The 141,920-nt window shown below is 40.3% G+C and overlaps 7 protein-coding genes across 9 annotated transcripts; 4 read left to right on the top strand and 3 right to left on the bottom strand.

Annotated features, from left to right (window-relative positions):
* The first annotated feature begins 10,486 nt into the window (after positions 1-10,486).
* Positions 10,487-11,734, top strand: LOC109162346 (protein FAR1-RELATED SEQUENCE 5-like). The gene is made up of 2 exons (XM_019311067.1): positions 10,487-10,979; positions 11,070-11,734. Exons 1-2 carry the CDS (start codon positions 10,487-10,489, stop codon positions 11,732-11,734), a joined length of 1,158 nt encoding a protein of 385 aa, XP_019166612.1.
* A 21,499-nt stretch (positions 11,735-33,233) lies between these two features.
* LOC109162325 (pentatricopeptide repeat-containing protein At1g14470) lies at positions 33,234-36,891 on the top strand. 3 transcript variants are annotated; one of them, XR_002051070.1, is made up of 2 exons: positions 33,234-35,826; positions 36,367-36,891. XR_002051070.1 is itself a non-coding variant. In XM_019311050.1 (2 exons), the coding sequence occupies exons 1-2, from the start codon at positions 33,309-33,311 to the stop codon at positions 36,368-36,370; spliced, it is 2,277 nt and encodes a 758-aa protein (XP_019166595.1). In that variant the 5' UTR covers positions 33,234-33,308; the 3' UTR covers positions 36,371-36,891. The 3 variants fall into 3 exon arrangements, 1 of the variants encoding a protein (XP_019166595.1); XR_002051069.1 differs by having other exon boundaries at positions 33,234-35,899; XM_019311050.1 differs by having other exon boundaries at positions 33,234-35,581.
* Positions 36,892-39,427: 2,536 nt separating this feature from the next.
* Positions 39,428-40,420, top strand: LOC109162344. The gene is made up of 2 exons (XM_019311066.1): positions 39,428-39,703; positions 39,890-40,420. The coding sequence occupies exons 1-2, from the start codon at positions 39,428-39,430 to the stop codon at positions 40,418-40,420; spliced, it is 807 nt and encodes a 268-aa protein (XP_019166611.1).
* Positions 40,421-67,090: 26,670 nt separating this feature from the next.
* Positions 67,091-68,961, top strand: LOC109162323 (high affinity nitrate transporter 2.5). Its single transcript, XM_019311047.1, has 2 exons — positions 67,091-68,314; positions 68,401-68,961. Exons 1-2 carry the CDS (start codon positions 67,185-67,187, stop codon positions 68,777-68,779), a joined length of 1,509 nt encoding a protein of 502 aa, XP_019166592.1. The 5' UTR covers positions 67,091-67,184; the 3' UTR covers positions 68,780-68,961.
* A 22,498-nt stretch (positions 68,962-91,459) lies between these two features.
* LOC109162358 (lysM domain receptor-like kinase 3) lies at positions 91,460-98,659 on the bottom strand. Its single transcript, XM_019311077.1, has 9 exons — positions 97,847-98,659; positions 96,262-96,486; positions 96,034-96,173; positions 95,227-95,316; positions 95,016-95,121; positions 94,124-94,379; positions 92,918-93,056; positions 92,689-92,787; positions 91,460-91,908 (listed from the first exon to the last, which is right to left on the bottom strand). Exons 1-9 carry the CDS (start codon positions 98,496-98,498, stop codon positions 91,741-91,743), a joined length of 1,875 nt encoding a protein of 624 aa, XP_019166622.1. The 5' UTR covers positions 98,499-98,659; the 3' UTR covers positions 91,460-91,740.
* A 4,167-nt stretch (positions 98,660-102,826) lies between these two features.
* Positions 102,827-105,203, bottom strand: LOC109162343. The gene is made up of 2 exons (XM_019311065.1): positions 103,871-105,203; positions 102,827-102,945 (listed from the first exon to the last, which is right to left on the bottom strand). Exons 1-2 carry the CDS (start codon positions 105,201-105,203, stop codon positions 102,827-102,829), a joined length of 1,452 nt encoding a protein of 483 aa, XP_019166610.1.
* A 4,289-nt stretch (positions 105,204-109,492) lies between these two features.
* Positions 109,493-112,222, bottom strand: LOC109162354 (protein POOR HOMOLOGOUS SYNAPSIS 1). The gene is made up of 8 exons (XM_019311076.1): positions 111,832-112,222; positions 111,296-111,412; positions 111,059-111,124; positions 110,823-110,926; positions 110,495-110,691; positions 110,368-110,414; positions 110,232-110,259; positions 109,493-109,790 (listed from the first exon to the last, which is right to left on the bottom strand). The coding sequence occupies exons 1-8, from the start codon at positions 112,129-112,131 to the stop codon at positions 109,729-109,731; spliced, it is 921 nt and encodes a 306-aa protein (XP_019166621.1). The 5' UTR covers positions 112,132-112,222; the 3' UTR covers positions 109,493-109,728.
* Between the last annotated feature and the right edge of the window lie 29,698 nt (positions 112,223-141,920).

The following is a 141,920-nucleotide window of genomic DNA, read 5'->3' as shown; positions in this document are numbered from 1 at the left end:
TAGTCCTTAAAAAATCAGACAATTTGTGGACACTCTTATTCTGACGAGGACAATTTTGGTCCTCCGTCAATATTCATGTTAGATGGCCTGTTAGATAGGGGGTAATTTCGTCTTTTCAGACCTCCTTCCTTCTTCCCCTTTTCATTCCGGTTCTCAGCACATTGAAAGACCTAATTTTTGACCAAATTCGCAGTGAACATATCAATAAATTTATGTGCCTGAGGGTGCCGATGATGGATAATTTCGACAGAAACTCTGCTTTCCCTTCGCCACTGTGACTGCACTTCTTGACTGCCACGGCGTCACCGGTTCCCGTCAAGATTCCTTTGTAGACAGTCCCGACGGCGCCGTGCCCGATGATCCGGCTGGGATCGAATGCCTTGGTTGCTGATTTTAGCTCCCTAAAGCTGAATTCTTTCGGCATTTTGATGATGTCTGCCCCCAAAGTATCTGATTTTAGCAATGTTCCCGTAAAAAGATGAGGTGAAACTCCACCACTCATCATCGTGGACCTCCGTGCTCCCCTGAGTTGACCTGGAGAATCCGACGAACATGAACTTGTTCACGTGGTCGTTTAAGTTGAGTGGGATGGATAAAAGTGGAGCTTTGGTCTTGAGATTGGAGTAGGAGACGTAGACGCTGAGTTACTGAAACGGGCCGGCGTAATCAATCCATGAGTTGACCAGGTCGCCACTTTTCAAATCGAGGCCGGCAGAGTCCAGATTGACGGCTTGATCGGAGATCAGCGACCCCAAATCCAGCCCGACTTGGTTACCGTCAATGTCCCGAAGTCAAATTCAGTGGCCGAGATGCCCCCGGAGAAGCAGAACAACAACAACAATAACAGTAAGAAACTCGCGGCAATTCCGCCGGAAAATCCACCTGGGAGTGATGTCATTGCTGGATTCTGCTCCAACCCATTCGAGACCGAGGATCAATTTCTCCAAAAAAAATATAAGCTTTCCCTTGAAAAGACTAAACAAATTGTCAGTTCACTACGAATTTGGTCTAAAATTAGGTTTTTCAATGTGTTGAGAACGAGGATGAAAAGGGGAAGAAAGAAGGAGGTCTGAAAAGATGAAATTACCCACTATCTAACGGGCCATATAACGGAAATATTGACGGAGGACCAAAATTGTCCTCGTTACAATAAGAGTGTCCACAAATTGTCTGATTTTTTTAAAGATGACTAAAATTGTCTGTGCCACTATAAGTCTAGGACCAAAAATGTCTTTTACTCTAAACAATTAAACAATAAAGCACCTTTCAAAAAAAAAAAAAAAACAATAAACCACTTATAGTAGGATTAGCAACAATGTTTATAGTTGAGTTAAAATTTAGCATGAAATTTTAGAGGTTGAGGGTTAGGGTTTGATAATTATTTATTCTTGGGATTATATTGCAAATATAAAAATATATTAAATAGAATATATACTAACTTAATATTAAAATTATATATATATATATATATATATATATATATATATATATATATATATATATATATATATATATATATATATATATATATATATATATATATATATATATATATATATATATATATATATATATATATATATATAGGGAAGGGTTTAGGTGCGGTTGATGCTTCGCGTGTGGTTGTGCGGTTGGACGCACCTTAAGCATTAACATGGCGCACCTTAAGTACACAAATCACCACGTACCTTAAGTCCACAAACAAAGCACCTTAAGAACACAAATCACTCACCTTAAGTACAAAAACTACGCACATTAAGCACAGAGCAAAGCACATTGAGTACAAAACTCACACACTTAAGATTTTAAAATGTCACACATTAAGCACAAACTCACGGACATTAAGTACAAAACCCACACACATTAAGTACAAACCTCACGCACATTAAGCATTAAACTGACGCACTTTAAGTATTAACTCACAGACCTTAATCACTAACCCCACAGACCTCAAGCACAAACCCCACGCACATTAAGCACAAACTCCACGCATATTAAGAACAAATCTCACGCACCTTAAGCACAAAACCCACACTTTAAATTTTAACAACAGCTGACATTAATCACTAACCCGACGCACCTTAAGAACAAATTTCACACACATTAAGCACAAACTCCATATATATTAAGAACAAATCTCACGCACTTTAAGCACAAAAGTCCACAGTTTACGTTTTAACAACTACTCACATTAAGCACAAACTCACTCACCTTAAGCACAAAACTCACGCACCTTACGCACAAGACTCACGCACCTTATATACAAAACTCACGCACATTAATCACAAAACCACTCACCTTAATTTTGACCTAGATGCAAAAATTACAAAATTGTCACCGCTTTTTTTTTCTTTTTTTTTTCTTTTTTTTTTAAATTTTGGTAATCTTGGACATTGATTTGAACGAGATGAATGGCTCAGATTAAACCACACAACCGCACCTGAGGCGCTCACTCGCACCAGAATCGATTTATATATATATATATATATATATATATATATATATATATATATATATATATATCTATATATTAAAGCAAAATGATTGGCACAAAAAATTTCCCCCCAAAAACTTAGTGGCATTTTTGTAAAACCAAATTCATAATAATAATAATAATAATAATAGTAATAATAATAAGAGTTAATACCCAAAATAGTCCCTCGACTATGTCGTAATTACCAATTTGGTCATCGACTATCATTCTTACCCAATTAAGTCCTCAACTATACAATTTTTACCCAATTTAGTCCTTTGTCAATTTGACTGTTTGTTGACTGTCAAAAGTGGAAATAAAGTTATAATTTTACAAGTTTTCTCCTTCCTCCTCATTTAGCAGCGCCAAACCATGTAGCAATAAGCTCCGGTTGGGTTCTAAACCTGTCAGTATCGATGTAGTGGTTATGCATCGGATAGCCCATGAATTTGATTTCCAATGATTTTTTGACGATCGAAATCTGATTGGAGTGTATTGATGCATGGTTTGGCGCTGCTAAATGGAGAGGAAGGAGAAATATTGTAAAATTATAATTTTATCCCGACTTTTGACAGTCAACAAACAGTCAAATTAATACAGAGGACTAAATCGGGTAAGAATTGTATAGTTGGGGACTAAATTGGGTAAGAATTGTATAGTTGAGGACTTAATTGAGTAAAAGTTACATAGTTGAGGACTTAATTGGATAAGAATGGTAGTTGAGGACCAAATTGGTAATTATGGCATAGTCGAGGGACCATTTTGGGTATTATAATAATAATAATAATAATAATAATAATAATAATAATAATAATAATAATCTCTATAATTAGCATGTGTATATATATAATATAAATAAATGTGTGTAACGTGGGAAGAATAATATATATGTAATATATATTCCTTTATTATTTTGGAATCAAAATTTATTATGATTGGAAGTTACCAATCTCTTCCTATGCCCTATTAATGACTATTAAATTATTTCATAAAGATTAGTTTACTACCTATATAATTATGTAGATGAGAATTAAAAAAATTTGTCTTCTTCCTCTTTCCTCCATTGCCATGAACTTTTATACAATATAAAATTATATATTTTCTTCTTCTTCTTCAAGGTTGGAACTCTCCTTTCAACAAGTGCTTTGTAAGTGTTATTCCTTTATTTTATTTTATTTAGTATGGGTAGAATACAAGTAGGGACCTTAACATTTTACGGGTGCTTATGTGTATCTTGTGTTGTTTTATTGTTGTTGATGATGATGGTTGATAGAAGAGGAGGATTTGAACAACTGAGACTTAGAGAAATTTGGAAAAATAAGATTTCACGGTAAGTGGTTGTTTTCTTTTTACTTTACCCAAAGTATTTTCCAAAGTGATGGATATGTTGGTTGATAATTATTTGATTGAATGTTTTGGCATATGAAATGACTCAATTGATTACTTAAAAATATTTTTATACTAAAAAAAAGTATTTATATATGAATTATACGGTTAATATGTTTTGCTTAAAAAAAATTATTATTGATTTCATTTAGATTCAAGAAATAAGTGTACAACTATATATAAACTGTATATATTTGTTTAAAAATAATATATATATATATATATATATATATATATATATATATATATATATATAGAGAGAGAGAGAGAGAGAGAGAGAGAGAGAGAGAGTTGTTTATTTATGTACATTGTGTATATCTCTATAAAAATTATTATTATTATTATTATTATTATTATTATTATTATTATTATTATTATTATTATTATTATTATTATTATTATTATTATTATTATTATTATTATTATATCCCAAGCCCATTGAAGGGCAGAATACACCGCCCTTCTACCATCAACGCATCCTGTGCAATGTGAAGAGAGAGTTCTCCCTGTTGATGGCACATGTGTCTTCTGCCCCGAGGTTTATGAAGATGCTGATCATATTGTAATAAGGAAATGCTGGAAGACTAGAGAGGTCTGGGAGCTCCTGATTCCTTTCTATAAACGCGTGCAATGGGAATGTGGCGACTTCGTGGGGTGGATCCTAGGCAACATTGCAATGAAGTCGGACTGAAGTGCGTTCTTTGCTACAACAACATATCTCGAGAAATTTGTTTCAATTGGGAAAAGGGCATGCAATGATTCAATTATGTGTATTTTTTTACATTAAAGATTTACATTACTTTTTCATATTGTATTTTTATTTGTAAATATGAAATTAATTACTATATATAAAAATAGTCTATTAAAAGGCAGAATATTTATTTATATAATAATTATTTCCATATGAACGTATGTAACTGTCAATTCCAGAATTACATATAGGTATAATAGGATAATATTATATTTATATTATATTATATGTATATATATATATATATATATATATATATATATATATATATATATATATATATATATATCGTACATCATATATAGTTATATGGATCAGATTTATGAATGATATATATAATTGGGTAGAATAATTTAATTATATATAGTAATTTAAAAATAACTTATTAAAAGGTTTGAAATGATATAATAAATTATTTTAAAATTATTTGGCAGATTGAAATGTCGCAAAAGTCTCCCTACATTTAGTAATTTGTATTTGTAATTATGAAATTAATTATCATATATAATAATAGTCTATTAAAGGGCATGATATTTATTTATTTATATAATAATAATAATAATAATAATAATAATAATAATAATAATAATAATAATAATAATAATAATATAATACTACTATAACGAATTAGCCTTACAAAACGAATTATTCACATACAGAAACGCGGAATCATGCATCATATTAGCCTTAACGAATTATTATTACTATAATTACTATGCACGTGTAATTCATGGTATTTAGTATGCAGGAATTATTATTCATTTGTTACTATGCACGAAAATCATGCAATAGCTATTAGTCTTAGTATTTAGTATTACATAATTAAATTAAATCATCCTTAATTTGCACCCTTGATTACATAATTTGGAACGCAAATTATTCATTTATAATGCATTTGCACAAATTCATAGTTATAAATACCTCATTGGTCATATATGCTTCTCATTCATTTGCAATCCTCTTCCTATACTTTTCAATTTTCATACGCTAAACTTTTAAACTTTTCAACTTTTCAATATGGCTCCCACCTTCAATCTACTTAACCAAATCACTGCTACCTCCACGAATTTTGCGATACAAGTTCGCCTAATTCGAATGTACGAGTCAACATTCAACAATAACACCTACAATTCTCATACTTTAGAGTGTGTGTTTCATGTTTCTAAGGTATATTCGTCACTTTTAGTATAGATATATATAGATTATCTTTTAGTCTATATATATCTCTAATTTCATTGCAAAATTAAACAAAATATATAATAATTATTAGGTACAGTAGCTTACAATATTTTCAAATTTAGTTCATTAAACTTAATTCATTTATTGAACAAAAATTACAGTAGCTTGCATATTATATATATATATATATATATATATATATATATATATATATATATATATATATATATATATATATATATATATATATATTCAACATAATTTTAGTATATAGAATATTAATACTTTCCACATTTTATTTCCATTAATCATTTACCATTGATAATTACTAGGCTAAAAAACACGCCATATTCGTGAGGATTTATTTGGGTGAGGATTTATTTGGTTTCTATCTATTTTTAGTGCAACATTTATTTTTAAGCCAATCAAAATCAATTACTCCAGTATGCATATTTGTTTTCACATAAAATGTTTGTGTTTATGGGAATAATTATGGTTAGCCATTAATGACTCCTTTCTCAATGAGCCTTAACTTAAGAATGAAGTTACAAACAAAAGGGTGACAGAAGACACTAAGAACATTCCATCACAAAACATAAAGGGTAAGCATTGCGATTACAGACCTTGAGGAAGATTACATCTTCATGCACCATTCGGTCAAAGAGGAAACATTACCATCAAAAGAAAGGTATTTCATTCTCATTTCAAAAACATAAATATAGTAGAACATACTTTGTAGTTATCATGTAGTCAATGATCTATGTCTTTTTATTAAACTGTTAGCACTAAAAACCACTAATCTTTTGGTGAAAATGGTGATTCGCCTATGTTCTCTCTTTTGTATTAACCCAATAGTCGCCTGAAATGTTAGGAAACTGTAATAAGATTTAGAAAAATTACATCAACACCAACATGCACAACCATAAACAATATGTTCCGGGATAACCAGGCTGCTACGTCTACGTACATTCAACTAAAAAGTACTTAGAAAATTATAATAGATCTATACATCAACAACCAACATGGTATATACCACGAAATTTTCAATAATTTGTAATTTTGTCACTCTTATTTTTCTATATTGTATGTTAAAGTAATTTCTTTATTCTTTATTGTTTCTATTTTCCATTTTATATTTCCATTCCAACTTTTTATATATTACATCATCTCTTAAATTTTTCACACAATTACACAATAAGATGAACAATATTCATCCCATGCATCGCATGGGTATCATACTAGTATATATATATATATATATATATATATATATATATATATATATATATAGGGTGATTCTCTGGTGCGCACCACCCTTTAAATGTGAACTCGTGCACCACCATGCTTCACTGATCTGTGATGATCCGAAGGCTCTAAATTACGGTGCACTCTTTTGTTGTACCTGCGTTACATATTAGCGTATTGCAATTTCATAAATTACTATTTTTTAATTTTGAATTACCGGTTCCCTGCGCCTTCCCGTGCATGTTTCACGGGGGAAGTTTGTGACTAGCGGTAGGATACGGAAACGCAGGTGAAGGGTTCCGTCTACCGTATTGGCGAGCGCAAAGTTGTTCTTACGTCCGGGCGATTACACCTCCATTTTTCAGTCCCCACCCCCAGTGCACGTCCCTTCGTGCGGTTTGCAACTGCTGGCCGTAACATCAGGCACATTAGCGATGAGCGTCACGGTGACTCCGGAGTTGCCAGGTAAGCATTTCTGTGGCGCATCCCAGTAGCCATGTGTTTTAGTCTTACATCAGGTGTTCCGGCGGCCGGGATATACACGCATACTTAGCATACTTTATATATGTTAATTCCCACACATGCATCGGGGTGCTATTTCCTGTTAGTTTCCCATTTTTCTTTTCTCCACAGGTTCGTATATACATATATATGTTTTACATTTGATTACTAGATAAGACACCCGTTGGTGTTGATTACAGGGAAAAAGACGGGCTGCTGATATATAGTTTTTTGTTTTACCGGAGAGCAGCATGGGTAGAGTTTTTAAATCTGTGTATGTATTTGTATCGTGTTGCACGTATATGAATAACAAACGCATATATCATCCTTCACGAAACGAATATTACCGAGCACTACCAGGCCACCCACATAGTGTGGGCTCTACTGATACAAAAAACAAAAAACTTGCAGCATAGTTTTGGTTGAAACTAGAGACACATATGAACTGCTGCAATTCGTTGTAATATGCTTCGCTTATAAACTTGGTTGCATGGTCCTGTTATGTGTTATCTCACATTTATTAATTAGGTTCTATAGTTTTAGGTTCCATGACTACTATTCCCAGTCAGGGTATGTCATGTGTAAAATGAAAAGTTTTAGGTCGCATTTTTGCTTTGTAGTCTATACGATTCGCTAATATTTTGTAAAATTAGAATTTATAAGCAACGATGTCAATTTGTTCTTGGCCTATTTTATTACTTCTGGGTGCTGGGTAATTTACATTCTTAAATCTTGGGTTACGTTTCGTTGTAATAATTCTGGAATTAGTTTTTGCAATTTAGTTACTAATTGGATCAAGGCTTAATTGCAGTACCCTTTCTATGATTTTACATGGCAAAGGTACAATAGCTACTCTAGGTAAGATTTGGCATGAGACAAATAACATCTCTGACCTTTGTCACTATGCCGTTTGATTTTTTAGATCGCTACTCTCCTCTTCAATATATCATTTCCCAGACTACTTAGATGGAATAACTAATGTTTAGTGGTTGTTTGTTATATGTTGTAATACAATGCACTTACACCCCCATTGTTATAAGTTGGTTGTTGGCGGCGGACCCATTATAGTGGTAATATTTCTTTATTGTTATGTTTCCCTGCCCCGTAATATTGTTGTGTTTCCGTCCACAGAGGGCCATGCAAACGAGGTGGTTAGTGAGCACGTCCCACATGGTGCGCGTGAATTAGTAGCAGAGCGGACCTCAATTTGGTGTCCGGACGTTGGCAGTGAAATCACCCCTGTGGTTGGGCGGCGTTTTAGCACATTGGATTCAGGCATCGACTTCTACACAAACTATGCACGGGTCTGTGGGTTTGATGTGCGGTTACACACCGTGAAACGGGACCGTGATGGGAAGTCCGTAATGCGTTACTTGGTATGTAGCCGGGAAGGCATTAAGGGTCGTGGTATTAGCAAGCTGACCGGTGTAGACGGTGATAGTGGTGGTAAGAAGAAGCAACGAAGACGACGGACATCTAACAGGGTTAAGTGCAGAGCTAGGATCTGTTTAAGGAAGGTGAGCAGTGGGGAGTTTGAGATAACTGTGTTTGTTGAGGGGCATAGCCATCGTATGTGTTCCGACGCATCGAAATTATTTATGAGAGTTAACCGGAAGTTGGACGTGGCACAACAGGCGTTTGCAGCAAACTGTGTTAGGGCGAATGTTGGTTCGTCCAAAGGTTTCAAACTATACAGGGAGGTCACCGGGTCGTATGAAAATGTAGGCGCGACAGATACCGAGTTTCATAATTTCAAACGGGACCTCCAGGTTTACGTTGATGGCAAAGATGGTGAAATGATTATAGAGAAGTTTAAAACGAAGCGTGCTGTTTGCGAGAACTTTTTTTATGATTACTACTTGGATGAAGAAAACCGGGTTGCACGACTTTTCTGGGCTGACCCCATTGGTCGTCGGAATTTTTCCCTATTCGGCGACGTGGTCTCGTTCGATGCTACTTACGGTACAAACAGGTACAACTCCCTTCACTATTGAATTAACTTGAAACTCTGAAGTTAACAAATTAACTGTGCACCCAATTTTGGTATGATTGCTCATTTATATTCTGACTTTTTGTATAGTACTAGGTACTACGGTGACATTATGAGAGCTAAATGTGCAATTAATTTAGTTGTGATTGCTCATATTTATATTTAGACTGGTTTTACTAAGTACTATGGTGACACACCACTCGGTATAATCCAAATGCCACATATCATAAGGTTGTATATGGTACGGCAAATTAGTATGACTCCGTTCGACACTTTAAATATTAATTAATTATTTATTAAACTGTGGAATCAAATAAATTTTTGAGTACTACTGACTCAAATTTGTATTAATTATTTATTATATTGTGGACTCAAACTGTGGAATCCAGTGCATGCTTAGAACAATGTGGTTCGTGCCGACAACTTATGTGTGCTGGGTTTTATGTTTTTGTTGCAATTAAACTGATAGTTTTTTTTAGTTATATGTGGTATTGGCATAGCTTAACAGGTGCACACCACCTTTTTCTTAATTACACCAAAGCAATTTGTGGATTCATCTATACCCATTGTTTTTTGTTTTGTTTTTTTTTTTTGTTTTTTTTTTTTTTTTTGTCGTGGTGATCTTGCAAAGTGCCGTTTTTAATTTCCCAACCTAAGATTGAAAGGTTGGAATCAAAATTAGAGTTTGTTTTGGCACATGTACATAAAAATAAACGGGAAATATTAAATTGAATATATGTGTACTTGTGTACATATGTTTGCATCCCCCCCCCCCCCCCCCGATGTTTTACATAGCGGGTTGGTTGATCGGTATTTTGTATTTTGATCCAGGTACAGTTTGGTGTTTGTGCTGTTCACCGGGGTGGACCACCACAAGCGGTGCATTACTTTTGCTGCCGGGTTGCTCACTAAAGAGGATGTCGAATCATATTCATGGTTACTATAGAGGATTAAAACTGCAATGGGTACTGTCCCAACGTGTGTGATTACTGATCAAGACCCGGCTATGAAGATTGCTATTGCTGAGGTTTTGTCAGATTGCCGCCATCGTTTCTGTATGTGGCACTTTATGACAAAGGTGAACGAGAAAATTGGGCCCTACATGGTAAAAGACGTAGGGTTCCGCAACAAACTGAACGATATTGTTTGGAATGAAACCATCAGTGTAAGCGAGTTCGAAGAGCAGTGGCATTCGTTAATGGAAAAGTACAATCTAGCAACCCACCGTTGGTTTACCAAGCTGTATACTGAAAGGGAGTTCTGGGTCCTTGCATATTTTATAAATCTTCCCATGAGTGGGTTGTTGCGCACAACATCCCGATCTGAAGCAGAGAACAGTGTTTACGGGAAGTGTACCCGACCCCACTTCAGCTTGGTGGAGTTCTATGTGCAATTCGAGGGTGTACTGGAGACTCAGCGTTACAAGCAATCTAAGTTGAACGCCGAGAGCGAGGGTTACTTGCCCGATTTCAAGACCCCCTTAGCACTAGAACGGTATTTGGCGCAGATGTTCACGATAACTATTTTTTATGAGCTACAATAAGAAATTGAAGCTGGGTGTTTCTATTGTCGAGTGGTGGGTATCCGTGAGGAGGGGGAGGTCATTACTTACAACATAAGAGGAGAGTGCACCGCTACCTACACCGTGCAATATACCCCGGTAGGGAATCATGCATCCTGTAGCTGCAAGCTATTCGAGCTGTTGGGGTTAGTTTGTCGGCACATGTTCTTGGTGTTCAAGGATGCACAGGTTAAAAGCTTGCCGTTGGACTACGTCCTTCCACGTTGGTGTAAGCAGGTGGGAGCTGGTGTATGCTGTGGGCAGTGTTGTGATGTTCCTTCTCCGGATTCTGGACCTAACCGGCTGTGGAATGCAATGCACCAATGCGCTGCCTTGGTGGGCACCAACACGGATCGGCAGACGCGGATGCTGCAAGTATTAGAAGATTTGAAAGAGGAATTTATGAGTGATGGTTCGAACGTTACCCCTGCAAAAGGTAACAATGCTGCCATCGTGGCTTTATGTGGGGTTGCACCTCCGACATCCATCACCATCAAGCCCCCGCCTCAAGCTAAAAACAAAGGGATCGGTCGACGTATTAAAAGCCAGCGGGAGTTAGCTGTTTTGAGCAGTGGTAAAATAGGGCGTAAATGCGGTGTGTGCGGCGAGTACGCCCGTCATAACGCTCGTAGCTGTCCGTATAAGTGAGCGGGTGCTGCGGTACCATCAGAATAACACCCCCCCACCCCTTATCGTCCCTTGGTAGACATTGTGACCTGGGTATCGTTTGTGTTTATTTTGCTTATTGTAACCCCTTTGGAAGCACCATTTTTTTTACAATATTTGAAACGCATGACGTTTGTAATTCATGAAGTGCAATGTGGTGCACATAAAAACTAGCAATTGGTACACTGTCTTCTTCTGTAAGTGTAGAACATACTTTGTGTTGTGGCCGTCCACTAGACAAACCCATTGCTCAAGCTGAGAATTTTTAGTGGTAATCTGTTATTTAATATTAATTGGCCAATCTCCATTTAAACTACATGTATATTCTCACACACCAAATTGGAAGCAGAGAACACATAGCATTTGGGACGTGTGCAATTGGGCTTACTTTTGGCTTCCAGTTGTTCTGATAACTACGACGAGTGCAATGAGGTAGTAGTAATATGCATTGTTAAGAGTAATGAAGAAGAGGAAGATCATATAGTGCAAACACGATGGAGGCATTGTAATATCATTTGGATTGAGAACCAAAACAGGCCAAACCACAGGCCGGCTAGAGTATTTAAAATCAATTATTCCACCAATACCAAACCGAAAATCCCCACCGGAATAGGGTGGTAAAAAAGTTACTTAATGACCCTCCACAAAATCAAATGTGTTGCACCACCGTCGTGCTAATGTTATAGGCTTTATATACACAAAAAAAAAAACATTAACAAGTTTTAAATGGTCCCATTCTGCATTCCCTACCATGTTACTGACGTGTACATCCCTATCCATAAAGCACCCGTTCCGACCTGATGGAGTCGTACTCCCCCACTCGTGTGACAATGGTACGCATATGGATATTTGTCTCGCTGAGCAGAATGTTATGCAAGTAACGCTTGCGCAAGTTCAGAAACAATGTAGCGTCATTTGTTTGTAATCTAGTGTACCATTTTGGACAACGCTCCCCCACGAACGACTCCATATGGCGCATCGTATATATTGCCGATTCTGCGCCGCACGTGGTTTCACCCCATGTCAACGGCATCCTCGTGGGTGTCATGGACCTTAGTTGTAGTGCACGGACTGGCTGATGTTTCGTTTCGAGATATGCAGCGAATAGGTCAATCTGCACACAACACCGATTACAATATGGCATGCAATGGTACTAACCGGTAGGGCGAATGACTATGAGTGCAGGGGGGTTACCATTTCCGCCGGTGCTCGCCCATACGTTTGAATCCCTGTGTCTGTCGCTGGTGCACTATCAATGATGTCGAAGGCGGGATGCTTGAAATTGATGCTCATAACATAGTAACGAGTGTTGTGCATTATTGCAAAAGTATACTGCCACGACGTATAATTATGTCATCGAAATTGTGTATATTATACTACATTGGATGCACGGATCATAAACTTACCAAGTCTACCGTGGATAATCCCACGCGGCCTGCAGCGTCGACCTCCACATCAAGACGACGTGCGAACCACGAAAGCCTTTCATTTCTACTGGCAGCAACATTCACCACAGCCCCAATCTGCACACACCATTACAATGTAATAAAATGAGAGTACAAAACTGCACAAGGGTAATTTCATGCTACTCAGTAGGATATACTGCACAGCTGGTTCGGCCGTAATAATTTTATCACATTGACAATTGCACTACAAATATTTTTAAAAACAGTAAGAGAAATGATAGTTGCAACTAAACATGGTGTAAGATAACCAGTACCAGCCATGATAGAAAGTTTGAGAAATTAGAATACTACCAAACGGAACTGCCTAGGGCGTACGAGTTAGAATAATTATGAATATTTCTAGGCACATACCGTAACAGCTGTTGTTAAGAACAAGCGTGAAGGCACAGTTCGCTCCCTAGGTCTCTCTCTCGCATTCAGCACAAGACACCAAGCATCTACTACCACTTTGGAGACGTTAGTCCCCTCCTTTAGCGTGTCCAGGTTGGCCCATTTCACTCTCCGGTTAGCGTGCTCGAACAGAACTTCATTGCTAGCAAATTAAACATACACTTGTTGTTACACATAGTTTATGATGTTGCGTCCATTCTCCTACATGTGGTGTACTCTACTTACCGGTCACTGTGCGGTGACCTAAAAAGCCACATCCAGACAACATATATCGGTGGTAGTGGAATTGCAGGGTATCCCGACGCTGTGCTGAAAAAAAAAAAGCCGACTGGCTCAGACTCCCGCTCGATGGGCCTCTTGCCTTTGCAGTCTGCCCTTAACTGAGGTGGTGACTCCGATATGGTGGTCCTGTGGGGCGCACGTAGCAAAACCTGCATTTTTTGATTAGATGAACCCTACGTACAAACACAATTGCACCAGAACTAGAATGCATGCACATAACAAATACAATTGCACAAATGGTACTGCTTTTTCAATCCAGAAAATAATAAATCTTCACAAACCAGCTAATAGTACTGGTCGTGCTGGAGGTGTGTGACAGTGTCGTTGATGCTAGGACTCACATTTTAGGAAACCCTGAAGATAGAGAGCTTACACAGTCCAAATGGTACTGCTTTCCTGGATTACTGGCTAATAGTATTTAGCTTATTTACTCCACCATAATATTTACCTACCCACTCGAACAACGTTGGAGAACATTAACTACCTTATTTATTACTTACATCTCTTCCATTTTTTAAACATCATACTCTGTAATGGTTTGTAATATAAATTCCCCTTCATTTCCATGCTACTAGTAAAGCAAAGTAACGCACAGGAAAAAACAGAACAGAATAAAAGCCCCAACAAAGTTAAGGCGAAACAGTGGTGCAATCCTATTCAGCCTAGTCGTATGATTTACATCTTTTTTATTAATCCTGGATGCAGTAAATGCTGGATTATTAATCCTCAGTAATGTACCATGTATGGGATGCATGCACATAACAACTGAAATGGCACCAGACCTAGGATGCATGCACATAACAATGAAAATTGCACCAGTACTGGAATGCTTGCACATAACAAGTAACATTGCACAAATGGTACTGTTTTCCTGGATTTCTGACTAATACAATTCAGCTTATTTACTCCATAATAGTAACACCCGTTGGAGAATATTAACTACCCGTATAATAGTAGTTGGCTACTAGTGCACTCTTAGGACTAGAATGCACACTTCTAGAACAAAAATGCATAGCCAACAAAAAACCTAAACCAACAACGGAAACCACACTACTAAAGCACAACCCTCATAGTACGACCAAACATAATGAACAAGATAATGCACACGGTAATTAATGCTTCACCAGTACACATAAGAGTACATATCAAGATAATCGTATAAGTGTATACCACTTGGGGGGGGGGGGGGGGGGGCATTATCCACGTTTATACCTGCGCAGTGGGCGTCACTACATTTGACGGTCCAGCCGTGGTACCTCCCACCCGCTGCGATGCTACTTTTGCCGTGGCCCTTGGGCCAGGACTTGGAGTGGTCGAAGGTATCTGCACCAAGCAGTATGTGCAAGCATCAGTAACAGATCTGGACACCCATGTAATCTGTAACACGACCCACCTAAGAGGGTGCACTATACTACGTTTATACCTGCACAGTTGGCACCACTACGCTAGCCGGCCCAGGTCTGGCACCTCCCGCCCTTCGCAATGCTAATCCTTGCGGTATCCCAATGCTAACCCTGGGTGCCTCCCACACTGACGTACCCGGGTTGGTGCCCCCTGTAAACACAAAAAGTATCGAAATTGTATATATTCACAAAATTTTGTGTACAGCGTGTGTATAAATCAAGGTGCAGGTATAAGTCTCTGTGTAGTCCTCTGATTCTTCACTATTGTTATCTATTGAAGTGCCTCCGGGAATCAAATAGCGTAGCCTCCGGGATTCAAGTGGCGCGTGCCTCCAGGATTCAAATGGCGTAGCTCCCGGGATTCAATTGGCGTGATCTTCAATAGCAAATGTCAAGCTTCGAAGCAATCAACCCTGCAAAACATCAAATTAAAGCGCCTGCAATGGCTTCAAGTTGCCTTAAAGATCCTCAAATGCCTTCAAAAGACTTCAAGATCTTCGAGCCAATCAATTCTGCAAAGCTCCAAAGTACCTGCAATGGATTCAAATTGCCTGCAAAATCAACAAAAATGCCAAGCGTTCTTCAATGCCTTCAAGCTCTTCAAATGCTCTAGTTGTTCTTCAAATGCTCTCAACTCCTCAAGTCTTCAAGTTGTCAAGCGTCGTTCTTCAATGCCTTCAAGCTCTCAAGTCTTCAAGTTGTTTTCAATGTATTTGAGGTGTGATTTAAAGAATGAAATTGAGGCTCTATTTATAGTGAAGTTTGTAACCAAAATCCCTCAATAAACTCCACTAATATTTATTAAATTAAATTAATTAATTATCTACTAAAATGAACCTTGCCAAAATCAAGTCTAGGTTCATTGTTCTATCATCTAATTCAAATTCAAATTAAATTATAATTATCTAATTCAAATATAATAAAATCATATTACATTTAAATTATAATTATAATTATAATTCACTTATGAAATGAGCTTGGACCAATTAATTAATTAATTCAATAGCCCAAATCAAATTTACTTGGACTAATTAAATTAATATAATTGTCATAGCCCAATTAATTAAATTGGACTAATGATCAACCCTGAAATTGGGCTCGATAATGATTTAATCGGTCCACTTGTCGGCTTCAAATTTTCTGTGTCTACAAATTGCCCCCTCGAGACTTTCTTGGACATGTCACTTGAGAGCATACACTGCTTGAAAGTATGTAGTGCATGGAAGTCTCGAAACTATATGGTCATTTCAACTCGTGCCAAGGAGCCCTGTGGGATATGAGGCAGTTTCTACTCGTGCCGGGGAGCCTTGAAGTAATATGAGGCAGTTTCGACTCGTGCTGGGGAATCTTGAAGGAATATGAAGCAGTTTCGACTCGTGCCGGGGAGTCTTGAAGGAATATGAGGCAGTTTCGACTCGTGCCGGGGAGTCTTGAAGGAATATGATGCGTTTTCAATTTTCACATTGAGGAAGCTTGAAGAATATTTCCTCCATCACATATTGTGGTATAATGTGTTGAGGCACATTCTTCTCTAGCACATGGGTTGATTAGAGGAATTTTCATCTTCATTCCTTGGTTAGTTGGAGTACTATGGAACCACTTCGGCACGTAATCAACCAATGTGACTGGAACTCGTGCTTTCATATGGTGGCCGCAAGTCCTCCCATCAATAGAGTCCTTTAACATTCTTTTCTTGACCCACCTTTTCATAACTTGTTTAGATGGTCGTGTCGCATCATCAACGTGGTGTTGTTTAGCATGCTTAATACCATGCCAAGTATCATACTCGGGTTTGGTATCATAAGACTTGATGTTAAGAGGGAATAAACACTTGTGTCGTTTTCTATTTCCCTTCACATTGTTCCTCTCAATGAGTAGCGAAGTAGATTTACCGCATGAGATGGAAACTTGATTAGCGCTTGCTGTGGCATCTGCAAGTTCAATTCTCCCATCTCGAGCTAACTCCATTACTTTATCCTTAAAGACAAAGCAATTTTAATTGGATGTCCGACAAGTCTATGATACTTGCAATAACTCGGATCATCCACCATTGATGCCTCGTGTGGTCGCCTCATTTCTGGAAAATCAACGAGATTGTGCCTTAATAGCTCATCAAACATATGTGGGACATCAGAATCCAAGAATGGGTATTTCTTGTTTTGTCTTTCCCTGAAAGAAAGCCTTCTACTACCATGTAATGATCTAGAAGCATCCTTAGACTCACCAGTAGCTTCAGTGAATATCCTAGTTGGTTGAATATTCACATGCATAACATCCATGCTTTCATATTTCTTAAAGGCCTTGCCACCATTTTCAATGTCATCATGACTCTTGCCCCCATTGTAGAAGCTTTGAATGTGTATGTTTTGTCCACCATTAGCTGTTATGCTTAACTCCATATCGTGGGCGCGGCTAGATAATTCCTCAAAACTCTTAGGTTTGAGCCCTTGGAGGATGTAGGAGAGTTCGAAGTGCATGCCTTGGATGCACATTTCAATCGCGGAGCTCTGTGATATCTTTTCCTTGCAATTCAAGCATAACTCCCTCAATCTTTCAATGTAAGTAGACGAGCTTTCACCATTCCTTTGACGAGTGGTGGTGAGTTCTAAGAAGCTAACGGTTCTTCTTGTGATGTAGAAGCGGGTCAAGAACTCGCGCTCCATGTCATGCCAGCTATCAATGCAGCTAGGCTCCAAGTCAGTGTACCAATTGAAGGCAGTACCCTTCAAAGAGCGGACGAACTGCTTGACAATAAGATCTCCATATGTCCCAGCATTGTTGCATGTTTCCACGAAGTGGGCGATGTGTTGTCTTGGATTGCCTTTCCCATCGAATTGTTCAAATGCTGGAGGTTGATATCCAATGGGCATCTTCAAATCCTCTATCCTTTGGGTGTAAGGCTTGGTGTAAGTGTATGAAGGTTTTTCCCCCTCAAGCTTTCCTTTGATAGCTCCCATGATGAACTCGTTAAGCTGATCTACAGGTATCATGCCCCCTGTGACTGGAATGCTCCTGTCCGAACTTGGTATGTGCGAAGTTGATTCCTCGTGCACTATAGTTCGCCCAATGCAAGTTGGTGAGTGCGAGGCATCTTCTCCTTGAACCTCGGGTTGTTTTCCAGGAGCCCGGCTAGTTTCGCCATTCCTTGTGCTCTCGACCTTTTCAGCTAAGTCGTTGATTCTCTTTTCTTGGTTTTGAAGGAGGGTGGTGATCCCTTCAAGCGCCTTAGTGATGCTTGCAAGCTGGTCCTCTATAGTTGTCGCGCATGTTGTCATAGTCGGCATGCCTGTATAGATGCGTGACCATTCTGGCGCGACTTTCCACATGTTGGACGACGGCGATGTTGGTGATGAGCCTCCGGTGTTAGCGTTTCCTTTTGGGGATATTGGACTCCTACTATCATCAGCTCCTTTCAAAGATGTTGGATTCCCGCTATATGCCGCTTCTTTCGGAGATGTTGGATTCTTGCTATTCGCCGCTCCTTTTGGAGTAGCTAACTTCTCGCTATCGACTACTTCTTTCGGAGATGTCGACATCCTGCTGCCAGCTGCTCCTTTCGAAGAAGTCGGCGTCCCGCTGCCAGCTGCTCCTTTCGAAGAAGCGAGCCTCCCGCTATCGGTTGCTCCTTTCGAAGATGGTGGACCTGCAACATAGATAGACTTCCTCAGGACGGTAGGGGCTGTTTCGAGTCTTTGAATCATACGTTGAACAATTGACCCAGGCTCTGGCGGTCGCATTCCTAAGTTCCTTGCACGGCTCCTGGTTAATGGTGCTTCGGTCTCTCGGCTAGCTTCAGAACCAGTTGTTGATGAAGACTTGGAACTAGCGGCTTGGGCATAAGACTTCTTGAACAACGAGCTTCTTGACGTCATTTCGATTGCTAGTAGAGTTGCTTGCTGATGTAGATCGATAGTGAAGAGATGAGAGGCAGAGTGGTCCCACTGGGCGTGCCAAAATCTGTAAACACAAAAAGTATCGAAATTGTATATATTCACAAAATTTTGTGTACAGCGTGTGTATAAATCAAGGTGCAGGTATAAGTCTCTGTGTAGTCCTCTGATTCTTCACTATTGTTATCTATTGAAGTGCCTCCGGGATCCAAATAGCGTAGCCTCCGGGATTCAAGTGGCGCGTGCCTCCAGGATTCAAATGGCGTAGCTCCCGGGATTCAATTGGCGTGATCTTCAATAGCAAATGTCAAGCTTCGAAGCAATCAACCCTGCAAAATATCAAATTAAAGCGCCTACAATGGCTTCAAGTTGCCTTAAAGATCCTCAAATGCCTTCAAAAGACTTCAAGATCTTCGAGCCAATCAATTCTGCAAAGCTCCAAAGTACCTGCAATGGATTCAAATTGCCTGCAAAATCAACAAAAATGCCAAGCGTTCTTCAATGCCTTCAAGCTCTTCAAATGCTCTCAACTCCTCAAGTCTTCAAGTTGTCAAGCGTCGTTCTTCAATGCCTTCAAGCTCTCAAGTCTTCAAGTTGTTTTCAATGTATTTGAGGTGTGATTTAAAGAATGAAATTGAGGCTCTATTTATAGTGAAGTTTGTAACCAAAATCCCTCAACAAACTCCACTAATATTTATTAAATTAAATTAATTAATTATCTATTAAAATGAACCTTGCCAAAATCAAGTCTAGGTTCATTGTTCTATCATCTAATTCAAATTCAAATTAAATTATAATTATCTAATTCAAATATAATAAAATCATATTATATTTAAATTATAATTATAATTATAATTCACTTATGAAATGAGCTTGGACCAATTAATTAATTAATTCAATAGCCCAAATCAAATTTACTTGGACTAATTAAATTAATTTAATTGTCATAGCCCAATTAATTAAATTGGACTAATGATCAACCCTGAAATTAGGCTCGATAATGATTTAATCGGTCCACTTGTCGGCTTCAAATTTTCTGTGTCTACACCCCCCACGCGTGGAGCCTGCAGCAAATATCACGTGTTTACAACAATAATACAGCGTGCACACATAATTGGATTTAATGCACTAATACCCACTCATAAAACGACTCATTAAATACGCTATTTGTGTAAACCCGTCTATTTGTTGTGATGTTTTGGCGAACGGGTGTTAAGCAATCAGAATACAAACAACCATTCTTGAGGTACCATGACAAACCTGGTGAGTTGGCGTTATTACACCAGTCGTGGCAGCTGTGTTATCCACCACCGTTTGCAGTGCTAGTTCTTGCGTCATTCCCAGGCTAAAGCTCGGTGCCTCCCACTCCGTCCTTGTCGGGCGTGCTTCCCACACTGACGTACTCGGCCTGGTGTCCCCCTGGCGCGGTGCCTGCAACAAATATCACGTGTAACCATCAATACTACAGCCTGCACATAGAATTGGATTTAATGCACTAATACCCACTCATAAAACGACTCATTAAATAAGCTATTTGTGTAAACCAGTGTATTTGTTGTGGTGTTTTGGCTAAAGGGTGTTGGGCAAACAGAATACAACCCACCATTCTTGAGGTACCATGACAAACCTGGTGAGTTGGCGTAATTACACCAGCCGTGGCAGCTGTGGTATCCACCACCGTTCGCGGTGCTAGTTCACGCGTCATTCCCAGGCTAAAGCTCGGTGCTTCCCACTCCATCATTGTCGGGCTGGAGTCTCCCTTGTGCGGTATCTGCACCAAATATTAGGTCCACACATTAGCAACACCCCCCCCCCCCTTTAAAAACAGTGTAGCAATCCCGAACATGCGGAGTTGGCAATGCTCTACCCCGCGTGGCTTCCTCTTCTACCCGGTCCAACTGCCTCAGAAACTGCGTGCTCTGCCACACCGCATCCTCAATGTGTTGTGGAGGTAGAAGTGGTGCACGCGTCACTTCCGGCGTATGGTGATGTGCGTCCTTTGAGTGCTCCGTGATTAGGGGTGCGAGTATATCCGCTGCATCGATGATCTGTTGGAAGTCGCGATGTTGGTGAGCCCCGCTCGGATTCCTGCGTACCTCCTCTGCAACCCTCACAGCTAAAGAACGAAGGACTTTTGCCATGTTGGCGAACCCCTGGTCAAACCCCTGCAGGTGTCCACAAGTTAAAACATCCCCCCCACATGCCACCCCCATTAGTCCCGTGGTAGTTGATTATGCATACCATTGTCACACCCGGAGTATGTGAGGTCGATGCACCCGGAGTACATGAGGTCGATGCACCTGGATCACGCCGTCCGTGTGAGGCATCCCCTCCAGACATTGGACGTGTGGTAAGCGTGGGTGGTGCACGATTCCGTGGTCCATCCTGCGCATGCATTACAATGTTATTAGTGTCCCATGTATATCAATAGGTAATGATGGACCCCATTGGTCTGAAATAACCATTATAACCCCATGTTATTAGTGGACTTGTGAACACACCTGGAGTGGGGCACCGTGTGGTTGACTGGCGAGTGGAGTCCTCCTAGTAGTTTGACGCGGTGCCCGCGTGCTGATTGATGCAACGGTGCATCCACCTGGCCGTTGCCAAACCCCCCCGCTGCAACCTCCCGTTCCTCCCGTGCTCCCAACCCCTTGGAAGTCCACCCATGCGACACCGGGGTGGTGCGTGGGACATCCCTAGCGCCAACAACGACTCTGTCAACATATAAGAGCTGCACCAAAACGTTTGCACACATTAAAACACATCTAACAAATAACACATTCATCTATGAGTCATACGGGATGCTTAACTTACAATTAAGAATAGTAGTGGGCCTGGGAATTTCCCCCGAGTGTTCTGAGACCACCTATCATGTGTATTTACCAGTGAACGAAGCAGATACCCACACCAATCCAGCTCCTTAACCATCTTCACGTCATTAAACATGTGAACGGTTCTTTGATTCGCATAGCCATTCAAAGTGCTTGCAACAAGGGTGCTTGCTATTACCACGCAGAAATGACGTTTAAACCACATCCCGCCGTTTGTGTGACTTAACACCCTTGTGGTTAGAGCTTTCACCGTGATATTTTCTCTCCGCTTCTTAACATTACTCCGCCATGCCTTCAAGTCGTGGCCAACTACATGGGTATCACGCTCAGACATTGTAATAGTCCCATTTGGGAGCCCAAGCACACTCGCCACGTCTCCCTTCGTGACGTTTATCGTTCTTCCGTCACTCAACTCCAAGACCATTTCTTCGGGGTCAAAGTTGTCCGCCACCCAATACCCGAGTTGTGAGGGTAATACCTTCGCCCGGAGGCCCAGCAGCCCCCCCATGCCCATCGCAATAACATCATGTTTTTGCCGTGGCGTGAGTGATGTGACCGGTCGCACGAGCTTCCTCGGACCCCCCCCCCCCCCCCGTGTCTTGATCTGGGGTAACGGGTCTGCGATTAGTCCTGCATCCCCCCCCCCCTCCTGTGCCGGTTCACGCGGGGCGGTGTGGTATTCCACATCTGCATCGCTGTCGTCGTCGCTTAACATGATTGGTTGTTGGGCGTCAACACCTGTGGCAACACACAAAGAAACCGGTGAGCACATGAACTAACACCAATCCTACCTATGATAACATTGTAACCTCGTACTTGATCAAATTCCAATACACTTTACAACTGTATGGAGTTATACACTTAATTTAGAATGATTATGGCTTTCCAAAAAAAAAAAAAAAAACCAACAATTAAAATGATTATAAATCCAAAAACTTTTGAATTCTCATAAAACTCCTACTGTGCTACAGTGAAGACTACGAACAAGGCACAATATAACACAAAGCTCCTCAGGGTGTAGTTGTGCATTGTTAGGTGCTTAATGCGTGTATTACTGAGTGTGGGCGGTGCACTACAAATACTATACTCTTGTAAATTCTATCGAGTTTATTCCATTTGCTAGATTTCAATAAAAGATGAAAGCGTATTTGGATGCAATATAGAAGCTAGAGCACGACAAGGTTGAGTCTAATTATTCATACAACACTGAGAAATTCAGCTAAGAGGTAGGCTCTAGTTGATGCATATGATTGAATATATCACTCAAATATCCAGAAGTAACTATAATAAGATAGTCATATATGCTGTGATCCACACAAGTAACTAACTTCCAAAATCCAATTCAAGAATTAATAGTAAAAATGAGAAAGGTGCGGTGAAATTCTGTAGTTAATTACAGTAGTGCATTTCTTGGACACTTTTGGGCCTTGGCAAGACGTTGTTTTGTTTTTTAATAAGAGTTCCTCTTTTCTTTAAAAAAAAAAAAAATTACAGTAGTGCATTTCAAACCACCCCATAATGCATTCACAAATATTTAATCGTGTACACACATGAGTGCGCTATTATAGCTTCTAAATGCATGACAGTTATTTGTGTATGCACTATTACACATTTTTAAATGCACCACTGTAAATCATTATTTTCTACAGTTATTTTTGTATGCACTATTACACATTTTTAAATGCACCACTGTAAATCATTTTTTTCTTTAATTTTCTAACATTGACCAAGATATCTTCTAATCCATGCAGCTCTTCCTTCAGTTTACTATCAAGGAAAGAAGAAAATGGCAGCAGCATCATTGATTTGGGACTTACCCTTAAGGTTATAAACCCTCAGACTTATCATCTATCTCCACATTATATTTCTGTGTTTATTTCTATTGTAAAACAGACGCGAAAAGGCCTTTTACAACAGACACAACTACCTATTTTTGTATTAGTGACCGAACTTTTCAAATTTGAGAAATACACGAGCAAACTTATCCTATGTTTCCATTTTTTGAATTTTTCATAATTCTTTAGAGAAAACATGGAGCATTTCTCCTGCGATTAAACATACCATAAAGATTCTTCCTATACTTAATAGTTTGGCTTAATTGAGCACAATTAATTGTTTGACTTGGTTAAATAATCAATACACGTGTTTGATTAATTTACTTTTTGTAACAAGTAATTGTGCGAGCAAAATGCTATAATCTAAAAAGTAGCTAACTAAAATGGCAATATACGATATACTTCGTAATGTATTAATCATACAAACCGGCATATTTCATATGGATTATTTGGTTGACACTATAAATTTTACATATTACCTAGAAGAAAAATGTCAACAAACATACGAACATTGCAGTGAGATAATGCATTCATAATTCATTAGATACCCAACATAAAGTCTACACACCAGCAGATTACTAGTGCACCATGCAGACAACATATTAAGTGTATACCACTTTCTATTTCAGATTACCAGTGCATAGGCTGCGGAATTGCAAGATCTCATACTCTGTTCACAGTGATGTTTGTCCATAAAATGACTAGACCAAGATCATACAAGAAGAGAATTTTATTTATCTATATATTTCTGTGGAGAGAGGGGGGAGTTTGGTAGTATACTATACGATACACCCCAAAATTGTATCAAAAGAGCTACGAACAGTTGAACTCATCCCCCCCCCCCCCCCCCCCCCCAAGCTATATCCTATTCTACTTGCACCAAGCTAAAATGGCAATATACGATATACCCCGTACTATATTCTAAACAATGCAGGGAGATAAATGCAGTCATACCGGACTCAAATGCACCAAGATATCTTCAAAACCATGCAGCTCTTCCTTCAGTTTACTAACAAGGAAAGAAGAAAATGGCAGCAGCAAACTAATCCTTTAGAAATACACGAGCAAACTAATCCTATGTTTCCATTTTTCAAATTTTTCATAATTCTTTAGAAAAGAAATGGAGTATTTCTCCTGCGATTAAACATACCTTTAAGATTCTTCCTCTACTTAATAGTTTGGCTTAATTGACCACCACTAATTGTTTGACTTGGTTAAATAATCAATACACATGTTTGATTAATTTGCTATTTGTAACAAGTTATTGTGCCAGCAAACTGCAAAAATTCAAAAAGTAGCTAACTAAAATGGCAATATACGATATACTCTGTAATATATTGCTCCTGTTCAGTACCCTGCATCTATTAATCAAACAACCCGGCATATTTCATATGGATTATTTGGTTGACACTATAAATTTTACATATTACCTAGAAGAAAAATGACACCAAACATATGAACATTGCAGGGAGATAATGCATTAATAATTAATTAGGTACCCAACATAAAGTGTACAAACCAGCAGAATTTCACATAAATTATTTGCCGATTTTAAGGCGTTTGCCTAGTACCACTACCACTATGAATGCATTATACCTACATTCCTCCCACCTTTCCAACTCCACTCTGGAAACCCCATTCAAGTGGACGTGACCTACCCGTTTAAACCCACCAACCAAGCCATGAATTTGTCAACCTAGTTCATATTTACAGTATCTCCCACACGCCTCAAAAATTATAGTGAATGTAGTCGGCACAACCCTCACCTCACCTTCCCTTCACAATTGCATAAACAATTCAAACCCGCCCCCCAAGGACCCCACTTTCATATACCCATTTTAAGAATGTAAATTACCCAATACCCAAAATTAATAAAATATGCCAAAAACAAATTAGCACTGTTGTTCAACACGCCAGTACACAGCCGCACAACAAATTTGCAATTCCAAACAAGAAATTATCCAACATAGATTCACCACACCAGCATAACGTGAAACACACCACAAAAAATTCCCAGACCACACATGCACAAATCAGTGAGTTGACCTGGAGTAAATTTCGACTGAACACAACTACAAACGATGATCAACCGAACTAACCTGCTACATCCGACCGGTGCGACGCCTGATGCCTCGCAACAACCCTAGAAGCTATCCCGGAAGCAGCCCTGCCGACACCCCCTACGGCCGTCGAATTCGTCGGACGGTAGCCAGGACGCCGTCTGTGTGCCCGGGACACCGCAGCCACCCTGTGCAGCCCACGCGACAGCGGAGTCGCAGGCGACAATGGCCGCCCCTGACTAATGTATTTGTGCGCTAGAGTGTAGCTAATTGGTTAATGCGCCGTGCACTCGACTACCGTGCACCCCCAATTATGACCACCGATCAAACAATGTGCACGGCTGGAGATAGTGCACAAATGCACATGATAATGAGAAGGCACATCTGAACAGTTTTCTATATATATATATATATATATATATATATATGCAATTCCAAACAAGAAATTATCCAACATAGATTCACCACACCAGCATAACGTGAAACACACCACAAAAAATTCCCAGACCACACATGCACAAATCAGTGAGTTGACCTGGAGTAAATTTCGACTGAACACAACTACAAACGGTGATCAACCGAACTAACCTGCTACATCCGACCGGTGCGATGCCTGATGCCTCGCAACAACCCTAGAAGCTATCCCGGAAGCAGCCCTGCCGACACCCCCTACGACCTTCGAATTCGTCGGACGGTAGCCAGGACGCCGTCTGTGTGCCCGGGACACCGCAGCCACCCTGTGCAGCCCACGCGACGGCGGAGTCGCAGGCGACAATGGCCGCCCCTGACTAATGTATTTGTGCGCTAGAGTGTAGCTAATTGGGTAATGCGCCGTGCACTCGACTACCGTGCACCCCCAATTATGACCACCGATCAAACAATGTGCACGGCTGGAGATAGTGCACAAATGCACATGATAATGAGAAGGCACATCTGAACAGTTTTCTATATATATATATATATATATATATACATATATATATATATATATATACATATATATATATATACATATATATATATATATACATATATATATATATACATATATATATATATACATATATATATATATATATATATATATATATATATATATACACTAGGCCTGTAGGCTTGAGGACCGGGTATATATAACTATGTATTTATAGGGATACAAGAATTATATCGTCGTAACTATAGCAAGACTGTGTTAAAATTTTAGAGTTGCAATAATATTCAAAGATGGAGTAAGTATTCTAAAGCTGATTCCTAATATGCCCCCTCACGCTTAAGGTTCATTAGAGAACATTGGACTTGTCCCTTAGAAAATTGAATCTAGTAGTGGTAAGTGATTTGGTGAAGATATCTGCAAGTTGGTTCTTTGTTGAGATGTAATTCACCTATAGCTCCTTTGATGCTACTTTGTCACGAACAAAGTGGTAGTCTATTTCTACATGATTAGTTCAGGCATGAAAAATGGGATTTGCACATAGATAGGTAGCACCAAGATTATCACACCATAGTCGAGGTGGTTTTGTTATTATGAATCCAAGTTCACGAATGAGAGCAACTAACTATGTTATTTGTTCAAAGAGATCTACTATTGCTTTGTATTCCGCTTCTATTGAAGATTTAGTCACTGTATTTTGCTTACAGCATACCCAAGAGATCAAATTTTTGCCAATGAAGACAGCATAACCACTAGCGGATTTTTAGTCATCAGGGCACCCCATCCAATCAGAGTCCGAGAAAGCATGAATATCATCAGAGTCAGATGTAACACCCCCTAATTTCCATGCTAAATTAAGCCTTAAACATGCAGGTAACTAATCAAAACATCAAACACAACGGAAGACTGAAAAAGGATTATATAAACTGGAAACGAAAGGGTGCTATGCCACGCTCACCCAGAGGTGAACGCACAGACCAACATCTGCATGATTCATAATCTAAGATCCATACATAACCAAAGTACTAAAGTCTATCCTTGGCATACAGTCCATAACAACAAAAAATATGGAAACTACACTAGCAGGTTCTAGACCGCGCTCACGTCTACACATCACCTGAAAGAAACACATAAAAGATGGGACGACGCCCGGTCGGCGAATAATGCTGGTAACCCACCAATACATGTGAAATATCATACATAGATAGGATATACGTATGTAAAATCATTTGCGAAACGGAATATACATATATATGTTCAAAACCAAGAGCCGAAGTCAACACAAGACTCTAAGCACTCACAACATGATAAGGGAACACATCCCAAGACCACACGAGATACAACGACTCACAAGAACGGCTCAAGGGATAATCTACCATCAGATAGTAGATTAACACCCTACATGCATAACACAAGAGAATAAGGACACAACCATTGGCAACACATGCCTTTGTGACGACACACGTCACAAGAAGAGAAACTCACAACAACGGCTACACAAGCCTTCGTGACATCACCCATCACGAATTGATATGCCTTCCTTATGCCCGGTTCCAACCTTATGGCTACCCCCAACCTTATGTCTAGTTCCAACCATTACCTCCAGGACCCCTGTACAACCAAGTCCAACCTTTTCCCTCCTAGGACCGTTGTCCCCCCACCAACAACCACCAACAAGACCACCAATTCATAGTACACGAGGGTACCGATCACACGCACGGCGATACACGCCTTGGCAACACATGCCTCCCAAGAAATACGTGAACCCGACACACAGGTCACAAACTCCATAATCACGTCATGGCCACCACGCGGACCACTGTCGTACCTTGGTGATTAAGGCCCCATAAACCGAAATCGTGCAATCCAGGTACAGCCACACACACCACACCACAACAGGAATCAATCAACGGATCACAACGAAGATATGAAACCATACTCAATCAAGGAATGGATCACAGTCCAACAACAACGATGAATAACACAAGTTATCATCAACGATAGGAAGATACAAACAACACACACGCTAGCATTTAAACACCGAAATAGCATGCTTATCAAACGGGTAAACCAAACGTAGTTCCGAAGAACACACAAGACTCATCACGGTTCAACGAAACACAATGTTGAACACTTAGCATGATTCAAGACACGAACACTTACATGGATTCCTACCATATAGTTCTTGACATACGAAACATCAAGAAGACACTCAAATAGTTCCACGAAAGAACAACGGGAAGTCAAAAGACCAAATACCGAGTCAAAAGAATCACGGGGAACAAATCCCCCAACAATCTAACATTGTTCCCCGCGGGTGGACCCACGGGTAGACCCCAACCCGTGGTTCCGCCCGCGGGTATACACCCACAAGCCACATGTACCACGCGGGTGGGACAGCGGGTGGACGCCTACCTGCTGTTCTGCCCGCGGGTACACACCTGTACACCAAAACATCCCTTCGGGGATTTTCAACACCAAGCTCAAATTCAAGTCCAAAAAATGTCAAATCTCACCAAATACAACAAAATGACTTGAATCAAAGGAATAGCCAAGCAATGGCACACATGAACCCTAAACACAAGTTCTAGATATGCATTTTCACAAGACAATGCATAAACACTCACATTTCATAGCAAAACACATGTAGAATCCAAGAAATCATCATATAGGTAAGCAAAATAGATTTTGTAGAGCATGGGTTACCTCTTGAAAACAAAAACCTTCACTTAACACTTCACAAAGCTCCTACTAAGGCTCACCTTCCAAACCCACTTCAAGAACACACCAAAAGATCATAAAGATTCTATCTTTAAGAAAAGACACCTTAGAAAACACTAAAAACACAAGATGAACATAGATCTTACCCTCCTAGATGCTCAAATGTATGAAAGGTAGAATCTTGGAGACAACCTTTGAAGATTTGACAAAGCTCCAACTTGGCTTGGAAGAAAAGCTATCTAACTTTTAGAGAGAAGGGAGAGCTCAAGTTTGGGAAGTGTAAGGAGAAAGAATGAGGAGTGTCTACTAGGTTAGCTTGATTACTAACACAAAGTGAAATGTCATGAATACCCTTACTAAAATGAAGAGGTGTAAGGGAACAAGGGAACTACTCACAAAGCTTAAGGTACAACCTTGACTTTGTGTTGACTAGTCAATTACTAGTCCCTGACTATTGAATTTTCAGGAATTTAAGGAATTAAATTACCAATTGGTTTAGAATTAATTACTAAATTAATCCCTTAACTGAATTTGGATTACGGGGTGTCACATCAGATGTTGTAAAACACAGTCCATAGTATAGAGTCCCCTTGACATATCTTAGAACTCATTTGAGTGTCACCCAGTGCTTAGAGTTTGGAGAGTGCATGAACTGACAAAGTTTGTTGGCTTCAAAGGAGAGATCCAGAAGAGTGATGGTTAGGTATTGAAGTACTCCAACAATGTTATGGAATTGTGTAAGATTTTCATGTGGTTGATTTGTGGTTGTTGCACTTAGCTTACTATTAATTGGAATTAATGTTGAGATTGGTTTGCAGTGTTCCATTAACTAGTACAGGATAAATTGAAATTGCAAGAACTGCTGAGGAGATTGTCCTTGATCCATCAGAAGTACAAGCTGCTGTAACAAGAAAGAAGGGATAAGAGAAAATGCCAGACCCTGAAGAACAAACAAATCTAATGCAGAAAATCTAGGTGTTTCCTGAGAGCCCTACCATCAGAAGGAGAGCAACAAGATCAAATTACATCCCCCAACCTATACCAAGAGAGGAAGTACTTGTTGCTGCTCCAAGAAGGAATATTAGCAAAAGAAAGTTTGTGACTATTAAACCAGTAGAAGAATCATCATTAGCTCCAATAAAAAAAAAAAAAAAAAAAAAAAAAAAAAAACAAAGAAGAAGAAGAAACAAAGTGCTTCTATTGTAGAAACTGAGATAACAGAGACACCAGCTGAACCACCCTCTGAACCTATTTACAAGCTCATGTTCATGTCAATTCTTACAGTAGAAAGGTGGGAATCAATTAAAAAGAGACAGACCTTAGGAGAAAGAATCATTGATCTGGCAAAGTTCAAGAGTAAGTGCCAGATTATCTCACTACTGGAAAGAACCAATCTATTGAAAACGGTTATAGACATTCGAGTCCAGGCATATCCTTCAACAGTTGTCAAGGAGTTCTGTGCAAATCTTATCCTAGAAGTGAACAAGCTAGATTCCATTGTATTCGGAAGGCTTTGGGTTCGAAACCAATGGTATCACTTCAGTGCCACCAAAATCAACTCATATTTTGGACTCTCAAATGATGTGGAAGAAGCCGAAGTCAGCCCCAATTTGATGACAAAAAGACTGACCAGAAACATGTTTGACCATTGGCCTACGGGTACCAATACTCTGCCTGCACTAACCTCAAAGTTTTCCATTTTACATAAAATAGCACTAACAAATTGATTGGCAGGTGAACATCTAGGTGACCTAAACATGCAGATGGCAAAGGTGATATACAAAATTGACCAGGGCATCCAATTAACTTGGGTGAAAGTATCTTTGAACAAGTTATTAGCTTCCTAGAATCCAAGGATCCAAAGGTCAAGTTACCATACCCCAACATGATATATGGTATTCTAAAAGCACAAGCCTTGAAGCCTTAATTATTCCTATGAGGTTTTTGAGTTACCCAAGACAAGGATCACTAATCACAGACTGTTGACACCTCCACATTTACTTGATGTTACTCCAGAAAGTGGATAGCTCTCTGCACTAGTTCCTGAACAAATTGTGCCAACTCTACTTGAAACCAATAAGCTTACATCGCAGGTATTGAGACAAAGCATTGATGAGCTGAACAAAGCAATTGCTATTGTGGAGAAAAGAAGGAACTTGGACTTGCAGCTACTGGAAGAGCTTATAGTCAGAATTGCCAATGAAGAAGGTGCTACCACAATAGAACAATAGGATGCACAATGCCCTGCTGAATACGTTGATTGATTTGATTCGAATCGTGCTTGGCCCAGCCTAGAAGTCATGTGGTTACAGATTCGCAAGTTTCTGACACTAAGGGGGAGCACACCCAAAATTAATCCGATTACTTTATGGTTCTGGTTACTGATTGGCCGAGTTTGCTATAGGCCACACAGATATTCTTTTAAGATATTATCTTTTTTTTTTTATTAGTTGAAGGTAGTAGGATTTAGCCTTGAACTAACTAAAATTGGTCGTAATAAATGTCTTTTTGAACTTTGTGTTAGAGTCTATCTGATTGTCAGTCAAAAGACTTGGATGATTTTTGGTGTCAAATAGTACTTTGTTTTAGGCATCAATTGTGGATGAACAAACTGCATTTTCATAAACTTAACAAAGGGGAGATTGTTAATAAAATGTATACTTGTGAAAAGAAGTTACAAAAGAGTATCTTTTACCTCTTTGAGTTGTTATGATTTATGGAACACTTCACCTGAAATGATTTATGGCCTCAATTTGATTGATCGGGAGATAACTTCACCTGTTCTTCAAGAAGAAACTCTACAAGTTGGTTGTGGTACAAGCTGTGAAACTCATAGTTCTTTGTGGACATCATTGTGATTTGGTTGAATGAAGAATTGCGCAATCTCTTCATGTGTTGCACCCCCCCCCCCCCCCCCTACATTGGAGTAGTTTTCTCCGAACTGGGTTAACAAATTTCTAGAGTCTTCTTACTGCTTTCAATTATTGATTGTTGTGCGTTAATTGGGTGAACTAAGTACTGCCACATTAATCGAACTAGTTCATAAGCTACTTGTCTAAGAAATTGTATCTACATTATCGAGTTTATTACTTGTCGATTGAATCCACATTGAATCATAAATAAGTAATTGGACTGAGGGCTAGAATTTTCCAGATTTTAGATCAAAAAGATATAATTTTGGACCTTGATTCACAGAAAAATTTGTTTTTTTTTTTTTTTTTTTTTTTTTTTTTTTTTTTTTTGCACTGAGCCTCTATGAAGTCTTTACACATGACTTTCTAAGTCAACAAAATTCTTTTTCCTTTAAAAAAAAAATTAAACTTAGGTGATTCCAGCTTCACCAGACTGATCCTAACCCTACAAACCCCTCCCTAGAGCCACTTGGAATGTAAATCGCGAGTTACGCAATTAGTCCACCAATCATATCCTAATCTTAATGTAGGCACAAAGAATCCAATCCAAACCTTTTAGCATCATTGAGTCATTTTACCATACATGTTTCCAATCGAACTCCTACACTGTCGTCTTCCGTCATGACTTTTAAGTTAGGCAATGAATCCACTACGGTAAGTTTTGGGGCACAAAATTCTTTTTCTTATAAAAATAAAAAGATTATGTATTGATTTAGTAGAAGAAATACTAATTTTACTATTACAAATTGCAGCACAAATTAAAAAGGAACATTGCTTTTAGTCGTATCAACACCACCACTGCACATTGTCATACTATTACGGTTGCCCTCTCATGTCAAGGTTGCGCAATATAATAGCTAAAGTCACCAAAATCAACCACCTGAGACAACTCCATGCTCACCTCATTCATTACTCTCTTCACTGCCAAAGCTACTGGGTGGCCCTGCTCATTAATCTATGCACGCGCCTCCATGCTCCGCCGCCCTACACCCGTTACATTTTCGAATCAGCACAGGAACCGAACATCTTTGTTTTCACCAGCATGCTCAAGTACCATTCCCAGTTGGGCGCCCAGAATGATGTTCTCCAAGTGTTTGCTGAAATGCAGAAGTTTGGAGTGAGCCCCGATGCGTTTGTCTACCCGATACTGATCAAAGCGACAGGGGAGGGTGGTGTTGTGTTCCACGCAAAGTTTATTAAAATGGGTATTGATTCCGATAGGTTTATACGCAATGCCGTGATGGATATGTATGGAAAATACGGGCCTATTCAGGTTGCGAGGGAACTGTTTGATGAAATGCCTGAGAGGACTGTTGCAGATTGGAATTCGATTATTTCTGGATACTGGAATTGGAAGAATGAGGTTGAAGCGCGGAGGATGTTTGATTTGATGCCAGAGAAGAATGTGATTACTTGGACAGCGATGGTGAGTGGGTACTCGAGAATGAAGGATTTGGTGAATGCTAGGAGGTATTTTAATAAAATGCCCGAGAAAAGCATCGTTTCATGGAATGCAATGCTTTCTGGCTATGCTCAGAATGGGTATAATGAGGAGGCAATAAGGTTGTTCACTGAAATGGTGAGTGTTGGAGTTATTCCTGATGAAACAACATTGGTTACTGTTATTTCTTCTTGTTCTTCAGAAGGTATTCCTGCCCTTGCTGAGTGGCTTGTCAGGATGATCAACAAAAAGGGCATTCATTTGAATTGTTTTGTCAAAACTGCACTTCTTGACATGTATGCTAAGCGTGGAAATCTAGAGATGGCTAGAAAGATTTTTGATGAGTTGGGTTCATATAGGAACTCTGTTACTTGGAATGCAATGATTTCTGCATATGCAAGACACGGTGATTTGGCTTTAGCTAAAGAACTCTTTGATAGAATGCCAGGGAGGAATGTGGTGTCCTGGAATTCTATAATAGCTGCTTATGCACAGAATGGACAATCAAAAATAGCAATTGATCTCTTCAAAGAGATGATTGAACAGGGAATGATTCCTGATGAAGTAACTATGCTTAGTGTAATCTCAGCTTGCGGCCATCTTGGGGCTTTGGAATTTGGCAAAGAGGTGGTCAATTTCCTGATGAAGAACAAAATTAAATTGAACATTTCGGGTTACAATTCCTTGATTTTCATGTATTCTAAGTGCGGAAGCATGGAAGATGCAAAAATGGTGTTTCGATCTTTGGAAACCAGAGATGTGGTGTCCTATAATGCACTCATTACAGGTTTGGCAGCTTATGGTAATGGCAATGAAGCCCTTGATTTTCTCTGGAAGATGAAGGAAGATAACCTTGAACCAGATCGGATAACGTATACTGGAGTTCTAACAGCCTGCAGTCATGCAGGATTGGTGGATGATGGCCAAAGAATTTTTGAATCAATCGAATCTCCTGATGTTGATCATTATGCATGCCTAGTGGACTTGTTAGGTAGAAATGGCAAACTTGATGAAGCAAAGGGGTGGATTGATAGAATGCCACTGCATCCTCATGCTGGTGTATATGGTGCACTTTTAAATGCTAGCTGTATTCACAAAAGAATTGATCTTGGAGAGTTTGCAGCAACTAAACTCTTTGAGATCGAACCAGAAAACTCAGGCAACTATATCTTGCTTTCTAATATATATGCTTCAGTAAGGAGGTGGGAAGATGTAGAAAGAATCAGAGGATTGATGAGTAAAGTGGGAATTTTGAAGACAACTGGGTGGAGTTGGGTGGAACATGATGGCAAGATGCACAAGTTCATAGTCGGCGATCAGTTGCATGAGAAATCAGATGATATTTATCGAGTACTTGGTGAGATGGAAAACAAGATGAGGCTTGCTGGATACATGGCTGACAAGAGCTGTGTTTTGAGAGACATTGAGGAAGAAGAAAAGGAAGAAATGATAGGAAGCCATAGCGAGAAATTGGCTGTTGCTTTTGCAGTTCTAGTGACTGAACCGGGATCTATGATACGAGTGGTAAAGAACCTCAGGATCTGTAGGGATTGTCACACTGCTATAAAGATCATATCAAAGTTAGAGAAAAGGGAGATTATTGTTAGGGACAACAATAGGTTTCACTGCTTCAAAGATGGGTTATGTTCGTGCAAGGACTACTGGTAATACTTGTGTTGCTTTGAACATTTGGTAGCTGCACATTGGAACATGATGTTAGAGCACAAAAGGCATCAGTCTAGTGCCCCCACACCGTCTAGTTCTTCTTATTAGAGCACATAACATTTTGCAAGCCTATAAACTCCTATTTGTGTTTATAATGAAAGTCATCAACTCATGCCTCTCAGAGCATTCTGAGATTGACACTATGGTCTACAATGCTGGGATCTCTGCCACAATAGATACTCAAGTATTTTTTGAATTGAAATGATTCTTGCAAGAAAGGTGAAATGATTAAACTGTCAGCCATCCATTGTGTGAAGGTGAAATCAACTTAACTATTATGTTCATTATTCTACCAAGTTAAGATTAGTGTTTCTTGGTCATGCAAATTTGTTTTAATTTCCATCTGTATTATGGTAAAGGCTATATGCATTACTTTCAGCTTTGAAAAGGCTAGCATCCATGCATATATTAACAGTTTCTGAAAGTGTACTCTGAAATGAGTACCAATATCAAATCACTGCCACATTTTACCTGAAAATATAGTCTTTAACATAATATCCTTTGGCAACAAGGGATTCTGTGGATACATTAATTTTCTTCCAAATACTGCACATTATGATTACTTACAAAGTTTTTCTGTATAGAGTTCCTTAATTAACACCACACCAGTCACTAGCTAGTATTGATAAGCCATTATTTGGGCACCACATTTAATCTCAATTTGCATGGATCTTAAGGTGATTGAGATGAAAATCACTCATAATTGAAGTGTTTTTTATTGTAGGTAAGAAAGATTGGGCAAAGGCGTGAACGGACAAGGAAGGAGGCAATTTGCAAGTGCAATGAGTCAAGGAAGCACAAAATGAAAGCATAAGGACACGAAGCAAATCAAGGAGCAGAATTGGAGCTTAGGAGAAGATCAAGAGGTGTGACCGTGACCTTCCCAGAGCATTTTCTAATCCCTAGGCTCCCGATAACACTCATTGCCATGAGCATCAGCGTGAGGCCGGGAATCAGAAAGTTTCCTGGGATGGTCACGGTCGCCCTCCCGACCGGGAGTTTGACCGGGACCATGTGTCCAAAATTTGTTGAGATGGTTTCTTTGGTGCGAATTGCAGAATTGGAGGGTATAAATAAGCCTAGGCGGCTAATTTTTAGCTTCTCTCTAGGCTTTCCTAAGGAGAAAACCTTTACACAACCTCTCTTCTTGTAATCATTCCAAATTTGATGAAGAATTGGAGTTAATTTTAGCTTGTAATTCATTTTGGTTTCAATTTGAAGATTGCATTTTCCATTGTTATTGATCAAAGCTAAGTCTTTCTTTTTTACTCTCTATTCTCTTTAATTGAATTGTTCTTGCAATGTCTTCCATTTCAATTCATGCTTCATTTCAATTTCAAATATGAGTCGCTAGATTACTTTGGATTTGGTTTGAGCTCTTTTGTTATGAATGCTATGTGATTTGAATTGCAATGTTAGATAGTATAATGACTTGATGGTTTTAGTTATGAGCTTGGTAGTTTATATGGATTCTTGCATAATTTGGGCCAAATTATGCAAGAGGTACATAGATAAGTTGTTGTCACTATGAGAATAGAACAACACCATAATCGTATTTCTCACTAGTCTAACTTTGCTTTACGAAAAGGGAGTTGGAAGGAGACGTGAACGCCACATGTTTGATGAATTGCTTCAATTGGTTTAGGTCACCATGAGAATGGGCTTCAAGCTAATTGAGAGTCTAAGTCTACGAGAGCGGCATTGACACTTAGAGGGCAATTTATATCCTACACCACGGCGCGTGTTACATTGTGCGCCCAGATGCAAAACGACGTCGTTTCAATTTTTTTTTTTTTTTGAAATTTCGCTACCCAGTGTTTGGCGGTTAATTTTCCTTTAAAAAAAATCTCATGTTCAAAAATGTACATAATGTTATACTAGAATACACATAATTGTATACATGAATGTACATAATTGTATAACAAAATACATATACTCTTTTTTAAAAGATAATACACATAATCTAACATAATACATAATAAACATAAACTTTTAACATAATACACATCAACTCATAACATAATGCACAAAAATTTCCTGATTCGGATGTACATAATTGTATAAAAAAAATGTACATAATTGTATAAAAAATGTACATAATAAAAAATATACATAATTGTATAAACAAATATACATAATCATGTCAACTTCCTACCGTGCTTCCCAAAACGACGTCGTTTTGGGAGGCGCGGGATGCACAGTGCACTGTGCGCCGTGGTGCAGAGTATAACGATTGCATAGAGTGTTTGGTAGCAAGGAATATAAAGTTTGAACTTTTCTGGGAATTTAAAAGGTGGGAAAATTATTCCCATATTTGGTGCAATATTTGACATAGGAAAGTTCGGGTCAATGGGAATCACATTCCATGATATCAAGGAAACTAAATTCCCACCTAAGGGAGGTAAGATTCTTTTTCTCGAGTGACTGGAATCTACCAAATTTATTCAATTACGTATTTATCTTTTTCGGCGTTAGATTAAAAGTCATATAAATATAAGAAATTTATCTCTCCCACCATTACACATTGTTTATTAATGAAATTTACATCCAGGTACGTATACATGAACGTACTGAATATTTACATAACGAATCATATTGCAAATTAAATTATGGAAAACATTAACTGCGTACTTGGATGTAAATTTCTTTAATAAACAATGTGTGTGTGTAAACTTGATTAACTTGATTTTAATTTTTTGTATGTGGAAATTTTTTGGCATATGATTTATTAATTTACAAGTAATTTATTAAACTCTCAATTATTATTATTATTTTTTATGTTTGTATATACTATATAGCAAGGATATATTAGATATTATAAAATTTTTCAGGGAAGTTTAAATGAACAAAACATGTTAATTAATTTTTTTTAGGTAATTTAATTGTTATATTTCCAGGATAACACCAAACATTTGAAATAATTTTTCGTGTAAAATTATTTCCATCAAACATATTCCTTAGTGTTATAAAACCACTATTTATGGACATTTGTATTTGTAACGGAATGTAACGGATGTAACAGTTGTATACATTTATTGTATTTATTACATTGAGTCCTTTATATTCTGTACTCTTGTAAACTAAAGAAATGAGCTAATGAGAATACAGAATTCATCTCACATATATCTCTACTCTTTTCCTTTGCTTTCTTTTGCTTTTGTTCTTCAAGCGTTCACCAAACTCAAGGAGTCTAAGGCCAACTAACCTGCATTACAACACGTTATCAGTACGCTCTAACCCCCGATGAACGGGATGGCGGCAACGCTGGTTGATGACGATCGGCATCGATTCGCACGATCGGAGACAGCGGCGGCAACGCTGCTCGGCGATAGAAACCGGTGGCTGGAGGTGGCGGAGACAACCGACTTCCTCCCGCGGTAATGGCGACCGTCGGTGGCTCGCGAAGATGGTGGCTGCGGTGATGGCGATCGATGGTTGAAGGCCTCTTCTTTTTCCCCTTCGGTTTAATTGAAAGAGGTGGCATAACATAAATGCCTCATCTTTAGCCTAATAAACGCAGAAGCGTTTTTTTTTCCTCTTTATGGCCTAGGGTTTTCTATTAAAGCCCTCCTTTTCTTGCATATTTCTATGTTGGACCAGTGTTTTCATTTTTGGACCACCATCATTCATGGGCTATTTTTTTCTCATTCAAGCCCCTAATTTATTTGGACCATTTTTTTTTGGGGCATGATATATAATATTTTCTTTGGGCCTTTCGTTTATTGAAATAAACTAGGCCACACATTCCATTTTTTATGGTCCTCATTCAAATATTTTCTGTAGAAATGGCTGCTCTCGCAAAACGAGAATTCGCTGAACTCGCCCTCGATGGAAGCAATTTCCTCACTTGGGCACTTGATGTTGAGATATATCTCCAATCTACAGAACTGCTGGACACCATTGAAGAGACATCTACGAGCACTGCAGCCCAGAAGGCAAAAGCGCTCATTTTCCTCCGCCACCATCTCAACCACGACCTCAAGAATGAATACTTAACAGAAAAAGACCCCTATGTCCTCTGGAAATCTCTTAATGCACGCTTTGACCAACAGACGTCATTGGTCCAACCCTAGGCCCAACATGATTGGCTTAACCTCCGATTTCAAGACTTTAAGTCTGTGACTGAATACAACTCCGCCCTACACAAAATTGTGTCACAATTAAAGCTCTGTAAGCAAATAATTACGGACGAGGATCTAATTGAAAAAACCCTATCCACGTTCCATCCAAATGACCTTGTGCTCCAGAAGCAGTACAGGAATACAAAGTATAATACGCATCCAGAGCTCATTACTGATTTACTGGTGGCTGAAAAGCATAGCCAGTTATTGATGCATAATCACAATGCACGTCCAACTGGCGCTGCACCTGTGCCTGAAGCACACACTGTTGCCCAGCAGAGCGACAATCGGCGGGGTCGAGGCCGGGGAAGGGGGAGAGGTCGTGGCAGGGGCCCAAAGCGAGGTGGCAGAGGGGGAGCTAGCGGTAGTAACTCCCGTCCTCAGAACAAGCAAACTCAAAGAAATGGACCAAACAAGTCACAACAGAACTCTGGTCAGTCGCAACCATGTTATAAATGTGGTTGCAAAGGACATTGGTCTAGGACATGCAGGACTCCTAAACATCTGGTCGAGGCTTACCAAAAGATGCTCCAGCAAGAAGGAGGACAAAAGAAGAAAGATTCTGGGCAATCATCTTTGCCTGAAGTAAATGCCCTCATCTTAGGGAATGATGACCTGCTAGGCGATGAACTAGCTGATTATGGAGATCAGGAGTGATACTCCTATTCTTTTCTCTCCTTTTTCTTATGGACATCCATTTTACTTCATGCCTGCATGCATGTTTATATTTGAACTCCTTTGTCCTATATGAATAATGGATCCCTTATCTTTGAACTCTTTTGTTTTTTTTGAATAAATACAATGGATTCTTCTTAGACATTATCTTGATACCCATTCCTTTTTCTTTAGAGATATGGGAGATGAATCAACCCTATGCTTGGTTGATTGTGCGACTACGCACACTATTCTGACAGACCGGAGATTTTTCCAAACGTTCAAGGAACATAAAGGCAACCTTTCAACCATAGCGAATGATGACATCCCTATTGTGGGCTCCGGCAGAGCGTCACTTATTCTTCCTAAAGGAACAAAGTTGATCATTGATTCAGCCCTCCTATATCCTCAATCAAAAAGAACTTTGCTCAATTTCAGGGATATTCGGTCCAACGGTTTTCACATAGAAACTAAAACTAAAAACAATACCGAATTCCTTGTTTTGACCAAAACAGTCAATAACCAGAAAAAGGAAATTGAAGAACTTCCTTCCTTTTCTTCAGGCCTGTATTATTCATATATCAGGCCCCAGCACTCCTGCGTTGCACTCGCAGTAAAGTTTAAAGATACACATTCTTTCAGTCTATGGCATGACCGCTTAGGTCACCCTGGGCAAACAATGATAGGCCGGATTCTTTCAAATTCAACTGGACATAACCTTCTTAGGACAAACATTCTTTCTACAAAAGATTACACATGTGTTCCATGTGCACAGGGAAAACTTATTGTTCGTCCCTCGCGTCCTAAGATTGGTTTTGAGTCACCTGTCTTCCTGCAGAGGCTACAGGGTGATATTTGTGGACCAATTAATCCTTCATCCGGACCATTTCGATATTTTATGGTCCTTATTGATGCTTCCACCCGATGGACACATGTGTGTTTGTTGTCCACTCGAAATATGGCATTCGCAAAATTCATAAGCCAAATCATTAGGTTGAATGCCCAATTTCCCGATTATCCTATTAAGAACATAAGAATGGATAATGCTGGTGAATTCACTTCGTCAGCTTTTGACGATTATTGTATGGCCATGGGAATTAAGGTGGAACATCCTGTACCATACGTCCACACCCAGAATGGTTTAGCTGAATCTCTTATCAAAAGAATTAAACTAATAGCTAGACCATTACTACAACGGTCCAGTCTACCAGTAAATTGTTGGGGACACGCAGTGTTGCATGCTGCAAACCTAATTCAACTCCGGCCAACTGCATATCACGATTATTCCCCTCTACAACTTGTACGTGGTAATGAGCCAGACATTTCCCATTTGCGTGTCTTTGGCTGTGCGATTTACGTACCTATACCACCTCCGCATCGTTCTTCAATGGGCTCGCAACGTCAATTAGGTATTTATGTTGGGTATGAATCCCCTTCTATCATTAAATACCTCGAGCCTATGACAGCAGATCAGTTTACTGCACGGTTTGCTGACTGCATTTTTGATGAAGATCATTTCCCGGCATTAGGGGGAGAGAAAAACCCAGTTTTGAAAAAATGCCACGAAATTTCATGGGATGAAAAAGATCTTCAATATCTTGACCCACGTACTAGTCAAACTGAACTTGAAGTTCAGAAAATAATAAATTTGCAAAAACTAGCAAATAATCTGCCAGATGCGTTTACTGATTATAAAAGAGTAACTAGGTCCTATATTCCTGCAGAAAATGCTCCATCAAGGATAATTGTCCCCAAAGGACCAAATAATAACACCGACACTATCCGACGCCAGAAGCGTGGAAGACCAGTTGGTGCAAAAGATGTAAATCCGCGGAAAATTAAAAACAATAAACAATCACAGTTACTCCAAAAGTCATTATATGGCTTAAAACAATCAGGAAGAATGTGGTATTGTCGATTGAGTGAATTCCTCTTAAAACAAGGATATGAAAATAAAGATATTAGTCCTTGCATCTTTACAAAGAAATCAACTGATGGTTTCTGTATTATATCAATCTATGTAGATGATATAAACATCATAGGGACGAGCAAGGACGTCAAGAGGGCATGCTTGTGCCTAAAGGAGGAATTCGAAATGAAAGACTTGGGAAAAACCAAGTTCTGTCTCGGCCTGCAGATCGAGCACCTCCCTGAAGGAATATTCATACACCAATCCAAATACACAGACAAGTTATTGGAAAAATTCTACATGGATAAGTCCCATCCACTTAGTACTCCAATGGTAGTCCGATCACTTGAAGTTGATAAGGACCCGTACAGACCTAAAGAGGATAATGAGGATATTCTAGGACCAGAAGTTCCTTACTTAAGTGCCATTGGAGCACTTCTATACCTTGCCAACTGCACTAGACCTGATATTGCATTTTCAGTAAACATGCTAGCTCGTTTTAGTGCTGCTCCAACCAGAAGGCATTGGAATGGCATAAAACATATCCTCAGATATTTGCAAGGTACAAAGGATCTTGGCCTTCTATTTAAAAGAAACCAAGACACCACATTAGTGGGATACGCGGATGCTGGCTTTATGTCTGATCCGCATAATGCTAGATCTCAGACTGGATATGTGTTTCTTTCTGGAGGTACTGCTATTTCATGGAAATCAGTTAAACAAACATTAGTAGCTACCTCCTCAAACCATTCTGAGATTATTGCCTTATACGAGACCTCCAAAGAATGTGTATGGTTGAGGTCATTAATACACAATATTCAAGACTCGTGTGGAATAATGAATAATGGAAAGATCCCCACTGTCCTGTACGAGGACAATGCAGCATGTGTTGCACAAATGAGTAATGGATATGTTAAAGGTAATCTCACCAAACATATTACACCAAAATTCTTTTATCCACATGAACTCCAGAAGAGTGGTGAAATACGAGTCCAAAAGATCCAGTCAAGTGAGAATCTGGCAGATTTATTTACTAAGTCCTTACCTACATCTATTTTTGAAAAGTATGTATACAAAATTGGTATGCGTAGATTAGGAAGGCTGTTGTCTTCAGGGGGAGCAACAACATCTTGAATGTAACAAAATTATTAATCTAGAAGATCAATTTATTCACTTTGATCCAGAAGATCAAGACTTATCCTTATGTTTTATACCTAAACCCAGAAGGTTTACAGTTGTACTCTTTTTCCCTTTGCTGAGTTTTTTTCCCACAGGGTTTTCTCAGTGTAAGGTTTTTAATGAGGCAACCAAAGCAACACATGCATTATCCATATATCATGTACTCTTTTCTCGACTAGGTTTTTCCCACAGGGTTTTTCTAGCGAGTTTTTAACGAGGCATGATTATGGCAAAATAATGTCCAAGGGGGAGTGTTATAAAACCACTATTTATGGACATTTGTATTTGTAACGGAATGTAACGGATGTAACAGTTGTATACATTTATTGTATTTATTACATTGAGTCCTTTATATTCTGTACTCTTGTAAACTAAAGAAATGAGCTAATGAGAATACAGAATTCATCTCACATATATCTCTACTCTTTTCCTTTGCTTTCTTTTGCTTTTGTTCTTCAAGCGTTCACCAAACTCAAGGAGTCTAAGGCCAACTAACCTGCATTACAACACTTAGAAACATTTTCTTAGAAATTTAATTGAAGGGAAAGTATCAAACAACTTCTTAGTAGGGTATTCCTACTTCCCATGTTGAGGCATTACACGGCAATTTATATCCTACACCACGGCGCGCGTTGCACTATGCGCCCAGATGCAAAACGACGTCGTTTTAATTTTTTTTTTTTTTTTTGAAATTTCCCGCCCCAGTGAATGGCAGTAGTTTTTTCTTAAAAAAAAAAAACCCGCTGTTCAAGAATGTACATAATGTTATACTAGAATACACATAATGTTATACATGAATGTACATAATTATATAACAAAATATACATACTCTTTTTAAAAGATAATACACATAATATAACATAATACATAATAAACATAAACTTTTAACATAATACACATCAACTCTTAACATAATACACACAAATTTTCTGATTTGGATGTACATAATTGTATAAAAAAAATGTACATAATTGTATAAAAAATACACATAACGTTGTGAACAAATACACATAACGTTGTGAACAAATACACATAATCTCAGCAACTTCCTACCGCGCCTCCCACCACTACCCGAAAACGACGTCGTTTTGGGAGACGCGCGGCGCACAGTGCTATGTGCGCCGTGGTGTAGGATATAACGATTGGCATTACACGGTCTTTATCCTAGGACACACTATAGCATCTATACAAAAATAGCTAGGTCCAAGTCCGTCCTTTTACAATTATTTGATAATTGTTGTTTGATTGCTCATTTCATTTTGTTTAGTATTTTTACATGATTCTTATCTATACCATTCGAACTAACTTCCAAACACCCTATACTTTCATGCTTAACCACCTACTATTCTACTTCCTTTTAGTTCACTCATCGAGACATGTCCCGAGTGAGAATACTCTCTCACACTTCATTCCATTACCATTAAAACACAACTTTCAATTATAAAGGGAAGAGTCTCACCATCAAAATGCCAAAAGAGTCTGAAATAACAATGTTTCCATCAACTATTGCTGGCACATACCCCAAAGGCTTACAATTCAGCCCAAGTTTCTTAAATTCCTCTTAATGATCAATTTATCTTCTCCTAATCGTGTATCTGCCCAAAATTAAATCAATGAATTAATGTTTCAAAGAAGAATGGGCAACATAATAGGGCAAATTATTCCGTGATGTTTCAAAGAAGAATGGGCAACATAATAGGGAAAATTATTCCGTGGACTCGGGTCCACCTTGCAATGTGGATCTAGGATTAAAATATACAATTTACATACTGAATGTTTACAATTTTGTAAATGGTAAATTGTGAACATTTAATATGTAAATTTTGAACATTACGTATGTAAATTGTGTATGTAAATTGTGAACATTCAATATATAAATTGTGTATTTTGAACCCGGGTTCATCTTGCAAAGTGAACCCTGATCCATTGTATAATAGTCTCATAATAGTTCAATCATTATTGTGTGGACCATATTTTGTCTACTGTAAAATAATGTACATTCAGTACAAAAATAGTGTATATTGTATTCAGGAGATGTACATTATTTTTGTTCTGAGTGTACATTATATTGTATAATGTACATTCAGTACAAAAATAATGTACATTTAGTATATTAAAAATGTACTTTTTGTTATGGTCCACATAACATTATGTGGACCATGGTCCACACAAGAATTCGCCATAATAGTGTAGAATTGTCAATTTTGCAACATTATGATACATTCTGGGGAGGCAAATTATATTGTGGACCAAGGTCCAAAATGTATTGTGGACCCTGGTTCAATACACAAAATTTGACTTCATAAGGTACAGAATTCATGTTCATAATGCACAGAATTTATGTTCATAATACACATACACATAAATATGATATAATGAACCTGAATTCTGTGAATTTATGTTCATAATACACATACACATAAATACGATATAATGAACATGAATTCTGTGATTATATAGCAGAAATCATGTTCGTAAAACACATAAAACATAAATACGATATAATGAACATGAATTTTGTGTATTATGTTAAGTGTTTATGTGTCCTCAGCTATATAATCACAGAATTCATGTTCATTATATCGTATTTTTGTGTATGTGTATTATGAACATATTGTATTTATGTGTATGTGCATTATGAACATAAATTCTGTGTATTATGTGTCCTCAGCTATATAATCACAGAATTCATGTTCATTATATCGTATTTATGTGTATGTGTATTGGACCATGACTGTGGTCCCTGTTGGCCACAATTATATCGTATTTATGTGTATGTGTATTGGACCATGACTGGTCCCTGTTGGCCACAATTATATAACGATTGTTCTGGGGACGTGAATGTTGTCCCTGTTGGCCACAATTATATACGAGACTGTGGTCCCTGTTGGCCACAATTATATAACGATTGTTCGTGACTGTGGTCCCTGTTGGCCACAATTATATAACAATTGTTATAGGACGTGACTGTGGTCCCTGTTGGCCACAATTATATAACAATTGTTCTGGGGACGTGACTGTGGTCTCTGTTGGCCACAATTATATAACGAGACTGTGGTCCCTGTTGGCCACAATTATATAACAATTGTTCTGGGGACGTGACTGTGGTCTCTGTTGGCCACACAATTATATAACGAGACTATGGTCCCTGTTGGCCACAATTATATAACGAGTGTTCTGGGAACGTGATTCACTACAAAAAAACGCGTAAATAGCGACGGATTTAGCGATGGTCGAATTCCGTTGCTAAGATAGCGACGGAATAGCGACAACGTAGTAACCGATTTTATTTTTTTTGTTAAATAGACATTTAACGACGGATTAGCAACGGACTTAGCGACGGAAATATTCCGTCATGAAATCCGTAGGTAATTTTAGCGGTAAATTTCCGCGCAAAAAATAGAGACAAAATTGCAACGGATTAACGACGGATATTTCGCGGGAAAATTCCATAATTTAATTGCGACATATTAGCGACGGATATATTCATCCGTCGCTACATTTTGAAGGCAGATGCGTGTTTGTTCACATGTTAGCGACGGATCTAATTATCCGTCGCTATCTAGCGACGGATTTGATTATCCGTTGCTATCGCTAGCGACGGATTTTCAAATCCGTCGCAAAATCTATATATATCGGAAATTTTTTAACAATCTAGCAACGGCCTTTTTGAATCCGTAGCTATATTGATGAAGCCTGTTAGGTTAAATACTATAGCGACGGATTTTAAAATCCGTCGCTAGTTTACAAGCGGGAATTCGAAATTGGGAGGCAATATATTTTTAACTCTAGCGACGGACTCTGAAATCCGTCGCTAGAGTTGATAAATTAAAATTAAGACCGCGATTTTCTACTGCTATCTCACCGCGATTTTCTATTGCTACCTAACAAAAACCCTACCCATTACTGCGATTTTCCTCTGGCCGCCCCCCGCCCACCGTCGACGGTGCTATCTCCTCCGCCGACCACCGCTGCCTCTCCACCGGCCGACGTTAGTTGCCTCTCCACCGACCGAGGCTGCCTCCTCCATATATCTGGTATGTATCTGAGAAATTGATTCTTTTCTATTGACATCTTTGTATTGCCATCTTTTCTATTTGATGATATTAATTTAGTTATATCTTTGAGATACTCTATAACAATATAGCTTATTAATTTCTACTGCACTGCATATTAGCTTCTCACCCTTTAGCATTTCTAGATTCGGAGTTGTTGTTGCCTCTGATTTTTAAGCCCCAAAGTGACACTCTAACTTGCCAAGTCTCTTTCTAGCCAAATTAAAAAACTGTGGTGAACAAAGTGAGGAAGTTTTGGGGTTGTTACTTTAAACATTGTTGATGAGGATATCGTGTATCATTACATTTCACTATTTGTCTTCATAAATTAGTTGCTTTTTACTCATTTTGGTACATGGATTACTCCAGAAGCATATACAACTGGTATCGTGTTTCTGATACTATTTAACAAGGAAGCATATACACCTTGAGTTTCTTTGTCTCTCTTTAATTTTTTTTTTAAAAAATTTTTGTAACAAGATAAGGATTAATGGACAGGAAACTCCTATTAATTAAGGAATAAAAAGGTTTTGCTAAACTCTTTCTTTTAATTTCCTTTTCTCATTCATTCTTCTGGTTTGATTGTCTGATTGAGCACATATTTTGAACTTAGTTGATTGTTTTCTTTGTCACAACCTCCCATTAAATTTGATTGGAAGTTATATATTATTTCCCATCAATAAAGTAATTAAAATTTAGTTTTGAAGGAATTATTCCCTAGAATCTTGACACAGAAGCAATAACAACCTAATCAAATGAATAAACTGAATTGATTAATAATAAGCAGGAAAGTGAAAGTTTTAGAAAAGTTTAAGTATTACTTCTGTTCCATTGTCGATTCTACTGTACCTCAAAAGAAATGGATCAAAAGTGAATATATTTGTAAAGTTTAGAATAGAGCTTGTAATTTAATTTTCACTTGAGGATAAGGCCAACAACTAGGGGCTAACAAACTGGCCAAGGGTATTAAAATTGTCTTATATATTTAGTTATATTTCATTTGTTAGTATACTTACAAAAGTCAACTGAGGGAGGTTTTCAATCTTCAACTTGAAACAGACTAATGCATATTTGTTCTTATGCATCTAATAAGAAAAGCATTACTCTTAAGTGACAACTGACTATACATCATATCAATGCAAGTTCAGGGAAGGCATTACTCATATTGTTTTGACAACTGACTGTAAAAATTTTACATTTTCATTTTGATGAAAATAAATATGCAAAACACCAACTAATAATATCATTAGTTTTTGTCTTTAGTTTGGGTTAGTAGTTTAACATTTTTTCTCTCTTTGTACTTATCGTGTATGGAATGAGAGATGTATCTTGATAATTGTTAATATAGATTATATTGGGAGGGTCTATAATATAATTGTCATTCTTGGTTCTATTATTGGCAGATTACATATATACACAATATTCTTACACTCAAGATTCTACAAGATTCCATAATCAAAACTATTGGCTTGGAATCGTATTATTACACTCAAGATTCTTCAAGTTCTCTATCGGTTGATAAGGTTTGAACAATTACAAATTTTTCATTTGTTGTTTATTTGCTGGCTAAACCGTCTGTGGGTACCGGCACTTGTGTTTTCTCCGGCTAAATCGCCTGTGGGTACCAAAGGATTATAAAAATATGCATGATTGTTTATTTGTTGTTTATTGGCCGGCTAAACCGCCTGTGGGTACCGGCACTTGTGTTTTCTCCGGCTAAACCGCCTGTGGGTACCGGAGGTTCATGAATGCATGATTGTTTATTATAAGCTTTATTTGAATGTCTCAGTGATTGTTTTTTTTTTTTTTTTTTTAAATGAAATGTAGCATTGAAAAATATTTTGAAATAGGTGATAAATACAATGAGTTTAAATCTTCATTGGATGTATACACGAATTAGAAATGGTCTTCTCATTGAAGAGTTTTTGGCTAGTCTTGAAACTTTATATTGTTAAATTGATAAAATTCTTATATACCTTTATATATTTGTCTTATTTTGTATATGTTTTTAATTGTAGGACGAAATACCAGCACGGTGTGATGCTGCAATGCAAGAGGCGGAAGGGTCAACTGAGCCACTAGTTATAGACATGTCACAGATGTATGTGGATGTTGTTGGTGGGGTAAAAAATAGCGTATTTATGGCTTAGGGACTAAGTCATTTGCATTTATCAGCGGGAATAGCTGTAGTTCATCTACTACTTCACAGCTTCAACAAGAGGCAATAAAGGATATGGTGAACCAACAGTTAGATACCATGCGAGTTGAGATGGAAGCTAAACTACAAGCTGAAAGAACTCAAATGCAGGTTCAAATGCAAGCTCAAATTGCAAGTTTGATGGATGAGTTGCGTCGCAATGGCATGTTATCCAATCTAAGTACTCAAGCTCAACATTCGGCTAATTCAAATGATGAAACCTTAGGAGATGATTAGATTATATTTATTAATATATTTGGTACTGGTTCTAATGATGTAACATAATACTACTATACTTTTGTTGTTGTTATTCACTTTGAATGCTTTAATATAGTATATTTTATAATTATATTATTCAAGTACTATATTATAGGTTTAATGCATGTTTTTTATATTAATTAGCGGGTACAATTGTTTTATTAATTTTCAAAATTTAGGGACGGACAAATATGATATTAAGGTAACGAAATAGCAACCAAAAAATCCGTAGTTAAATTTAGCGACGGATATTTCTGTCACTAAGTTGTAATTAAATCACGTTCAATTCAAATAATAATAAAATATTAGCGACTGATAATTTCCGTCGTTAATATAACGACGGACGGTAGTGACGGTCATGTCCGTCGCTATATTTAGTGACGGACAAATTCGTAGCTAAGCCGTTGCAAATCTCGTCGCCGGAGCATAGTAGTAGCACTTTAACGACGGAATTGTTGTTGCTTTAGTGACGGAATTTCCGTCGCTAATTATGGCGACGGACTATTCCGTCGTTATTCGCTCGCAATAGTCGTCTTCGGATCCGTCGTCGAAACGAATTTAACGACGGATATATTTCGGCTAGCGACGGAACTGTCCGTCGCTAAGTCTAGCGATGGAAAAAAAATTGTCTCGCTAACTTTTAGCGAGGAGGGTTTTTGTGACGGATGGATTCCGTCGCTAAATACATTAGCGACGGAATACGTCCGTCGCTATTCTTGTGTTTTTTTGTTGTTGGCCTTGTTGGCCACAATAACGATTGTTCTGGGACGTGACTGTGGTCCCGTCCGTCGCTATTCTTGTGTTTTTTTGTTGTTGGCCTTGTTGGCCACAATAACGATTGTTCTGGGACGTGACTGTGGTCCCCGATTGTTCTGGGTGGTCTCTGACAATTATCCCCGATTGTTCTGGGTGGTCTCTGTTGGGTACTATTATATAACGCCAACGGAGGCCACAACACAAAGAAATTACATTGTAGGTAGGACGTGCTTGGCTACGAGATTACATTGTAGTATCTATTCACATGCTTGGCTACTGAAGCACAAAGAGCTTACATTGTAGTATCTATTCAAACATACTTTCTCAACCTAATGAAGCACAAAGAGTCAACACGCCTCCACTAAGGCTCGATCTCATGACCTCCCACATGAGAGAGATCACTACATACCATGTGAGCACAAGGTGCTTGGCATTTAGTTATATTATTAGTTAGTCATCATTCATTTCGAGTAGTTTTTGGAAGCTAGTAGTTTAAGTTTTAGAATGATTCCAAGTCCTAGTATGCATGGGAAACATTGTAGTCTCTAATATTATAGGAGGAAACACAATTTTATTAATGCAGCCACAACCACTTACCTACAACTACCTATATATGAGTCCTCGCTCGGGTATGCAAGTGGCGGTTATGAACGAGAGTGTCTCCCAAGTTTGAAAATATTTAGCTATAAGATTATTTTTGTTCATTGAAGAGTTTTTTTTTTTTTTTGAAAGCAACCAATAATAGTATATATTAAAGATAAGCTGAAATAGAGTCAGGAGGGATTGAATCTCAATACAAAGCAGCAGTCTGATCAAAAGCTGTAGAAGCTAAAGTATGAACTAATAAATTAACTAATCTAGGAATAAACTTAACTAAGCAGCAATCGAAAGAAGATAAATAGGATCTGCAACTATCAATAGCATAACCGACCTAAGAATGAATTAGACTAGCGGCTGAGTACAAGTAATGATGTAGGTTCAAACAGTCCGTGAGAATCTCTACCGACCGTTCCCCTCGATCCTTCAACCAGGCCGGACAAGGCTTCCTTGCATTCATTAAAGAGTATTTAAATGAACTTACAAAGAAAAGAAAGTTACTACCTTGATGCTTTTTGACTTAACATCTTTTTTTCACTTATTTGATGTGTGCTTTTAATTTGGGAGGAAACTAACGAATTTACATATTTATCCTTTCATCACTGTTAATTTTAACAGCTACCTACTTGAGCCTTAAGGTGGGGGACTAAAATGGCCACCAAACAAACAATTTAGGGACTAAATACGGTCACATGTATAATAAATAAGAGACTAAGTTAGTTATTCAAGTATAATTGAGGGACTAAAATAGCTACTTTTTTACTTTTGTTTAAAAATGTAATACTTTAAAACAAAATATAATGTTAGAAATAAATTGAAGAGTTTTTTTTTGAATGCTACTGGCTCTATTATTACAATATAGTCTGTTCATATACTTTCCCAACCTACTTAAACACAAAGAACCAATAACGCCTCCACTGAGGCTCGAACTCATAACCTTCCAAATGGAAATCCAACCCAGATACTATTAGATCTCATAGTCTTGTTAAAAATTGAAGAGTTATTTATGAAAAAAATTGTAATACTTAATACAAACACAACTCATCTCACAGATGAAGATTTGTGCGACGATCTTATAGTAAATTTTATCTTTTTTATACGGTATATAATTAGACTAATACAACCTGGCAAATTATGCTGTGCATCTGTATGATGCAAAAACGACGTCGTTTTAATAAAACGCGCGTCTCCCCTTAAAAAAAAAAATCAGGTTCGATTCCCAGCAACAACATATGAACTAAAATTCCATAATCGATGAACTATAATTCCATAATAGATGAACTATAATTCCATAATCTAATCTATGAACTAAAAATTCCAGAATGAATGAACTAAAATTCCATAATCTATAAACTAAAATTTCAGAATCGATGAACTACAATTTCATAATCGATGAACTATAATTCCATAATCAATGAACTATAATTCCATAATCTATGAACTAAAATTTCAGAATGAATGAACAATATAATGTTGTTGCTGGGAATCGAACCTGAATTTTTTTAAAGGGGAGACGCGCGTTTTTTAATAAAACGACGTCGTTTTGGCATCCGTATGCACCATGCATGGTGCATACGGATGCACAGCATAACAATTGATACAACCTAGTCAAGCCAACTCGACTAATCTAACAACTTAATTGAGCTGACCCGATATCCATATCAAATTATTATATATTTTTTTATCTCAACCAAATAATTTTTTAATTTTATGAAACTAAACTGTCAATAATTAGTTTTGATGGGGTGAGGACCCCGGCCCAGGAAAGATTGGCCCAAAGAAGAGAGCCCAAGGCAGGAAAGGTGGGCTAGCATCGGGAGAAGCCCGGAGGATGCTTGGGCCGAGTCCAGGAGTCGGCCCAGGCCCAAGTACGGGGACCTAGCTCGGGATAGCTAAAGAAGAGCCCAGCAGGAGCTTGGGCTGAGGGCGAGGAGTCGGCCAGGCCCCAAACCCAGAGAAAGACTCAGCTCAAGGAGCCGTTGAGATCATCAAAGAGACTCTTAAACAGGGAACCGTTAGAGCATTAAAAGACTGGACTTGGTCCGGCTATTATGATCTTGAGAGAGCCGTTGGCCGACTCAGTAAAGACGACCAACGGCTCGATACTTAATTAGTCTTGAAGTCGGCTATTAAAGGCCTTCAAGTCAGTGGGGAAGGAGCCGCTATATAAAGGCTCCTCCACTCTTGTAGAGGGGGGACATGAAAAGAGAACCCGGAGAGGGAATAGAAGAGATTTTAAGCAAGCATTTCCTTTCTTTTGAGACACTCATTTTATTGAAAGGTGTATCCTCCAACTAAAAGTTGTGTTGGACTTCTTTGGACCCGAAAACCCAAAAACCATCAAGTTTAGTTGGCGCGAATTGTTATATACGCTCATTGCTTAAGAGAGATCCTAGGAATTCTAAAGGAATCTAACCTAGTCAAGAATTGCATATTCGCGTGGATTCATGGTATGTTCTCTCTCTATCTGTCAATTCCAAAGTCTTCGCTACTTCACTTGGATTCCTCTCTCTCTCATCCAAAGTCAATGGATGAAGCCAGTCAATGTTTTTTCTTTTATTCATTTATTATTTCCAATTAATTAATAGCTGTATTATGGTCAAATTCTCTGTCCTTGCTGCAAATGATCGCTGCCGTTATAGTAGACCAAATGCCTAGATATTGAGTGTGAGATTATTTCATCGTATCTTAATTTTGATTTTTTTTTAAAGGATTGATTGAATCTAGGATAATCATTTTATTACTCAGAAAAGAAATAATAATAATTATTACAAGAAAATTTAATAACAATTTAAAACAAATAAATTGTTATTTATAATAAATATTATAATATTTATTATATATAAAATTGTGATACTATTTATGATAAAATTAATTGTTACTAATAATAAATATTATAATGAAATTGTAATACTTACACCTCCAATTGTTTACAATCCGATTGTTATAATAGACAAGGATTCGTAAGACTGTCTTACGGATCTTAATCCGTGAGACGGATCGAAATCATAATATTTATTGTAGAAAATTTAATACTAATTTGAATTAAAAATAAATAGTTACTTATAATAGATATTGTAATACTTCTAACTGAAATTTTGATACTTACAAAACGCACCTCCATTGAGCATCACATTCAATTGTTTACAACTCGGCCCGTTTCACAGATCCATAAAATGGTCACGCACAAATTTTTGCCGTTCAAATAATGATAAAACTTTGTGGGTGAGCAAAGGAAAAAGAAAAAAAATATCTCTTTCCTTTGCTCACCCACAAAGTTTTGAATTCTCATACCAATTGGCATTAAAAATCAAATTAGGAATTGTCAGCCAGCCAACTGATCTTGTTTTCACATGTTTGAAACTTAGGAGGGGTACAAAGCTCCTTCATTGCATGGCTAGTATAAAATAACAGTGAGACTCGGCGAAAGAAGTTTGGTTTTTTGATCTTTTGATCCCAAACAATATCTTTTCTTCTTTACAAAAGGTCACTTCTAATTCTCTCACATTTTTATTCACCGAATCTCACAGAATCTCTTCCATAAAGTTAAGGTTCTTGACGTTGAATATTCACATGCTACCAAACAAGAGGAATTGAAGCTATACCTCCCCCACTAGATTTAATAGATTATTTTTGGACTTTTAATTATGTGAGAATTGAATAACTCTTTTATGATATACGGTGTTTATATTAATTATTTTGAGCTACATTTTAAATAAATTCAACACCGGGACTTATTCCATTTCTAAAATCCTAAATTCTCGGGTACATTACGTACCAAGTTTTGACCCAAAAGTCAATTTGAGTAAAACCGGGAGAAATCGGAGAAACCTAAACCAAGTGGTCAGCTAGAAATTATTTTTGAAAAAATCTATTTTGATCCCAAAACTATTTAAAACTATCCTTATAGACTTTGGTCCATGTTGCATGGTGGACCACAAGCTTCCAACGCCTTCTCTGATGCTTTTGACCATTAAGATAAAAACCCCCGATTGAACAAACATTTATACATATATAGGTATATCCCTACTATTCAAAACATATTCTCCTAAACTTATATATATATATATATATATATATATATATATATATATATAGAATAAGGCTCATATGCGGCAGTGGCTTTAGGTGCGGCGGTGCGGTCATATCAGCGTCGTCCATTCTGCTTAATCTAACGGCAGCGGCTAATTTCTGAAGATTTAAAGATTTAAGCGCGTTCTGGTAAGTGGGGGGTGTTATGGTAATTGTAGTGGTTATTTATATCAGTCGCTTGTCAGTATACACCAACAATGTTAACAAAAGACAATAGTGTTAGGAAAAAGCACAACAATGAAATGCACAAATACACCAAAAAACACACAACACACCCAAAAAATACACCATATAACTCACCACCCCAATGGTGTATTCTGAACACTGTGTGATGCTTTTAGTCATACCTAGTGGTGCGTTCTGGTGATGCGTATCTAATTTGTGCATGTTTTTTTGGTATGCATTTTCTAACATGGATGGTGTATATTTGTATAACTATTAGTGCGGTCGCACTGACCGCTCGAGAAGGCACCAACACGAATTCTCAAGTACACCACAGTAAGGTTAATAATGCACCAATAATGAACATAAAACACACAACACTATGATTTGATATATTCTGGTGCCCAATGACGATTTTAACCTTGCAGTTCGCGTACTGTGAGAACGCGCGCGAAAATATCGGAAAAGCCTTGATGAATGTGATTCGTTGGATTTATCTAATCTAATGGCCTACAATTAACCGCATCGCCGCACCTAAGTGCACAGCCGCACTTGAACCTTCCTCTCTCTCTCTCTCTCTCTCTCTATATATATATATATATATATATATATATATATATATATATATATATATATATATATATATATATATATATATATATATATATATATATATATATATATATATATATATATATATATATATATGCATTTCTAAAGTATGTAGTAATCCCAATTATATTTGTATGCTACACTTACACGCACATCACTATTATTATTATTATTATTATTATTATTATTATTATTATTATTATTATTATTATTATATCATATCCTAATCACCTTGCCTAATCCTAAATAATACATATGTACCCTAACTATGTTAATCCTATATGTTTACACTTAGCGTATCCTAACCCTGAAATATTATTCCGTACAAATTACATTACTCTTAAATATATATCTCTTGAGATAACCCTAATTCTATATATTTCCTCCTCGCATAATCTCTCTGTTGTCACTCCTATCTCCCCTAAATAATTAAAAACTTTAGCTTCATCATCGGGTCATCAATTGATTCAAGAACTAGCAATCAAGGATCTTCAATTCTAAGTTGTTTGGTATAATAGATTTCTGAGCTTCTAGCTTAGAGGCAAGATTTATGTCCACCTAAAATTAATTTACCCCAAAGTAAAACCGATTTTTCCTAAGTGCTTGTGTGCTCAAATTCTGGCAAGATTTCTCAAAGATAAATCTTTTAGTATTTATGAACATAGGTTATTTTACTCGTAATTATTAAAGAACATTCTTATGTGAGTTGCATGTTCGAATTGTAGGTGGAGATTTATATTTTATGTATTGTGTGTCAAATCGGATAATTCACATGTTTGTGTTGAAATGCATATCCACATCCTTTCATATATATAAAGCATGTTAGACAAAACTTCATGTTATAAGGCATCCCACTATGCATATACACAATGTTATTAATTGCAAGCAATCTGTAGGCATGTGCCAATACTTGTATACTTAGTAGGCTATGAACAAACCCGTATAACACCTCGTGTATTTATGACATAAGAATTAGACCTGAAATGTTCGTTTATGAATTTTGGTGAAATATTTCGTATGTGCTAAACTTTGGTATTTCATATTTATGTAACTACTTGTTATGTGATTATTCGTTATCGTAAAATCTGTGGTGTGCGATATGAAGATTTTGATTCAATTGTCTTCCCAAAATTTATTTACCCCCTAAGGAAACAAAACCCTTTTTCCTAATCGCTTACGTGAAAGTCTTTTCCCCAAAAATCGATTCTTGTTATTTTAAGTGACTATTATATGACTTATGACCTTCCAGAGTATATATGACAATTATTTGGTTATGCCACAATATTTAGTACCTGAACCTATTTGTTGAAAATGCACTAGTTTAACATGTTGAATAGTACGCATATGTGTTATGTGATCACATACGACTAGTTATTGTATAGGACTCAAAACATGTTCACATGCCTTCATGCTCTATGCCTATAGACTTAGGAAGTTGTATATTTAGCATAATTGCGGTTGCATACATAGGTGTGCCAATTTGTAGGTTTTGCATATAACATAACAGTTAATCATGAAAGATTATCGCATATAATATGCCTGTTATTAATATTTGGTGCATTATGTCTTAGTACAACGAATTAGGAATAAATCCCGTACATGTGGTATTTGGCTTATGACATGCTAAATTGTACGTTAAATGTTTATATCCATTCATGGTTCGCCTGTGTTGATATATGTGCATATGGTATGGCTATTCAAATTGGCACACGTGTGGTATTAGTCCCTTATCTAGGCACGTAAGTAAACATATCTAATTGCATGTTCGGTGCATCTTATGATCCTACATGTTTAAATCGTTGGAAATTATTTAAATGCCGTAAGTAAGACTTCTATGATGTGTTTATACTCATGAGAATTGCATGCTCGTAGCCTCCTTATTTGGTATGTTTCGTTAGTACAAAGGTTATAGATATAGGGGCAAAGTTAAATGTGTCGTTTGGGTGTAAGAATTTTAAAGCTTGGACGTACGACGAGCCGAATCCCTTTCTTCCTTTGTCAAACGGAATACCGTCTCGTTGAGAAATTTCTTCTACCACTTCAAACTTCGTTCTTGACACCTTCTTTCAATTGACTCGTACCAAGTGGCAACCTTATTCCCTAAGCTGCAAACTTTAATTCCGTTGACCCTATTCCTATTTAACATTGTCCTCAAGTTTGAAACCTAAAACTCCCATCCCCTTCTCCCTTATTGAACCAAGTTTTCCCACAACCCAGTTTATATATATATATATATATATATATATATATATATATATATATATATATATATATATATATATATATATATATATATATATATATATATATATATATATATATATATATATATATATATATATATATATAATATTTCCCCTATGTGCTACCATACTAATTTTGACTCGTTATCCCCAAAATAATTTTTAAGCTTCGGAGACGAAGCTTCTTGTAAGGGGGAGGGTGTAACACCCCGTGTTACGATCTTCAAACCTGGATTAATTATGTAATTAATCCCGTTAAAGAATAGTTTAAAAGGATTTAATCCGGTCAGGATCTCTTAATTAATTAATATGGCCCACGGAGGACTGTGGACCCTTGTCTATATTAAAGACCTTAAACCTGTTAGGAATAATAAAAAAAAAAAAAGTAGACCTTTTACTATTCAGATTCTAATTGGGAATCCTAGACCTATATATCTGTTAGGAATAAAGAAAGTAGACCATTACAATTCAGATTCTAATTAGAATCCCTAACTCTATAAATAGGGGATTAGAAAGCAATTAGAACCCTTACCACCCATAGTTATATTACACGAAATTATTCCCAAGGGACCGGGCCAAGAGATTCCCCACCACCAATTAGGGAGAAGTCTTAGAAAAGAACCTTAATAGCCAAGGGAGGATTAATTAAGGCTAATTGGTAACCCATGTCTTACAAAACTTATTTTTCTTGCTATATCTTATTTATTGGCTCCTTTGATAATCGTATGTATGTTCTTGTGATTGTGTCTTGTTAGAGCTTGTCGTTAGGAAATTGTGGTATGGATTCTTGTTATTCCTGATATTCTTGGTGGCCCTGTGTGGTCTTGGTATGTTCTTGTATTTAATTGTGCTTAGAGCTTGTCTTTAGGATTTGTACGGTGAACCTTGTTATTGATAATGTTCTTGGCATTCTTGGGTGGGTTTATGCATGCTCGGGTGTTATTCTAGGTTTAGGTTTTGTCATTGAAGCTTGGTATGATTGAGTTCTTGAGGTTCTTGATGATCTTGAATTATTGTGCATTTATTCTTGGTTCGTAGCATGATTGGTGCTTGTATTTGGGATTTAATTGTGTTGGTTCCTTGGCTTAATTCTTGTGGTTCGAGTCCATATCGTTGTTGTTGTGTATTGGGATGTATTCGGACTTGGTTTTGGGTTTAACGGATGAATTCCCGAAGGGGAAAAATGCCTGATTACCATCGTACCAGTAGGGGGGTCGGTGGGGGGACGAACCCACACCAAACCACCCGCCAGTACAAGACCACCGTACCAGCGGGTGGCCGGCGGGTGGTCAACCACCCGCCGTGCACCCGTTGGACGTAGCCGTACACCCGCTGGAACGGGGCAGCATGTTGCGACGTTTTGCCCCGTTCGTTGTTTCCCTGTGCCCCGTTGTGCCCCGTTTAATGTTAATGAGTCTCGTTTGATATTTCGGGGGCCGGTTTAAGAGTTATGAGTCGTGATTATTGCATGTGGGTTAAGTTAGTATCCCGATTTACCTAGGATGAGATTTGTATAATCCCGTGTGTGTCTTGTGGTTGTCTCGTTATCTTGGGATGTAGAGTTTAGGTTGTATCTTGTGGGTTGCGTGTTTATGTTGATGTCACTTGTTGATGTGATTGTTGTGCCTTCCCTTTGATTGCCCCTTACTATGTGTTGATGTGTATTGATTGTTTTTGTTATTGAGCGGTGGCCACTGTTGTTGTTGCGTATGTTGATTGATTGATTGTACATGATGAGAAAGAGATGTGATGGGTGGAAAAAGATTGTTGGAGTTTGGCACAACGAGTGCCCGGTTATTGTGCTGAAGGCACAAACCATTCGGTTATCGTGCTGAAGGCACGGACCACCTTGACTTGGTTGCTAAAGGCATGGGTCAAGTTATAAGTGCTGTGGTGTCATGTCAGAGCTATATGCACTGACCTCATGTAGTGGTGCTAGAGGCACGGACCATGTGAATGGTACCGCGGAGCGATAAGATCGGTGGTATGTTGGAGATATGTTGGAGGGGAGACATGAAGTGCTCCGGAGGGATAAGGGGGTGGCGTTATAATGGTGGCCTGGAGGTACATGTTGGAACTGATATAAGGATGGAGATGAGTAAATGTTGGAACTTGGTATAAGGCTGGATTGTGATACTAATGTTGTTGTAGCCTTTGCTGTCGTTGTGCCTTGTTGTTGTTATTGTTTGTTATTGTTGAGTTTGGTGGTTATCTTATCTTGCGAGTTAGCACACATGCTAGTATCTTTATGATGATTCGTAATGCTAAACATGTTGTTGTGTCTGGAGTCTTGATCTCGGTTTTAAAGCTAGAGTTTGTTTAGGATTATATATGTATTCCAGTCTCAAAATGGTTTGCTTATATCTACCTATGTTGTACTTAACGCGTGGGAGTGGGTTACCAGCATTATTCGCTGACGGTTGTTACACCGCATGTTTTTCAGGTGCAGATCAGTAGCTTCAGAGTGCGCTAGATGGATACGAGGACCTAGCTTAGTTAGTTTAGTATTTGTTGGTTGGCCTGCGTGCATTGAGTTGTACTCGACTATGGAATTATGGATTTATGCTTTGTTCAGTTAGTTTAGCCTGTGCATCTAAGTTCTCTAGCTTAGATGTGGCATAGCACCCCGACTCTTATGCCTAGTTTATGCTCTGTTTGGGAATTAATGTTAGATTCGCCTTTATTTCGTAAGTCTTAAATGTTTTAAAAATTAGGGGTGTTGCACTTCCCCCCATTTGACCAGGTGCATTATCTTCTAATCCTCCTTATCGCCCTATAAGAAGTCTCTGTAAGTCTTATCTATGTCATTGTAAACCACAATAAAGGTCAATGCTTATCGTGTGGATCGACACTTTATAGAGTGTCGATTAGACTAAGGTCCTGCACCCCACTATACTCAGCGAATCAGCCTTCTAGCTTGCCAGTTTCTTTCACATGCCTTCCAAAATATATGAGAACGTGTTTGCAGAGACTCGTTTTTGCAAGATGGGAACTCATAAGTATCTGCCCAAGTGAATTGTGACTGGATACCCGCAATTTCCCCCATTTTATGCTTGGTTTTGTTATCAATGTTATGAGAACAAAAAAAAAATCTGGGATTTAGAGTGATTGATTTTCAAACCTGATTTATTTGAGAACTTATCCAGACAACCCATGATGACTTTTATCTGTTTCTCATTGGCTTGTCCAAAGAGCATCAGATCATCCACGAAAAAGATATGAGTTAACACAATCCCTCATCTGACAATTGACATTATCTTCTATTGTTTGTTGTTTGACAATTGATACTATCTTCTATTGTCTGTTGTTTACCTTTTCCTAGATATCCCAAGCTAGCCTTTCCATAGCTAGGATAAAGAGATAGGGAGCAATTGAGTCCCCCTAGCGCAGGCTCCAACTCGAGCTTACCACCATTCCAAAAGGATCAAAATCGAATTTTCCCTAACCGAAAAGATGATGAGCTCAATGAACACCCGTAGGAACCTAAAATCGAAGAGGACTAGCTCCAATACCCCCTAGTTAATGCTATCGTAAGATTTATATAGATCTAGTTTGATAATCATGGACCATTTTTTCCCCCGTTTCTAGTTCATGTTATACACCTTATCTTGCATCAGTATGATATTGACGGTAAATATGTTACCGAATAATATAATATAAGAATAACATATAATATTGATTCAGTGTTTCAGTCCAGAATATTCAGCGTGTGTCCCCTCTCATCCAAGAATCATCTACTTATACATGTCTACTAACGGTACGTAACAGCTATATCATAATGAGGGGCTGAACCATTATTTCCCTGTCTTGAATGAGCGGGGTAGTAAATCACCGTAGTAAATGACTGCTGCCGGTTGGAGTTTTGTCCGTTGGATTTCCACGTGGTGCCGGGTCAGGTGCTTGTTGACAACCCGAATCGGGTGCTTGACCCATTACTCTATCACCAGCCCCCCTATTCCCGAGTCTACGGATGTGCATGAGCTGGCTTGGGAGTAAAATTGCATCAAGATCCTGCTTTTTTTTCTTAACCGAAGCCAAGGAGGTGCGATCTCGGCTCGGGATTCGGCCAGTTTTTGCCGAAGCGGACCTCGGCCAGTTTTGGCCGAGGCGGACTCGACCATTTTGGTCGAGGAGGATTTTCGCCGATGCGGACTCGACAAGTTTGGCCGAGGTAGACCTTGGCCAGTTTTGGCCAAGGCGGACCTCGGTCGATTTTGGCCGAGGCAAACTCGACAAATTTTTTTTTTTTTTTTGTGTGTGTGTGTGTGTGTGTGTTTGTAGCTTACTTCGACCGGCTGTAGGCTCGGTCAAAGGTCGGCTCTTCCGTAGAGTAGTAAGCGAGGTTAGACCTAGTACTATTCCTTAGGGGGTAGCGTTTTCGTAACCAAACTTTGAGTTTGACCAAGAAACGCCCTTTCGTCGGGTAACTAGCTAGACCGAATCCAGTGCCTGCCCTTAGGGAGTAGAGTGCGGTAATTAATAATTTTTTCTCTATTTTTCTTTGCATTCTTTCGACTAGGGCCGACTCATTAGGGGCCGGCTTAGGGCTGGCTGATCAAAGTACCTGCGCGTGGCCGGCTCATCCAAGTGCCGGCGCGCGGCCGGCTCATCCAAGTGACAGCGCGGGGCCAGCTCATCAAAGTGCCGGCGCGCGACCGGCTCATCAAAGTGCAGGCGCGCGGCCGGCTCATCCAAGTGCCGGAACGCGGCCGGCTCATCAAAGCGTCGGTGCGCGGCCGGCTCATCAAAGTGCAGCGCGTGACCGGCTCATCCAAGTGCTGGCGCGAGGCTTGCTCATCAAAGTGACGGCGTGCGGCCGGCTCATCAAAGTGCCGGCGCGCGACCAGCTCATTCTATTCGTCCATTTTCTCTATGAGTGATTTCTGTGCTACTCTACTTTCGTGTCGGCTAGGGCCTCTTGTGGACGAACCCTCGGCCCGCGATCCCATCCTTTAATACGCGGGAGCCCTCTGTCCCAACCGTTCCAAGGCAGATTGGGAAGGGCCTGGTCGCCGTCTGGCCGATCCACTTCTTTTGGCGCCCTCCTCTGGACCCCTTATCCTGGTGTGACGTCCTGCGTCCCTCGCCGCGTGGGTTTTGTCCTGTTGTTGTTGGGTTTCTATCCTTCGTGGGGATTCCATCTCTACTTCTTGGGGCCGCGGTGGGGGCACTTGGCCTTGCAATCACGCCACTACCTGAGTTAGTGGGGTCACCGCCTGCTGGATGGCTTCGGCGGTCGCTTGGAGGTTCATGATTTGGTTTGTTCCTCCATTATTGAGTTGTTCTCGGAGGTCCTCAGCCCTCCCGCTATTGAGTTGTTCTCGGAGGTCCCCTCCACGATTGTTAGTGAGTTGGTCTTGACGATCACCTGGGGCATTGCCGCTGTTCAAGTTGCGGGAACCATGGGAGCTGCCGGATCCTGAGCGTGCCATTCCTTCAAGCTTGTTGTTGAAAGAGAAATATGTATGTATTTGCCTGCTTGAGAATTGATCTCAGGATAAGTATGTTACCAGATAATATAATATAAGAATAACAGATAGTATTGCTTCAGTGTTCCAGTCCAGAATATTCAGCGTGTGTCCCATCTCATCCAAGAATCATGTACTTATACATGTATACTAACGGTACGTAACAACTATATCATAATGAGGAGCTGAGCCATTATTTCCTTGTCTTGAATGAGCGGGCCGGGGTAGTAAATCACCGTTGGAGTTTTGTCCGTTGGATTTCCACGTGGTGTCGGGTCAGGTGCTTGTTGATAACCCAGGTCGGGTGCTTGACGCATTACTCTGTCAGACTGATTTCTCTTCTTCTTTCTCGGACTTCTTGGCTTAGAGTGAAGGAGGCAATGGAGGGATTAAAGATAATCAGGTGAATAGGATTCTATTTATATGGTTCAAAACCCTAGGTGAATGTATTGGCTGAGAAGGGTATTTTGGTACTTTTGCTTCATAAAACATCAGGCTCTTCATTTTAACTTAAGCTTAGGGTATAAAAAATAAGTTTATACATCTTTGGGGTTAAAAATAGATTTCCTATAATGATGTTTCTAAATAAAAACATTTGGTTCAGATTTCACAAGTTCCTCTCAGGTTTCACTCAGATTGACTTTTTGGGTCAAAACTTGATACATAAATATACCCAATACTTGGGATTTTCAAAATAGGCTATTATTTGGTGTTGAATTAATAAAATCACGATTTAAAATATTTAATTCATACACATACTTTAGAAGAAATTTTGAAAGATTGAAAATAATTATTTTGAGATTTTATAAAATAGAATTTAGGAAAATAAATTTTGGGTTGTCACGGTGAGCCCACCTCCCTAACGAACTCAAGAGAAATTGGGACCACCTGCACCAAGATTAAACAACCCAGATATATTAAAAGCATAGATAAATTTATTTATTGCCGAGGGATTTACCTTCTCACTCCCCCATTGTTCGTCATCTGTAGCGATGTTATTGAAATCACCATGGGTGATCCTGGTTCATCAAACAAGTTCGCTTAATTTTTACAATCACTCCAAAACATATCCTTGGCTAACTATTTTGGTTGAACATAGGCAAAAGAAACTCGAACAGAGGTCCCAATAATTTCCCTAGCAATCACACAATTTATCTTTGATTAATATTATATTTTTCATTATAAGTATTGCATTTTATATAAATTTGACTCGTCACACGAAAAATAATCTATGTAGCACTCTCACAGAGACATCCATATTTCAATAGAAAATGTTGGGTGGGATAAATTCCATTCATTCGATCAAAATTGGAGGCTGGACATAGAGTACCATTCATCAAGGTGAATTGCCAATCATATACTAACGTTTGCAATATCATGGAACATAATTTCTGCACTATGTAGTAAACAATTCATATTAATCACACAACATAAACATTTACCACCCTATGTAATTCTCAGCCGTAGATATATTATATGGGAGTGGACCAAACTATGTGCCATACTCTTGCAAAGTTCCAATGTCGATGGTTCAAATCATGCCGCACGTTATACTTTGGAAAGTATCACCATATCTACCAAAAAATGTATTATAAATAAAATCTTTACAACGACTTTCACCACAAATTGAAATGCCAGGGTTTTATAAGGCAATATTTGTTATTTTTAATATATTATTTATTTTCAGAAAAATATCAAATAAGCCACTAAACGTATTATTTTTGTGCAATTAGGTCATTGAACTTAAAAGGTGTGCAATTAAACCAATAAACAAGTAAAATATGTGCAATTGAGACATTTTTTCAAATTTTTCGGTAGAATCCAATCATATAACTTACATGGTATGTGTTACGAATTGAATTTCCTCTACCATACTAGTTGGGATGAAAGATTGAAATGTTTTCAACTTATATTGCATTAAAGAAATCATAAAAATATTCTCAATTGCACATATTTTGCTTGTAGACTTTTTAAATTCAATGACCCAAATGCACAAAAACGATAAGTTCTATAACTTACTTACACTTGTGGCAAATTATTCTATAGACCCGGGTCTAAAATATACAATTTACATACTGAATGTTCACAATTTACATATTAAATGTTCACACTTTTGTAAAAGGTAAATTGTGAATATTTAGGCTGTGTTTGGAAACCCGAAAAATGACTTCTGGAAGTCATTTTCCGGGTTTTTGGTGTTTGGCTACACCTGGAAAATCCAGTCAATGGAATCCATTTTCCATTGACTGGGGAAAATGAGGCCAATTTGGCGGAAAACGACTTCCGCCAAATTTGGGCAGAAGTCGTTTTCCGCCTCTTCTCTTTTATTTATTTATTTATTTTTTTTTAAAAAAAAATTCTATGGTTTTCGGCAGAACCCAGTTCCGCCGGAAACCATAACCATGGTTCCGGCGGAACTGGGTTCCGGCGGAAACCATATCTATGGTTTCTGGCGGAACCCAGTTCCGCCGGAAGCCATAATTTTTTTTTTTTTTTTAAAGATTTAAAATAAATTTTTAATTTAGAATATTTAATTATACCATTCTACTCTCATTTTCCAGAAAATGAACTAAACACACAAAAACAGTTTTCCAAATGCAACCAAACACTGGAAAAGGAAAATGTTTTCCGGAAAATGACTCATTTTCCAGAAATCATTTTCCAGAAGTCATTTTCCTGCTTTCCAAACGGATCCTTAGTATGTAAATTGCGAACATTAAGTATGCAAATTGTGTATTTTGGATTCGGATCCACCTTGCAAGGTGGACTCGGTCCTTTTTTTTTTTTTTTTTTGGAATACTATTGACTCTATTACAAGGTAATATTTGTTCTATACTTTCTCTAACTATTGCAGTCAAAAAGTCACTATTGCACCACACAAGTTTGATCTTGTGACCTTCCATCAATGAGAGTCACGAGGTGGACCCAGTCCTTGGTTCAATTGTTTCTTTATTTTCACATCAAAACTTTTAGATATAAACAAAGTTTAATGTCTCAAATAGACTAGGGACTGAATTTAAAGAACTAAATTTCTAAAAGTTAAAAAGGGGGGACTAAATTTATAACAAAGTAATAATTGATGTATTAAAAAATGCAAATTTTCAACATCTTGAATCTTATGTAAAGTGTAATGGAATAACGTCAGATAACGTTCGCCAAAAACTTGCGCAAACTCATATAATATAAATTCGAGAGATGCTAAGCAGAGTATTCGTCTATTTGTGAGAATAGAAAGAAGCATGGAAATGGATTCCGGTGACCGGAAATTTGCACTTCCGGTGGACTCCGAGCACAAGGCCACCGAATTCCGAGTGTACTCTGTAGCGGCGCCGCACATGCGAGCATTTCACCTCTCATGGATCTCCTTCTTCGCCTGTTTCGTTTCCACCTTCGCCGCCCCTCCACTGCTCCCCATCATCCGCGACAACCTCGATCTCACGGCGACCGACATCGGCAACGCCGGAATCGCGTCGGTTTCCGGCGCCGTCTTCGCCCGGATCACCATGGGAACCGCGTGTGATCTCTTCGGCCCGCGCCTCGCCTCCGCCGCCCTCACCCTCCTCACGGCGCCGGCCGTTTACTGCTTCGCCGTCGCAAACTCCCCCGTCTCGTTCCTCCTCGTCCGCTTCTTCACCGGCTTCTCTTTGGCCACTTTCGTCTCGACCCAGTTCTGGATGAGCTCCATGTTCTCCGCCAAAGTGGTGGGCACCGCCAACGGAGTCGCCGGCGGGTGGGGAAATCTCGGCGGCGGCGCCACACAACTGATAATGCCTCTGGTATTTGACTTAATCAAAAACATCGGCGCCACGAAATTCACAGCTTGGAGAATCGCATTTTTCATCCCTGCCCTTTTTCAGACCATATCGGCCTACGCAATCTTCTTCTTTGGCCAAGACATGCCTGACGGGAACTACGCAGAGCTCCACAAATCCGGCGACAAGCACAAAGACAAATTCACAGATGTTTTCTATAACGCGACCACGAATTACAGGGGCTGGATTCTGGCATTAACCTACGGGTACTGTTTCGGCGTTGAACTCACTGTAGACAACATAATCGCGCAGTATTTTTACGACAGGTTTAACGTGAATCTCCACACGGCCGGGATCATTGCTGCTAGTTTTGGATTGGCAAATCTGTTTTCGCGGCCAGGAGGAGGCATGTTATCGGATATTGTGGCGAAGAGGTACGGAATGAGGGGAAGGCTGTGGGCATTATGGATTGTGCAGACCATAGGAGGGCTTCTTTGTGTTTTACTAGGAAGAGTTGGATCCTTGAGTGCTTCTGTTGCTGTCATGGTTGTTTTCTCTGTGTTCGTTCAAGCTGCCTGTGGCCTCACCTTTGGAGTTGTCCCATTTGTTTCAAGAAGGTAAATTGATTGATGTCCATCGATTATATATGTCGTAATTATTAAATTGGAATCCTCGGACCAAATTAAATCGGTTTATTTTTCAGGTCATTGGGGATAATATCTGGGATGGCAGGAGGGGGAGGAAATGTTGGAGCAGTCATAACACAAGTGATTTTCTTCAGAGGATCAAGATACAAGACCGAGACAGGGATAATGTTAATGGGAATCATGATCATCTGTTGCACGCTCCCAATTTTGTTCATCTACTTTCCTCAGTGGGGAGGGATGTTTTATGGTCCCTCCAAAGGCACGACGGAGGAAGACTATTACGGGGCGGAGTGGAGTGAGGCGGAGAAGGAGAAAGGGTTTCACCACCCAAGCATCAAATTTGCTAATAATAGCATAAGTGAAAGAGGAAGAAGAGTGGCATCTGCTCCCACACCCGTACATGGAACTCCTCCATCTGATGTAGTCTATGTGTGAGCTTAGCTTTGTTTTATTATCACTCAGCTTTAGGATTCCTACTCCATCTTTATATATTGTTATTGTAAAATCTACTTTTATCAATCTTGCTTAGCTATGACTATCTCTTGTATTCCTATAAATACGTTCCTTTTTGTACTCTGTAAACAAAATTGATTAATAATAAAAGCTCTATGTACAAATTATTGTTCTCATCTAGTATCAGTAGACCAAAACGATCCAAGGCTGCCAATCCAACCTCAACCCTCATAAATACTGACAATCCATCACTTTATTTCCCTCAAACTTACTTCCTCAAATTATCGGTTTTGAAAAACCCAACTGGTTCCCTTTCTCCATGGTCAAAATATCAGTAAATACGTTGATGGTGCTTTCTCATTGGTAGGGAGTATCCCGACCGACATAAGCTCCGCCACGACCGACTTGCCTTTGTCTTTCTCTTTTGATCCTTGCAGGTAGCAGGTCGGGCTTTTTTCATAGAGATCCCGGTCGGGAACGGCCGGAAGTTGCCCGAACGCTGGTGTCGACCACCGAGCGGTAGCCCTTCGACGAAAGAGCTGGCACAAGGACGCGAAAGGACGCGTGGCGGCTCTTCATGGCGACAGACAGGGCACCCGGGGGGATGACACGTGGTGGCTACGTGGAAGACATGCCGAGCAGCCGGAATCTTGTCCCCGGCACAGCGGCTATAAATGCCCACAGTAGCTACAGTGTAGAGGACTTTTGGACGATCGACAGGTTGTTGTTAGAGAATCCCGACCGCAGTCAGTCGGTACTCAGAGCAACCAAGTAGATTGTACTTAGGGCCTTCACCGTGATCAATAAAGATATTTACTTGCTTTAATTGGTCTCGTGTTGTTATATATTGCTTGCGTAGAATTAGCAGTATCATTTTGGCGCCGTCCGTGGGGATCCGTGCAAGAAACCAACGTCTTGACGAGCACCCGATCACCATATCAACATGTATCCGTGGGCACACAACAACTTTGCTGACGACCAGGCGGATGCGGCGAGCTCCTCCGACCACTATGCTACCCAACAGCAGGGTCAGACGATGGACCTCAACCTCAACCTCTCGCCACCGCATCCATCAAATACATACCCGGCCGCCCAGCAGCCGGTGAATTACATACAACCGGGATACCCAACACCCGGTCTGCCATACCAGCAGCAGCCGATGATGTATCCCGCCCAATATCCGTACCCGGTCCCACCTCCACCGTATGGGTACTGGCCAGGCCAACCAATGTGCTACACTTCCCCGGTTGGTTATCCACCGTATACGCCAGCTTATGCAGCTCCAGCCGCCGCCCCTCCAGTACAACCGGCCGCCCAAGTAGAGCCGCAGCGTCAGTCCATGTCCCGGGCTCGACGCTCGGCTCATTCGCGGTTGGGGTCGGGGGGTGTTGATGCGATGGAGGCACCAGCTCAGGCCGTTCAAGCGGAGGACCCTGAAGAAGTTGCCCGAGCGGTAGCTTTTGATCGTCTTCGACCGGAGATGCGCCAACGTTTGGGACCCCAAGACCCGGACCGCGGGCACGAAGAAGTACGAATGCAGGAAGCTAGCCACGAGGCTTCATCCGGGTATAGCGGGTCGAGATCTCACCGACGGCGACGCGCTCGGGATACAGCCCAAGCTGCTCAAGCCGCCGAGCTCAACGAAACCCGAGGATTGCTCTACAACCTCCAGGCTGAAGTTGCGCAGCTCAGGAGTGCGTATCCTACAGCACCCCCGGCCGACCGATCGACCCTGCACCAGACGCCTTTCACAGCAGCGGTAATGGCCCAGCCTTACCCGCTCGACTTAAAGGTCTCTGGGGAGAAGAGTTATGACGGACGGGCAGATCCTGAGGCCCACGTGAATGATTTTTTCAGCAACATGATGCTGAAGGGCGTTTCGGACGCTGTGATGTGCAGAGCCTTTTACTCGACCCTCACCGGCCGGGCAGCAGAGTGGTTCCGTACCCTGCCACCGGGGTCGATCGATAAATTTGAGACCCTGGCGATCAAATTCGTGAGGAAGTTCATCACTTCCAAAGTGGTGAGGAAGTCCTACATGTATCTCGAGAAGGCCAAGCAATTAGAAGGGGAAAGCTTGACCGATTTCCTCATCAAGTGGAAAGCGGCGGTCGGGGAGGTCGAGCCTATGGACGATGCGACCGCCACCCATATGCTTCACATATCTCTCCGGGCGGGACATTTGTATCAGGACTTCATCCTGCACCCCCCGACCACTTACGAGGAGGCCCTTCGGAGGGTCACAGACTATGCCAACGCCGGCGAGGCGAACGCCGTCAAGCGCTTGCAGGAGGTCGGCTCTTCGTCCCGTAAACCGGCCGGCCGGGCGGAACATCGGTCGGGAGATGACCATCCCCGATCCCGCACCAGGCCTGGCGAGTTTACGGCCTTGAACCGATCTGCGGCGGAGGCCATGCAATACGCCCAGTCCTGCAATCTCATCAAGCTCCGCCATCCCGATCGAGACGGCCCTGACAAGAGTAAGCATTGTGCTTACCATCGATGCGCCGGGCATGACACCGAGGAGTGTACCCACTTGCGCCAATTATTGGAAGATTTGCTCAATTTGGGAAAATTAGACAAGTGTGTGGGAAAGAGAGAAGACAGCAAGAGAAATACCGATCGGAGGGATCACAGGCGATCTCATCACCACTCTGATCGGTCGGGTCAGGACCGAAGAAACGATCGACGGGACGATCGTCACGATGACCGACGGGACCTAGACCCTCCATCCGGTACCCGCCCATCCGGCAAGCCCACCATCCATGTCATATTCGGCGGGCTGGAAGATGCATCTCGATCGAGGACGAATTGTCCAGTCGCGATTGTAGATTCTCGGGAAACTGGGAAGAGGCAGAGGATGGAACCCATAACCTTCACCCTTGAGGACCAACCTAGCAGCAGCGACCACGGCATGGAGGCGCTCGTGGTCACGATCGACGTTAAGGGGACGGACGTCCAAAGGGTTATGGTTGACACGGGCAGCAGTGTGAACGTCCTATACTTGGACGTGTTTGAGAAGCTTGGCCTCGACAGGAAGGAGCTGACTCCGGTCGGTGTACCACTGTCAGGATTTACCGGGGCTCTTATCTACCCCGAGGGAAAAATAACGCTCCCGGTCGAGATCGGCACGCCTCCAAAGTCGATCCAAACGGAGCTAGAATTTGTTGTGGTCAACCTCCATTGCGTCCACAACATTATCTTGGGCCGACCCGCCATTATGAAGATCGGTGGGATAATTTCTATGCCCCGCCTGTGCATGAAATTCCCCACCCCTAACGGGGTCGGCGTGGTCCGTGGCGATGTCCAATCCGCCCGGAAGTGTTACACTCGAGCGGTCAATAGACGTGACTCCGGTCCATCTTCCCGGGTGAACACCATAGCCAAAGAGGAGGCTAAGGAACAGAAGGAGCAGCCTGAGCCTTCCGAAGAAATAGAAGAAGTTCCCCTATCCGAGGATCGCCCGGATAGGAAGATCAAGATTGGCCGAGCCCTCACCCCCGAGATCCGAGCGGAAGTGCTGACCGTGCTCCGGGAGTATGTTGATATCTTTGCATGGGGGCCTGAAGATATGCCCGGGATCGATCGGTCGGTCATTTGTCACAAATTGGCCGTCGATCCCGCAGCTAAGCCGGTCGTGCAGAAGACACGACACCTCTCCTCCGATCGCCGCGAGTTTGTAAGAGAAGAAGTCAAGAAGATGGCGGCGATCGAGCACATCCGTCCGGTGGTCTATCCTGAGTGGGTGGCGAATATTGTTCTTGTTCCTAAGCCCCCAGCATGGAGGATGTGCATCGACTTCACGGACCTCAACAAAGCCTGTCCGCTCGACCCGTATCCTCTACCGAGCATTCACCAGATGGTCGACGAGACGGCCGGGGCCGAGTTAATGAGCTTCATGGATGCCTTCAAGGGGTACCATCAGATCATGATGCACCATGAAGACGAGAGCAAGACAGCCTTCGTGACCCCGGATGGGCTGTATTGTTACCGAGTGATGCCGTTCGGTCTGCGGAACGCAGGAGCCACCTACCAGAGGATGGTCAACATGCTCTTTGCTGATCTACTGGGCTGAACGATGGAAGCTTACATCGACGATATGTTGGTCAAGAGTCGAGACCGATCCGACCACACTCGGGACCTTCGGGAGTGCTTCCAGATCATGAGGAAGTACCAGTTGCGGCTGAACCCGACCAAGTGTACATTCGCGGTTCAGACCGGCAAATTCCTCGGCTATATGATGACCAAGAGAGGAATCGAGCCTAACCCGGCCAAAGTAAAAGCGATTCTGGACATGCAGCCGCCTTCCACCGTTCGGGAAGTCCAGCAATTGACTGGCCGGTTGGCAGCCCTCAGCCGGTTCCTCTCCAAGCTAGCCGAGCGCGCTTTACCTTTCTTTAAGGTATTGCGGAAGGTTAACGGATTCATCTGGGACGAAGAATGCCGAGTGGCTTTTCACGAGCTGAAGGAATATCTCATGTCACCAATCGTGCTCTCAAAGCCCGAGCTCGGAGAAGAGCTAGACGTGTACCTCGCCGTGTCCGATCGCGCAGTAAGCGTAGTGTTGTGCCGAACCGATCCGGAAGGGGTCCAGCGACCGGTGTATTATGTAAGCCACGCGCTACATGGTCCCGAGCTCCGGTACTCCCGGCTAGAGAAGGTCGTCTACGCCTTGTACATTGCCGCGAAGAAGTTGGCTCCCTACTTCCAGGGTCGAGCAATTCGCGTGTTGACCGATCAGCCGATCGGTCCAGTCCTCCGAACTGCTTCATCATCAGGTCGCCTAGTCAAATGGGCGTTAATGTTGACCCAGTACGCGATCGAATACCGACCAAGACCGGCTATTAAAGGTCAAGCTCTTGCGGACTTCTTGGTTGAGTGCACCGCCCGGGATACCCGGCCTCCTGAGGTTGCGGATCCCGAGGCTGAGTGGTGGTCGTTGGCTACTGACGGGTCAAGTAGCAAAAAAGGAGCAGGGGGAGGAGTAGTAGTCACGAGCCCAGAAGGATTCAAAGTCTATTTTGCTCTCATGTATCAGTTCCACCCGACCAACAACGAAGCCGAGTATGAAGCATTTGTAAATGGCTTGCAATGCGCTCGGGACTTGGGGGCTGAATACATCCGAGCCCAAACAGATTCTGCGCTCGTGGTCGGGCAAGTTCTCGGGGACTATGAAGTCAATGGTGAGCGTTTGCAGTTGTACCGAGACCTTGCCATGGAAAAGCTCGCTCAGTTCCGGGGGTATACCGTCCGACACATACCCCGGTTGGATAACGCCGATGCGGATATCTTATCCAAACTGGCCCAAGACGCCCCGGAACACATGTCGAAGATAGCTCGGATCTTGGTGATCCCCAAACACAGTATCCATCGCCTGCCGGTCAATCCAATCCAACTGGTGGAGGACAGCTGGATCACCGATCTGAAGGAATACCTCGAGCACGGTCGACTCCCAGACGACCCACAGCGTGCTCGAAAAGCCAAGCTGAGAGCCCCGAGGTTCCAAGTCTTGCATGGTCGTCTTTATCGGCGATCGTATGGAGGCCCTCTTATGCGTTGCTTGACCGCGTTCGAGGCCGAGTTAGTCATGAAGGAGCTTCACTCGGGAATTTGCTCCTCACATCAGGGAGGTCGATCCCTGGCCCGTCGTATCATGTTGATCGGGTACTATTGGCCGTCCCTCCAGCTAGACTGTGAAAAGTTAGCTCGGGAATGTGAGACGTGCCAACTGTACGCCCGGATGCCTGGACGACCGGCAACGTTCTACCAGCCAGTCACGACCGCAATTCCTTTCGCTAGGTGGGGGGTAGATATCTTGGGCCCCTTCCCTCAGCTCTCCGGTCGGAGAAAGTTCGTGATCGTCGCCATAGATTACTTCTCCAAGTGGATAGAAGCCGAGCCCTTAGCCACGATCACATCTCAGCAGTGTGCTCGCTTCCTTTGGCGCAATGTCATTTCCCGTTTTGGCGCACCCATGCATCTCATTAGCGACAACGGTCGCCAGTTTGTGAGCCAATACTTCCAGAATTTCTTGGCCACGATCGGGACGACTCACGTCCGGTCGTCGGTCGCTTACCCACAGGGAAATGGACAAGTGGAGAATGCTAACCAGACGATATTGGAAGGTCTGAAAAAGAAGTTACACTCGGCCGGTCGTAGTTGGGCCGATGAGTTGCCATATGTTTTATGGACTTATCGGACGACCCCGAGGGAAGCTACTTTGGAGACCCCTTTCGCCCTGGTTTACGGAGCTGAGGCCCGACTTCCGATCGAGGCCTGGATTCCGACCGATCGAGAGAGAACCTATAATGCGGAAGAGAACGAACACGCGATGGCGGTGGATCTCGATGGGGTCGAAGAAAAAAGAGAGCTAGCCGCTCGGCGCATAGCCGAGTATCAGAAGCGCGTCAAGAGTTCTAAAGATGTTCGGGTCAACCCTCGTTATTTTCAGGTCGGAGACTACGTTCTACGACGAAGGGAGGCCAGTCAACCTCTAGAGGGTGGAAAGCTAGCTCAGAACTGGGAGGGGCCGTATATCATCGGTGCGATCATACGGCCGGGAACATACCGACTGGAGACGACAACTGGTCGGGTAATCGAGGGGACTTGGAATTCCGAGCACCTCGTTATGTTTAGGCATTAGGCCTTTTTTTTGTAATCTTTGGACGAAGAGGGGGCTTGACCTGCGTGTAGGTCCCGGTCGTCGCCTGTAATTGAATTTCTAAGTTTGTAAATATTTACTGAACCGCCTGCGAGCGGGAAGGATTAATGTATATACGATCGGTGATTGTTCGACCGTTTGCATACGGCGGCCCGATCGGTTATTTTCTATACCTTCAGTGCATGCAGATCAATTTATCTACAAGTTACACCGACCGGGCGAATCTAACGACTGGTCAGATGCGCTCCACATCGGTGGACATTCGAGTCACGCCATTGATCGGGGAAGCTAGGAGCTCACAGCATAATTCCCCGATTCGTCCATCTTCTGTCCACTATCGCACCTACTCGTGCCTCGAAGGCACAATAGTGTGGGGGCTGGGATATATGAAGTGTTGATAGGCCCATATCGCTCGGTATATCCTGACCGTGGGGCTTGTTTTTCGAAAATTCGTCAAGGCCTGAAGACCGGGTCAACTTGGTCGGATGGGTCAATATTAGGACGAATCTATTTTCAGGAATTTCGACAAGGCCTGAAGATCGGATAAACCTGATCAGGTTGGCCAGGTTGATGTCGAAATCTCAGACGCACGACCGGGCTATAAAGCCCTAAGGTTGGACGTCGAGCGGGTCGAGTAATGCAAGACCGGGCCAAAAGGCTATGAGGTCAAGCATTAAGGTTCGGCTTGCGCGTGAGTAAAGTAAAGAGCAGGAATAAAGAACGAGCAGTAGGAGTTCAACAAAAAAGAAGAAGTTTCATTGATATAATGGAGTGCCCGGTACAAATCGGGACCGGGCTCCCGACCAATGGTCCTTTACAAAAAAGAAGAAGAAGAAAGAAGCCTATTCTACTTCTTCGTTTCCCGAGCTCCGGCAGCCGGTTCTTTTCCGCTCGGGGTGGCCGCTGAGGTTCCACCGGGCTCAGCCGCTCTTTCCTTCGGGGCGAAGGGAGAGGGACCGGGATCGGCTAGGTCTGGGGGCAATGCCGAGAGGACCAGCTGAAGATCTTCCCCATCCAGAGCCTGCTCCAACCGGGAACGGACTCGTTCAAGCATCTTCCGTTTCCCGGCCGTAAAGCCCCAGCGACCGAACGAGACGATCAGCTCTTCCCCGATCTCTGTTCCCCGGGCTGCTGTGAGGAAGGCCGAGCCCAAGTCCTTGTCTTTGAAGGCTGCCCGCGCCAGCTCGCTCGGATTCTCGAGCTGAGCCTTCAGCTCCTTGGCTTCTCCGATCGCCCGGCTGGCGACCTTCTCGGCAAGAACCCGCTCCTCGTCGCCCTTCTTCAGGGCCTTTTGGGTCTTCTCCAGCTCGGCTTGGAGGTCCTTGATCTCCTTCAAGCGACGGGCGGCCGTCTTCTTGTGGTGATCAGCTTCCTCGGCCAGCATGGCTCGACCTTGTAGGAGCTGGGCGGCCCGGGAAATCTGCAAAACAAAAGACGTTCGGGATTAGCCTGATCGAAAGCACTTGAGCAAGAAAGCTGTTAGTTGAGAAAAGTTTACCTCGGCCAGATCGTGGCCGATCCGCTCAGCCACTTGAGTCGGGGTCATCTTCCCCAGATCCTCCTTGACTGGCGCGGCGTTGCCGATCCGGGCCAGCATGGACGCAGGGTCCCTTTCTCGCCCGACCGAAGGGCTCGGGCTGCGCTGCTCACGGCGGCGCTTCAGGCTGCCCACCTCGGTCGCGCCCTGGTCGGCAACCTTCTCCTTGCCCCGGGCGACCTCTACCCGGGTGACCAAGACGTCAGGCTGCTTGACGATGAAGCCCTCGCCCGTCGTCACGGTCGAGGCGCTCAGGGGTCGGGCAAAGGGAATCTCCTTTTCCCCGGCCGCCTTGGTCTTTGTCTTCTTCTTCCCGCCGAGGGAGATCTTGGCGGGCGGGGGAAGGGCGGTGTCTTCATCACCGAATTCGGCCATAGCTGCAAAAGGGGAAACGGTCAGTTTGATCGAGATGTTAAGCTAGGTCGGGAGAATCAGCTCGAGCTGAACCTTTCTTCTTTCGTTTCGACGGCTTGACGAGCGTCACGCCCATCGGCACGGGCAGATACTTCTCCCTTAGCTCGTACGTGGGGGGCGGGAGCTTGGCGGCTGCGAGACTCTCGGCTGTCCGGAAGATGGAATACTCGTGTATTTCACTCGAGATCCGAGTGACCGTCTCCTTGAGCGCCTGAGTCACGGCCGGCACCACTTGCTTTCTGAAGTCACTGCTCCAAGTGCGATCGACCGGGAGGATCCAGGGGTCGTATTTGATGGAGAAAATTCTGTTCTTCCACCCCTTGTTGTTCCCGGGCAGGCCTTTGATGGCGCACATATCTGCTCGGGATTGCAGCATCAGGAACCCGCCCCCGTAGCGGCCCGGGAGAACCTTGATCTGGTAGATGAAGTTGAACAACTCCATCGTGCACTCGGCCTCGTGCCGAGTGCATATCTGCGGAAAGCAGGCGAGGATCCGGTGGGCGTTCGGGCAGATTTGAGCCGGAACGACCCGATAGTACGCTAGAAAGGCCGTCAAGAGGGCCGGGAAGGGAATGGCAATCGGGGCCATTAGGGAGTCGTAATGCATCCCGATCCACTTGCCCCGATGCCTGTCAATTACGTTCCCCAGCTGCCGGCTCGTGTCGAATTCTACCCGACCCCGGAGTACTTCAGCAATCCGAGCCGCTTCGCCTTTGGTCAGCAGGCTCATTTCTTGCTCGACACTCTCGCTGTTCAAGAATTCGAGCTCGACGGCTGGCGTGGCTGGCCCGGCCGGGTCTTCTTCGGTCTGCTCGGGGGTATTTTCCCGATCACCCCCTCGAGGAGCAGCTTCCGGGTAGTCCCCAACCACCCGGGTAGGCGTTTCCCTAACGCCCTCGGTCGGAGAACCCCGCCCGCTTGACTTGGTTCTCTCTTCCTCTTCTTCGCTGGAGCTCCCCGATCCGCTGGAGCTAGAGCTCGACGTCCCGGAGGAGCTTGATGCGTTGTTATGCTCGACGGCTCGCTCAGGGGCTGGCGTTGCTCGGGGGCTGGCTTCGGGAGTGCAGGACATAATGTCCACTTCCTCGTCGCTGATATGCTCGACCTCCTCATCATAATCCGCGATCGAGGCGTTTTGACTGTCAGAGTCCGTCATTTCGATCTACCTAACGGTCGGTCGGGGTTAGTAAAGGACTTGAGACGTCCGGGACAGTTAGTTGACCTAGCGTTCTACCTATAGTTGAAAGCCTAAAGTAAAGAAGAAGGATTAAGAGCTTACCGAGTGGAGGGAGATTGAAGCTCGAAGTTCGAAGTTTGCTTGCTCGACTGCCTTGCTAAGGTGCTCTGCTCGGGACTCTCCGAGGGTACCGATTGATGCGCAAGAGTGAGGAAAGTTCAAATGTGGGCCTCAAAGGCCTATTTATAGGAGAGCATTTAGGCGGGAAAATGAATCCACTTACGTGACACGACTGGCGCTGAATCCGAGGCGACGGTTGCAGTCGCAGAGGCCGGCAGTGGCCGACACGTGGCGAGGAGGGGAATGGCAGCTGGCCGGTCGGTCTAATGCCTGACGGTTGGGCTTCTTCATCCCGTCCCGTTTTTTCCCGACTGATCAAAAAGGCCCGGGCTGGGGGGCTTTTGGTAGGGAGTATCCCGACCGACATAAGCTCCGCCACGACCGACTTGCCGTTGTCTTTCTCTTTTGATCCTTGCAGGTAGCAGGTCGGGCTTTTTTCATAGAGATCCCGGTCGGGAACGGCCGGAAGTTGCCCGAACGCTGGTGTCGACCACCGAGCGGTAGCCCTTCGACGAAAGAGCTGGCACAAGGACGCGAAAGGACGCGTGGCGGCTCTTCATGGCGACAGACAGGGCACCCGGGGGGATGACACGTGGTGGCTACGTGGAAGACATGCCGAGCAGCCGGAATCTTGTCCCCGGCACAGCGGCTATAAATGCCCACAGTAGCTACAGTGTAGAGGACTTTTGGACGATCGACAGGTTGTTGTTAGAGAATCCCGACCGCAGTCAGTCGGTACTCAGAGCAACCAAGTAGATTGTACTTAGGGCCTTCACCGTGATCAATAAAGATATTTACTTGCTTTAATTGGTCTCGTGTTGTTATATATTGCTTGCGTAGAATTAGCAGTATCACTCATGTATGGCTTATTATATTCTGGCTCTAGATGGTTGTTTCTTTGTAGCCAATCATGCAACCCAAGCTTGGGTTCGTTAGGATTCTTCCATTATGTATATGCTCATCTCATCTATGTCTGATGTAGTTATGTATGTTGTTGTTGTAACACCCCCGATTTTCAAGACCTTTAAAACTTATATAATAAAGGTAGAATCTCATTAAATCCCAAAATACGATACAAAGAGTACGGGGTGTTATGCCACACCTGAGCTAGAGAACTCAGGTGCACAGGCCAACTAACTAATATCCTTAATAAAGTAAATGCATAACATGGCACGCAGGCCGAAAAGGGAAACTATCTACTTCTACGCTCCAAGATCTAGCGCGCTCCAGTGACTTATTCTTCTGTGCCTGAAAGCCAAATATATCTGTTCAGCGAGAGATGCTGGTAACCCACTCCAACGCGTTGAAATACCATACATATAGATATATATATAGATATACGAAAACCATTTTGAACATGAAGATATATCCTACGAACTCTAGCTTTTAAAACAGGGATAGACTCTAGGGCTAAGCACAGACAGCAGTTATACCAAGCATATACAGTTTACAACAGGCAAGACAGATAAGATAAGCACAATTAATAATCATAACCCAACATATACGATCCCCAGTACAAATCCCATAGTCTCATCCCCAAGATACTCATAACCGCAACTCATCCATACTTCATCACATAGCACACTTTGTTGGCGCCACAGGACCAATCGCATGCCCATACATGAGGGTCAGCGCATATAGCTCTGACACGGCCCCGCAGCACCCTGCCCCGTATCGCAACACGGAGGGGTCGATCGCAACCTACCGATAAACCGTAGCTCATCATAGTTTGATCGCAACAAAACAGTGGACCGCAGCCCAAGAGTATGTCATCTGACCGCAGCCAGGAAAGTATGAACCGCAGCTCATGTAGAAACGTTTGATCGCAACCAAACGGTGGACCGCAGCCCAAGAGTGTAAATCTGACCGCAGCCAGCTTCTGAACCGCAGCTCAGGAATAACCAATCCGATCGCAACCGAATTGGGGTGTCATGCACACATAACACATAGCAAGCACATGCAACCCACATTAACACATTGGGAAGGGGAGAAAGCGTATAACAAAACCTATGCGTGATCCTTCACATACTAAGAATGGTCCTAAGGGGTTCATACTTCTTCCACCTAGGTCAACGGGATACCAATTCAACTAGCATGCAATATATAAGACTCATAAACCTACGAACGGTACCCGAAACATCAAACTAGACACGGCACGATGAACGGAGTCCGTTGGGACACCACGGGGATCGGGGAAACATCAAACAGGGAAGCCGGGGTCCCGAATGGGGGAGATTTCCAGCGGGTAGCTGGTGGGTGGGGGCCCACCCGCCGGCTGCCCGCTGGTAAGCACTGTTCCGGGCAGCGGGTCCCCGGCGGGCAGCTGCCCGCCCGCCGGCTGCCCGCTGCCGGAGACGTCCCTTCTGGCCGCGGGTAGGTGGCAGGGTCCCCTACCCCCACTGACTCTTTTTCACCAAAAACGCCCCGGGAACCATTGTGGAACCCGAAACCATGCTTAGACACTTTACAACGCAACTAACGATCAACACGTAGACAGTTAACGGATCAAATACGAGAAACGTACGGCACATAACCTATCATGCTTTTCTAAACATAATCGACACCCAAACATGCGATTTCCCCACCCGATACATCAAGAATAATATCATACGATACAACCTAGGGTTCTAATCACTTTTATACCAACAAGAATACGATTCGTCTTCTAATTACAAGATTCGGTATAAATAACACATAAGCATCAAGAATGCCATACAATTATCAAGAACGACATATAAACATCAAGAACTCCACATGATCATCAAGAACACCATAATTATCAAGAATCTCCCAATATCAAGATCACCCATGGAATTATCCCACCAATCATCAATAATAATATCACAAATCATCAATACACGATAATATGGGGAAATCTTACGGGGGAAATCATAGCTATAAAAATAGGTTTTGTTGAGACATGGGTTACCTCTTAGCCTTAATTAATTCCTTGGCTATGAAGGGTCTTTCTTTAAGCTTTCTTGCTTTCTTGATTTCTTTTAAGGGAATTCTTGGAGCTCTTTGGGGTGGTGAGTCGTTTATTGTGGTGGGGGGGTTCTAGGTGCCTCTTAAGTCCCCTATTTATATCTTTAGGAGTCCTAATTTGGAACTAATATTATAGGCTTGCTAATTCTATTCCTTTTGGAACTAAGGATTGGGTTTAGGGATAAGGGTCCATGGTCCATAGTGGACCATATTAATTAATTAAAGAGAATCCTAATCATAATCTGAATAGTAAAAGTCATACTTCCTTTATTCCTAATAGGCCTAAGACTCTCATTCAGGCAAGGGTCCACGGTTCATGGTGGACCTCATTAATTAATTAAAAGGAAACCTAACCGAATTAAATCATATTTAATTATTATTAACGGGATTAATTAAATAATTAATCCGGGATTGAAGGCCGTAACACGGGGTGTTACACTCTCCCCCCTTACGAGAAGCTTCGTCCCCGAAGCTTAGAAATCATTGCGGGGGTAACGAGTCAAAGGTAGTACGGTGGTCCTTTAGAGAAAGTATTTTGCGGGGAAACTGTATAATTGTATGTCTATGTGTGCTGGGTTTTTGAGAACGATTAGGTTTAAAGGGCTAAGAGAGTGGGTTTCAAACCTAAGGACAAAGTGAATTTAGGAATTAGGATCAAAGTTTTCAAGGTTGCAACTTAGGGCGTGAGGTTGCCACCTTGTTTGGAATCGTTAAAATAGGGAATCAAGAATGTGGTTTGAAGGGTAGAAAGGGTTTTTAAATAAGGAGGGGGCCGATTTCCCGAGGGAGGGAAAGGAATTCGGCTAGGATAGGTTAAGGGTTCTCGATTTTAAGTGACTATTCTGGTTTGATGCTTTGACCCTGACGTATTGACGGACTGATGATCCTTCTTCCTTGGTGTTGGCACTTGCTTGACTTTAAGATCCTTGTTAGACCTTGCTTCCCATGATAAAGTTTCATCCTTCTCTCCTATCTTGAGGGAATCTCCCGTGATGATTTAACACTTACTTCGTTAATGCGTCCAAGGTCTTGACCAAGTTTGGTCAACCAAGCCGATCTCTTAGGGCGCACTTCCCAAATTCTTCCCAAAGCCTCTTGGGAGTCGATAAGCTTTGGGTTGACTTTTTCTTATTGAATTTCATCTCTTCTTTAGTGAGTGAAATTCTTAGTGAGACTTCATGTCTTCTCCGAGGTTCGGCTTGTTGTGCCCTTTCACTAGTACAGATCTGATCATTTGCTACTGTTGTAAATGACATTTAGCTACTGTTATACAACAGTCGCAGATACGATCGTCACAAAAAGCCTCGGACATTACGCGACTGTTGTGAAACAGTCGCGAATTGGGTATTAATTCGCGACTGTTCTTGATGTCAAACAGTCGCGGATTGTATTTTTATTTATTTTTTATTTTCTTTATTCAGTGGTCTTCCGCGACTGTTTTAACATAGAAACAGTCGCGGAATAATTTTTTTTTTAATTATTTAATTTATTTTTGTTAAATTCACTATTTTTTTTTTTTATAATTCTTGTACCTGTTACAGTTTAAGTCCTACACAACACAATTTATCTATCAATGCACTACTTTATATCACCACACTTTAATATCATTTTTTTTTTGAAAGTCACACTTTAATATCATAGAAACACTACAATACTTTTAACACAAACAATCATCAATACTTTAACAAAATGCACTTGAACACAATACTATCATCAAAACACAATACTACTTTATATCCTCGATTACACTTTAATATAATAATATCATCAAAACATGCACAAAACAATACTATCATCAAAACAAAACTATTTATCAATAAAACAAAAGTTACACGCACTCCGAAAAGAAGTATTTTGCCCATTGCTCCCGAATCTCATTTATGTCATTGATGGAGTACGGACTATCGTTTTCAAATGCCTACAAAAAAATTTAAGTAATCAAATTTATGTTAATTAATAAAATATAACTTAACTGTACTATACATAGTTGTATTTAAATTCACTTATCTTATCCAAATCATCAATAGATGAATATTTTGTCACGATATCAAACATGTATCGCATGACATAATATCCACACTCATAATCTCCAGGTTGTATCGGGCACTACAAAATACATATATATATTATTAATTTAAGCAATTTATTGTAATTCATAATATCACACTAATTAAAACTTAAATTCAATTTCTATACATACTTTGCATGGCTTCCAATCGATATTCTTAATTCGTCCATTCGTAGGAACAGAGCGAAATGCCCTATATTAATTATAAACATACATAAAAATTTATAAATAATATAATTGAAGTTAAAATACTTATATAAATAATAAGATATTTACTTACAAATTAATAGAAGCTTTAATTTCACCAATGTCGCGATCAGAAGGCAAGGGATCCAAGAAACATACGCTTTTTGAGCGCATGCAAGATATCTTGGCTTGGTGATCAAGTCCTGCAGAACCATAATCATATCATTTACTAATAAAATAATGTTCATTTAAAAACTTTTATAGAATGAAAGAGAATCATCTGCCAAAGCACAATGGACTAACTAAATGCATAATAGAAATGGATTTTCATGTACTTAATGCTGATTTTCTTTTTAATTATGTCATTTTTTTTTAAGTGGGGAACATTTATTCCATCATCATGTACTTCATTACTATTTTCTCTCAGATTTTCATTTTTCAAGTCCTATGGATCCAAATGAGCTCAAGACACTCCCAACTCCGAGTGTGTGCTATACTTGGAGCCTATCAAGACCCCCCAATCTTAGTGCAAGCCAGAATGGGCCCCTAAGGCTATAAACTACCTAAGAATTTCTTCTAGAGTAGCTTTTTGCCTCAAGATGCAAGATATGCACATAGCTAAAGCTTGGGAGCTCATAAAGCAAACAAATAATGATCTTCATCTTCAAGCTTCCACCTACCTGCAAAACAAATCAATGGCTTCATCTCTACACAAGTGTAGATCCACCAAACAATATCTGCACAGTGTTTAACTGCCAGTTCCCACATCAAGCTGATGCCCTCAGAGACTGCCCAGCTAGCAGCCCATCATTGGGCCAAGGGGAGCATAGATCTTAGCTAAATAGCCTCATAGATCCATCCTCCCATGTATACTCTAAATTTAATTATGTCATTTAACAATTATAAATTTCAATACCATACCGGATTATAACAACTCTGGTTATTGATTGCAATGACGTAAACCGAGTCACTAAAGTCTTGTCAAGAGCAACAGACTAAAATATTGCAGTCACTAAAGTCCGTACCGAGGCAGTGGTACAGACTAAACAACAACGATGACAGACAAAGAGTGTTAAAAAATGAAAACTCATTGAATTCACACCAACCCACAACTCTGATATTTGCAGTAAACACTGCTATCTCATAATCAATTAGCAAAGCTAAGCATCAATGTCTCCTCATCTTTTATTACACTTACCTACCATATATGCATGTATCCACCTTTTAAACTCTAATCTCTACCAACAACAACATTAAACATTCCCGCTCGCAGGCAGTTGATAAGTATTTACAATAATAAATTTATTTACAAATGACGACCGGGACCAACTCGCAGGTCGAGCCCCCACTTCGTCCAAAGATTACAAAAAATAGGCTAGTGCCTAAACATAACGAGGTGCTCGAAATTTCAAGTCCCCTCGATTACCCGACCGGTTGTCGTCTTTAGTCGGTATGTACCCGGCCGTATAATAGCACTGATGATGTACGGCCCTTCCCAATTTTGAGCTAGCTTTCCGCCTTCCAAAGGTTGACTGGCCTCCCTTCGTCGTAGAACGTAATCTCCCACCTGAAAATAACGAGGGTTGACCCGAACATCCTTCGAACTCTTGACCCGTTTCTGATACTCAGCCATACGCCGAGCGGCTAGCTCTCTTTTTTCCTCGACCCCGTCGAGATCCACGACCATCGCATGCTCGTTCTCCTCCGCATTGTAGGTTCTTTCTCGATCGGTTGGAATCCAAGCTTCGATCGGGAGTCGGGCCTCTGCTCCATAAACCAGGGCGAAAGGGGTCTCCAAAGTAGCTTCCCTCGGGGTCGTCCGATAAGTCCACAACACATAGGGCAACTCATCGGCCCAACTACGACCAGCCGAGTGTAGCTTCTTTTTTAGACCTTCCAAAATCGTCCGGTTAACGTTTTCCACTTGTCCGTTTCCCTGCGGGTAAGCCACCGACGACCGGACATGGGTCGTCCCGATCGTAGCCAAGAAATTTTGAAAATATTTGCTTACAAATTGGCGGCCGTTGTCGCTGATGAGATGCACGGGCACACCAAAGCGGGAAATCACATTGCGCCAAAGGAACCGAGCACACTGCTGAGAAGTGATCGTGGCTAAAGGCTCGGCTTCTATCCACTTGGAAAAGTAATCGATGGCGACAATCACGAACTTTCTTCGACCGGAGAGCTGAGGGAAGGGGCCCAAGATGTCTACCCCCCACCTAGCGAAGGGAATTGCAGTCGTGACCGGCTGATAGAAAGTTGCCGGTCGTCCAGGCATCCAGGCAAACAGTTGGCACGTCTCACATTCCCGAGCTAACTTTTCACAGTCTAGCTGGAGGGACGGCCAATAGTACCCGATCAGCATGATACGACGGGCTAACGATCGGCCTCCTTGATGTGAAGAACAAATTCCCGAATGCAATTCCTTCATGACCAGATCGGCCTCAAATGCGGTCAAGCAACGCATAAGAGGTCCTCCGTACGATCGCCTGTAAAGACGACCGTCCAAGACTTGGAACCTTGTGGCTCTAAGCTTGGCCTTCCGAGCACGCTGTGGATCGTCTGGGAGTCGACCGTGCTCGAGGAACTCCTTTAGATCGGTGATCCAATTGTCTTCTACCGGTTGGATTGGATTGACCGGTAGGCGATGGATGCTATGTCTCGGGATCACCAAAATTCGTGCTATCTTCGACATATGTTCCGGGGCGTCTTGAGTCAACTTAGACAAAATGTCCGCGTCGGCATTATCCAATCGGGGTATATGTCGGACGGTATACCCGCGGAACTGAGCAAGCTTCTCCATGGCTAGGTCTCGGTATAGCTGCAGACGCTCTCCATTAACTTCATAATCAACGAGAACCTGCCCGACCACGAGCGCAGAATCTGTTTGAGCTCGGATGTATTCAGCCCCCAAGTCCCGAGCGCACTGTAAGCCATTAACAAAGGCTTCGTACTCGGCTTCATTATTGGTCGGATGGAACTGATACATGAGAGCAAAATAGACTTTGAATCCCTCCGGGCTCGTGACCACCACTCCTCCTCCTGCCCTTTTCTTGCTACTCGACCCGTCAGTAGCCAATGACCACCACTCAGCCTCGGGATCCGCAACCTCAGGGGGTCGGGTATCCCGGGCGGTGCACTCGACCAAGAAATAAGCCAAAGCTTGACTTTTGATAGCTGGTCTCGGTCGGTATTCGATCGCGTACTGGGTCAGCATCAACGCCCACTTGACTAGGCGACCAGACGATGAAGCAGTTCGGAGGACTGGCCCGATCGGCTGATCGGTCAGCACGCGAATTGCTCGACCCTGGAAATAGGAAGCCAACTTCTTCGCGGCAATGTATAAGGCGTAGATGACCTTCTCTAACCGGGAGTACCGGAGCTCAGGACCATGTAGCGCGTGGCTTACATAGTACACCGGTCGCTGGACCCCTTCCGGATCGGTTCGGCACAATACTGCGCTTACTGCACGATCGGAAACGGCGAGGTATACGTCTAGCTCTTCTCCGAGCTCGGGCTTTGAGAGCACGATTGGTGACATGAGATACTCCTTCAGCTCATCGAAAGCCGCTCGGCATTCTTCGTCCCAGACGAATCCATTAACCTTTCGCAATACCTTGAAGAAAGGTAAAGCGCGCTCGGCTAACTTGGAGAGGAATCGGCTGAGGGCTGCCAACCGACCGGTCAATTGCTGGACTTCCCGAACGGTAGAAGGTGGTTGCATGTCCAGAATCGCTTTCACTTTGGCCGGGTTGGGCTCAATTCCTCTCTTAGTCATCATATAGCCGAGGAACTTGCCGGTCTGAACCGCAAATGTACACTTGGTCGGGTTCAGCCGCATTTGGTACTTCCTCATGATCTGGAAGCACTCCCGGAGATCCCGAGTGTGGTCGGATCGGTCCCGGCTCTTGACCAGCATGTCATCAATATAAGCTTCCATCGTTCGGCCCAGCAAATCGGCAAAGAGCATATTGACCATTCTCTGGTAGGTCGCTCCTGCGTTGCGGAGGCCGAACGGCATCACTCGGTAACAATACAGCCCGTCTGGGGTCACGAAGGCTGTCTTGCTCTCATCTTCATGGTGCATCATGATTTGATGATAACCCTTGAATGCATCCATGAAACTCATTAACTCGGCCCCGGCCGTCTCGTCGACCATCTGGTGGATACTCGGTAGAGGATACGGGTCGAACGGACAGGCCTCATTGAGGTCGGTAAAATCAATGCACATCCTCCACGCTGGGGGCTTAGGAACAAGGACTATATTAGCCACCCACTCGGGATAGATCACTGGTCGGATGTGCTCGATCGCCGCCATCTTCTTGACTTCCTCTCTAACAAACTCGCGGCGATCAGAAGAAAGGTGCTGGGTTTTTTGCACGACCGGCTTTGCTGCGGGATCGACGGCTAACTTGTGACAAATAACCGATCGGTCGATCCCGGGCATGTCCTCGGGCCCCCAAGCGAAGATATCGGCATACTCCCGGAGTATGGCCAAAATTTTTGCTCGGAGATCGGGGGTGAGGGCCCGGCCAATCTTAATCTTCCTATCCGGTCGGTCCTCGGATAGGGGGACTTCTTCTATCTCCTCGGAAGGCTCTGGCTGTTCCTTCCGATCTTTAGCCTCCTCTTTGGCTATGGTGTTCTTGCTGGCGGTTTGGGTCTTGGGGTCCCAAACGCTGACGCATCTCCGGTCGAAGACGATCAAAAGCTGCCGCTCGGGCAGTTTCTTCGGGGTCCTCCGCTTGGACGGGAACCTCGGCCGCTTGCTGGGCCTGCCCTGGTGCCTCCATCGCATCAGCACCCCCCGACCCCAACCGCGAACGAGCCGAGCGTCGAGCCCGGGAAGCAGACTGACGCTGCGGCTCTACCTGTGCGGTCGGTTGAACTGGAGGGGCGGCGGCTGGAGCCGTGTAAGCAGGCGTATATGGTGGATACCCAACCGGGGGAGTGTAGTACATCGGTTGGCCAGGCCAATACCCGTACGGCGGAGGTGGGACTGGGTATGGATATTGGCCGGGATACATCACCGGCTGTTGCTGATATGGCTGACCGGGTGTTGGGTATCCCGGTTGAATGTAGTTCACCGGTTGTTGGGCAACCGGGTATGTATTAGACGGATGTGGTGGTGAGAGATTAAGATTGAGTTCCACCGTCTGACCTTGCTGTTGGGTGGCATGGTGCTCGGATGAACTTGCTGCATCCGCCTGATCGTCGGCGAAGTTGTTGTGAGCCCACGGATACATGATTGCGAAGAGACCGGGTGCTCGTCAAGACGTTGCTTTCTCGGACGGATCCCCACAGACGGCGCCAAAATGATACTGCTAATTCTACGTAAGCAATATAAAATAAACCCGAGACCAATTAAAGCAAGTAAAAAATTTTATTGATCACGGTAAAGGCCCTAAGTACAATCTACTTGGTTGCTCTAAGTGCCGACTGACTGCGGTCGGGATTCTCTAGTAACAACCTATCGATCGTCCAAAAGTCCTCTACACTGTAGCTACTGTGGGTATTTATAGCCGCTGTGCCGGGGACAAGAATCCGGTCGTTCGGCATGTTCTCCACGTAACCACCACGTGTCATCCTCCCGGGTGCCCTGTCTGTCGTCGTAGAGAGCTGCCACGTGTCCTTCGTCAGCTCTCTCGCTAAAGGGCTACCGCTCGGTGGTCGACACTACTGCTCGGGCAACTCCCGGTCAGATCCCGACCGGGTTCTTCGCACGAAGCCCGACCTGTTACCTGCAAAAACAAAGAGAGAAAAACAGAGGCAAGTCGGTCGTGGTAAAGCTTATGTCGGTCGGGATATTCCCTACCAATATATATATATATATATATATATATATATATATATATATATATATATATATATATATATATATATATATATATATATATATATATATATATATATGTGTGTGTATATATGTACGTATGTATATATGTACGTATGTATGTATGTATGTATGTATATACACTAACATTTAAGTGAGTCCACTTGTTCCCATGAGTCTTGAGTCCGTGAGGACAAATCTTCTCCATTGATCTTGTATTCTGTATGATTAGTATTTTTTGGGCATTTTTTTTTTTTGTTTTCCTTTTCAGTTTTTATGTTGGGGGCTGTTTAGTAATTTGATTTCCTTTTCTGTTCCTTTTATGTATGGCTAGTATTTTATTTTAAGATATTATGCATAATTTTTGGGATAGTTTTTAAGATTTACATATATTCTTCCTTTGTTATTATCGATTCTAGGTGTTTTCCGTGATATTCGTCGCCAGAGTGCACACGAAAGTCATACAATGTGCAACCAACATCTTAGGCCCAACATAAGCGCGGAAATTAGACACACAATGATATTACCCGCGTACAAAAATTGAATTGCACAACTTCTCACACTTAGATGCACACAATGATATCACCCGCGCTCACATTGCACAAAAAGGCACCAACCTGTGCACAAGAGTTTTATTGCACAGTGTGTGCCTACCTGCTCAGTGCCACATGCACACGAAGATCTCCAACTGTGCACACAAATCCATGCAACAAGACTCCAGACGCACATCCCAGTAAAGAATGAATCTCAACATGACGAAAAAAAAGGAGAAAAAGAAAAAACAAAAAACAAACTACTCATTAAGATTTTACTAGCGTGCATCACCAAGTGCACAATAATACAATTGCACAACTGCTCACACCCACATGCACATGTGGATCCCCCGCTCACAGTGCACACAAGGGCACCACCCCTATGCACACGAATTGTACTACGCAGTATATGCACAACTACTCACACTAACATGCACACAAGATGGTCTACGTGACCTTCCCATCGGCACCGCTATACTTATATTGAATAGCTTTTTGCCACTGCTTTCCGCCAAAAAGTCGGCGGTACGACACGCCGTCCTTCAGATCCGTCGTCCATCGATGGGGCTGATACGGAATGCTTAACGTTACCATCCAATTGATACGACAACCCCCCCCCCCCCCCCCCCCCCCCCCCCCCCCAGAAACGAAAGTTGGGTGTGAATTAAGTGTGTCCACCGTGAATAAACGCGGCTAAACGTCAAGAAAATACGGTGACGAAAACGATAAAATTGATGACGACCTGAATCCCGACCAGTATGGTGATGACGCTGGTGGCGACGAATGGGACGGAAACACCCAGAATCGACAATAAAGGAAGAATCAAGAGCACAAACACATTACTCCGTACTAAGCAACCCCACATAAAAACAGAAAAGAAAAACCAAACTCGCACGGGATTAGCTCAATGGTTTAGTGGGCAGTATTTGGGAGAAGAGACCAAGGTTCAAACCTTGGCAGCGGCAGTGTGGGAATTTTAAAAAAAAAAAACTTCTAACCATACAAGATCAATGGATAAGATTAAACTAGACATTTATAGTTTCATTTAAATAAAATTAATACTTGTAATAAAATATTAAAAAAAAAATTAACAAAACTAATGATATTCTGAAATTGTTATTCTCAACTAGTATAGGTTTAATACCATTATGAGAAGCACATGCCGTAAGTGTCATTCCTAGATATTTGGAATGCATTGAATCTTTCTAAAATATGTACATAGGAACTATATATACAATGTAGCAGCAGAACATTAGTACAAAAGAGAGTCCTGCATGCTGCAAACCTTGGGGAAAACATGAGCAAAGTAGTATTACATCATTAATATAAATATGCTGGCAAATATCTGATGAATTGTTTTCTGAAACCAAAAGCAATAGTAGTCAATAAAGAAAGTGCAGATAGAAATGGGATGAAAAATAACTTTATTTCATCTGCCTTCATCATGGACTCCACTGAAAACTTGGCTATCTCCTCCTAGTGAAGCTTCCCATTCAATTGATGATATTCTAATTTGACTCAATGCTACCACCACCTCTCTCATCTCTGGTCTATTCACTGCTTCCTCGCTTAGACACCACTCTGCAATTTCTGCCATCTGGAAGAACATTTATCTTAGGATCAAGCACTTACCACTTATTCAAAAGTTATAACTAGTAATAAAGACACAATTTTATTTCCCAACAATTTCCCAAGTGCTAGACTCTAGCCTCCGCCCAACAATCTCCAGCTATCAAGTGCTAGACTTGGCCCAATCATTATTGTGTAAACTATGGTCTACATAGCTGTGTGGACCATATTATCAAATAATGTACACTCAGTACATAAATAATGTAGTTTTAGTAAATTAAAAATGTACATTGTATTCAGAGAAAGTACATTACTTGAATACTGAAAGTATATTATTTTGTATAATGTAGATTTAGTACACAAATAATGTACTTTTTGTTATGGTCCACGCAGCACTGTGTGAATTATGGTCCACACAATAATTTGCCAGATGTGACCTTTACTGGCCTCAACCCAACAATCTCTCCCAATTACTGGATGCTAGACTTAGCCTTTATTATTGACATCAGCCCAACAATCCCTCAACTATTCGGTGTTAGACTTGGCCTTTAACAGCCGCCGCCCAACAACTATGAAATTATAATTCCACACAAACCATAATATATAGATTGAATTATAGGAAAATTAAACAGGATATTTGTTACCAGGACTATGTGGTCTAATGGTATCCGGGGTGGACTTCCAAGTGGAAGGTTGTGATTTCGAGCCTCAGTGGAGGCGTTATTGGCTCTTTGTGTTTCAGTAGGTATTCAAAAAAACAGGATATTTGTTTGTTGATAGACAAATGTTGGATGGGTTGGGTGACGACCTTGAAAACATCTTCTGTTGGGCAGCTTCCCTTTAGAGTAAGATCTGTGATTGATTCCAAAGCAGATTCTGGGTCTTCATCTTGGAAAGTCTCTTGCATCTGCGTGCCAATGAAATAGGAAAAATGTTATATAGACAATATTTTATTTTATTTTATTTTTGTAGTGATGTGTTCTTGGATTCTAATTAAGTAATTTATTTTTTTGAGAGATAATTAAGTAATTAATTACAAGTGAAATGAGTGATTTTGTCTTGTTGGGATCCTTATTGTTGCGGTAGAGAGCACGCCGCCCTGTTATAAGCTCTGCAAGAACTACCCCGAAAGCAAATACATCTGTTTTTGTAGTTATCTGCAGCTCTTTCACTGATCTGAACCATCATATATATCAATCAAAAATAAAATTAATTAGCAAAAATTAAAGACACACAAATGAATGTATAGGAAAAAGTGTCAAATACACCCTTAAACTTTACCAGAGTGCAATTAAGTTTTTGAACTGCAAAAAATGTAATTTGACACTTGAACTTGTCAAAATGAGTCAAATATATAATCGTATTTGCCTATACTATTAATCACCATATACCACCCCTAACTGCCGAAATTCCAAAAATAAAAAAAAATAAAAAAATCCGCCATCAACACGGGAGAAGGCTCCATTCGGACCACCTTCTCCACCGGAGAAGGCACTAGTCCGGTCGCATTCTCTAGTGAAACCGGCCTTCTTCTTCAATTGTATAGGCGGCCGACAATCACCGGAACCTAATGATCGGTTATCCTAAGTGAATAACTAACTATTGAATTTAGATTCATCAAAATGATAAGTTAATGTGTTTAATTGAACTTTTTTTTAAGTTAAATGATTTAATTGCACTTTTGTATAAAATTCATGGGTATATATATAACTATTTTCATATATATATATATATATATATATATATATATATATATATATATATATATATATATATATATATAGAAGAGCCCTCATATGCGGCGGGGTTTTACGGTGCGGCGGTGCGGTCAAATTCCAGAATACACCAACAGTGTTAACAATATGCACCAACAGTGTAATAAAAACACACCCAATGAAATGTAATAAAACATCACAAAATACACCACAGACTCAAAAAAACACACCATATAACTCACCACCCCCAATGGTGTATTTCCGAACAGTGTATGGTGTTTTTACTCACACCTAATGGTGTGTGTTTGGTGATGCAGGGCTCTGTTTACTCTGTTTTGTGTGGTGTATTTCCTAACGTTGATGGTGCATATTTGGTGAACTATTGGTGTTACCGCACCGTAAGAAATAACCGCACCGTAAGACACTGCCGCACCTGAACCCGCCTCTATATATATATATATATATATATATATATATATATATATATATAATACACATGGATCTTAAATATCTATTTGAATTGCTTACTCAGGAGGAAGATAACCGGGTGTTCCAACGAGGCGTGTCGCTATCCAGTCGTCATCATCTTCATTGGTCCTATCAACAAGCCTTGCCAGACCAAAATCTGCAACCTTTGCTCTTAGGCCTTGGTCCAGCAAGATGTTACTTGGTTTTATGTCGCGGTGCACGTATTGGTGTTTTGTAAGGTCATGGATATACTCAATACCTCTACCAGCATCCAATGCAATCTGTACTCTAGCTGTCCAACACAAAGGCTGCCGCCCTGCACATACATCCCTCCATCATCTATCAAAAATGTTGGCCGAGACCAGTGAATGGTCAAGTTCAACAATTAATGATTACAGATTATTAAGTTAAGACAGGTGAAGGGTCAAGTCCAGCAATTGTCGAATAGAGAATTGCTGGGTTGAGGTAAGTCGGTATAGGACTAAGTCTAACAATTGGTAACTAGGAGATTGTTGAATCGAGGCAGATGAAGGACCAAGTGCAGCAATTGAATGCTAAGGGTTGTTGGGTCGAGACAGGTGAAGGGCTAAATCCAACAATTGTTGGCTAGAAAATTGTTGCATTGAGGTAGGTACTACTGTACTAGGTATAACTCCATGTCCAGCAATTGGTGGCTAGGGATTGTTGGATCGAAACTGAAGGGCCAAGTTCAGCAATTAGTTGCTAGGGAATTGTTGGGCGTAGACCAGTGTAGTGCCAAGTCCAACAATTAGTTGCTAGGAAGATTGTTGGGCGAGATAGTGAAGTCAGCATCATACCTCTCAAAAATGTGACAGAAAATAAAATTGTACATTTGTTACGGATTATAACTTTTGACGTAATGGTAAACCCTTGATCCTAATAAGAAGTTTCTAAGCAAAAAGAATATCGTGCGTTTTACATATATACATACCTTTTAGCAATGGATCGTGAAGATGATCACTAAGAGAGCCATTTCTAATGTACTCATAAACCAGGCAAAGATGATCATCTCCAGTGGCATAACCCAAAAGCTCCACCTACATTATATTAAAGACTTGATAGATATGATCAAATACTGCTTCAGTTCAGTTAAGTTCGCTCTGTAAAATTTAATTAGTTACATGAAATTCATTTCTAATTACCACATTTATATGATGTATCTTGCATAAAACTTTTAGCTCTGCAATGAACTCCTTTGACTTGTTTGATCTCATCTTCTTTATTGCCACTTCCTGATTGACACACAGACATTACAGAAAGCTAAGATTGCAATCTGTCTTATTATATATCCAAATGCATGCTTTGATAAGATATAAAGTTGGCAGGCATGACTAGGACTGCTTGGGTGGACGTCGACTCCAACACCAAGTGATTAGTGGATTGTTGGGCGAAGACTTGAAGGGCAGTCTAATACTCGGTCTTTCGAAAACGTGGCAGTATAAAGGGAATAAAGTTACGCCTTTGCTATAAGTTATAGCTTTTGGTATAGTAGTAAACATTTTATCCTAAAAATTCTAGATGTCATGGTGGGTAGAAGCCCGCGGGCCAACCCTAAATCGCCCCGCAGTAGGATGAATTAGGGCCTAGAATTTTTGACCCGCGAAAATGCGGGCCTCGCGGGTTAACAGGATATGCAGGCTGGCCCGAGACCCTTTCATAAATTATCATTATTTATGAAGTTATTTTTATTTTTGAAGTTAGGCTCGCATGAGGCGGGTTAAGGATGCATAATCCTAGCCTGTAAAGGCTCGCAAAAAAAAAAAAATCGTGGTGGGGCGCATTGACGCTCCTAGTCACAAAGTATTGGAGAACTGTTGGGCTGAGACCGGGCCAAATTCAGCACCAGATAGCTAAGAGGATTTAATGATATAAAAAAATTAAGTTACACTTTACTACGAGTTATAACTTTTAGTGTAATAAAAAACGTTTGATCTTAACATAAACCCTACCTGTTTTCCTAGCATCCCATAATACACACATCCATATCCACCACTTCCAATTTTTCTAGTCTCATCAAAGTCAGCAGTAGCTGCTGCAATCTCCTCAAGACTGTAGACTACCGGTCTTTCTGATTCAAAAACTGCAACATCTAGTACATTCCAAAATCTCACAACTAACTTTAATTTGCACATAGAATTTGTGAACATGCTAATTAAGAAGCTGCATTATTATCTCACCTCCTGTTGTGTCTGTGTAAAAGTATTGTTTATTAGAGGCTGATGAGGTTATTATGCCTTTGGATGTGGCTAATTTAGGTTCCTGCTGCTGCCCTTCTATGTTTCTCCTGCATCTGTTTCTCCCAAGTAGGATAATCCCTAAGGTACACATTGAAAGTAGTGCCACAACTGATACTATGACAGCTATTATTGTCCATCTATGATGCGCTTTGTGCACTTCTCCCACTGAAATAAACGGAGTTTTAAACAAATGAATGGAAGTCAACTTCAAGAAATGAAAAGAAAATTTGTGACACGGGCTCGTTTGGTTCGCGGAAAATATTTTAAGGGAAGTGGAATTGGAATTTCATGGAAAAACAATTATTAGGAAGATCAATTTCATTGTTTGGTTGGTGGAAAAAGAATTACTCGGAATACTAATTCTATTGTTTGGTTAGATTTAGAATTGTAAGGAATAATAAGTATAAAGACCTATATGCCCCTACGAATTAATAAGAGTAATATAATTAAAAAAAAAAGTAAGGGTAAAATAGGCATTCCATCTCAACTTTTCTTCCCATCTACCCTGGAAAACAAAATCCTTGGTCCAACCAAGGATTTTGTTTTCCTCAAATTTGAGGAATTCATTTTCCATTGGAAAATGAATTCCATGAACCAAACACAAGAAAATAATATTTTCCTCTACTTTAAGGAAAATGTTTTCCTTTGGAAAATATTTTCCATGAACCAAACATCCCCTAAAGACATTTTTGATAGGTTGTACTTGTAATTTAACTACAATTTAATTTATTGCAGAGCATATTTACATTGTTTGGTTGAAAGGAATTACAACTTTTTCCTTCAATTTGTGGAGGAATTGAAATTTATAAGGTATCTTTATGAATTTCAATTCGGTGGTAGATGGAAAGAATTTTTTTTTAAAAATGAAATTACAATATTATTATTGAAAAAAATGATGACGATGATTATTATAATTATTACCAAGGATATTTTAGTCTTTTCCTTTCAATTCCCAAAAATTTTATTCTCATCTACCAAAGAATGTAATTTGGATTCCTGCTTTATTCTATTTTATTTTTCATGAAATTACAATTTCTTTCCCCCTTAAATCCTTCCTTCAACCAAACACCCTGTAATATATGAAAACAAAGTAAGGACTACTGCAGTCAAGTTGGTCAAATTATTTGCTTGGTAACCACAATGTTCCAAGTTTGAGTTCAGTGTGAGCGGTCTATTGACCTTCATAGTTGGAGACGGTTAGCTATAGACAACCTAATTTAGTTTAGCTACTCGTGCTTAAATGGCTTTCTTGGTTTGAGTCAGTTAGCTATAGGCAACTTAATTTGGTTTACCTACTCGTGTTTATTGGCCTGTTTGATTTGAGTCAGTCAGCTATAGGCAACCTGTTTACCTACTTGTGCTTAATTAGAATTCTTGGTTTGAGTCAGTCAGCTATGAAAGACCTAGGCTGACTTACCTCTTTTGAGGTCCTTTATTAGCTAAGGTCACAAGACGCGATTTGTCCGGTGCACACCCTCAAATAGTGAACAAAAAAGAAAGTAGGATTAGACAAGTTAAGACTCACCTGGATTTGGTTGAGGAATGCCATTTAATTCAAGGGGAACATAAATGAGCCAACCAATATCTATAATATTTGGAGTAGCCTTTAGATAAGGGTTCAACCCTTCTATTTCACTGATTTGAGCTGTGAGTAAAGCACTTATACTGGACAATGTATCCTTTGGCTGAACAGTGTATGTGACCACAGTCTGAGTCTCCTTCTCCACACACCCACACAATAGATTCATCGTTACATTCTTTCCAGCCTTGTAACTTGCTTCTTCTCCCCCAACCTTCCAAATCTGCCCACTGAACTTCCCTATGGAAACGTTTTCAAAGGAATCATTTTCCTCTAGCTGGTAAACTGTTTCATAAAAGTAAGCTTGGGTGCCATTCACGTCTTTGCAAGTACAAGGCACTGTCACAAGCTCATCTTCTCTCTCACCATTAACGTTGTTGTGGTATGATATAGTTTTGATTTGGGATTTTTTGACTGAGTAGAGATTGGCGATCTCATCAACTTGGAGTCCATTGTGCTGGTATAGTATAGAGCTACATGTGTTGTTCAGGTTAGAGCAAGAAAAGGGGTAGATACGAGAGATCTGAACCGGTGAAGTAGCAGCCAAAGGGAACACTAAAACAAGAAGAAGAGGAATGAAGATCTGAGAAGAAGCCATAAAAAGTTGAGAATAGTGGTGCCTGTCTTGTTGTTAAAGGAATTGGAAGAAGCAAAGCACCAGAAATGATCATTTTAGGGAGGAGGCCGGAAATCTAGAAGGAGAACACATTGTTCCAATTTTTTTAATTTTTTTTTTCGATTTAAAACATGGGTGATCCTAGAGCCACGGGCAAAGTAGAGCAGTCAAAACCGACCGGCACAACTAGCTGGCCAAAAAAAGCCCGCTCTTTGGCGGTTCTAGGTTTTGCTGGTCCGCGGGCTAGGTCGACTCTTGCCACCCGGCCTTTGTTTTTTATTTTTTTTTTCTTTTGGTATTCCTATTCTTAAATTTTTAGTTTGTTGTTTTGTTAAGTTTTACCATTGTTACACTACTATAAAAATAATCAAAATAACTTGTTACATAAGTACTATTATTTAAATTTTAAAATAATAAACAATAATTTTAAAGTCCATAGTCTAAAATTATAAAACATTAAACAATAATCCTAAAGTTCATCAAATATATATATATATATATATATATATATATATATATATATATATATGGGGAAGGGATCAGGAGGGGGGGGGGGGGGGGGGGGGGCTTTTTGTGCGGTTGTGCAGGTGGACGCACATTAAGCATTAAACTGACGCACTTAAAGTACACAACAAACACACATTAAGTATTAAACTGACGCATTTAAAGTACACAATACATGCACATTAAGCACACAAACAAAACACCTTCTGAACACAAACCCACGCACCTTAAGCACAAAACTCATGCACCTTAACAGGGCGTTTGGTTGGAGGGATTTTAAATTCCCTTCCCACTTAATTCCCACCTAATTCCAAAGGCTATTAAATTTCGTAGTTTGGTTGGAGGGAATTACAATTCCATGGAATTGCAATTCCCCCATTTTCATGGAATTAAAATCCCATGTCCCCCCCTGGGATTTTAATTCCTAAGAAAAAAAGATAGTGATGAGTCAAAATTATCCCTTCCTTTTTTAACCTAAAATTAATGTCTAACAACAATAATGGACATTTTTGACTTTATACTACTTATTCCCTTTCAATTCCCATGTATACCAAACATTGGAATTGAAATTCCCAGTAATTCTATTCCTTTCAACCAAACACTGGAATTTAAATTCTCACTTTATTCCCAGTAATTCAACTCTCATGGAATTACAATTCCTTTCCCACATAATTCCCCCCTCCAACCAAACGCCCTGTAAGTTTCAACAACTACTCATATTAAGAACACAAATCCCACACACATTAAGCACAAACACACGCACCTTAAGCACAAAACTCACGCACCTTAAGTTTCAACACTACTCACATTAAGTACATACTCACACACCTTAAGCAGAAAACTCACGCACCTTAAGCATAAGATTCACGCACTTTTAGTACAAAACTCAAGCACATTAAAATCACACAATCGCACGGAAAGCATTCACCCACACTGGAACTTAATTTTTATATATATATATATATATATATATATATATATATATATATATATATATATATATATATATATATATATATATATATATATGGCCACTCTGGTGGGCTTGCGGGCCTAGGCAGGACGGGCCAAAAAAAAAATGCTCTTTGACGAGTCTATTTTTTAAACGCACGCCCTACCTAAGAAGGGGCCGGGGTAGAACAGCCTGGTGGGTACAGCCTATTTTGACGGCTCTACTGCAAAAGTAAATCACGAGTCACACAATCAGCTCATCGATTAGATCCTAATCTTTATTTGTACATAACATCCATACCTTACAACATTCTTGGACCCTTTTCACATACATGCTTCCATTAATGGAATTTGAAGCCCACACTGTTGCCCCCCCCCCCTCCATAACTACCTTTAATTTGTCAGTACATTGTTGTAGTTAGTTCATTCAAATCTACTTGTATTAATTGCCTGCAAGGCTGCAATATTAAAATGGATGGAGAATTTAACACAGAACATATATATAGTGACACATACATGCATAGGTACCAACAACAAACATAAGAAAAATAAATTAAAGCACAATTTGTAAGTATCCAATTGTAGTTTACAATTAATGTCTCTCTCATCCAGCTAGTAAAGTTTTATTTGAATAAAAATAATGACGTCCGCCTGGTATTCACAATGTCTGCATCAATATAATGGCTGAATGGCACTACACCTATTCTTTTCTATGCAAGTTCACCCTTTTGGGCTGCAGAATCTTACTAGTTTTAGCTGCGTGACAGTGATTTCTTTATTTTGCAATGTTGTCATATAGGCTAAAAAGTTGTTAGGCAAAGGCAAGTGAAAGGCCAAGTCTAACACTAAGTAATCAGGTGATTGTTTAATTTGGGAAAAATTTAAAGAGTTAAATTTAACACCATATTTCTTGAAAATGTGACGGACTAAGAAAAAATATTAAAGTTATATCTTCACTACTAAGTACTGATGAGAATCCAAATTCAATTCAGTTACCAGTAGATAGGATTACAGAAGTGTATATCAAGGTCTACCTCTAAACTCTCCTATCTACTAGGCTATTACATTAGACTTAATCTAACACCACATATTAACTACTATAGACTATAATAATAATAACAATAATTATTAATAACACTCACACACCCCCTCAAGCGGAAGGATGGTGAGAAACAACATGAAGCTTGTCTCGTAGTGTAGTGAACCTCGGACCTGTAAGCGGCTTGGTGAAGATATCAGCTAGCTGGTCCTTGGTTGGTATGAAGTTGACCTTGAAGTCCCCCGTTGCAACCTTGTCACGCACAAAATGATAGTCGATTTCCACATGCTTCGTCCTGGCATGGAACACCGGATTCGCGCACAAATACGTAGCACCTAAGTTATCACAACACAATGTAGCTGGCTCATCGGTGTGCAGGCCTAGTTCACGCAACAGCGAAACAACCCAAGTTACCTCAGCAGCGACATCGGCAAGGGCTTTATACTCAGCTTCGGTTGAAGAGCGGGCGACAGTGCGCTGTTTCCTGGAGAGCCAGGAGATGAGATTAGACCCGAGAAAAACCGCATAAACACTCGTGCTTTTCCTGTCAATAGGACACCCAGCCCAGTCAGAGTCCGAATAAGCATGAATAGTAGTAGTGGAAGAGGCAGTCAGATGTAGTCCATAGTAAAGGGTCCCCTTAATATACCGAAGAATCCGCTTAACCATCGTCCAATGATCGACAGTTGGAGCATGCATGAACTGACACAGACGATTAACTGAAAAGGACAAATCAGGCCGTGTGATAGTGAGATACTGAAGAGCCCCTACAATGCGACGGTACTGCGTCGGATTATCAAACGGTGCCGTAGACGGAGTTGCCGAGTGAGTAACTGAAGCCGGAGTAATCAAAGGTTTACAGTCCACCATTCCAGCCCTAGTAAGCAGATCAGTCATGTAGCGCCGTTGAGACAGAAGCATTCCACTAGGAACATCAACAGTTTCGATGCCCAAGAAGAACCCCGGTTTGCCAAGATCCTGAATTTTAAACACAGTCGCAAGACGGCCCAATAGAGTATCAAGTAGCGAGGTGTTATTGCTCATCATGATGATGTCATCTACATAGACAAGGAGGAAAACCTGTGACGCCTCGGAAGTGAGATAAAAAAGGGAGACATCTGTCTTAGATGAAGAAAACCCTGCAGACAATAAGAAGTCATGCAGCCGTTTGAACCAGGCACGAGGTGCTTGCTTTAAACCGTATAGCGAGCGTTGCAGGTGACAAACATGATTCGGATGAGTAGGATCTTCATAACCCGGTGGTTGTTTCATGTAAACCGTTTCAGCTAGATGGCCATTCAGGAAGGCATTATGAACATCTAGTTGACGTAGGACCCATTTGTTTGTGATTGCTAAGGAGAACAGCATACGAACTGTAGTCGGCTTGACAACGGGGCTAAATGTGTCAAAAAAGTCTTCACCTGCCACTTGATTGAACCCCTTAGCTACTAGGCGTGCCTTATGCCGTTCCACAGTCCCATCTGCGGTACGCTTGGTGCGAAAAACCCACTTGCACCCAATTATATTCATGTTCGGAGCAGGCGGGACTAGACGCCATGTGTTGCAGTAAGGCGTTGAATTCCTGGTCCATAGCATCCCTCCAGTGAGTGTGCCCAACAGCTTGAGAGTAGCAAGTTGGGTCCGCTGTGACTGTGGTGGTTAGGGCTTGAAATTCCTCACTATTGCCATGAGTCATGTGCCATAACCGCATAACATGGCCGCAGTCTTGAGGTTGTGCTCGACCCCGACCCCGACCCGAGGCCTACCTCGTCCACGAGCCGTAGGAGCAGGTGGCTCAATGGCTAAAGGAGGTGACTCATGAGCTAGGTTCAGGATCAGGAACCAGGGCAGGAGTGCACCCAGTACCCTGTATTGGTACGACGGGTGCAGAAGCCCACGGCACGGGTTGTGACTCGTCCACTTGTGGTAAACAACCTGTTGCAAAGGGAAACACAGATTCGTCAAAACGAACATGGCGACAGGTATAAGTTTTCCCACTGATTAGATCCATGCACCTATATCCCCTAAAGGATGGTGGGTAACCTAAGAAGACACACGGAGTGGAACGGTACTCGATTTTATTGCGGTTGTAGGGTCTTAGGTATGGGTAGCATTGACACCCAAAGACCTTTAAGAATGGATATGGAGGGAGCTTTTTGTATAGTTTATAGTATGGGCTTTCAAAGTTTATAGCAGAAGAGGGTAGATAATTGATTAAGCACGTTGCAGTCTCAAAGGCAAAATCCCAATATTGTTATGGGACCGACCCTTGAGCAAGAAGAGCCAAGCCCGTTTCGACAATGTGTCTATTGCGGCGCTCAACTCTTCCATTTTGTTCGTGCGTATATGCGCAGGATTGACGGTGATTTATCCCGAGAGTTTCAAAGGTGGTATGCAGTTTGCGATACTCACCCCCTAGATCGGACTGAATAGATTTGATAGAGCGCGAAAACTGCCGCTCTACCAAGACACGAAACAAATTAAATATTTTATAGATGTCTGATTTTACCCTTAATGGATAAAACCAGGTGAATCGAGAAAAATCATCAACGAGCAACAAAAAATACCGAAAGCCACTAGACGAGATAATTGGAGCAGGCCCCCAAATATCCGTATAAACTAAATCTAGTACATTTTCGCTTGATTTATCAATTCTATTTAAAGGAAAGCGACAAGACTTGTCAAGATGGCAAGCAGTACATGACTCTAAACTGACATTATTGTGCTGAACTAGACAGTGTTTTAGAACTTTATTCTGAACGACACGGTGAGGATGACCAAGCCTGCGATGCCATATTGTTGGCGTAGACGAGACGTGAGGAACGCAAAATGACTCCGGGACACGGTAACTTGTATAGACCTCCAGAGGTAGGACCTTTAAGCAATATTGCCTTGGTGTTGGAATCCTTCACAATGAAACAATTTGAGTGAAATTCAAAAAACACATGATTTTCAGTGGCAAATTTCTGGACAGACAATAATGGGACAGTTAAATTAGGGACATGTAACACATTTGACAGAAACAACTGTTTAGACTCAGGCGGGATTGATGCATGGCCAACCCGAGAGATTACTAAACCTGTACCATTCCCAACTCGGAGTGTGTCCGGGCCATTGTATTCATCCGAGGTGGTCAGCATGCCTGCATCCGGGGTCGCATGTGCCGTAGCGCCTGTATTGGGATACCACGACTCGGGCGGTGGTGCGGTGGTTGCCGGCGATTCTCCTGAAACCGCGACATGTGCCTGGGCCGGCGGTTGCGTGGTGTACCTTTTGTAGCAATACACCGCAGTATGCCCCTGAGCCCTGCAGATTTGGCACCTCGGCACACCGCGCCCACCTCGACCACCGCACTGGTTGCGCCCGCCTCGGCCGCCGCGATGATTCCGTCCTCCGCCATCACCATTCTGCCCAGTACTGCCTCGGCTATTCTGCTGCGGATTCCGACCAGCATAGAATGCAGCGTGCGTCGATCCACCATTGCCACCACCAGCGCCGAATTCATCTGCAAGTATGAAATCAGCAGCCTGCAAATAATCAGCTAACTGGGGAAGAGAAACCGGGGTGTTGGCGGTGAGGGCAGCAGCGTACGAGCGGTATTCTGGCCGCAATCCACGGAGGACATACAAATTCTGTTCGGACATGGTGAGCGGCTGTCCGGCTTGCGCAAGGACTTCTACCAATAACTCCGCCCGGCCGAGATATTCTGTGGGTGTGGCGTTACCTTGTCGAAGGGCCTGGAACTGTCCAAGCAGGTTCAGGCATCTCGCCTGAGTCGTGGATCCTAGCGCCGTGCACACCGAGTGCCACACCTCCGCCGCGGTAGACCGGCCAACTGCGAGGTGGAGAACCTCATCCGACATCGCCGAGATCAACAGGGACAAGATGGATTGATCTTGGCGCACCCACTGCTTGTACACCGGATTCGGCGCCGGGGTGGCGATTGTCGCATCGGAGCCGGAGTCGCCGCCCGTGGTGGTGAGCGTCGCCGACGGACACGGATGGGTTCCATCAATGAAACCCTCCAATTCCTGCCCCCGTAGGAACGGAATGATCTGAGTCTTCCAAAACAAAAAGTTCCGGGAATTGAGTTTCATTGAAATAAAGTAGTGTGCTCCCGCTAATGGATTTGATCCGGCCGAGGACGGGCCATCGGCGGGAATGGGAGAGCGTTGGGAGGAGTTCGACGACATGGGAATTTTGGGTACAATGGTTTTTCGAATTTGGAGGAGAGAGAAAAGAGTTTTGGATCGATTAGGCTGATACCAGATGAGAATTCAAATTCAATTCAGTTACCGGTAGATAGGATTACAGAAGTGTATATCAAAGTCTACCTCTAAACTCTCCTATCTACTAGGCTATTACATTAGACTTAATCTAACACCACATATTAACTACTATAGACTATAATAATAATAATAATTATTATTATTATTAATAATACTCACAGTACTAACTATAAATTTTGATATAGTGGTAAACACTTAATTCTAAGAACTAGTATCAGAGCCTCTTCTTAGTTTAGATGTTCTAAAGTTTCAATGCGAAATTCACAGCTTTTAGTGTTTTAGTGCATGGAATTTATGAAAACACTACACTAGATGAAGCCAAATATTAACAAATACATGTAGATCAGAGAGTAGCAGTAACAGTTAAATATTCGCCCACTTTGATAAAATAGTTAGCCTATCAATTAATTTTGACTTGTTTAATTACAATCGTTATGCTGTGCATCCGTATGCACCATGCATGGTGCATATGGATGTCAAAACGACGTCGTTTTATTAAAAAACGCGCGTCTCCCCTTTAAAAAAAATTCAAGTTCGATTCCCAGCAATAACATTATATTGTTCATTCATTCTGGAATTTTAATTCATAGGTTATAGAATTATAGTTCATTGATTATGGAATTATAGTTCATCGATTATGGAATTGTAGTTCATCGATTCTGAAATTTTAGTTTATAGATTATGGAATTTTAGTTCATTCATTCTGGAATTTTTAGTTTATAGATTAGATTATGGAATTATAGTTCATCGATTATGGAATTATAGTTCATCGATTATGGAATTTTAGTTCATATGTTGTTGCTGGAAATCGAACCTGATTTTTTTTTTTTAAGGGGAGACACGCGTTTTATTAAAACGACGTCGTTTTGGCATTCGTATGCACCATGCATGGTGCATACGGATGCACAACATAATTTGCCGTTTAATTATTACTAGTATTTCATATGCGTGATGCGCAAAAATATATGCCCAATATTAATATTTAATGTTAAAATCTTAGTTATATAAATGTGTGTGTATATATATATATATATATATATATATATATATATATATATAATTGTAGAATTCATAATAATATTAATGAAGTAAGAATTATAGAAATGATATATTACTAAATATAACTATGGTAATATTTAATTAAGATCTAAATAAAATCAAACTTACCAATTGAAGAATGTAAGAAAAAGATATTGTGTATGCAAGTGTATGATAATAATAATGTGAAAGATAACAGAAGTTATAACGGCAGTGATATTTTTATCAAAATAATTATGTAGTACAACAATTATAGCATAAGGTACAAAAAAGTTAACAGAAAAAACGGACATAAAACCAAGGACATAACCTGAATTGAAACTTATTATGTTTTTAGATTAGTTGTTTGACTTGGTTAAACAACCAATATAAGTGTTTGGTTAATTAACTTTTTTTAACAGTTTATTGTTCCAAAAGACTAAAAGTTCAAAAAGATGCTTAAAGCACCTTTTTCGATTAGCTTTTTGAGAAAGTCATTTTACATATAATCAACTATCAACTAACAGTTAGAGCATCCACATTAGTTGGGGAGAATTTGGGGATAATGTAAGAGTGATTAGGAAAGAGAAAGTGGGAGGGGAGAAAAAAAAGGAAAAAAAAAGGAGGAAAAAACTGAAATTAAAAAAAAAAATAAAACAAAAAGCTGAAGCGTCAGGCGCGCTGTTTCAGCGCGCCTGACGCGTGCAATGCACGCGCCCGTGTGGCCACAGGCTGTGCGCGAAACGCGCACAGCCTGTGTTGCTTAACTTTTTTTACTTTTTCTTTCTTCTGACATTATTTTTGCATTTGCAGGACAAATCTTCTCTCAAATAACCCTACTCCACATCTCTTAATATCTCCATTCAAGTTTATTCATCTGACATTAACCCCTCATTATCCTTTGGTGTGGATGCTCTTAATTTACCGAACATCTTTCTATCAACCAACACTATCAACTAATCAAACACACTAACTCAATCAGCTATTTACCAAACACCCCATTATTTCTCTGAGCAAGTAATGGCTGAGGTACGTGTCAAAGATGTAGTAGCATTGAGTAGAAAACAATATATATATATATATATATATATATATATATATATATATATTAATCAGCCGGCTAACACATGATGCCGGCTACCATTATTGTATACCTACAGCATATCCAATTGGAGCTACTAGTAAAGCGCATCAGAACATTATATTAAATTAGAATTTAGAAGAATACCCCCACCTGCCACTTTACACATTTACGTTAAACCATAGAGGGTTTCTCAATCTGAGAAGTGTGGTTGGTTTCTCAATATCACTTGAGTGCAAACGACTCATCTATTCAATAAAATTAGGTGTAAATAGATTGGAGAGCAAATATCAATTTTAGTCTCATAAATATTAGCAAAATGAAATTTTTTTTTGTCTACATGTTTAATTTTTACCAATTTTAGTCCATGACTATTGTTTTACTACCAATTTTCATCCACAACTTTTATTTTAGTCACAAAATTCATCACGCCGGTTATCCCTTTGTTTAAGACATGTTGAAATATGAAACTATGAAGAGTATTTTCGTCCTTTTTCGAATTAAGATCTCAATTTGAGCATGAATAAAGGAATTTAAGCCCTAAGATTCATCCCAATTCTCAATTCTTCTCTTCAAATTAAGGTAGGATGAGGAAGAGAATTGCAAAATGGGATCGATCTTAGAACTTAAATCTCTTTATTCATTTTCAAATTGGAATCTTAAGTTGAAAAGAACGAAAATACCCTTAAATTTTTTAAATTTTGGCATGTCTTAAACGGATGAGTGACCGACATGATGAATTTTGACACTAAAATAATAGTCGTAGATGAAAATTGGTACTAAAATAATAGTCGTGAATGAAAATTGACACTAAAATAATAATCATGGATAAAAATCGATAAAAATTAAACATGTGAACCAAAATTGTCATTTTGTTAATACTCGTAGGATCAAAATTGGTATTTGCTCATTAGAAAAATCAATTGTTCTTACCATTCTCCTAAAAATTATTTGAATAAAATGTGATTCAAATAATTGAAGCATTTTTATTATAAAAAATTTAACTAAACAGGTAATAATATAATTAAGGTAATAATATTTTAAAGGTCAACCGCTATAACTTTACCATCCTTCTTGGTACATCTCTCATCATTTAGTTTACTAAGTTTGATTTTCACACACTGTTCTTTCCTAAGGAAGTTATATTGGTTATTAGGTCATACACCTATCAAATTTCCCATAAGGAATGGAAATAGGAATCGAAATTGGAATAAGAATCAAATATTTGGTAATGGTAATAAATTAATAATAATAAATTTTGGTGAAAATATTTTGCATGTTTGGTAGTAAGATGAAATTGGAATGATTACTATTGATGTTTGGTTATGTATGATCCTATAATAGGAATAAAGATATTAAAAATATAAAAATAAAAAATTAAGGCAATTGATTCTAATATAATAACATCTAAAGTCCCAATATGAACTAAAAAACAAAAACAAAAAAAAAAATCAAATAAAGAATCTAAAAGCATTAATCCAAACTTAAAAATCAAATTACCCATAAGATTGGAATGATACAATTTTTAATTAAGGAATGGAGTCTTTAATTAAAGAGATAATCAAATCTCATAGTTGTGTTTTAAAAAATTATCAACTAAACACTAACTATAATTTTAATTCCTATTCTTGGTGTATAAATCCATGAACCAAACTCACCCTATATATGTCTTGATGGATTATAAAACTTCTTAATATATGTCTTGATGGATTATAAAACTTCTTAATTAATTACTCTAGTATGCCGAATAAATCTGTGACCCAAATTTATATTTAGATTGAGATCATTAACTCCAACAAATATAATGATAGTAATAGATTATGCGGATTGCATTGTTGGTCATTTTCCCCATTAGTCACGAGAAAATCAGCAAAACTAGTGTCTAATAAACTGGAGAAATGTAATAACCAGCACTTATCTTATGGCACAACTCAAACTAAATATATAAATAGCCAGCACTTTAGACCATCAATTTGGTACCAAAGTCAACCTCATGTCATATACAAACATAAACGTGCAGTCCAACTATAGCTTTAAGTTTTTAGTTGAGATAAGCACATGTTTCAATTAGGGGGAAACACTTTAGCTTAGCTTCTTTTTTTTTTTTTTTTTTTTTTTTTTGTCTTTCTTTTATGTTTTCTCTGCTACTTTAATATCTTGCAATTGTTTTCAAAATGATGTACAAATTTACTTGCATAACTTCTTGGTTTAGTAATCTCAAAAAAATATACAAGTAAGCTATTAGCAATTTAGTCTTGCTACAATGCATTCAGCGATGGATTCACAATGTGAGTTACCTTTCTGGCAGCAACTTTCTGGATGCTTACCGAGTTACAGCATCATGTTGAAGTCTCCAACTCCATTTATAACTTTCTCTACTTTAATCAGCATATCTGTTTAAATTAAAAACCAAAAAAAAAAACACCCAATGAAGGTTCAAGCTTCAAAAGATGCCCAGTGGTGTGTGAGAGTGTGTTTTAGCTTTGCCTGTGGGACAATAGGCACATCTCTGAAATGGCAATAGTCAATTAGTCACTGTTTTTTTTTTTCTTTTCCAGTTTCAAAACAGAAAATTCATCAAAGGAATATTGAACTTCACAATTTCAGAGTGTGACTGTGACCATCTACACTGAAAAAAACTTCATGAAGGAATAAACAGAAAAGGTGAAAGGTCAGACCAAGTGCACTACAGTCCCACATTATGCGTGGGGTCTAGGGATGAAAGATGTGCACAATCTTCTGTTTTCAAAGAGGATAAACAGGTGCCAGAGAAATGAGCAGTGATACATATTCACATACTGATGGTAAACAGAAATACTAGTCAGAAAATATACCTTGGAAGGAGGAATCTTCTAGACATTTCTGCAACAATATATAAGAAAGTGGCAACATTTAACTTCTTGATATAGGTGGTGCATGATCATAACTAACTACCAATTAATACTGTGAAAGAAAGGGAAGATATAATACCATGATTTGGGCTTTAAGATTGATGTCATTTGATAAAGTTGGTTGTGCTGCAGCAAATATTATTCAGTGAAAAAGGGAGATCCAGACAAAAATTCTTTATACTAATCAGTTTGGAGGACAAACATGCCTTGTTCAACTGCAGGGCCACAATTCATCAGGAAAGATGTGAAACTGGGAGGAAAAGATGAAAGAATTTCTTCGGCTTCACGATTTAGTCTCATTTCCTGTGAACTTGAATCTTGAGAAACTTCATTGCTAATGTTTGCCGGTATCTCATAAGTTCCAGTGTCAGCTGAAGTTGTATGCTGAATCTCATTGTTATCCCTGCATGCAGAATAGCATTCAAGAAATAGGAATATTAGAGGCATACCACTTCCATTTTGGCAAATTATATCTTTTCCATGGAACAGAAAGATATCCAAGAAGTGGAAATTACTGGTAGATTCTCCACCCACCTATGTGAAGCTTCATCAGAAGGGATGAATTCAGATTGAGACGATATTGTTGAATCAACTGGAGGACAGGGAAGAGAAATAGGTCTAATGCCCTCCAAGTTTTCCTGGAGATGGGAAAAGAGTAATATGGTCATTCTTAAGCAAAAAGGGAACGCAAGAAAGGAGAAAAATAAGGTTAGTAGTAATACTAAAGGTAACATTGTATCGGCAAATAATAACAGAAAGGAACTATGCACCTTCACATCAATCATAAACTTCTCTATTTCATTGATTATCGAAAATCGTAAGGCAAATTTCTGAACCTACAAAAATGGAAAAGGATATAGCAAATTAGATGTTGAGTGACAGAAAAGTATGTACTTCACTGGAAACTGGATCCAAGTTCATAAACTCCAACTCAGATAAGCTAAGTAAGATAACAACCAAAAAACACTAAAATTAAGCAAAGTTTCTGAAATGCTAAGAGTCTTTGCCTGGCCTGCACGATCCTTATAGCTCACGAAGACAGATCTTGCTCCCCTTGTAGGAAATCCTGATACACATGAGACCTGAGGCCATGCAAAATGCAGCCGCGAAATGTAGTGTTCTTCCTGTGGCATATTAATACAAAAAATCAGAAACTGTTAGATACCTAATACTGTTGATAAAGTAGATCTGTGTAGTCATTTAGCACACCATAGCAAGGTTCAAAGTAATCAGAAAATGGAAAATGATCTTTCAGGAAAATCAGGAGAAACCTTTAGAGCAAATTGAACTTGTTTCGTTAATCAATGAGCAGTGGATTTACATATTTTTGTGAGTGATTATCATTCATCATTTCATCCACAATGACAACAACGCTACAAGAGCAAAATCAGCTTGTTCTGATAACAACAAATTCAAACCAAACATCTAATTTTGGCTTTCTTTTTCCAAGTTTAGAATCATTATGTTTAAATTTTTTTGACTAGGGTTCGATCTCGCGCTTCAATTGCTAAGGAGATCAGCATTTCGAAATGACAATGCTTACAAGTATTTTGTGACCGAGAGAGAGGACGAGGATCTGATCAGGAAAATCGGCGTCGTGAACGGTGAGGAGTTTCAGAGAGACGGCGGTAGAGTTGGAGGATGAAGTGGAGATCCATTTGCCGCCTCTGCGCACCTTCCGTTGCCTGGCAGAGTGGGGAACCAGAGAAGGATGAGAGGCGTGAGGAGACGAAGGAAACATCACGAAGCGAGCATACTGGACTTCCCACCGATCGGTCACGGCGGTGTACGCCTTCGATGACAGCGGCTGCTCCGTCGCTACCCCTTCCATTATACCCGCCATTTTTCAAACTTTTTTTTTTTTTTCGCTTTACTACTTCGTATGTACTCAGGGGTTCAACACTTTAAAAACTCTGCTCAGTCACTTCACGAAATTCGCTCTTTGGTTCGCGGGAGAAGAGGAATGGAATTTAAATTTCATGGAAAAAAAAATTATTTGGAAGATTGATTTGATTGTTTATTTGATGAAAAAAAGATATTATTGTAAATACTTATGATTATCTAAGTCTTATTATTCGGTGGTTTGAACCTATGAACCATTCATTTGAAATAGTAACTAAGATATCATTCATTCTTCTCAAAAAATTGAATCTCCAATCTTGAGAGTCCACACCTTAAATCTTCAATCTTAAGGGCCCTTATATTCAGGCTCAACAGAGCATTTGAGAGATGTAAATCATGGTAATTCAACTGAATCACAAAGGTTAAACTTTTTGTTACTTCATGTACTTATTACGCACAAAGAGCCCCTCACTTTGAGAGGTTGCTCCCACACTGTCGTTAGTGAGACTTAATCCCTGGTCATTCTTCCCAAACTTCACCCCTATAACTAGTTAAGCTGCCCATGCGGGCAACCAAAATATAATTCATTACATGATAGTTGACAAATTATTGTGAATATTAATTTCATTATTTGGTTAGATTTGAAATTATAAGGAATAATGAGTATAAAGATCAATATATCCCTATGGAAAATACTATGTGCACTCCCACTTTATACTCTTAACTTTTACTTCCACACACAAAATTTTGATGTTGACACTTGTATTGGGACCCATATGAAAAAATAGCTTATTTGAGCCCGCCACATCAAGAGTAAAATTGAGGGTGTAAGATTTGGGAATACAGTAGTAAAACTCTATTCTTATTGATAATAAAAGTGACAGAGGTAAAATAGTCATATTTTTTTATCAATTGCCGTGAAAATTAAAGGGTGTGTTTGGTTCGCACATGGGAATCGAAATCGAAATGAAAACCAAATACTTGACGCCTAGATTAATATAGGCCCCTTCTTGAGGCCTCAGCATGATTTACGGTCACTTTTGGGCCATCATTTGTAAAACCTTTAATTCCTCATATTAATAAAGTTTATTGTTTGAAAAAAAAATACTAATATGATGGAAAATCAATATTTTGGTTCCTCAATTATTTTACAACTGTCAATTTAATCTATAATTTTCAATTTGGTCAAATTGACTCTTCAATTATTTTAAATTTTACCAATTAAATTCCCTAGCCACTGGTTTGGTAACTAATGGTTGACTGATGGAATAGTGACTAGGGAACTTAATTTATGAAATTTAAAATAATTAGAGGATCAATTCGACCAAATTAAAAATTATTAACTAAATTGACAATTGCAAAACAGAGAGATCAAAACAATGATTTTTCTTTCTAAAATAGTAATTATGAATTAAGAATGTTAATAAAAAATTATTCTACGAGAGTATGGATTGGACGATTTTATGAGTGTTTCTTTTTTTCCTAAACAATGTATAAATGGAACCAAGAACTACGGATCCATGTCAATTAGGCAATAGCTTTAGGGATGGCAATTTGCCCGTCTTTGACGGGGATTCCCAATTTCCGCCCTAATGTGGATGAGGATGGGAAAATTTTTTGAAGAATGAGCACTGGATACCTCATCCCGCCCCGTCCCTCCCCTGGCTTCACATGGCTCTAGGATCACCCATGGGTGATCATAGAGCCATGGCTTCACACAGGCTCAGAAGGTTTAGGAAAATTTTGGTCTTTACTCCTTCTCTTATGTCCAAACCAGCTAGGGTGTTATCAATCCATTGCTTATCAACTGTTTCCTTTGCTTCAAAGTATCTGCAGAGATCCTTCAGTCCATGGTGGAAACAAATGGCACTTCCTTAAGAGCTTATTTTGAACTTTGTACCCTCCATTTTCAGTACAAGGTCCCAGAAATTAAAGCAGATAAGTGAGAAACAATGGAGTCTTCTGAAATTATGTAATGCAGATATGTAGCACAATATGTAAAAATAAATGAAGCACCAAATTAAGTTCATAGCTGAATTTTTTAACGCAGTTGGAGAACAACTCATAATCTGTGGGGTCACGCCCAAAACTTTTTTCACTAAAGATCAACCCACGGTTTTTACAATTACAAGGCTCAATGAATTACAAAACTAGGTCTACCACCTATTTATACATTGACATTATAAAAACAACTCTATGAAAAAATATACAATACAGTTTGAACTAATTCTACCAATTAAACAAACTGTAACCAATCTGAATTTTAACATAGCTTGTACTGAATAAAGTGGAGCTGAATTCTCCGGATAGTACACCAATCATTTCCTGTATGAAGTTCCCTTGTAGCGTCTTTCAAATACTCATTTGTAGCACCTTCCAAAATGACATTGCTCTTTTTCTAATTTTGGAAACTTCAATTTTTTTCATTACATGAATCTCAATTTATAGCAAATGTCACCATGAAATTAGGCAATTTAATTTCCTAATTTCATGCCTTATACATCCACGTACAGCACACATGCATACACGTTCCACATATATTCCACAAATCATGCTTTATTCCATTTCTTTCACAACTCACACACACTTTCTCATGCATGTATTTTCCATTTCTTCCACACCTCACGTTTGTTCACTAATTACATGCATGCATTAATTACCATTGTTTTCTTTTCCACATTCCACGCACATACACATGCATTCCTTAATTTCCTTAATTCATTTGTAAGTTTAACATATGCCAATACATATATACTAGTAAGTACAACACGTAATATATATATATATATATATATATATATATATATATATATATATATATATATATATATATATTTTTTTTTTTTTTTTTGGAATCCGGTGCACACCCCCTAGTCAGTCGAGTTCGTGAGCCCACTCCCTGATCGTTGATTTTTAATTTTCAACGTATAAGATTGTTTGCATTTTAATTTCACGTGATGTTGAGTTTATATGAAGCCAGGGTCATTTTTGTCATTTGTCACGGTCTTTATTACTTTCCATTAAATATTTCCGTTGTTTGAATGGCGTGCAGCGTTATTTTTGGTCTTCGAATCAATTTTAAAGATTTTCTCACTCCTTGCTGTCTCTTCAGTTGCTCTCTCATCGGTTTCTTTTCCGCTCAGCGTCGCAAGTGAAGCCAGCCTCCTCCGTTTTGGCGAGCTCGTTGCCTCTCCGGTGCCGCTTTGCCCGTGGCGTTCAGGTAGTGTCCATGGCAGGATCTTCTATCAGGCATTCTAATCAATAATAGGGCAGTTCTTCCGTTCTTTTTTGTGTGGTTTTCCTCTCTTGTTTTGTGTTGTTGTACATATTGCGTTTTCCGGCGTGAGAGGCCGTGCCGGCGTGGGTTTTTAGAGCAGGTGAACATTGTTCTCAGAAACTTGATCTTTACAACTCCTTTTTGTTCTCACTGTTCTCTGAACTTATTATGTTTGTGCTTTAAAAATATAATACTCTGTGTCTTTTACAGTCAGAAATTGTAGTGAACTCATCTTTATCATGCCTGCTAAATTCAAAATCGAATGGTCAATGTGATGGATCAACATCATCATTTAGCCAGGTATTGTTCCAGACTTGCGGTCTTCTTGCATTTGCCTTTGACAGAGTTTATCATATTAAAACAGCTTATAAGCTTTAACTTTAGGCCAGTAGCTATTAATTGAATGCTGATTCACCAAAGGGGCATTTAGAGGTCGATTTCCTGAGCTGTAAAATCTTGCTTAGTAACCTCTAGATTGCTAACTGACGTGATAATATTATATGCACCATTTCTATATGTCAACACTCACATTAACTAAACCAAAAATGTGATGGATGACATAATAGATATGTTACCCTTCTTTCTCAAAGTGGACTTTGTTTGCCTTAGGTTCTAACATTGTTTCCTTATGTTCATGCTAATTATAGTTTCTGATTGCTGATGATGCCAAATACATATATTCCGTTTTGCATGCTTTACTGTAGACTTGTTGATAAACAGAATTACTAATCTGTCATTTTTTTTTGTTATGCATCACTATCATAATGACCGAATATGGCGTGTTAATATAGCTTTGTAATTTTTAAGCCGCTCCTAGAAGAAAGGGGTTCTCTTCTGCTTTGGTGGAACTTATTGGCATATTATCCAATATTGTTTTGACCCATGTTTTCTTCTTTTCTTTCATTATTGTTTTGTTTCTGAATAGTGTCAATTACTCAATATAAGTTATTGCTACCAACTAAGGAAGATATAACATAACGGAAGAGTTTGGTAATCTTCCATCTGCATATAAGCCTGCCACATGAACTACCTATTTTTCTCATGAAAATCTCACTTCATACAGTCGTTAATTATAGGTTGTTGTGGCCTATAATTCACTTGGATGGAATCATATTGATGTCATCAAGATACCAGTAAATGCATGCCCTTCTTCTTCTTTTAAAGTTATCAAAAAGAAAGATTGATTCTAATTTGAAATGTTTGGATTTAATTGGAAAACCGCATTGCTTAGAGAATATCATACATGGACAATGATGCAATATGCATGATATCTGTATACTGTAATTAAGTTACATGCCAAATAAATTTGACAATCTGTTCATGTATTCTACTATTAATGAACTACGGAGTACTTCTGAGTTTGAAATGAAAAGAAATTAAACACATAGATTTTAGTAGAACTCAATGAACAGGGGCCCTATCAAGATGAATACTTGTATATTCTTTTGCAATTATTTTGTTCACATTTACTGTTTTCTAGCCATATCATGTAGGGGTTGGTACTTTTATACATATATATATTGATATGCACATTTTACACTCATATTTTAGGTACATTTTTATAATAATTTTGCATTGGTTATTTAATATTATCTAATAATTAGTTCTTTTTATATATAATATATAATATAATATATAATATATAATATATATAATAATTAATATATAAATATATATATATATATATATATATATATGTTACGTACTGTATACTAAATATATATAATATATAATATATAATATAATATAATATATATATATATATATATATATATATACATATATATATATATACATATATATATATATATATATATATATATATATATATATATAAGAATACATACTAATATATATATTACGTACTACTAGTAAATAAATAAATAAATAAATATATATTAGAAATCAACAAATAAATTAAATAAATATAATATTTTAATTTGTTTGCTTTCCTAACAAAACGTATGGTGCAGCAGCAAAAATAAAGTCAATGGGAGCTATTCCAAGGCATTATTACAAGGAGTTTCAACATATGGCACAAAAGTAGGAAACAAGTGGTAAAAAATAGTTTAGGTTTATTTTTAGAATGCTATAAATAGTAGAAGTTTCTTATTGTAAAATGTTCATTCTTCCCCTCTCGAATATTCTTTAAAGTTGTTATCAATGTCCATTCGCGGCTAATTTCTAGTTTGGTTTAGTGAATTGAAGCCCCGGAGTTCATTACGCTGTAAGGTTATTTATTTATTTTTATTATATATATTTTTTTATGCATTTGAGTATTAAATATTCTTCTAAGTTATTTGAAATAATTGTGTCATTTAATTGCTAGGGAGGCCTACTAGTTATTTATTTGATATAATTATTTGCTATATTAGATAATGTTGTGCTACAAATTACTCTAATATTCAGTAGCAACTGGGTTAATTATTGACGGCTTAGTGATAATTGGACTCGGGTAGAATATTTTCCTAAATTAAATGCAACCGCTTGTGCTTGTGTTATTTAGTTTGTCGGTTTTCCTAGTTCCTATTGCTGCTATTAAATTAAATCTATAGCGCTTGTCTTAGGTTATTTAGTAGTTAGGGGTAATTAAACCGCGTGTGCTTTAGTTACCTACAACTAAGGGAAAACGGAAATGAAATAATTTCACGACAAATATTCAACTGCATATTAATTACTTTATAAATCAATGACCAGTGTTAAACTCCGGTGGTGGATCTTTACTGACCAAGGTTTCTTATTATAAGTGTTTTCGATATATTATTTTCATTGCTTTATTCGTTCAATTAAATTTCTTGTTTATTTAAATTCTCTTTTGTTTTATCTTTACTCTCGATATATTCCAAACCCCCCTACCTTTAATTTGAGCACAAAAGTTAAACTAGTTACTCCTCGTGGGATCGATCCTTACTCCCGCTACTACGTTTGTAAGGTTTTAATTTGGAAGCCTACGACAGCTCACCAAATTTTGGCGCCGTTGCCGGGGAGATTTTCTAGCTTATTTTGTGTTTGTTTATTTATTTATTTGTTTATTTGTTTTTCTCGTTAATTTGTCCCAAAAAAAAATTAAAAAAAAAATCTTTTCTTTCATTACTTTCACATAATTGCTGCAATATATTTTCTTTTTGTTTATGCCTATAACTCGATCTGCTAATCAAAAAATCTTGCCGTACGATCCGGAAATTGAAAGAACTGTACGCAGGTGGAAGAAACAAGCTTTGAGGAAATTGGAGTTTAGTGATCTGGCTATCGACCCTCAACCTTCCAACAATTCTGATTCAGAAGGGGAACCCATGGCTCAAAATCGGACTTTAAAAGAGCTTGGAGCTCCAAATTTGGATCAGCAACCTTTATGCATCACTTTTCCCGCTCTAGATGCTAATGTACAATTCGAACTGAAATCTGGATTAATTCATCTTTTGCCTTCTTTTCATGGACTTGCAGGTGAAGATCCTCACAAGCACTTAAAGGAATTCCATGTGGTGTGTTCAAGTATGAAACCCACTGGGGTTACTGAAGAACAAATCAAGTTAAGAGCCTTTCCCTTTTCTTTGAAAGATTCAGCGAAGGATTGGCTATACTATCTACCTTCTGGGAGCATCACCACATGGAACAACTTGAAGACAATGTTTCTTGAAAAATATTTCCCAGCTTCAAGGGCGGCCAACATTAGAAAGGAAATTTGTGGTATAAGGCAACACAATGGAGAGTCATTGTATGAATATTGGGAGCGTTTCAAGAAACTATGTGCAAGCTGCTCACACCATCAAATTAGTGATCAATTACTCATTCAGTATTTTTATGAAGGACTTTTTCCTATGGATAGAAGCATGATTGATGCCGCAAGCGGTGGTGCTTTAGTTGACAAGACACCGGACGCTGCGAGAACTCTAATTGCAAACATGGCTGCAAATTCTCAACAGTTTGGCAATAGACTTGTCCAACCGTCTAAGAAAGTGAATGAGGTAAATATTTCTGCTCTTGAGCAACAAATTACTGGTTTAACTACTCTTGTTCGTCAATTAGCTGTAGGCAATATGCAAACTGTAAAAGCATGTGGAATTTGTTCGGTAGTTGGGCACCCAACTGATGCCTGCCCAACTCTTCAAGAAGTTGAACAAGTCAACATGGCTGGAGGTTTTCCTGGACAACCTCAAGGTAAGTATGATCCATTTTCTAATAAATATAATCCTGGATGGAGGGATCACCCGAACCTTAGCTATGGGAACTCACAAGGGAACCAGTTTGTTCAGAATCGTTCCAACTTTCAACAGTATAGGCAACAATTTCCTTCCAGCCAACAACCAGCCCAAAACTCTAGCTCAGGTATGAATCTAGAAGATATTGTTAAATCTCTTGCTACTAACACTTTGCAGTTTCAACAAGAAACACAATTATTCCAACAAGAGACAAGAGCTAGTATTCAAGAAACAAAGGTTAGTATTCAAAACTTAGAAAGGCAAGTGGGCCAACTAGCAACTACGGTAAGTCGGTTGGAAGCACAGAGCTCTGGCAAATTACCCTCTCGAACGATCGTTAATCCTAAAGAGAATGTAAGTGCAATTACTGTGGGAAGTATGTCGCTGGAAAAGAATGTTGATTTAGACAAGGAAATAAGTGTAGGTAACATTGCCAATAAAGAGAAGTCCCAAGGTAACCTTTATTCTTTTTCCGATTATGAACCAGTACCCCCTTTTCCTCAAGCTCTTTTGAAACCAATAAATAAGAGGAAACTCAAATAATGATTTATATGAGACATTTCGTGAATGTGAGGCTAATAAACCATTTTTAGATTCTATGAAAAAAGTATCTCGCTATGCAAATTTTCTAAAAGAGGTATGCACATTGAAAAAGAAACAAAATAAAGGAGTTGATGAAGTGAAAGTGCACGAGAATGTCTCTATGGCTAGTCAAGGCAATCTTCCTGAAAAGTGCAAAGATCCAGGTATGTTTACTATTCCGTGCATGATAAGTGGTGTGAAACTTGAAAATGCTATGTTAGATTTAGGAGCTTCTATTAATATGATGCCATATTCTGTTTATAATTCGTTAAATCTTGGACCCCTGAGTAAATCTAGTATAGTAATTCAATTGGCTGATGGATCTACTACATATCCTAGGGGTGTGATTGAGGATTTGCTTGTTGAAGTTAATAACTTGGTTTTTCCTGCTGATTTTTATGTACTGGCTATGGAAAATGATAATAAAATTTCTCATATTTTGTTAGGAAGACCATTCTTAAAAACTGCAAAAACTAAAATCGATATTCATAATGGTATGCTTACAATGGAGTCTAATGGTAAACTTGTGACTTTTAATATATATGATACCATGAAATCTCCTAGTAATGATAATTTTACAATTTTTGTTGATTCCTTGAAATTTGTTAAATTTAATGAAATTGCTTCTATTGAGAATAAAGAAGAACCAAATAATAAATCATCTTTGAGTACTAATCTGCATGAAGGGACTATTTTGAATCGTAATCATCTAAGGAACTCAACGAGACGGTGGAAATTTAAAGAAATATCAGAAGTCGAGCCAACGACGATAAACAAAGGCACTGCTTAGGAGGCAACCTAAGGTGTGTTTGTTCCATTTTATTTTATTTTATTTTATTTTATTCCCTTTTGTCATTTAATAATCCTTTTCTGCATGTTTTTATTCAACATTGGGGACAATGTTGGTAATAAGTGTGGGGGGAGGAGATTTAGTTTTAGTTTTATTATTTCTCTGCTTAATTTAGTTTTATTGTTTGTTTGATTAATTTAGTTTTATTGTTTGTTTGCTTATGTCAAAAAAAAAATTTATTTATTTATTTTCTTATTTCATAATTTTCAAAAAATATTTTACTATTATTTTTTGCAAAATAAGTATTATTTTGAAAAATAATATTTTTTTCTTTCTTGGAATGCATAACATGATTGAATAAATAGTTTGGCAAGTTGTGATTAGTTTGTTAGCATCTCTTGTTTGATATGTAGTGGCTATATTAAGTAAGCAATAAACCTGTGAGTGTTTTGAGCCACTGACTGACACTTCGGTCTTATTTTCTTTCTTTTGTGTGATTTCTTCCATAATTTTGTTTCTCTAGAACTTGCCATGATTCTCTTTTAAAGCTAATTAGACCATGCATGATTCAAATGTGATTAAGGCCATTATTTGACTTTGAGCCTCACTAGCCAAATAACCGGTTTGTCCTATGATTTATTTCCCTTTGTTAACCACTTTGAGCTTTATGGCCATTCCTTTCTTTATTTTGGACCACATTACAAGCCTTTTATATCTAAAATAATGCCTTCACCCAGCTGAATAACTAGTGGAGCAAATTTTGGATTATTTTTGTAATCTACGTGAGGTTGGGAAGGATAAGTGTGGGGGAGATCACTTACTCTTATTAATATGATTGAGAGTGAGGTGAGTTGTATCTTCGTTGCCAATATGTCGTTGGTCTTCTATGAAAAAAGAAAAGAGGAAGCAGTTCACGATTCAAAAAAAAAAAAAGCATGAAAAATTGAAAAAAAATGAAATGGAAAAATGAAGAATATACGTTTGAAAAAGAAGAATATTGCTGAAAATTTATGAGAAAATGAAAAAGAATCAGCAATTGATTTTGAGTTGAAGTTACTTCTAAATAAATGAAGTAAGGGGAAATTCTGGTAATACTGAGGAAGCATTCTGTACCTCAATGGGATGTGTTTTTTTTGATTGGAAATTGAGGGTGTTGGATTACTTGTATTTATTTGTTCCTCTAGTTTGAAGCTTTTGTTTAAGCTAATTTCCTAAAAATTCCCTACCTTAACCCTAGCCCCATTACAACCTGTGAAAAGTCCTTATGATTTGTGTCATGCATGACTCTTGTAGTGGTGATTGAGAAGATATGCAAGCCTATGGTAGATCAATTTTATAGGAATGAACTTGAGTGAAATTTATACCCATCAAACACTTGAGTGATGAGTGATATTCCTGTGAGGGCGTACTTATTTAGTTTTCTCCATTTTCAAACAGGGTGCTAACTTATTAATTGCAGGGTGCTTCAGATTGTTGTTCATGATATGTTATGAGTTTTGGGAATTTCATTTCTATTTACTTCGCAAATAACATTTTTTTGCTTGGGGACAAGCAAATGTCTTAGTGTGGGGGAATTTGATATGCACATTTTACACTCATATTTTAGGTACATTTTTATAATAATTTTGCATTGGTTATTTAATATTATCTAATAATTAGTTCTTTTTATATATAATATAATATATAATATATAATATATAATATATATAATAATATATATATATATATATATATATATATATATATATATATATATATATATATATATATATATATATATATATATATTATATAATATATAAGAATACATACTAATATATATATTACGTACTACTAGTAAATAAATAAATATATATTAGAAATCAACAAATAAATTAAATAAATATAATATTTTAATTTGTTTGCTTTCCTAACAAAACGTATGGTGCAGCAGCAAAAATAAAGTCAATGGGAGCTATTCCAAGGCATTATTACAAGGAGTTTCAACATATGGCACAAAAGTAGGAAACAAGTGGTAGGAAATAGTTTAGGTTTATTTTTAGAATGCTATAAATAGTAGAAGTTTCTTATTGTAAAATGTTCATTCTTCCCCTCTCGAATATTCTTTAAAGTTGTTATCAATGTCCATTCGCGGCTAATTTCTAGTTTGGTTTAGTGAATTGAAGCCCCGGAGTTCATTACGCTGTAAGGTTATTTATTTATTTTTATTATATATATTTTTTTATGCATTTGAGTATTAAATATTCTTCTAAGTTATTTGAAATAATTGTGTCATTTAATTGCTAGGGAGGCCTACTAGTTATTTATTTGATATAATTATTTGCTATATTAGATAATGTTGTGCTACAAATTACTCTAATATTCAGTAGCAACTGGGTTAATTATTGACGGCTTAGTGATAATTGGACTCGGATAGAATATTTTCCTAAATTAAATGCAACCGCTTGTGCTTGTGTTATTTAGTTTGTCGGTTTTCCTAGTTCCTATTGCTGCTATTAAATTAAATCTATAGCGCTTGTCTTAGGTTATTTAGTAGTTAGGGGTAATTAAACCGCGTGTGCTTTAGTTACCTACAACTAAGGGAAAACGGAAATGAAATAATTTCACGACAAATATTCAACTGCATATTAATTACTTTATAAATCAATGATCAGTGTTAAACTCCGGTGGTGGATCTTTACTGACCAAGGTTTCTTATTATAAGTGTTTTCGATATATTATTTTCATTGCTTTATTCGTTTAATTAAATTTCTTGTTTATTTAAATTCTCTTTTGTTTTATCTTTACTCTCGATATATTCCAAACCCCCCTACCTTTAATTTGAGCACAAAAGTTAAACTAGTTACTCCTCGTGGGATCGATCCTTACTCCCGCTACTACGTTTGTAAGGTTTTAATTTGGAAGCCTACGACAGCTCACCATATATATATATATATATATATATATATATATATATATATATATATATATATATATATATATATATATGGTGCATGATTGATTACTATTTATGACTAATTGGTTCCTTTAGTCTCCGTTGTTGATTATATTACTCCGTATGTTTTTGTTAGTGCATTTAAATTCTTAGGGCGTGTTTATTATACTTTTTTTTTGTTTGTAATTTCTTGGGTTTTTTTTTAATTTCATGCCATGTGCGTTATTGTTTTAGTATGTGGGTAGGTGTTGTGGTTGTTGCGTTCTAGTTTGTTACCTTGTGCAAGTTAGGATAAAGTGTTGTTGGTATTTTCTACTGCTGGTTTTGTTTTGCATTTATGTTGGTGCGCGCCACTGGTATTTGGTCGGTGCGTCATGCGTGTTTATTGTTTTTTTTTTTTTTTGGATTTTTTGGGATTGTGTAGTTAGGTGTGGTGGTTTGTGCGTAGTAGTATGTTACCTTGTGCGAGTTAGGATGAAATTTAGTTGCTAACTGACACTAGTTTTTTTTTTTTTTTTTTTTTTTTTTTTTTTTTTTTTTTTTTTTTTTTAATATTTTTACATGTAGGTTGGTGCGCTACTGGTATTGGGTTGGTGCGTGTTTATTCATTTATTAACTACAGTTAAAGACACAGAGGTGGGTGTTATTTGCAGTAACAAACTGCATGTAGTGGGGCCACAATGGTTAGAATATTGTTTTGAGAAAAATCAGAAGTTGCCTAGGGTAGTTATAGTCTGAAGCCCAAAGAATTTTGAAGCATCTGCCATTAAAGAGAGGTAATTGTAGTTAAAATGTTATCATTCATTTCTGTTTACTTCTTGATATTTGGCTTCTGTGGTGAACCAGAATGCTAAAAATGGGTCATTGTTCCTACTTACTATACCAAAATTTTAATTTTGCTTTTCAAATACTTCCTCCCCCCTCCCCCTCCATATTTCTTTATTGGATGTTTCTTTAACTTAATCCATTTACTTACTCAGGTGAAGTATTATAATTCAAGGAGGTGGAGGTCTCAAATTCCTTATTTCTCATTGACTTCATTGTATGCTAAGGATGAAATGGGGGAATCATTAAGATTAAGTTGCCAGCCAAGATATGATTTTGTTGATATGCCGTGTTGCATAGTCGTTGCATATATTTATTTATGCATGTTCGTAATGTAATCATTCAGCGTAATATATACATTTAACTCTAGCCTCTATTTACTTTGTTTACTTGTTAGCTTCCTTTAGTTTAATTGTTCTTTGGGCTCTTTCATCATAACGCACACATCTAACACCCATAATGCACACACACGGTCATTATACTCTTTCGTCCAGCGAAATGCACACTCTATTGACCGCTCATGCACACACTGATATGGTCAGACAAATTAATAATAGCTAATGGATGTGATTTAATAGCTCATTCACACGCCCCACGTCAGGCACGCAAACACCTACGCAACATGAACCAAAATTAAAATACAATCAATATTTGCACATGCCAAACGTCATAAACGCACACACCGGCGCACCATAAACCAAAATTAAAATTACTAATGAACTTAACGGTGACGTGAACTCTTAGACTTCTCACACGCTCACCTTCATAAGTGCAACCACCATCGCATTACAAAAAAAAAAAAAAAGAAAAAAAAAACATGATGTAAAGTTCCATTGCCAAGCTTGTTCGGTCCACCACGTTGGTGTGCCCAGAGTTATTAATTGTTACACTTGATTCATTAGTGACTTCCCAGCCCTACAGTGTTTTGCACACGCCCAGATGAAGTAACGCACCCATCCCTAAGCTTTGCACACACCTCCGTAAGTTCCATCTCCGGTGTCCAAAAAAAAAAAAAACTACACATACTACTCTTAGAAAACCAACCCATATACATAAATTCACGCACACACATATAAACTATTTTCGTAAAATTACCAAAAAAAAAAAAAAAACTCATCCATACGATTTGCACACGCCATACTACATACACGCACACACCGTCGTACATAATCAACTAAAAATATCAGCTCTCAATACAAATTATTACTAGTTATTACCTTTAATATTCTACCTAGTATTATGCTCAAGATTACAATTTAATACTAACCAAAAATAAACTCAATACTAGAATTACTTTTTAACCCTTATGTTTTAAAAATGTCCATAATTAGTTTAAAAAAATCTTTCAATCTCAACCATCCATGAAAAATGAATCAATGGATATCATGAGATCTCATGATCTCATATATCATAGGGGTTGCACCGGATTCGAAGCCATATATATATATATATATATATATATATATATATATATATATATATATATATATATATAGTACTAACAATCTCAGCCTTTGGCATATGTTAATCAAACATCCATACAACGAGTTTTCCCCCTCAGCTTTTACTTTCTCTCCTCCTCAAATCATAAACACACCAATTTCTCCCCCTTTGTGCCTGCATTCTCCCCCTTTTGAGAAACATTAGCCAAAGGTAATTAATGAAACCATAGCAATTAGTATTGAACAATGCAGGACCAGTCTAATAAGATCATTCTAGTGATAGAATGTAGATAGAGTATGAAGTTGGAGAGGTTTATAACAGGAGAAAGGTAATGGTGTATCAACACTGGAAAACTTGCACATCGAACTCTTTTCAGGCCCTTGTGGATCCTTATTAAGTACCGGATAGCCTTATTCTAGGTAACAGGTGTACAGGAGAGGTATATCAACACTGAAAACACTACAAGAAAAATGCACATAGAACCGTTGTCGTAGGGGTAAAATTTCTGTTGTTGAAGCTAGTGTTATTGTAAGTTGCGTGCATAGACAACGGTTTTTAACCATTGTCTTTTTTAGAAACAACAACGGTTTTTGAACCGTTGTCTATTAAGTGTTGTTGAAACCGGTGTTGTTAAAAGTCACGCACATAGACAACGATTTTTAACCGTTGTCATTTCCAGAAAAGACAACGGTTTTAGAACCGTTGTCTATTGAGTGTTGTTGAAACTGGTCTTGTTAAAAGTCATGCACATAGACAACGGTTTTAGAACCGTTGTCTATTGAACCGGTGTTGTTAAAAAGTCACGCACATAGACAACGGTTTTTAACCGTGGTCTTTTCTAGAAAAGACAACGGTTTTTGAACTGTTGTCTATTGAGTGTTGTTGAAACCGTTGTTGTTAAAAGTCACGCCCATAGACAACGGTTAAAAAACGTTTCTATCCCTACACCTATCTTAATCCGGTCAAGCAGGACATGGGAGAAGCCCTGTCCGTTTTCTTACAAAGAGGGATCGTGAGGTCGAACAGGTGGAGCCAATGGAAGATCAGACGACAATCCACGCCTTCTTCACGTCACTTCGCTCCGGGTCACTCTACTACGACCTCATCGTCGATCAGCCCAAGACCTATGAGGAAGCAATCACTCGGGCCAGACACCATGCCGACGCCATAGAAGCTAACTTGGGTAAGAGACGGGATGAACAACTGGTCGGTCGGGATAGAAATCATGACCTGAGGAGGGACCGACAGCGTTTTAAGCAACGTGGTCGACCAGGGACCGCGATTCTGTAACACCCTGTGTTACGGCCTCTAACCCGGACTAATTATTTAATTGATTACCATTAATAATAATTAGAAAGGATTTGATTGGGTTAGGATCCCCTTTAATTAATTAAGGTGGCCCACCATGGAATATGGACCCTTATCCTTAAACCTAAATCTTTAACCCTATACGGAATATGATAAATAGATCCTTACTATTCAGTCCCTATATCATATTCCGTATAGGGACTTAGGAAGCATTTAGAAATCCTACCACAATTAATTCTACCACACAAGATATTCCCAGGAATCCCCCTACCACCAAACGTAGGAGAACCCACGGGAAGAAGATCTTAGAGAAAGAACCTTAGTAGCCAAGGATATTGATTAAGGCTAAGAGGTAACCCATGTCTCAACAAAACCTATTTTCCTTGCTATATCTTATTCATTGGCTCCTTTGATATATGATTCTGTGCTTGAGTCTTGATAGAGCTTTGCCTAGGGTTTATATTGTGTTTATGTGATAATCTTGATGTTTATGTGTGATCTTGATGCTTATGTGGTAATCTTGATGTTCTTGATACTATGATTAATTATATGAACGATCTTGTATTTTGATTATGTCTAGAGCCCTAGGGTTAAAACGTGGATTTCGTATTATGTTATTCTTGGTATGTTTGGGTAGGATTTTGCATGACCAGGTGTTGAGTCTAGCCTAGGACTTGTGTTTAGGTCTTGCATATAGAGTTCTTGATGTTCCTGTGGTTCCGGATGCTTCTGAACCGTTGTATGATTGATTTAAGGTCCTGGCATGTTTAGGAATCATGTTTGAACGTATTTGTTGTGATTCTTGGTTTAACTCAGTTAATTGAACACGTGGTGTTGTCATTATGTGTTTAAATATGTTTGGACATGGTTTCGGGTTCCACAGGGATCCCGGGATCATAAAGTTGCATGTGTATCGGTGGGGGGGGGGGGGGGGGGGGGGGGGGTAGGTGGGGGACTCACCTCCCGCTGCCCGTTTCTACTGTTCCAGCGGGCAGCCGGTGGGCGGTGGTTTGCCCGCTGGCCACCGGCTTGAATAGTAACCCGCCGCCGGCGGGTGGTCCTCCACCCGCCACCTACCCGCTGGAATCTCGTCGTGGTTCGTGGTGTTTTTCCCCGTTTGATGTTTCCCTGTGTCCAGTTGTACCCCGTCAGTTTTTGTGGATCTAGTTTAACGTATCGGGTACCATTCTTAGGATAAAAGAGTCTTGTATGTTGCATGCGAGTTGAATTGGTATCCCGTTGGCCTAGGAGGATGTTTTATGATCCCGTAGGAGTGATGTGGGTGGATTAATTTCGTTTGTTATAGATGAGTTAGGTTGGGTTACGTGTTCCCCGATGATTCCCCCTCGTTATGTGTTAATGTGGGTTGATTGTGATTGGCTTCGATGTTCTTGTGCATGATGACCCAATTGGTTGCGATCAGTTGTCTATAATGACTATCTGGTTGGTTGAGAAGAACCAGGTATTAACCTGACCGGTTGAGAACGGTCGGCTATATAGGCAGTTGGATTGGTTGAGAACAATCGGCTGTTATAATAATAGGGCTGCGGTCCATAGTTTGGTTGCGATCAAACATATATATAATAATAGGGCTGCGGTCCATAGTTTGGTTACGATCAAACATATATGATAAGAATGAGCTGCGGTTCATCGATTGTTGCGATCAATCGTTTGGTTCTTCCTTGTGCTGCAGGGCTATGTCAGAGCTATATGCACTGACCCCTTGGCAATGGAACTTAAGGTTTGGGTCATGTGAATGGTCCTGCGGCACCACCATATGTGTGGGCACCAATACGTGTCTTATTGTTGATTGTTTGACTGTGATGATAACTGGGTGTTGATATGGTTTGTATTGTGTAGTCTGGTGACCTTAGGATGCATGCTAGAATCTTTATGTTTAATTATATTGAATATATCTGCTATTGCTTGTTGAGTCTATTCTCGGATTTAAATTAGAGTTACTAAGGATTATATATATGTATTCCAGTTTCAAAATGAGTTTTTTATATCTACTTATATTGTACTTAACGCGTTGGAGTGGGTTACCAGCATTATTTGTTGACGGTTGTTATACCGAATGTTTTCAGGTGATGAGCCTTAGCTTCGGAGCGCGCTAGTCTGAACCATGGACTTAGATGGTTAGTAGTGGCCTGCGTGCCTTGGGATTGTAATGAATATTAATTGAGGATTTCTTATGTTTAGTTAAGTTAGCCTGTGCACCTAGGTTCTTAAACCTAGGTGTGGCATAGCACCCCGACTCTCATGGATAGCTTCATGCTCTATTTGGGATTTAATCAATGGATTCACCTCTATTTTATAAGTTTTAAATACTTTGAAATTTAAGGGTGTTACAGATTCACTCCGTTAACCAGACCGCTAGTGGAAGTTTTGCAGTATGCCGAATAGTGAAACCTGGTCCACCCGCCCGAACCAATACTTGAAGGAGCAAACAAGAGCAAGTATTGTGCTTTCCACAAGACCAAAGGCCATGACACGACGGAGTGCATAGCCATACGCCTGGTGATTGAACAACTCATTCAGAATGGAGAGTTGGAGCAATTCGTGAAGAAGGACGCACGAGACAAAGGAAGGCCCAAAAAGAATGTATCGAAAAGAAACCCTAAAGAGCAATCCAAGGCACTCGGTCCGAACGGGTCGTCTGATGACAGGGCGATCGGAAAGAAACTTATGATCAACGTCATCTATGGAGGCCCAGAAGGAGGGGACTCCTCGCGTCAAAGAAAGCAATGAGCAAGAAATTCGTACGTTGGGTCAGTCTACTTGGAATCCAGGGAGAAGAAGAAGCGTGTAGAGCCGATATTCTTCACTGACGTAGATCTCTCTTTCCATGGGGAGACCCATAACGACTCACTTGTCATGACAATGGACATCAATGGGACAGATGTCCAACGAGTGCTAGTTGACATAGGAAGTTCGGTGAACATCTTGTACTTCGACCTTTTTACCCAGTAGGGTCTCACGACCGACCAACTGACTCCTATTCGAACCCCACTATCAGGTTTCACTGGTGACTCTATAGAGGCAGAAAGAGTCATCAGCTTGAATGTGGAATTAGGCATCCAACCAAATATCTTAAGGACTATCATGGAATTTGTGGTAGTGAAATTGAAGTGTGTTCACAATGCAATACTCGGTCGACCAGGTATTCCCAAGTAGCCGTCGTTATATCAATGAACCACCTATACATGAAGTTCCACAAGCCCGGCAGGATCGGAGTGGTTCGAGGAGACCAACGAGCTGCCCGTCAGTGCTACGTACAAGCAATCAAGCAGTCTGACCGCGAGGATGCTAGGATTCATACCATATCCCAGCAAGTTGATTGAGGGGAAGACAAAGAAGGCTGTAGCTAGCTTCGGAGATGGAAGAGATCATGCTTGACCCCAACTGACTAGAACGGGTTGTCAGAATTGGTCGAAACCTCCCGGGCGCCCTGCGAGAGGACATCATCGGTGTGTTGCAGAAGTTCAAAAATATCTTCGCTTGGGGACCAGAGGACATAGCTAGTGTCGATCGGTTTGTCATATGTCATCGGTTATCCATCCAACCGGGCTTCAAGCCAATCAACCAGAAGAAGAGACATATATCAAGTGAAAGATGAGAGTTCGTGAAGAAGGAGACCGCCACTCTCTTGTCGGTAGGACACATTCGAGAAGTGCTCTACCCGGAGTGACTAGCAAATGTGGTACTCACGCCCAAACCCCCTACATGGAGGATGTGCGTAGACTAGACTGATATGAACAAAGCCTGCCCGAAGGATCCATATCCATTACCAAATCCCGACCAGATGGTTGACGAAACAGCCGGGTGTGAGTTGCTAAGTTTCATGGACGCCTTAAAAGGATACCATCAGATTTTCATGTGCAAAGAGGACGAAGAAAAGACTGATTTCATAACCTCTAATGGAGTGTACTGCTATGTGGTGATGGCATTAGGTCTACGGAACTCTAGGGCCACCTACTAACGAATGATAAACAAGCTGTTCAAGGGGTTGCTCGGGTCGATCATGGAGGCATACGTTGATGATATGCTCGTCAAGAGCCGATCAAAGGAAAGTCACCCAGCCGACCTGACCCGGGCATTCAAAGTGATGGAGACTTTCAACTTGCGTCTGAACCCAAGTAAGTGTGCTTTCGCCGGCCAGACGGGAAAATTCTGGGGTTCATGATGACGGGGCGGGGGATCGAGCCGAACCCCGAGAAGGTCAGAGCCATAATGGAGATGCAACCCCCCTGGTTGGTCAAGGACGTTCAACGACTAATCGGTCGAATAGCAGCACTCAGTCGTTTCTTGTCTAAATCAGTTGAGAAATCTCTACCTTTCTTTCAAATACTAAAGAAGTCCAATGGTTTCAAATGGACCCAGGTGTTTTAGTCAGCTTTTGACGACCCGAAAGCCTATTTAAGCTCCTCACCAGTTCTTCCTAAGCTAGAGAAGAAGGAGACCCTATTTGTCTACTTAGCAGTGTCCGACCGGGTGGTCAGCTCTGTGCTCGTTCGGGAGGAAACCAAGGGAGTTCAAAAACCAATCTATTATGTCAGCAAAGCCCTCCAGGGACCGGAATTGAGATACACCAAGTTTGAGAAGACCGCATTCGCACTTTGGGTGACTACTAGGAAGCTTGCAGCCTACTTCCAGGCTCACCCGGTGATAGTCCTGACTGACCATCCGCTTGGAACGATTCTCAGAAACCCATCATCGTTGGGGCGATTGATCAAGTGAGCTATGATGCTTACCTAGTTTGCGATCGAGTACAAGCCGCGCCCTGCAATCAAAGCACAAGCATTGGCCGATTTCATCGTAGAGTGCACTGTGCGAGACTTAGAGCTGGACCAACCGACCGCCTTGGAGGAGCCATGGTGGTCATCTAGCAAGAAGGGATGCGGGGGAGAAATCGTACACACTTCCCCTGAAGGCTTCAAGATTTTTCAAGCATTGATTTTCAAATTCCGACCCACTAACAACGAAGCAGAATACGAAGAACTCATAGGCGGATTACGGTTGGCCAGACAGATGAAAGTCAACTAGCTGAGGTTGCGATCAGATTCCCGGTTGGTGATCGGTCAGTTTTCCAGCACAATCGAAGCGAAGGAAAATCAGATGATACAATACAAAGACATCGCATTGGAATTATTACAGCAGTTCGACAAATACGAGTTGATCCAAGTGCCTAGAGTAGAGAACACGGACGCCGACATGCTGTCCAAATTGACCCCAAGAACCCCCCGAGTACGTGTCCAAAATAGCGCGGATTGAAGAGATCGGGTCGCCAAGCATTGACGTCATTGAAGTCCGACCGATCGAGATAAGCGAGCCGGATTGGATGTACGACTTAAAGAATTACATAGCTAATGGCGCCCTACCTGATGACACCACCATGGCGAAGAAGGTCAGACTGATAGCACTGCGTTTCCAATTGATCGATGGAAAACTCTACAAGCGATCGTACGGCTGACCACTCTTGAGGTGTTTGACCAGCAATGAAGCCAAGATCGTGATAAAAGAAGTTCATGATGGAAATTGCTCAGCCCACCAGGGACCAAGGACGTTGGCACAAAAAAATCATCTTGTTAGAATGCTATTGGCCCTTAATCAACTTGGATTGCGAGCAATATGTTCGACGGTGTGCTACTTGTCAAGAGTTCCACAAGTTGCCCGGCCGACCGGCCACTTACTATCAACCGATCAGTGAGGTAATACCTTCCGTGAGATGGAGAGTGGACCTGATTGGAGCATTCCCGATGGCGGCCTGCCAGAAGAAATATGTGATCGTAGCCATCGACTACTTCACCAAGTGGGTAGAAGTGGAAACACTTGCAAATATCACTTCACAACAATGCCAAAGGTTTTTCTGGGAGAAGGTAATTACTCGGTTCGGGGTTCCAGTCTACTTGATCACTAACAATGTGACACAGTTTGATAGCCAACCATTCAAAAACTTTATGGCTCGGCTGGGCATCAGACACACCCGAGCAGTTGTAGCGTACCCGCAAGCCAACAGACAGGTGGAGAACACCAACCGGACGATCCTTGACGGATTAAAGAATAAGTTGCAAAGCGCGGGTCGAGGCTGGGTGGAGGACTCCCATATGTTCTCTGGACCTACAGAACCACTCCGCAACGGGCGACCAACGAAACACCTTTTTCATTGACCTACGGATTTGAAGCAAGAGTGCCAATTGAAGCATGGCTCTTTACTGCTCGGGAAAGAAACTACTAACCAGATGAAAATGACGAGTTGCAAGGTGCAGAGCTCAACTTTATTGATGAGAAGTGAGATATGGCGGCACGGAGGATGATTGAGTACCAAAAGGCCGCCAAGAGCTACCATGACGGTCGGGTGAAACCACGCTATTTCCAAGTCAATTACTTGATACTCCGACGAAGGGAAGCAAGTAGACCAACCGACCATGGAAAGTTTGCTAAGAAATGGGAAGGGCCCTACAAAGTCTCGGCAGTTGTCCAACCTAGCACCTACAAATTAGAGACCTTGTCCGGTCGACTGTTCGACCGAGTATGGAACTCCGAGCACCTCATGAAATTTTACAAGTAGTGTAGGGAAACTACTGTATTACATGTCCTCGGATGGCTAAATAGAAATTTTCTCTCTTAAGATCGTTGTATTATTCCCGACCTTGTTCGAAATGTTTTAAGTTGCTCTTATAAAAAAAATAAAAAAAAAGGGACGGTCGGTCGGATGAAGTAGGAGCAAATTGTTTTCCCCAGCTCTTTCGTTTGAGGTTTTGCCCGGTCGAACTATCCCGACCCTACCTGCACAATTTTGTCCGGTTGAGTTTGTGATTAAGTTCACTTGTTTTCCCGGCTCTTTCGTTTGAGGTTTTGCCCGGTCAAATTATCCCGGCCCTACCTTGTAACACCCCCGATTTTCAGCATAATTTAAAACAATTAAAGCTTACGTGATACGATAAAACCTATCATTAATACCAAAATAGAGCGAAAGCAAAACATAATAGTTTGGGGGTGCTATGTCACATCTAAGCTTAAGAACCTAAATGCACATGCTACTAACTAACTAATCATAATTCATGAATATCATTCGAATACGAAATGGCTCACAGGCCGTCAAACTAAAGATAATTACTAACTAAACTAGGAACCACAGCTCCGTCTAGCGTGCTCACGAGCCAACTAATCTGTACCTGAAATACATATGGTGTAGCAACCGTTAGCGAATAATGCTAAGTAACCCACTCCCATGCGTTGAGTACAATATATATAGATATAAGAAAACCATTTTGAGACTTGAGAATACATAGATATTGTCCTAACAACTCTAGCTTTAAAACCAAGACATTGACTCATTAGAGGATACACACATCAATATACTCAGACTCATGACATACCAGTAGAACTGACACCATAAGACAACATTAAGGCACAAGAATAACAAACCATGACCACAAGACACGTCCATATTCCAACCTTATACCAAGTTCCAACCTTTAATTACCGCTCCATCCTTATATCAGTTCCAACCTGTACCTCCGAGGTCACCCTGTACACCAGTCCAACCTTATCCCTCCGGAGCAATGCTCCCCGCCCATCTATACCGCCTATCTATTCCGTCGATCAAAGCACACGAAGTGCCATTGGTACCGCAACACCATAACACAAGATAAGTGCACCACAGCGCAATATCATAAGCACACACAGTGAATAGCTAAGTAGCGCTAGTCTGAACTAGAAGCCGTTGCTTGTTCTTTCGCGGTAGTTCGGTCGTTGCTTGTTGGCTTTCGCAAAAGCCGTTGCTTGCCACCCCATAAGATAATTGTACTGCAGCACAATATCATTCCGCCAATCTCATATCTTTTATCATACATGGACATCAACACAACGTTCAAGACTCAACAACGACTTCATCAAGGGATAACCAGGGAAAGGGTACAACATACGTACAGACTCTCAACGACAAGTGACATCAATATAAACATACGCCTCATGGGTAACATCATAGACTTTACTTTAGGTGACATCGACATAACCACAAGACTCATAAGGAACATTATAGACCATACTTTGGACCAATATGATACAAGTTTGGACCACATGTATAATCACGATTCACAAATCCTATTTACGGTACTTAGGAAACGTCAAGGAAGACACTTCGGGGCACGGGGATCGACCAAACGGAGGCCAACCGACCATTGCGCCGCATGTACCAGCGGGTGGACAACTACCCGTAGGCGTAAACCGCATGTTCCAGCGGGTAGAGTGGCGGGTGGTCGTCCACCCGCCAGCCGCCCGCTAGAACACTACACCCTGTCCGGCGGATGGTCAGGTGGGGGTTCATCCCCCCACCGACTACCCGCTGGAACAAACACCTTTGGCAAATTTCCCACTTTGGGAATTCATCAAGTATGCCCGAATTCAAGTCCAAAGACATCAAAATGCACATAAAAAATAATAGGGACTTGAACACATAGGACAACCCAAAGAATAACATCATTGAACCCTAAACACAAACATATGAATATGCATACAACCACTCAAGATCATCAAGAACATCAAGAAATCCAATAAAGCATGATATATATAAAAGAAAATAGGTTTGGTAAGACATGGGTTACCCCAAATCCTAAATACAAGCTCTAACAAGGCATAATATCAAGATAATGCATTCAATCACTCATGGATACCAATAAATCATAATATAGCAAGGCAAATAGATTTTGTAGGACATTGGTTACCTTTTAGCCTAATTAAACTTCTCACACTCCTAAGATCCTTCTTCAAGGTCCTCTTCCAATTGATCTTTCCTAAGCTTGGTGATCGGGAAAGGTTTAAGCCTGATATCCTTCAATGGTGGAAAAGGTAGAGAATTCTTTGGCTTGGTTTTTGGGAGGGGTTTTCGAGTGATAGAGAGAGAGAGATGGGAGAAAAAGGGTTCTAAAAGTTTTCTAATTCCATTTAAATAGGATTCCTAATGAGAATCTGAATAGTAATGAGCCCACCTCCTTTATTCTAACAGGCTTAAAGGCTTTAATATAGACAAGGGTCCACGGTCCACCATGGACCATATCAATAATTTTAGGGATTTTGGGCCAGATTAAATCCTTTCAATCACTCTTAACGGAAATTATTAAGATAATGATGGGGCAATTTAAGAATTAATTAAATAATTAATTCGGGCTTGAGTGGTTAAATTACGGGGTGTTACACTTTTCCCCCCTAACAAGAAGCTTCGTCCTCGAAGCTTAGATTCAATGAGGTTAAGTAAAACAAGCCTTTTGGAAAGTAAGTTGCATGACAAGATTGAAGGTATGATCAACCACATAAGGGTTGCTTGCCATGTGGTCTTGACTATGCCGAACCAATCAAAACTCGTCCCCGAGCTAGCTAGCTTACTCAATTTAACTCTAGACATAGCATAGGACTAAGTGCATCAAATTATTGAACCACAACACACTCGCGATTCCTATCAAGCAAAGCTAGGACCAACCAATTTTAGGAGGTAACTAAGGTTTGAAGTAGGATTACCTTGGTTCCTAGCTCTCGAACTAGAGGCTCCTGAAGGTCCGCGCACTCCCACTATGGCCTCAACTATGGACATCCTTCGGTCTAATGAGCCAACCGCGATGTTCAAAGATGAGAACCCTTCTTCCATGATCCGGTTTTGCCTCGTAAGTTGCGCTAGGATGCGATCATTAGTTGACATCCCATCATGTTCTTCATCGGTTCTCCTCTCCCCCCGAGTGGGCTCCATGGCACTCGGATCATTGTTTCCTTCTTCCCTTTCTTCTTGTTCTTCCTGATCCTCGTCCTCTTGGATGGCTTGCTTCATCTTCTTGTTCGGGATACCCAATTGTTCCATTAACAACCGTCTTTCGGCCGTAGGCTTCTTGCTTACCTCCTCAAGAGTGATGTACTCTCCCTCACCAACATGATAAATGTTATTGCGGCGGAGGTTTTGTGCATTGAAGATCATCCCGCCTATGGGTTTAGCCTCAGACTGGCTCACATATACTCCCCTTTTCACCAAGATCCAACTTAGGATCATACCATAGGGCAAACTCAGCCTATTGTTGGATTTGCAGAAATCCATATGTTTCAACATGAGGGCAGGAAAATTGAACTTGACCTTGTGCTTAAGGAAGTAAGCAAAAGGTACACTCCAAGCTCTCAACATCCTTACTCTTATTATTGTTGAGCAACAGACTTTTTGACACGAGCATTACCAAGAGCTTTTGCTCGGAAGTTAACCATTTCTTATTTGGCCTCATGGTCATGGAGAGTCCATCCACCCTTCCCAACAAGTAGCTCAGATAATCCTTGTACCTCAAGGTTCAAGTACAAATCCAAGCCTTACGGTCGTACTCCGATACGCCCGTGGTAGTCAATTTTAGGAGTTTGGCCAAACGGGCCTCACTCAACACCACTTTCACACTCCGGACCTCTCAGGTGATTTCCAACTTATCCCCACTCTTGGTGGTTACCATGTGCTGATATAATTCTTTCACTAATTCGGGGTATGTGTCGCATTTTATATCCAAGAATAATCCAAACAAGCCTTGATACTTAAGCAATCCAATTAATTCACTAGAAAATTGCTCGGGTTCAAGGGCTTTACCTTCCAATACCGAATAATCGGCATCATTCCACTCCATCCTACGGGCATTAGCGGGTCTCCTCGGCATTGTAGAGGAATTAGAGAGTGTTTTGGTGTTGGGAATTTCCCCTTTCCGTCGAGAACAACCGGTGGTTGACGACAGTGGTTGCTGGCGGTGGAGCTGCGTGGTTGTAACACCTCGTGTTACGACCCCTAAAACCAATTAATCCTTTAATCAATTACCCAAAAGAAAGAATTAAATTACAGAAATTAATTAGGAAAAAAGCCCAACATAGTCCGTGGGCCCCCATCTCTAAACCCAACCCCTAGTCCTAAAAGGATTAGATCCTAAAATAAGACCCTTAGATATATAAATAGGGAACCTAGAGGGCACCTAGAACCCCCCCCCCCCACGAGAATAACGCCCCACCACCCCAAAAGAGCTCCAAGAATCCCCTTAGAAGAAATCAAGAAAGCAAGAAAGTTTAAAGAAAGACCCTTCATAGCCAAGGAATTAATTAAGGCTAAGAGGTAACCCATGTCTCAACAAAACCTATTTTCATAGCTATGATTTCCCCCGTAGGACTTCCCCATATTATTGTGTATTGATGATTTGTGATATTATTATTGATGATTGATGGGATAATTCCATGGGTGATCTTGATATTGGGAGATTCTTGATAATTATGGTGTTCTTGATAATTATGTGGAGTTCTTGATGATTATATGTCGTTCTTGATAATTGTATGGCGTTCTTGATGCTTATGTGTTATTTGTACCGAATCTTGTAATTAGAAGACGAACCATATTCTTGTTGGTATAAAAGTGATTAGAACCCTAGGTTGTATCGTATGATATTATTCTTGGTGTATCGGGTGGGGAAATCGCATGTTTGGGTGTCAATTATGTTTAGAAAAGCATGATAGGTTATGTGCCGTACGTTTCTCGTATTTGATCCGTTGATTGTCTACGTGTTGATCGTTAATTGCGTTGTAAAGTGTCTAAGCATGGTTTCGGGTTCCACAATGGTTCCCGGGGCGTTTTGTGTGTAAAGACTCAGTGGGGGGTAGGGGACCCGCCACCTACCCGTGGCCAGAAGGGACGTCTCCGGCAGCGGGCAGCTGCTCGCCGGCGACCCGCTGCCCGGAACAGTGCTTACCGGCGGGCAGCTGGCGGGTGGCCCCCCCACCAACCGGCTACCCGCTGGAAATCTCCCCCATTCGGGTCCGCGGCTTCCCCGTTTGATGTTTCGCCGATCCCCGTGGTGTCCCAACGGACTCCGTTCATCGTGCCGTGTCTAGTTTGATGTTTCGGGTACCGTTTGTAGGTTTATGAGTCTTTTATATTGCATGCTAGTTGAATTGGTATCCCGTTGACCTAGGCGGAAGAAGTATGAACCCCTTAGGACCATTCTTAGTATGTGAAGGATCACGCATAGGTTTTGTTATACGCTTTCTCCCCTTCCCAATGTGTTAACGTGGGTTGCATGTGCTTGCTATGTGTTATGTGGGCATGATACCCCAATTCGGTTGCGATCGGATTGGTTATTCCTGAGCTGCGGTTCAGAAGCTGGCTGCGGTCAGATTTACACTCTCGGGCTGCGGTCCACCGTTTGGTTGCGATCAAACGTTTCTACATGAGCTGCGGTTCATACTTTCCTGGCTGCGGTCAGATGACATACTCTTGGGCTGCGGTCCACTGTTTGGTTGCGATAAAACTATGATGAGCTGCGGTTCATCAGTCGGTTGCGATCGACCCCTCCGTGTTGCGATACGGGGCAGGGTGCTGCGGGGCCGTGTCAGAGCTATATGCGCTGACCCTCATGTATGGGCATGCGATTGGTCCTATGGCGCCAACAAAGTGTGCTATGTGATGAGATATGGATGAGTTGTGATTATGAGTATCTTGGGGGATGTGACTATGGGATTTATGCTGGGGATTGTTTATGTTGGGTTATGATTATTAATTGTGCTCAGCTTTATCTGTCTTGCCTGTTGTGGATTGTATACGCTTGTTATAACTGTTGCTTGTGTCTAGCCTTATCTGTCGAGTCATTCCCGGTTTTAAAAGCTAGAGTTCATAGGATATATCTTCATGCTCAAAATGGTTTTCGTATATCTATATATATCTCTATATGTATTGTATTTCAACGCGTTGGAGTGGGTTACCAGCATCTCTCGCTGAACAGATATATTTGGCTTTCAGGCATAGAAGAATAAGTCACTGGAGCGCGCTAGAAATTGGAGCGTAGAAGTAGATAGTCTCCCTTTCGGCCTGCGTGCCATGCTTATGCATTTACATTATCAAGGATATTAGTTAGTTAGCCTGTGCACCTGAGTTCTCTAGCTCAGGTGTGGCATAGCACCCCGTACTCTTGTATTACGTTTTGGGATTTAATGAGATTTCGCCTTTATTCTATAAGTTTTAAATGTCTTGAAATTTTCGGGGTGTTACAGTTGGTATCAGAGCCTAAGTTGACCCTCGTATAAGGCTCTTAAGATCAGACCTTAGGACATTAAGCTTAAACTCTATGTACTTAGGAACATAGGATTTAGGAATCTTAGGACGCGCGGTGAGATTGTGAAACCTACACATAACCTCTCCTCACTTTATCCCTCTCTAACTTAAAGAAACTCCCCTTTCACTTATTGCATCAAGGTAAGGACGCAAAATAACATCGACCTATGAACACCAGGATGGCACCGAAAAGAAGACAGGTAGGAACACCGAAACTCCCCACTCAGGAATTCCTGACTCAGAATCTGCAACGCCTGGCCCAAATTGCCCAGGCACTAAGTACTACCGTTCCCTAGCCTTTACCAACAAACGAGAACTTGGAGATCCACCACCAAGTCTCGACACACCAACCACCCACCCTCTCGGGGAACGAAGACCCCGCGACCCTCGAGGAGTGGATCGGGACTTTCGACAAGATATTCAGGGCAACTAAATGCCCCGAAGGACACCAAGTAAGAATGGCCTCCTTCTACTTCAAACATGAGGCCGATGCCTGGTGGGCTCACGAAGGACCCACCTGCGAACAAGACCCCGTATTCAACTGGGAAACCCTAAAAACGCGGCTATGAGAACAATTCTATCCCAACCATCTAAGAGCCACCATATACGAAGAATTCCTCCACCTAAGACAAGGTGCAACCTCGATCACGGAATACTACCAACAATTCCACCGACTAGCTCGCCTCATCCCCGAGCTAGTACCCACCGAGAGGACTAGGATCGAAAGGTTCATAACAGGCCTTGACCCCGAATATCAAAAAGCCCTGGCCACACAAGAGCCAGGAACCCTCGGGGAGGCCTATGCCAAGGCGTCCCAACTACAACAAGTGCCAAACCAACCCCGGGAAGCACGCCTGGGGTACAAAAGGAAATCTGAAGGAAATCACATAAACTCCACCCGCGGCCCTAAAAACCCCAGGGCCGCCTCACCACGCCAAGTCACGGCGACAATCATTCAAGGAAGAATCCTTACTCTAAGCAAAGCCAAAATTGGGGATAGCAACATAGTCTCCGGAACCTTCCAAGTACACGCCACCCCCACCACGGTATTGTTTGACTCAGGGGCTACCAACTCGTTTATAGCAACCGAGTTTGCCACTCAGCTCGGCCTCAACGCCAGCACCAAGGTCCGACTTCCGGTCAAGGTGGCCTCAGGCGAAATCCTAGAATGCGACCGCATGTACGAAGATATAATGATCACCATACAAGGGGTGGAATTTCCCAGCAACTTAATCCGATTCAAACTGGATGGGGTACAGGTGATCTTGGGCATGGATTGGCTAGGGAAATACCAAGCACAAATCCTATGCGGAGAACAAAAAGTGG

This window comes from Ipomoea nil, unplaced genomic scaffold, assembly GCF_001879475.1.
Source record: "Ipomoea nil cultivar Tokyo-kokei standard unplaced genomic scaffold, Asagao_1.1 scaffold2939, whole genome shotgun sequence".
Lineage (NCBI taxonomy): Eukaryota > Viridiplantae > Streptophyta > Magnoliopsida > Solanales > Convolvulaceae > Ipomoea > Ipomoea nil.
This window is presented reverse-complemented; position numbering and strand designations above follow the sequence as displayed.

Coding starts and splice junctions, on each gene's coding strand:
- LOC109162346 (XM_019311067.1), top strand. CDS start 10,487: ATGGGTACTGTCCCAACGTGTGTGATTACTGATCAAGACCCGGCTATG. Junction 10,980..11,069: donor GTTGAACGCCGAGAGCGAGG/GTTACTTGCCCG, acceptor AGCTACAATAAG/AAATTGAAGCTGGGTGTTTC.
- LOC109162325 (XM_019311050.1), top strand. CDS start 33,309: ATGTCAAGGTTGCGCAATATAATAGCTAAAGTCACCAAAATCAACCAC.
- LOC109162344 (XM_019311066.1), top strand. CDS start 39,428: ATGGCTGCTCTCGCAAAACGAGAATTCGCTGAACTCGCCCTCGATGGA. Junction 39,704..39,889: donor TTGACCAACAGACGTCATTG/GTCCAACCCTAG, acceptor CTTGTGCTCCAG/AAGCAGTACAGGAATACAAA.
- LOC109162323 (XM_019311047.1), top strand. CDS start 67,185: ATGGAAATGGATTCCGGTGACCGGAAATTTGCACTTCCGGTGGACTCC. Junction 68,315..68,400: donor GTCCCATTTGTTTCAAGAAG/GTAAATTGATTG, acceptor TTTATTTTTCAG/GTCATTGGGGATAATATCTG.
- LOC109162358 (XM_019311077.1), bottom strand. CDS start 98,498: ATGGCTTCTTCTCAGATCTTCATTCCTCTTCTTCTTGTTTTAGTGTTC. Junction 93,057..94,123: donor CCCGGTTATCTTCCTCCTGA/GTAAGCAATTCA, acceptor ATGATGGTTCAG/ATCAGTGAAAGAGCTGCAGA. Junction 92,788..92,917: donor CAAAATCACTCATTTCACTT/GTAATTAATTAC, acceptor ATTGGCACGCAG/ATGCAAGAGACTTTCCAAGA.
- LOC109162343 (XM_019311065.1), bottom strand. CDS start 105,203: ATGTCGTCGAACTCCTCCCAACGCTCTCCCATTCCCGCCGATGGCCCG. Junction 102,946..103,870: donor TAAAGGTCCTACCTCTGGAG/GTCTATACAAGT, acceptor CCTTTGCAACAG/GTTGTTTACCACAAGTGGAC.
- LOC109162354 (XM_019311076.1), bottom strand. CDS start 112,131: ATGGCGGGTATAATGGAAGGGGTAGCGACGGAGCAGCCGCTGTCATCG. Junction 111,125..111,295: donor ATAAGGATCGTGCAGGCCAG/GCAAAGACTCTT, acceptor CCATTTTTGTAG/GTTCAGAAATTTGCCTTACG. Junction 110,415..110,494: donor TGGCCCTGCAGTTGAACAAG/GCATGTTTGTCC, acceptor TATTTGCTGCAG/CACAACCAACTTTATCAAAT.